Genomic DNA, 111323 nt, shown 5'->3' on the forward strand with positions numbered 1-111323 from the left:
GCCTTACATTTAGCAGTGGTTAGGTTTTAAAATCAGAAATTGTATAAATGGGTGGGGTTTAGCCATAATTATTATTTTTGTGGCAGTGTTAACTAATGATGACCTTTCCAAACGTGTGGTTGTCACTATAGCCACAAACTCAATTGTGACTAAACTCTGCATAATTCTAAAATGTTTAATTAAAATCTGACTTTAATACTTAACCACTTTAACCTTATGCCTTACCTTGAATTAAGACAAAAGCACATTACATCTTTTTACCATTTAGCCCATTTTGCTGTAATTAGTGACAACCTTTGAGTATTTTGAACTTGCCTGGCAGCCCCAGTTCGCGCCATGCATTCAATATGACGTCTAAGACAGTTGCTTGCAAATGGGATCCACCCAAAGTGATTTCAAGTGGAAGATACAGGTACTTTTTTACAGTTAATCCTTAAATCTGGATTTTGAGTTTTGGGAACCATTTAGGTATAGTATTAAAAAAAATGATTATGGAAAATAGGTTTTTGACCTTAGTGCTATTAGCCCAGCGTCTCCCACACCTTGTCCTGGGAAACCCAAGGATGCATTTTAATTATTTTATTTTTTACCCTAGCACTACACTAAAATAATCAAAGCTTGGGTTAATTACTTGAATTGGTGCTAGGGCAAAAACAAAAATATGTATCTATTTCGGTCGCCAGGACTGAGTTAGGGAAACCCTGTATTAGCCGATAGAACCGTTTTGAGTAACAGATTCATACAAAGAAAAATTAATGATGGCAGATAGGCGGTGCCAACTTCACACAAGTTCGTGAGTCTTGTGGGGGTCAAAGAGCGAGACGGTATGCCAAACCTTTTGGATGCAACAAGTGAGGAATGATTTTTGGGATGTCTCATAGTCTGACAAACATCGCTGTAGCTCAGCCACCTTCCACCGCAGATGCGGAAGGCTGCCATTGACAGATGCAGTGGATTGAGACACAGCCCATGCAAAAGGGTGCAGCCCACACCCTTTCAAGAAGCTTGAACCAAAGTCTGTGTAAGTGGCCGTTCAAGGGAGCATGCTTTTCCGCAAGAGACCAATGGCGCTGATCTATTGTTTCCCTCCCCGCTCTCTCCACCTGCCCCGAACAGACAAAATTAGCCAGTAAGGTGTCTCGCTTCTGGGGCAGCCCTCTGCGGGGCGGGGGTCAATAAGTAGACCAGCGTGACTGTAAAAAATTAGGGAGGTCAACTCATCCCAAACTATCTCAATTGGGTTGAGGTCAGGTGATTGTGGAGGCCAGGTCATCTGATGCAGCACTCCATCACTCTCCTTCTTGGTGAAATATCCCTAACACAGCCTGAAGGTGTGTTGGGTCATTGTTCTGTTGAAAAACAAATGATAGTCCCACTAAGCGCAAACCAGATGGGATGGTGTATTGCTGCAGAATGCTGTGGTAGCCATGCTGGTTAAGTATGCCTTGAATTCTAAATAAATCACAGATGGTGTCACCAGCAGAGCACCATCACACCTCTTCCTCCATGCTTCACAGTGGGAACCATACATGCGGAGATCATCTGTTCACCTACTCTGCGTCTCACAAAGACACGGCGGTTGGAACCAAAAATCTCAAATTTGGACTCATCAAAAAAAAGACAAATTTCCACTGGTTTAATGTCCATTGCTTGTGTTTATTGGCCCAAGTAAGTCTCTTCTTCTTGGTGTCCTTTAGTAGTGGTTTCTTTGCAACAATTAGACTATGAAGGCCTGATTCACGCAGTCTCCTCTGAACAGTTGATGTTGAGATGTGTCTGTTACTTGAACTCTGTGAGGTGCAATCTGAGGTGCAATTAATTGACGATTTCTGAGGCTGGTAACTCTAATGAACTTATCCTCTGCAGCAAAGGTAACTATGGATGTTCCTTTCCTGTGGCGGTCCTCATGAGAGCCAGTTTCATCATGGCACTTGATGGTTTTTGCGACTGCACTTTAAGAAACTTTAAAAGTTCTTGACATTTTCCGGATTGACTGACCTTCATGTCTTAAAGTAATGATGAAATGTCATTTCTCTTTGCTTATTTGAACTGTTCTTGCCATAATATGGACTTGGTCTTTTACCAAATAGGGCCATCTTCTGTATACCACCCCTTCCTTGTCACAACACAACTGATTGGCTAAAACGCATGAAGAAGGAAAGAAATTCCACAAATTCACTTAGAACAAGGCACACCTGTTAATTGAACTGCATTCCACCTCATGAAGCTGGTTGAGATAATGCCAAGAGTGTGCAAAGCTGTCATCAAGGCAAAGGGTGGCTACTTTGAAGAATCTAAAATATGTTTAGATTTGTTTAACACTTTTTTGGTTACTACAGTGCCTTGCGAAAGTATTCGGCCCCCTTGAACTTTGCGACCTTTTGCCACATTTCAGGCTTCAAACATAAAGATATAAAACTGTATTTTTTTGTGAAGAATCAACAACAAGTGGGACACAATCATGAAGTGGAACGACATTTATTGGATATTTCAAACTTTTTTAACAAATCAAAAACTGAAAAATTGGGCGTGCAAAATTATTCAGCCCCTTTACTTTCAGTGCAGCAAACTCTCTCCAGAAGTTCAGTGAGGAGCTCTGAATGATCCAATGTTGACCTAAATGACTAATAATGATAAATACAATCCACCTGTGTGTAATCAAGTCTCCGTATAAATGCACCTGCACTGTGATAGTCTCAGAGGTCCGTCAAAAGCGCAGAGAGCATCATGAAGAACAAGGAACACACCAGGCAGGTCCGAGATACTGTTGTGAAGAAGTTTAAAGCCGGATTTGGATACAAAAAGATTTCCCAAGCTTTAAACATCCCAAGGAGCACTGTGCAAGCGATAATATTGAAATGGAAGGAGTATCAGACCACTGCAAATCTACCAAGACCTAGCCGTCCCTCTAAACTTTTAGCTCATACAAGGAGAAGACTGATCAGAGATGCAGCCAAGAGGCCCATGATCACTCTGGATGAACTGCAGAGATCTACAGCTGAGGTGGGAGACTCTGTCCATAGGACAACAATCAGTCGTATATTGCACAAATCTGGCCTTTATGGAAGAGTGGCAAGAAGAAAGCCATTTCTTAAAGATATCCATAAAAAGTGTTGTTTAAAGTTTGCCACAAGCCACCTGGGAGACACACCAAACATGTGGAAGAAGGTGCTCTGGTCAGATGAAACCAAAATTGAACTTTTTGGCAACAATGCAAAACGTTATGTTTGGCGTAAAAGCAACACTGCTCATCACCCTGAACACACCATCCCCACTGTCAAACATGGTGGTGGCAGCATCATGGTTTGGGCCTGCTTTTCTTCAGCAGGGACAGGGAAGATGGTTAAAATTGATGGGAAGATGGATGGAGCCAAATACAGGATCATTCTGGAAGAAACCTGATGGAGTCTGCAAAAGACCTGAGACTGGGACAGAGATTTGTCTTCCAACAAGACAATGATCCAAAATATAAAGCAAAATCTACAATGGAATGGTTCAAAAATAAACATATCCAGGTGTTAGAATGTCCAAGTCAAAGTCCAGACCTGAATCCTATCGAGAATCTGTGGAAAGAACTGAAAACTGCTGTTCACAAATGCTCTCCATCCAACCTCACTGAGCTCGAGCTGTTTTGCAAGGAGGAATGGGAAAAAATGTCAGTCTCTCGATGTGCAAAACTGATAGAGACATACCCCAAGCGACTTACAGCTGTAATCGCAGCAAAAGGTGGCGCTACAAAGTATTAACTTAAGGGGGCTGAATAATTTTGCACGCCCAATTTTTCAGTTTTTGATTTGTTAAAAAAGTTTGAAATATCCAATAAATGTTGTTCAACTTCATGATTGTGTCCCACTTGTTGTTGATTCTTCACAAAAAAATACAGTTTTATATCTTTATGTTTGAAGCCTGAAATGTGGCAAAAGGTCGCAAAGTTCAAGGGGGCCGAATACTTTCGCAAGGCACTGTACATGATTCCATTTGTGTTATTTCATAGTTTTTATGTCTTCACTATTACCCTACAATGTATAAAATAGTAAAAATAAAGAAAAACCCTTGAATGAGTCGGTGTTTCCAAACTTTTGACAGGTACTGCATTTCATAGATGACATTCTCATACATTGTGTACAGAGACATAGATCTACCAGCAGGACTGGAAACGTAATTAAATGTCTAAAGATGTTATAAATCTACGGTCCATTGACACTGGTCTCTTAATTGGGTTGTTGTTTTGAACACGGTGCATGTCTGTGTTGAATCACACCTCAGTCTCAAATTTAGTCAAACTCAAACTACTAAATGGGGAAGCAATCTATGAATTCTATCTGCTCCCTCTCCTAAACCAGCACAGGCTTCCAAACTACAGCACTACCCGTTTACCTCAAATTATAAGTTACATTCTGATATTGTTCAATGAATCTCACACAATTTAATTCCATGATTAGATCTTTGATGGTCCATGATCGTGTTCTTTATTACAGCCTACTGCATTCAAGTGCAATATTCAGCGAAAAATGAGAACATTTTGCAAAAGATGACAAGTTAAATGAATGTCATTTCCACATCTCTGGTCAGAGTTAAGAACACTGCAGACAAAGGGTGACTGCCTGTCTATAATGAAATGTGCCCAACTAGAATCGTAAAGGGTGAAATGTTGCACAGAATGTGCCAGTCGGTTTTGATGAAATAAGGTGAAAGCAGATAGCGGGATGGATGATCTTCGACCCGTACACTGTACTGTACAAATTGTGTTGCCTTGACCCTACATTTATCCTTTACCAAATTGCAATAAATTGTTCATATTTCTCCTTGGTGAACAATACAGAGATGCCAATACCTAAACAGATACCTACCAGAGAATAAATGTTTTGCTTACTTATGATTTTTTTTAAAGTAGTGTTTTCATATCAATAACAAAACATCAGTACGTTTCAAAAACGTGGAAGGAATTCTTCTAATTTCTCAATTTGAGCCCAATGCTTATTGTTCCTCTTCTGGAGTTCTCTGATAAGTTCCTCTCTATCCATTGCTCCCCCTCCTTCTTCAGGACAATGGCTATTTCATTCAGAAAGAAGAATGGTAACAGCACCCTCAATGTCTACATGAGACAACTAGATTATGTATATGGCCATTGTTAAGAAACATGGCATGGCCTATACAAGTGGGAAAGTGTCCTTTAAAATGTAATTTTCCTGTCAGGTTACTATCCAACCCTGTTAATGAAAGCTAACTCTGGTTTGTGTGGTGGGACATGTTGTCCAAATCGGCCAGGGCATGGCAGCCACCTGTATTGAGGAAGAGGGCAATTGGATTAATACTGCAGACTCATAATTTTAACAGAAAAATGGAAGGAAATTATATAACTCCACCCTGACTACTTTAGGTCAAGTGTAAGGTAAATAAGGACTAGGGTTGCAAAGGAGGGTATGTTACTGAAAACCTTTGAAGTTTACCAGTAAACTACCATGTGTATTTTTCAAGGATTTTATGTAATCTATCACAAGACATCTAGTGGCCCTTTTGGTACTTCAGATTATCACAGATGACTAACAATCTCTGGCCTTCTGTGTGGCTTTATCATATGTAATATACAGGATATGAAATCATTGAATAATATGATTTTAAAATATAAAAAATAGAATGACAAAGCTGTCTTATCCTAAATTCCTAAATCATTCCTAAATTTTAACATTAACATTCATTAATTAGGATATTTTCTCTTGAACCATATGGTCTATCTACTAGAAACTCATGGACAATATAAACACAGATATAATAAATGAATACTATATATGAATTCATTTTTTCAAGTATAAATGACCAAAGTTACTGTAGAATGCCATGGATTTTCTGTTAATGACCAAAATTACTGAAGATTACAGTAAATTACAGATGAATTTGCAACCCTATTCAGGACATAGGCCTACTGTATTAGATATTTCTCAGGCATGTTTTTCTTAAAACATTCTTGAGTTTTCAAAGACGTTAATCTTATCTTGTTTTAAGGTATTATGACATATGTAATAGGAATTGTGAGTGATATTGATAATAATATTATATTGTAATTATTATTAGTCATAGCTTCACCCAGCTGCAGATACCCTGGAACCCATACATGTCGGGTAACACAAGGACGTGTTAAGGCTTTTCTCCTCTAAGAAAAACACCTGCCATTCAAGGATTCATTATTTAACAAAACACAGAAAATTGAAATAGGCTAGAAATGTCATTTGTACTTTATTTTATATCACCAGAGGACTATCACATGCTGTTTCTAATATTAAGTAGCTGATCACGGACAGTTCCTAATCAGTAGGGATAGCCCCTGAATGTTTACTTCAAACATCCCACCTAGAAGTCCTTGCCTATCCTCTTGTTTTGGGATGCCTCTAGCATGAATGTCCTTGTGTCTGTTGAAGTGTTGGTCTCTTCGCTGCAGTGCAGCAACTGATGGCCCTTTCCCAAATACCATGCTTGCCTCAAAGAGGGTCTTCTGCACTTAAAATACTTTAATTCCCCAAAGCTTGCAGCAGGGGGCGATGCAATACCACATTTGGATTCTAATTATTTTCCATTGCCATCACCCCCCAAGGTTACATCTAGAATTGATTACACCTGAAGGTCTCATGGAGGATATGACTTTACAAACAGATAATCTTCTCTTAGTGGTGGGAATGTGGGTCTATTGACACACATTTCTCCGATATGGGTCGTTCCACCAATCCGATATGGGTCGTTCCACCAATTGGGTGGGTGCCTTTTGAGTAGTGTAACTTGGTAGGAAGAAAAACTTGTTTTCACCTCATTTTAACATTCTGTCACAAAGATCACGTTTAACTGAATAAAAAACATATTTTCCTATCTCAAGAGGTGTTAAATCAAATAAAAAATGACTATAGTAAGTGCCTAGTAAGTGCCAAGTAAAGTAACAGGGTTGACGATTTCATCTTAAATCAGCCATAAATCCCCCAGGGGGAATAGAAGCTTGTTGTGTGCAACAGGGAGGGGCAATTGAATGCAAGCTTTTCTAGCCTATCTATGGGTAACAGGGTTCACGTGTTATGCTCGACCTACTCAGTTACCCACCACAAAACACCAGAAAATTGCCTAAAAGAGTTTAACCTGCTTTCACACTAGGGTTTGACTATAAGATTTTAAATGTTTCTTCTGAATGTTAAAATTAAAGTTCAGTTCATATAACAGGGTTGACCTTAAAATGAGGGACAGGTTTTTTTTTTTTTCTTAAAATGAATCACCAATTGTATTAAAGAAATAATAATCGTGATTTAAAATGAGTGAGTTAAAAGTCAGTTAAAATCTTCATAGTAGTTACAGAGTGTGTACATTTCTGGCAGTTCTTTAAAATAAATCTTAGCAGTTCTTTAAAATAAATCTTTAAATGAAAATCTACAAGGAATAATGGGAGAAAATTCCCAGATCCAGATGTGCAAAGCTGATACAGACATACCCAAATGTGTTACTACAAAGGATTTTCTCAGGGGTGTTAATACTTACAGTATCAGTCAAATGTTTGGACACACTTACTCATTCAAGGGTTTTTCTTTCTTTTGACCATTTTCTACATTGTAGAATAATAGTGAAGACATCAAAACTATGAAAAAACACATCTGGAATCATGTAGTAACCAAAAAAGTGTTAAACAAATCCAAATATATTTGATATTTGAGATTCTTCAAAGTAGCCACCCTTTGCCTTGATGACAGCTTTGCACACTCTTGGCATTCTCTCAACCAGCTTCATGAGGTAGTCACCTGGAATGCAGTTCAATTAACAGGTGTGCCTTGTTAAAAGTGAATTTGTGGAATTTTCTTTCCTTCTTAATGCGTTTGTGCCAATAATTTGTGTTGTGACAAGGTAGGGGTTGTATACAGAAGATTGGTGTATTTGGTAAAATACCAAGTCCATATTATGGAAAGAACAGCTCAAATAAGCAAAGAGAAATGACAGTCCATCATTACTTTAAGACATGAAGGTCAGTCAATCTGGAACATTTCAAGAACTTTGAGTTTCTTCAAGTGCAGTTGCAAAAACCATCAAGCGCTATGATGAAACTGGCTCTCATGAGGACCGCCACAGGAAAATATTAATTAGAGTTACCAGCCAAATAAATGCTTCACAGAGTTCAACATAAACTGTTCAGAGGAGACTGTGTGAATCAGGCCTTCATGGTCGCATTGCTGTAAAGAAACCACTACTAAAGGACACCAATAAGAAGAGATTTGCTTGGGCCAAGAAACACAAGCAATGGACATAGACCGGTGTAAATCTGTCCTTTGGTCTGATGAGTCCAAATTTGAGATTTTTGGTTCCGTGTCTTTCTGAGACGCAGAGTAGGTGAACGGATGATCTCGGCATGCGTAGTTCCCACTGAGGAGGATGTATGATGGTGTGGGGGTGCTTTGTTGGTGACACCGTCTGTGATTTATTTAGAATTCAAGGCACACTTAACCAGCATGGCTACCACAGCATTCTGCGGCGATACACCATCCCATCTGGTTTGTGCTTAGTGGGACTATCGTTTGATTTTCAACAGGACAATGACCCAACACACCTCTAGGCTGTGTAAAGGCTATTTGACCAAGAAGGAGAGTGATGGAATCAGATGCATCAGATGACCTGGCCTCCACAATCATCTGACCTCAACCCAATGAGATGGTGTGGGATGAGTTGGACCGCAGAGTGAAGGAAAAACATTCAACAAGTACTCAGCATATGTGGGAACTTCAAGACTGTTGGAAAGGTATTCCAGGTTAAGCTGGTTGAGAGAATGCCAAGAGTGTACAAAGCTGTCATCAAGGCAAAGGGTGGCTACTTTCAAGAATCTAAAATATATTTTGATTTGTTTAACACTTTTTTGGTTACTACATGATTCCATATGTGTTATTTCATAGTTTTGAAGTCTTCATTGGTATTCTACAATGTAGAAAATAGTAAAAATAAAGAAAAACCCTTGAATGAGTAGGTGTGTCAACAATTTTGTCTGTAACTGTATGCAAATGAAATATTTAATTTACATTTTCAATACATTTGCTAAAATTTCTAAACGTGTTTTCACTTTGTCATTATAGGGTATTATGTGTAAAACACAGCAAAATTAATACTTTCTGAATGCACTGTACATTAATAAGAATGGTTGTCTATTGAGCTATGTCAGTGTCATGGGAACAACAGGCAATTTGTTGAACACATCACAGTGTGGACATTATTTGGTTTAAAGGCATGAAATCGATGGGCTTCTCTGTATTGAATCATTTTATGAAGTGGGTTATGAACAAAAGGGGTTAATAGTTGGATTGGGTAAGTCTAAAGATGAAGGTGGTTTGATAATTCCCATAACCTACCAACCCAGGGAGATCCAAGAAATCTAGGGCATAGTCTTCACTAATCACTCCCGATCCTTTGTCTGGGTCTGAATACCGCTCATTTGCAGGGTCAAATGTCACATCTAATGTTGGCTTGAATTAGTTTCACTAGCAACCAAAAAGGCTCATAAAGTTAGTTTGAACCATTGATACCCGTGGTAAAAACATATTATTCCTATGGGATTAGAACTAAAGGCTCAGTGTGCAGGGACAGAGGAGGAAAGAGAGCTCTATATCTTGGCTATGCCTAGGGCTGACTATTAAAGACTCTATATCGGACTAGACAGCTGTACATTTACAACTTTAGAGACCTCATGAAATGTTGAGGTCACGTGTGGTTACCTGTGGATGGGATGGGTGTGTGATGTCATATTTCACATCAGGCCATTCAACCCTGGCCAATCGGTTTAAGGCAGGATGATTTGGGGGAGTCGGTCAGGGAGTGGAACAGCAGCAGGAGAGATAACGGGTATCCTACGAATCAGGTTTGAGAAGTTAACTCAAACTTTGGTCAGTTCGGAGTTCAACACAGGATAACTGGTCATACGAATGTGGCTCACATTTTAGTCAGGTACATTTCTATGGCAACAAATCCTTCAGAACTACCCTAACTCCGTTTGTCTTGAATGAAGTGTCTTGGACCTGAGTTGATGACCAATGAAATGGGATTCTCTCCCTCTCACAAGAATTGTGACATCGTCCCCTTCGTTTGAGGAACTGATTAAATATTTTATGAATCACAAATGTTTTTTTGTGTAAAAAAATAACAAGATGTTAAAGATGGCATTAACGATAAGAAAAAGGAGCACTTTAAAAGGCCTATTTCAAATAAAATCAAATCAAATGTATTTATATAGCCCTTCTTACATCAGCTGATATCTCAAAGTGCTGTAGAGAAACCCAGCCTAAAACCCCAAACAGCAAGTAATGCAGGTGTAGAAGCACGGTGGCTAGGAAAAACTCCCTAGAAAGGCCAAAACCTAGGAAGAAACCTAGAGAGGAACCAGGCTATGAGGGGTGGCCAGTCCTCTTCTGGCTGTGCCGGGTGGAGATTGTAACAGAACATGGCCAAGATGTTCAAATGTTCATAAATGACCAGCATGGTCAAATAATAATAATCACAGTAGTTGTCGAGGGTGCAGCAAGTCAGCACCTCAGGAGTAAATGTCAGTTGGCATTCATAGCCGATCATTCAGAGTATCTCTACCGCTCCTGCTGTCTCTAGAGAGTTGAAAACAGCAGGTCTGGGACAGGTAGCACGTCCGGTGAACAGGTCAGGGTTCCATACCCGCAGGCATAACAGTTGAAACTGGAGCAGCAATACGGCCAGGTGGACTGGGGACAGCAAAGAGTCATCATGCCAGGTAGTCCTGAGGCATGGTCCTAGGGCTCAGGTCCTCTGAGAGAGAGAAAGAAAGAGAGAAAGAGAGAATTAGAGAGAGCTTACTTAAATTCACACAGGACACCGGGTAAGACAGGAGAAGTACTCCAGATATAACAGACTGACCCTAGCCCCCGACACATAAACTACTGCAGCATAAATACTGGAGGCTGAGACAGGAGGGGTCAGGAGACACTGTGGCCCCATCCGATGATACCCACGGACAGGGCCAAACAGGCAGGAATAACCCCACCCACTTTGCCAAAGCACAGCCCCCACACCACTAGAGGGATATCTTCAACCACCAACTTACCATCCTGAGACAAGGCTGAGTATAGCCCACAAAGATCTCCTCCACGGCACAACCCAGACAGGAAGATCACGTTAGTGACTCAACCCACTCAAGTGACGAACCCCTCCTAGGGACGGCATGGAAGAGCACCTGTAAGCCAGTGACTCTGCCTTAGAGGCAGAGAATCCCGGTGGAGAGAGGGGAACCGGCCAGGCAGAGACAGCAAGGGCTGTCTCACAACATAGCCTGTTGAATTTGCAAGATAACTTTTCCTTCATTTTGATTTCGGCACAATTTTAAATGTGACACTGACTTGCCCATTATGTTTCAGTATTGTCTCAATTAAGAGTTTGGTGTTTGACTAGCCATGTGTGACTTACACACGCAGGCGGTCAAGCAATATCCGCAGTCGTAGTGCGGATGAAACCTAAGCTGGAATGTGAAATTAACTGAAGCTGGTTAGCTTTAGAAAACCCTGAGTAGATCTAGCTTTCTTTGTATGATGCCCCTATAATATAGCCGTAAAAAGCAAAATATTTACCTGGAGGAGCCCACCTCTAGTCGTGACAGCTGTGTTTCTCTGGAGGTAAGCCAGATCAGACAAGAAGTGGAATTAGGGTTTAGGTCTTCATTTCAGTGTCAGACACAGGACATTGTCTGGCTACTATTCTTACTGCCATGACTAGCTCCTTTGTGTCCCTGGCATGAAAAGAGTTAACGTCATGTTCAGCAGTTGCTCTTCATCTATTACCATTTACAATAACTTTTATTAATTGTGATTTGTAGATCAGTTCGATTCTGTGTCTCCTCTAGGTACGTACGTATATGTAGTGCTTATCTTAGCACTCTTCCAGCTCTCCTTTCATTTTGAGGTTATATGTGCATACCTCAGACCAGATGAAGTGCTGGTGTCTGGCTTGTGTCATCACAGTGTGGCAGGAGGAGATGCATTTCTCAGCTGTAGCCAGTTTGTCATGCAGCACTGCAGGGCCTACTGAACAACGTCCAAATGAAAACACATTACAGTAAAATATGATTTAAAGCAAATGTTATCCTGCTGCGTGTAATCTCTTATATAGGAACCTGGCTTTGACCCTTTATGACTGATAGTGCACCATAGTTCTGTCCAGTCATAGGGTTGCCTTTTTCCGTTTGGGATGGGAATGTCTCCATTGAAGTTTCCTGAACTGAAAACTTTCACGTTTGTTAATTGAATGAATGGATTTGCAAGTAAAAGGAGGTCTATGAAAACCCCAGATGGTCTTTTTTTGTTTTAGTTACGTGAAGAATCCCTCAAATGGTTGCATTTATTAGTACTGGTGACATCCATGTGTGCATCCAAAATGGCACCCTATTCCTTATAAACTGGGTGTACAAAATATTAGGAACATCTGCTCTTTCAATGACAGACTGACCAGGTGAATCAAGGTCAAAGTTATGATCCCTTATTGATTGCCACTTGTTCAATGCACTTCAATCAGTTTAGATGAAGGGGAGGAGACAGGTTAAAGAAGGATTTGTAAGCCTTGAGACAACTAAGACATACACAATGTGTGCCATTCAGAGGTTGAATGGGCAAGACAAAATATGTAAGTGCCTTTGAACAGGGTATGGTAGGTGCCAGGCACACCGGTTTGAGTGTGTCAAGAACTGCAATGCTCCTGGGTTTTTCACAATCAACAGTTTCCCGTGTGTATCAAGAATGGTCCAACACCCAAAGGACATCCAGCCAACTTGACACAACTGTGGGAAGCACTGAAATCAACATGGGCCAGAATCCCTGTGGAACGCTTTCGACACCTTGTAGAGTCCATGCCCTGATGAATTGAGTCTGTTCTGAGGGAAAAAGGGGGTGGTGTAACTTAAAATTACGAAGGTGATCCTAATGTTTGGTATACTCAGTGTATCGCACTTATAACGATGTACACTGAGGGTCGGGAAGCAAGTTCAGGGAGTGAATACATTTAATAAATAAACAAACAAAACAAGAAACATGACCAGCTCACCAACATGATACAGAAACTGAAACAATAAAGACTGGGGAAGAAACCAAATGGAGTGACATACAGTTGAAGTCGGAAGTTTACATACACCTTAGCCAAATACATTTAAACTCAGTTTTTCACAATTCCTGACATTTAGTAAAAATTCCCTGTCTTAGGTCAGTTAGGATCCCCACTTTATTTTAAAAATGTGAAATGTGAGAATAATAGTTGAGAGAATGATTTATTTCAGCTTGAATTTCTTTCATCACATTCCCAGTGGGTCAGAAGTTTACATACACTCAATTTGAATTTGGTAGCATTGCCTTTAATTAAATTGTTTAACTTGGGTCAAACGTTTCAGGTAGCCTTCCGTAAGCTTCCCATAATAAGTTGGGTGAATTTTGGCCCATTCCTCCTGACAGAGCTGGTGTAACTGAGTCAGGTTTGTAGGCCTCCTTGCTCGCACACACTTTTCCAGTTCTGCCCACAAATTTTCTAAAGGGTTGAGGTCAGGGTTTTGTGATGGCCACTCCAATACCTTGACTTTGTTGTCCTTAAGCCATTTTGTCACAACTTTGGAAGTATGTTTGGGGTCATTGTCCATTTGGAAGACCCCTTCATTTTATTATTATTATACCTCTATTTAACTAGGCAAGTCAGTTAAGAACAAATTCTTATTTTCAATGACAGCCTAGGAACAGTGGGTTAACTGCCCTATTCACGGGCAGAACAACAGGTTTTTACCTTGTCAGCTTGGGCATTCGCTCTTGCAACCTTCCGGTTACTAGTCCAACACTCTAACCATTAGGCTACCTGCCGACCAAGCTTTAACTTCCTGACTGATGTCTTGAGATGATGCCATCTATTTTGTGAAGTGCACCAGACCCTCCTGCAGCAAAGTACCCCACAACATGATGCTGCCACCTCCGTGCTTCACGGTTGGGATGGTGTTCGTCGGCTTGCAAGCCCCCCCCTTTTTCCTCCAAACATAACAATGGTCTTTAGGGCTAAACAGTTCTATTTTTGTTTCATCAGACCAGAGGACATTTCTCCAAAAAGTATGATCTTTGTCCCCATGTGCAGTTGCAAACCATAGTCTGTCTTTTTTTATGGCGGTTTTGGAACAGTGGCTTCTTCCTTGCTGAGCGGCCTTTCAGGTTATGTCGATATAGGAATCGTTTTATGGATATAGATACTTTGTACCAGTTTCCTCCAGCATCTTCACAAGGTCCTTTGCTGTTGTTCTGGGATTGATTTGTACTTTCGCATCAAAGTACGTTCTTCTCTAGGAGACAGAATGCATCTCCTTCCTGAGCGGTATGACGGCTGTGGTGTTTATTCTTGCATACTACTGTTTGTACAGATGAACGTAGTAGCTTCAGGCGTTTGGAAATTGCTCCCAAGGATGAACCAGACTTGTCAAGGTCTACAATTTTTTTTCTGAGGTCTTGGCTGATTTCTTTTGATTTTCCCATGATGTCAAGCAAAGAGGCACTGAGTTTGAAGGTAGGCCTTGAAATACATCCGCAGGTACACCTCCAATTGACTCAAATTATGTCAATTAGCCTATCAGAAGCTTCTAAAGACATGACATCATTTTCTGGAATTTTCATAGCTGTTTAAAGGCACAGTTAACTTAGTGTATGTAAACTTCTGACCCACTGGAATTGTGATACAGTGAATTATAAGTGAAATAATCTGTCTGTAAACAATTGTTGGAAAAATGACTTGTGTCATGCACAAAGTAGATGCCCTAACCGACTTGCCAAAACTATAGTTTGTTAACAAGAAATTTGTGCAGTGGTTGAAAAATGAGTTTTAATGACTCCAACCTAAGTGTATGTCAACTTCCAACTTCAACTGTATAAAGGGCAGGTAATCAAGGAGGTGATGGAGTCCAGGTGAGTGTCATTATGCTAGACGAGCATACCGCTGGTGACAGGTGTGCGCCATAATGAGCAGCCTGGTGACCTAGAGGCCGGAGAGGGAGCACACGTGACAGCACTGCTTTTAACTTATGGGTTTTTACTTCCCTTTATATAAGTCTGATGACAGTCTTTCAATCAGAATATATTGACTTTTGTTCCATATTGCTCCACAAAATATAACACATTGTCTATTATAAAACATTCTCCAAATAGATCTAATTTGTGTGGGAGGTATGCTTATAGGCTAATCAGTCTGTCACTGTCTCCAAGGGGAGTTTCCAGCTAACATTATCTCATACAACTAGCCTAAATAAAGATAATGGTAACTTCTCACCCCAATTCGTGTTAGGGTGACTGTACCAACCACAATTGACTTTATGACCTTTATCATTGCCTCTATGAAACAGTAACACCATTATTGTGAAACCACTTCCCTAATACACATTCGTCTTCACTAATTATATTTAAATAATACATACTCATTTGGTGGGTGCTTATATTTGTCCTATTTCACACATGTACAAGTGTGTGTTAATACGCATGTGTGAATTGTAAAGGTATTTTTTTGCACATATTTTTTGCATATATTTTAAAGGATTCCCTAACAGTATAACAACAAGTCTGAATTTGCCTTGGACTGTGTGTTCCTATCTTCCAATGGTAAGTCCTGGCATGAGCAGCTATCTAGTCACATTCCACAGTGAGGAGACCACAGGTAAGCAGCGAGAGAGAGAGAGAGAGAGAAAGAAAGAAAGAAAGAAAGCACAGAAGACATCATGAATACACCCCAATACTGCCTTCTGATGTTGCTTATCTACTCGGGCGGACCCAATGCAGGTATAATGGCTTTTATTTCCTGTGTGACACTTGACACCGTTGTTAGGTTATTTTTGAGGTGTGACAAGTCACACGGTGCAGGGGGGTTCGGTGGCCTACCCTTAGCTTGGAACTATCAGACAAGACAGGGGATCTGCCTGAACTTGTCCTCTGTGTAATGCAATGGCCAACAAACACATAGGACTACATTGCTACAAAGGCCTCCTGTCTTGTTGATGCTGTGTTTTGTTTGATTAGATATATGAGATATTCTCTATGGAAGCTTTGTGTGAGTGTTATATGGACAGTGTGTGTAAGCCCCTGACTATCTGTTTGGCATGTTCTTTGACAAATGAGAAAAGAATGTAGCACGATAATGGGGAAGTTGTTGTTATGATGAAATATGTCACTTTTATCTGCTGTCCTACTAGAAAGAGGGAAATGCCTGATATTTATAACACAATCTAAATCAATCTGAATGGCAAAGTTGAAATGGATGAGAACATTAAAAAATGCCTGCCTCTACACAAAGTAAGCCTCAGTTCCATGCATCACTTCCCTGCAGTAGGTCATTTATCTATAGATATTGTTTGTTTTGTCCCTCTCAAACGTTGTTATATTATCAAATCAATCACATTTTTATTTGTCACATGCGCCAAATACAACAGGTGTGAAATTCTTACTTACGAGATCTTAACCAACGATGCAGAGTTTTTAAAAAGTATGGAAAATGTGCTAAAAAAACTAAAGGGAAAAACAGTAACACAATAAAATAACAATAACGAGGCTATATACAAGGGGTAGCGGAGGGGTACGGGTTAGTCAAGGTAATTGAGGCAACATGTACATGTAGGTAGGGGTAAAGTGGCTATGCATAGATAATAAACAGAGAGTAACATCAGTGTATGTGAAGAGTGTGAAGGAATGTGAATGTATGTGTGTGTGTAGTGTCAATATGCATGTGTGTGCGTGTGTGTTTTGAGTGTGAGGTTAGTCCAGTGATTGTACATCGAGCCTGTGCAAGCGAGTCAGTGCTAAACATAGTAATAGATAAGAATAAAATAAGGGGTTCAATGTAAATAGTCTGGGTATCCATTTGATGAGCTGTTCAGCTGACCCATTCGTCATAACGAGGAGACCAAGACGCAGCGTGATTGGAATACATTCTTCTTTTATTTAATGAAGAACACTGAAACAACTAACGTGCCGCTATAACCAACTCGTGCTGACATGCAACTACACATAGACAATAACCCACAAAACCCAAATGGAAAATGGCAACCTAAATAGGATCCCCAATCAGAGACAATGATAAACAGCTGTCTCTGATTGGGAACCAATTCAGGCCACCATAGACCTACATATACCTAGACATACTAAAACCCCATAGATATACAAAAAACCCTAGACAGGACAAAAACACCTAGACAGGACAAAAACTAAACCAACCACCCTTGTCACACCCTGACCTAACCAAAATAATAAAGAAAACATAGATAACTAAGGTCAGGGCGTGACATCAGCAGTCTTATGGCTTGGGGGTAGAAGCTGTTAAGAAGTCTTTTAAGCATTGTTTGTGCAGTTATCTGGAAAATATTTTTGATTTACAAAGCAGGTTAACAAAGCAGGTTAACACAGTTCTCACACCAGACAAGATAAAGCCACTGTATATTAACTTTCCAGTGTCATTTCTGTCAACTTCTCTAGGAGCTCTGAATGGTATTAGCCCGTTCATAAGGCATTACGAAGGCTTGTCTTATGATCGTGAGGCCTTACACAGGAGACACCGGCGTGCCAAACGAGAGACCCAGCCTCAGGACCAGACACTGCAGCTGGACTTCAGAGCTTTTCTCAGGTACTGGACACAAGCCCAGGAGCTTCTGTTTCATTGCCTTTCCGATTGAGCATATACAGTGCCTTGCGAAAGTATTCGGCCCCCTTGAACTTTGCGACCTTTTGCCACATTTCAAGCTTCAAACATAAAGATATAAAACTGTATTTTTTTGTGAAGAATCAACAACAAGTGGGACACAATCATGAAGTGGAACGACATTTATTGGATATTTCAAACTTTTTTAACAAATCAAAAACTGAAAAATTGGGCGTGCAAAATTATTCAGCCCCTTTACTTTCAGTGCAGCAAACTCTCTCCAGAAGTTCAGTGAGGATCTCTGAATGATCCAATGTTGACCTAAATTACTAATGATGATAAATACAATCCACCTGTGTGTAATCAAGTCTCCGTATAAATGCACCTGCACTGTGATAGTCTCAGAGGTCCGTTAAAAGCGCAGAGAGCCTCATGAAGAACAAGGAACACACCAGGCAGGGCCGAGATACTGTTGTGAAGAAGTTTAAAGCCGGATTTGGATACAAAAATATTTCCCAAGCTTTAAACATCCCAAGGAGCACTGTACAAGCGATAATATTGAAATGGAAGGAGTATCAGACCACTGCAAATCTACCAAGACCTGGCCGTCCCTCTAAACTTTCAGCTCATACAAGGAGAAGACTGATCAGAGATGCAGCCAAGAGGCCCATGATCACTCTGGATGAACTGCAGAGATCTACAGCTGAGGTGGGAGACTCTGTCCATAGGACAACAATCAGTCATATATTGCACAAATCTGGCCTTTATGGAAGAGTGGCAAGAAGAAAGCCATTTCTTAAAGATATACATAAAAAGTGTCGTTTAAAGTTTGCCACAAGCCACCTGGGAGACACACCAAACATGTGGAAGAAGGTGCTCTGGTCAGATGAAACCAAAATTGAACTTTTTGGCAACAATGCAAAACGTTATGTTTGGCGTAAAAGCAACACAGCTCATCACCCTGAACACACCATCCCCACTGTCAAACATGGTGGTGGCAGCATCATGGTTTGGGCCTGCTTTTCTTCAGCAGGGACAGGGAAGATGGTTAAAATTGATGGGAAGATGGATGGAGCCAAATACAGGACCATTCTGGAAGAAAACCTGATGGAGTCTGCAAAAGACCTGAGACTGGGACGAAGATTTGTCTTCCAACAAGACAATGATCCAAAACATAAAGCAAAATCTACAATGGAATGGTTCAAAAATAAACATATCCAGGTGTGAGAATGGCCAAGTCAAAGTCCAGACCTGAATCCAATCGAGAATCTGTGGAAAGAACTGAAAACTGCTGTTCACAAATGCTCTCCATCCAACCTCACTGAGCTCGAGCTGTTTTGCAAGGAGGAATGGGAAAAAATTTCAGTCTCAGGATGTGCAAAACTGATAGAGACATACCCCAAGCGACTTACAGCTGTAATCGCAGCAAAAGGTGGCGCTACAAAGTATTAACTTAAGGGGGCTGAATAATTTTGCACGCCCAATTTTTCAGTTTTTGATTTGTTAAAAAAGTTTGAAATATCCAATAAATGTCGTTCCACTTCATGATTGTGTCCCACTTGTTGTTGATTCTTCACAAAAAAATACAGTTTTATATCTTTATGTTTGAAGCCTGAAATGTGGCAAAGGTCGCAAAGTTCAAGGGGGCCGAATACTTTCGCAAGGCACTGTAATTGTCAAAACATCTTTCAATGTTTGCTTCACTCTTGGTGCTTTGTGTCACACGATTGTTTACTTTAGGACCTTCCGGTTGCGTTTGAGGCGAGACACGACGGGATTTACAGAGCCTTTTGAAGTCTTCTCTGAAAAGATATCAAGTACAGCAGACCTCTCCCATCTATATTCTGGAGAACTTGAAGGTGTATGACACTTCAGGGATTCGTGGCTTTATAATCCAACATATTGTAGCCTGCCTCCCCTCAATCTGCCTATCAGTCTCTCTCCCCCCTCCATCTCTCGCTAACTCCCACCTGTCTGTCTCTCACCAGATGAGAAGGGATCTTCCTGTCACGGCTCGGTCATCCAGGGCCAGTTTGAGGGTTCTGTCCTCACAGCCAATGGGACGTATTACATAGAGCCTGTCCACAGATACACCAGCCAGCCCACACAACACCACTCCATCATCTACCATGAGGACGACATGGGTAAGAGAGGACTGTTGAACATCTAATGAATGTTCTTCTCAAGTGTATGTTAAAACAGTCCAATGCAGCTGTTTTTATCTCAATTTTTACACAGAGATGATTTGATATTAAGTACCTTACTGTGATTGTTTTCAACTAAAGCTGTCAAAAATGGTCTAATGGGAGAGATATGTAACGCGAAAACTAGCTGTTATTGGCAGTGAAGTTTGAAACTCTCTTTGTTATTGGTCTATTAACTCATAGCGCCTGGTGATGTCGCCAGGCAGGCCAAAACTCCACCCATGCAAAACAAGCTGAAATTTCAGGTGATCTTTCCAAACAGCTCTTACACTAAAATGGCATTATCACCATTTTCACAACTTTCACAGTATTATTGCAACCTCATATTGACATATATAAAACACAGGAAAATCAATTTGACTGCACTGGGCCTTTAATGGCTATAATGCTTCCCCAAAATGATAATGGTCTATTTCAAACGATTCTCAAAATATCTCTCCTATTCCGTCACGTGTGTGTATCCACCCTTCCTCATTTTTGGAATAAAGAAATGAATATTAACCTATAATCAGACAATGAACTCATTTACCAAAGGTTAGGATGACATACAGTGCATTCTGAAAGTTTTCAGACCACTTCACCTTTTCCACTTTTTGTTACGTTTCAGCCTTATTCTAATATTGATGAAATGTTTTTTCCCCTCATCAATCTACACACAATACCCAATAATGACAGAGCAAAAACAGTTTTTTAGAAATTGGAAGGTGAACCCATCCCTGAGGACCTGTGGGCTCTGGAGCAGGTTTTCATCAAGGATCTCTCTGTACTTTGCTCTGTTCATCTTTCCCTCGATCCCGACTAGTCTCCCAGTCCCTGCCGCTGATGCTGCCACCACCTCGCTTCACCATAGGGATGGTGCCAGGTTTCCTCCACACGTGACACTTGGCATTCAGGACAAAGAGTTCAATCTTGGTTTCATCAGACAAGAGAATCTTGTTTCTCATGTTTTAGGTGCCCTTTTGGAAAACTCCAAGCGGGCTGTCATGTGCCTTTTACTGAGGAGTGGCTTCCGTCTGTCCACTCTACCATGAAGGCCTGATTGGCCGAGTGCTGCAGAGATGGTTGTACTTCTGGAAGGTTCTCCCAACAGAGGAACTCTGGAGCTCGGTCAGCGACCGTCCGTCCGGTTGTTGGTCACCTCCCTGACCAAGGCCCTTCTCCCCAGATTGCTCAGTTTGGCTGGGTGGCCAGCTCTGGGAAGAGTATTGGTGGTTCCAAACTTCTTCCATTTAAGAATGATGGAGGCCACTGTGTTCTTTGGGACCTTCAATGCTGCAGACATTGGTACCCTTCCCCAGATCTGTGCCTCAACACAATCCTGTCTCAGAGCTTTACGGACAATTCCTTCGACCTCATGGCTTGTTTTTTTTTCTTTGACATGCACTATCAACTGTGGGACCTTATATAGACAGGTTTGTGCCTTTCCAAATCATGTCCAATCAATTGAATTTACCCCAGGTGGACTCCAATCAAGTTGTAGAAACATCTCAAGTTTGACCAATGGAAACAGGATGCACCTGAGCTCAATTTTGAGTCTCATAGAAAAGTGTCTGAATAATTTATTTGCAATACATTTGCAAACATGACTAAAAACCTGTTTTCCATTTCTCATTGTAGGATATTGTGTGTAGATTGATGAGGGAAAAATTATTTAGTCCATTATAGAATAAGGCTGTAATGTAACAAAATGTGGAAAAAGTGAGGGGGTTTGAATACTTTTCGAATGCACTGTATTTTATGACATCATGTTCAGATGAAATGGACTAATGGTCAATGCCATGGCCTGATGCCTCTCTACTCCTTATCACACAAAACCAGGCCAGATCAGTAGATAGGATCCTGCTCCAGGGCCAGACTAATGACTGTCAATGGTTCCCTATCTTTCCTTTTAGCCTAACCCAGTCTAAAGCCTTAAACCAGTAGGCTGTGAGCCGGGGTTACATGGGTCAGTGATACAGTTTATCCCTGTGCTCTTTAGAGCAGAAAGGGTTGACGGGTTAACAGCAGAGTCCTCTTATGGAGCTCTGGGGGGTGGGAGGAGGTGGAGACTCACTCAGAGCTCCAGCCAAAGAGAAGAAAAACCTGAGCTGGTGTGAGGAAGGAGGAGGAGGAGTGTCAGGTGACCTGGCATCCTCCCAGGGCTGTGAACCCTTGGAGCTGGTTCCCATAGCGATATTATATTAGGACCCCATCTGAGAGGTTTGGCCAGGTGGCACTCATTGGAAAGCTGTCATCCTGTGTGTGTGTGTGTGTGTGTGTGTGTGTGCGCGCGCGTGTGCGTGTCAGTTAGATTAATTCCAGGAAAGAGGTGGAACAATATTACGCACACAAAGCCAAGACCCCCTGCTTGTGATGGAGTCTTCTCAAGGTTTTTGTCTCCCCCTCCCCTAAAATTGCCCAAAGACAAACTGTAGATTTTAGAGGTTTGCTGATGCTGGTTGTAGACAATGTTCTGTACTTTTATACACTTGTATACAGTATAAGCAGGAAGTTATATGGTATGTGATATTTCATTGAAACACAGTGTAACTGATTGAGACAGATGGAGTGTTATATCAGTAGGGGAGAGTGGGGTAAGTTGAGCCAAAGGGTAACTTGAGCCATCTTTGTTTCTAGTAAACCATAGACACAATTAATCATTTGACCAAATATTTAGGAAGAGGTCTTCATTTCATTGAGTCTGAGAAGGAAGAAACCACATGGAGAAAGTGTTAGCAAGTTAGGTAAAATAATCTGATTTTCATCAAGCCAAATTATTTTGTTGTGTAGAGGTTTCATGATGCTTGTATGTAAAACCAAAGTAGATCATTTTAGTTCTATACATAAGTTGTGGTCTCTATAAGCTTCGATATGAGGTCCAATATGAGGTCCTAAACTAGCATGAAAGTGCACCCATGTACCTTTGTGGACTAATATAGTCAAAATGTTTGCCTTGGGGTAAGTTGAGCCATGGCCATGGGATAAATTGAGCCAATGGCAAGTTGAGTAAATTGAAGTGTTTTCTTCGCAGGCCTAATGCAAGGCATTATCGCTGGGATATGAGGTAACAACAGGGCCTGGCCTATGTTAAAATTGTTCTAAAAAAAGTACAAAGTGTACGTTAGGTGTTTTTGATAAAATATGCTTAAAATTATTAAAAGACAAAAATGTATTGTGATTGTGTTGCATTGTGTTTGGGAACTAAAGGTAGACATGGTTTTAAAAGGTAGTGGTAGTTTTTCATTAAGTACAGAAATTTGTAGGCAGCTTAACTTACCCTATCCCGCGGCTCAACTTACCCCACACTTGGGTTAGGTTTAGCCCTTACCCTTTTTTTATGTTTCAAATATTTTTTATTGAACACACGCACAAATGGTATACAGGTATACAATTCTTATCTAAACATAAAAGAGCATACAGGAACAACAAGACCCAGAGTTCTGGGTACGAAACAAATAATACAAAACACGACATACCAAACGAGGACACGTAGAAAGAAAGAGGGAAGATGTCCCCCCTATCCCCCCCCCCCCCCCCCCCCAACTGCTCGGGTGGCAGGGCCAGCACATGCTGCCCAATGGTAGATTAAAATATTACAATTGAGAGTGCGTTAATAAGTACAACTTCACAGCGCCGACTCGTCCAAGTAGGAGAGGAAAGGCTGCCAGATTTGATCAAATGTTGATAATTTATTGTTCAGAATATATCTAATTATTTCTAAGTGTACAGTGTTTGCCAATTCACTGAGCCATAATTTGGTAGAGGGCGCTTCCCTCCTTTTCCAAAGCAACAAGATTCGTTTTTTTGCCGAGATGAGACCGTACGAGATTAGTTGTTTTTGGGGGTTGGTTAATCCGTTTAGGGACTCAGATACTCCCAGGATTATCAGAAGCGGGTCTGGATCTATTGAAGTCTCCAAAACTTCAGAGAGGATCCCAAAAATTCCACACCAATAACCATGCAAGCTAGAGCATAGGGCAAAGCAGTGGAGTAGTGTACCCTGCGCAGCCTGACATTTATCACATGTAGGGGATGTGTCAGGAAATATCCTATGCAGTTTAGTGTTGGAATAGTGTAATCTGTGTAATACCTTGAATTGTATGAGACGATGTCTGGAATTAATGGAGCATGTGTGGATATACTCCAAGCTCTCTTCCCAGTCTGCCACCGAGATGTCAGTCCTTAGTTCTTCCTCCCATTTTGCCTTGATGGCATCTGTAGAAGGTGTGCTAACAGTTAGAAAAGCATCATATAGACGCGATATCAGTTTATCTGAGGTGGGGCATATTTTTATGCATCTGCCCTTACCCTTTTTTTGAAAAGCGCTGTTTTCAAAACTGTAATGTTTACATGATATTTGATTATTTCCAGGGATACACAACATCCTGAAATATACTGTATGTCGATATCTTTGTTAGAAAGAATACTATATTTCGCTTCACGGAGTGATGCTGAATGTAAAAAATGAGGTAATGTAATGAGGTAATGTGGCCATTTTGTACAACAGTAACTGCCTGTGGTTGACATCTGAACTTGAGGTTGGATAAGGTTGAAGGTCTCCTGGTCCCCAGACATGGGACAGCCCAGGTTTGTTTGTAAATAGGCCTTTAGAAACACATCCCTCCTGACAGACAGACAAACAGACAAACTGAAGGCCAAGCTCATCACAAGCTAATAAAGAAGACACTATGGAGGAAGTTTTACCACCCATCCATGGAGTCATAAAGCATTGAGATTATCTCCAGTGGCTTGGATTAGAGTAGCCTTTTGAAGTGTGTGTGTGTGTGTGTGTATGTGTGTGTCAGAGCGTGCCTGTGTGTATGAGTGCAGTGAGGAGATAGAGAGGTGGGGGCAGGCTAGTACTGACAAGTCCCCATGCTGTATGGAGTGCTGAAAGAGGAGAAGCAGACAACCCAAAGTAAAAAAATACCAGAGAAAGGAGTGTCCGAGTGTGCCTGTTTGTGAGCGCTCTGTGGCTACCCCATGTCATGTGACCTCTCTTTTGAAGTCACACCACCGTGGTGTGAGAGAGGGGTAACTATCGAGCATTTCCCATGCTCTCTGGGGCTCTGTCATTCACCATGCTGGCGCTCCTTCCGCTCTGTGTGTGATTAGTTAAGAGGTTCACTCAGCCCACACCCTGCAAGCAAGCAGATGACAAAGTCTCTAGTTCTGATTGTAAGTGAATAATCACAGAAAAACAACAGTGAAGAAGAATATGTACTCCAGATGTGTCAAGGCATTTTGGTTTTAAGATCTATTCGAAACATGGGCAGTCCTCACACAGTGCTTTGAACGTTGTTCACCTTGTGTGTTGTAAAGGGACAGTCCTCTAGTTGAATTGCATCCGGACTCAGACTGAATTCAGTCCCTTCAAGGAATTTCGCATGAAGAATCCGTGTTGGGAAATACCCAGAGACCACATTTCAGGTCTTGAACCCCCCCCCCCCAGTGTTATCTCCTGGCCATGCTTAATGACATAATTTGTAGCCCACCATGGAAGAATGTCTCAGGCAGACTACTTTTAGCAAATTACTCTGTGACAATGATAGAACATTTCCATCAGCACATTCAGGGGATGTGGCCAAGTTCTCCTATAAAAGTAGTTCCCAAACTTTTTATAGGTCCGTACCCCTTCAAACATTCAACCTCCTCTAGCACCAGGGTCAGCGCACTCTCAAATGTTGTTTTTTGGCATCATTGTAAGCCTGCCACACACACTATACGATACATTTATTAAACATAAGAATGAGTGTGAGTTTTTGTCACAACCCGGCTTGTGGGATCACTTCCCACAAGCCGGGTTGTGACAAAGAGCTCTTATAGGACCAAGGCACAAATAATAATATAATAATAATCAATAATTTTGCTCTTTATTTAGCCATCTTTGTTCATCGAAAATAGTGAATAACTCACCACAGGTTAATGAGAAGGGTGTGCTTGAAAGGATGCACATAACTCTGCAATGTTGGGTTGTATTGGAGAGAGTCTCAGTCTTAAATCATTTTCCACACACAGTCTGTGCCCGTATTTAGTTTTCATGCTAGTGAGGGCCGAGAATCCACTCTCACATAGGTACGTGGTTGCAAAGGACATCAGTGTCTTAACAGCACGATTTGCCAAGGCAAGAAACTCTGAGCGCAGCCCTGTTCTGTTCGATGAGGCTCTCTTGTTCAGATATCGGTAAGTGGACTGGAGGCAGGGCATGAAAGGGATAACAAATCCAGTTGTTTGTGTTTCCGTTTCAGGAAAGTACCTGTGTAATTGCACACCCAGCTCATTCAGGTGCTTCGCTATATGACATTTGACATTGTCCGTAAACTTGAGTTAATTTGCACACAAAAAATCATACATTGATGGAAAGACCTGTGTGTTGTCCTTGTTAATGCAGATAGGAAAGAGCCCAATCACCCAGATAGGCCAGTCATGTGAGAAACTTGTCATCATGCAAGCGGTCAGACATGAAAATTATGGTCAGTAAAGTAAACTTTAAGCTCGTCTCTCAATTTTTAAAAGCGTGTCAATACTTTGCCCCTTGATAACCAGCACATGCTGTAAAAGCATTACATGGTCGCTGCCCATGTCATTGCATAGTGCAAAAAATACACAAGATTTCAGGGGCCTCGCTTTAACAAAGTTAACCATTTTCACTGTAGTGTCCAAAACATCTTTCATGCTGTCAGGCATTCCCTTGGCAGTAAGAGCCTCTCGGTGGATGCTGCAGTGTACCCAAGTGGCGTCGGGAGCATCTGCTTGCACGAGCATTACCACTTCACTATGTCTCCCTGTCATGGCTTTTGCGCCATCAGTTTAGATACCAACACATCTTGACCACCAAAGTCCATTTGATGTCACAAAGCTGTCCAGTACTTTAAAAATATCCTCTCATGTTGTCCTGGTTTCCAGTGGTTTGCAGAAGAGGATGATCTCCTTAATTACCCCCCCCCCCCCCCCCCCCCCCCTCGTAAACGTAACAGACATGTACCAGGAGCTGTGCCAGGCCCGCCATGTCTGTTGACTCATCCAGCTGTAACGCATATAATTCACTGGCTTGTATGCGAAGCAGTAATTGTTTCAAAACATCTCCTGCCATGTTACTGATGCGTTGTGAAACAGTGTTGTTTGATGAAGACATTGTCTGTATAGTTTTTTGGGCCTTTTCCCCCAGCATTGTCCCAGCCATATCTGCGGCAGCAGGAAGAATTAAGTCCTACACAATAGTACGGGGCTTGCCTGTCCTAGCCACTCGGTAGCTCACCATATAAGACGCTTCTAGCCCCTTCTTATTAAAGGTACTGTATCTGTTGCTTTTATACATGTCTGCATACTCGAAAGTCGTCTTTATTCTCGCTCAAAAACCTCCCATGGCTTATTTTTTCAATTGTCATGTTTAATTTCTAAATGTCTGAGCAAGTGTGAAGGTTTCCCACGAGAGAGTAACGGTTAATGTGATTGGATGTTAATTATTTGACTAGGCTACCTGTATTTGACAAATAATCATTTTAAATCACATTTTTATTTGGCGTACCCCTGACGGTATTGTGCATACCCCAGTTTGGGAATACCTGTCCTATAGGATCAAAAAAATATGTCTGGTGACTGAGGGTTCTGGTCTACTCTGTAGCTGTAACGATTGTCCTCCTCCTCTTCGTCAGAAGAGGAGTAGTAGGAAGGATCGGAGGACCAATGCACAGCGTGGTATGTGTTCATATTGCTTACTTTTAATAGAACACTGAAAACAAAATAACAACGTGAATAAATGAAACAAACGAAACAGTCCCGTGTGGAACAAACACTGACATGGAAAATAATCACCCACCACTCAAAAGTGAAACCAGGCTACCTAAGTATGGTTCTCAATCAGGGACAGCGAATGACAGCTGCCTCTGATTGAGAACCATACCAGGCCAAACACAGAAATCCCAAATCATAGAAAAAGGAACATAGACAACCCACCCAACTCACGCCCTGACCATACTAAAACAAAGACATAACAAAAGAACCAAGGTCAGAACGTGACAGTAGCTGAGCATAGCACAGTGTTTCAGTTTTATGAAATCATTCTTTAGCCAGGAATTGGTTTGATCTTCAGGTAAACCCACTCAGAGTTTTTTTCTAGATTTAAATAAAATAAAATCCTCTGCAACTGTAACGGTCTTCTTGTGGTGAAGTAGAGGCGGACCAAAAAGCAGCGTGATTATATTGATTCATGTTTAATAACAAAAAGGATAAACACGAACGCTACAAAACAACAAACGTGGAAAACCAAAAACAGCCCTGTCTGGTGCAAAACACAGAGACAGGAACAATCACCCACAAACACACAGTGAAACCAGGGCTACCTAAGTATGATTCTCAATCAGAGACAACTAATGACACCTGCCTCTGATTGAGAACCATACTAGGCCGAAACATAGAAATACCCCAAAACATAGAAAAACAAACAGACTGCCCACCCAACTCACGCCCTGAACATACTAAATAAATACAAAACAAAGGAAATAAAGGTCAGAACGTGACAGCAATCTACACACAAAACCACATAATGATAAACCGAAAAACTATTTTTTGAATTTTTGCAAATGTATTTTACACAAAAAACAGAAATACCTTTTTTACATAAGCATTCAGATCCTTTAATATGAGAATTGAAATTGAGCTCAGGTGCATCCTGTTTCCACTGACCACTCTTCAGATGTTTCTACAACTTGATTGGAGTCCACCTATGGTAAATTTAATTGATTTGACATGATTTGGAAAGGCACATCTGCTGAAATGAGGTCCCACGGTTGACAGTGCATGTCAGAGCAAAAACCAAGTCATGAGGTAGAGGGAATTGTCCGTAGAACTCCGAGACATGATTGTGTTGAGGCACAGATCTGGGTAAGGGTACAAAAACATTTCTGCAGCATTGAGGTCCCCAAGAACACAGTGGCCTCCATCATTCTTAAATGGAAGAAGTTTATGGTAGAGTGGCCAGACGGAAGCCGCTCCTCACTAAAAGGCAAATAACAGTCCACTTGGAGTTTGCCAAAAGGCACCCAAAGACTCAAAAGGCACCCAAAGACTCAAGAAAAACAAGATTGAACTCTTTCTGTGAGTGCCAAGTGTCACGTCTGGAGGAAACCTGGCACCATCCCTACAGTGAAGCATGGTAATGGCAGCATCATGCTGTGTGAGATGTTTTCAGCTGCATGCACTGGGAGACTAAACAGGATCGAGTACAGAGAGATCCTTAAAGAAAACCTGTTCCAGAGCACTCAGATCCTCAGACTGGGGTGAAGGTTCACCTTCCAACAGGACAACAACCCTAAGCACGCAGCCAAGACAACACAGGAGTGGCTTCAGGACAAGTCTCTGAATGTCTTTGAGCGGCCCAGCCAGAGCCCGGACTTGAACCTGATTGAACATCTCTGGAGAGACCTGAAAATAGCTGTGCAGCAACGCTCCCCATCCAACCTGACAGAGCTTGAGAGGATCTGCAGAGAAGAATGGCAGAAACTCCCTAAATACAGGTGTGCCAAGCTTGTAGTGTCATACCCAAGAAGACTCGAGGCTGTAATCACTGCCAAAGCTACTTAAACAAAGTACTGAGTAAAGGGTCTGATACTTATGTAAATGTGATATTAACTTGTTTTATTTGTATAAATGTGCAAAAACTTCTACAAACCTGTTTTTGCTTTGACATTATGGGGTATTGTGTGTAGATTAGTGAGAGAGGGGGGGGGGAAACTATTTAATCAATTTTAGAATAAGGCTGTAACGAAACAAAATGTATAACATTTTGAGGGATCTGAATACTTTCCGAATGCACTGTGCAGTGCCTTCAGAAAGTATTCATACCCCTTGACTTATTCCAAATGTAGTTGTGTTACAGCCTGACTCAAAATGGACTACGTAGATTTATTTTCTTAGCCATCTACACACAGTACCCCAGAATGACAAAGTGAAAGCATGTTTTTAGAAATGTTAGCTAAAAATTTAAAATGTAATACAGAAATATCAAATTGACAGTAGTATTAACACCCCCGAGTCAATACTTTGTAGAAATATGTATTTTGCTCCATTCCATTTTTTTTATCCTGAAAAACTCCCCAGTCCTTAATGATTACAAGCATACCCATAACATGATGTAGCCAGAACTATGCTTTAAAATATGGAGAGTGGTACTCAGTAATGTGTTACATTGGATTTTCCCCAAACATAACACTTTGTATTCAGGCCCAAAATGAATTGTTTTGCCACATTTTCTGCAGTATTACTTTAGTGTCTTGTTGCATGTTTTGGAATATTTTTTATTCTGTACAGGCTTCCTTCTTTTCACTCTGTCAATTAGGTTAGTATTGTGGAGTAACTACAATGTTCTTGATCCATCCTCAGTTTTCTCCTATCACAGCCATTAAACTCTGTATCTGTTTTAAAGTCACGATTGGCAGCCTCCCATCTACCAACAGGGGCCCTTCTTAGCAAAGCATTGGAAATCCTCCCGTGTCTTTGTGGTTGAATCTGTGTTTGAAATTCACTGCTCGACTGAGGGACCTTACAGATAATTGTATGTTTAGAGGCACAGAGATGAGGTAGTCATTCAAAAATCATGTTAAACACTATTATTGCAATTTATGACTTATTAAGCACATTTGTCCTGCTGAACGTATTTAGGCTTGCCATAACAAAGGGGTGGATTACTTATTGACCCAATACATTTCACCTTCTCATTTTTAATTAATTAGTAAAAAAGAATCCCCTTTGACATTATGGAGTATTGTGTGTAGAACAGTGGCAAGAAAAGCTGCATTTAATCCATTTTAAATTCAGGCTGTAACAACACATTTCTGAAGCTAGTGTATTGCTGGAAAAGCAATGATTTTCATAAAATGTTATGTATTTTGTGTGTTTTGTTCAGGATTTTGTCCTCAGTCCTCCAAGTTCAAATACCTCATATGATAATCAGTTTTCAAAGTTTTCCTTACCAAAACATCCAATTTTATAGAGTATGAGATTATTACACCACTGAGGTGCAAAAATACTACAGCAGATTTACCTAACTCAGTGGAGATTGAAGGGATCTACAGAGCTAGCCATCACTGAGACCGGGTAAGGTAGCTCGTACGTCTGTAGGTTCACAGTGAAGTAAGGTCCGGTGGAAGTTTGTGTACGAGGGCTTTAGAAACAAAAATTGTGCAATGCATCAATCGACGAGACCTCATGGAGGGCCAGCCTACTTTCTGATACAGAATACAGTGATGTGAACTGAACCTGACGCCTCTATTAAAGCATAGTGTGCTATGATAATCTGCGTCCAATGGCTTTAATACATTGTCAGCTGCATTCATATACACTACCGTTCAAAAGTTTGGGGTCACTTAGAAATGTCCTTGTTTTGATAGAAAAGCAAAAAAAATGTGTTCATTAAATTAACATCAAATTGATCAGAAAACAGTGTAGACATTGTTAATGTTGTAAATGACTGTTGACTAAAACTGTTGTGATGATTAATTAAAGAAGCAATAAAACTGGCCTTCTTTGGACTAGTTGAATATCTGGAGCATCAGCACTTGTGGTTTCAATAACAGAATCAAAATGGCCAGAAACAAATAACTTTCTTTTGAAACTCGTCAGTCTATTCTTGTTTCGAGAAATGAAGGAATTTCCTTGCGAGAAATTTGCGCAGAAACTGAAGATCTCATACAACGCTGTGTACTACTCCCTTCACAGAACATTGCAAACTGGCCCTAACCAGAATAGAAAGAGGAGTGGGAGGCCCCGGTGCACAACTGAGCAAGAGGACAAGTACAACACAAAAAAATAAAAAAATAGCATGGTTGGTTAAGAGCCGATAAGACGGCAGCCCTCCACCCGGCACCATCTTGTTACTGTGTATTTGTGCATGTGTTTGTGTGTTTAGACAGTAGTTAGTATATGTTAACGTACAGTGCCTTTAGAAAGTTTTCATACCCCTTGACTTTTTTCACATTTTGTTGTGTTACAGCCTGAATTCAAAATGGATAACATATTTTTTCTCTCTCACCCATCTAAACACAATACCCCATAATGACAATGTAGACCTATTTTTAGAAATGTACATTTTTTGAAAAGGAAATACAGAAATATATAGAATCACCTTTTTGCAGACCTGGATTGTACAATATTTGTCGATGATTCTTTTCAAAATTCTTCAAGCTCTGTCAAATTGGTTGTTGATCGTTGCTAGACAACCATTTTCAAGTCTTGCCATAGATTTTCAAGCAGATTTAATTCAAAATTGTAACTTGTCCACTCAGGAACATTTACTGTCTTCTTGGTATGCAACTAAAGTGTAGATTTGGCCTTGTGGTTTTGGTTATTGTCCTGCTGAAAGGTGCATTCATCTCCCAGTGTCTGGTGGAGAGCAGACTGAACCAGGTTTTCCTCTAGGATTTTGCATGTGCCGAGCACCATTCTGTTTATTTTTTATCCTGAAAAACTTCCCAGTCCTTAATGATTTCAAGCATACCCATAACATGATGCAGCCACCACTATGCTTGAAAATACAGTCCCTTCAGAAAGTATTCACACCTCTTGACTTTTTCCACATTTAGTGTTACATCCTGAAATTAAAATAGATTCAATTGAGTATTTTGACCACTTGCCTATACACAATACCCCATAATGTCAAAGTGGAATTAGGTTTTTAGAGTTGAATACTTATTGACTCAAGACATTTTAGCTTCTATTTTTTGATATATATAAAAAAAGAATGATAACATACCCCTTTGACATTATGGGATATTGTGTGTAGGCCAGTGACACAAAAATCAAAATTGACTCCCTTTGACATTTTGGGCTGTAACAACAAAATTGGAAAAATTCAAGGGGTTTGAATACTTTCTGAGGACACTATGTGTGTGCTTTTCCAGTGTGTGTTTACATATATGTGTGTGTTTATCCACATACAGATGCTACTCCCATGGGAAGCAGACATGACGGGTTCTGTGGTGCAGAACGTCTGCAGCGCCTTGCCCAAAGCCTCAGACCCAATCAGGTAGTTCAGACCAGACATCTCATACATACACACACACACTAAGTACACCTGAAAAGAGACACCTCCCTGTCCTAATTTCTGTTTTTGTCCTCAATCTTGCTTACCATTTTCTCATCTGTGAAACCATAATTGTAATTGGCTTCCGAACCCTTTGATAACCAGATCTAACCAACAAAATGTTTGACAGAACTCATGAGAAAAAGGTGTGTAATATAAAATATGAGAGAACATATTTGATTCGTAGTATTGATGTGTTTGTTTTTCCTCTGTAGACGATCTACAGATACAATATCTATTGAAGATCATACAGTGAACAAAAATATAAAATGCAACATGTGAAGTCTTGGTTCCATGTATCATAAGCTGAAATAAAAAATCCCAGAAATGTTCCATTCACACAAAAAGCTTATTTCCCTCAAATGTTGTGCACAAATGTGTTTATATCCCTGTTAGTGAGCATTTCTCCTTTGCCAAGATATTCAATCCACCTGACAGGTGCTGATTAAACATCTTGATCATTACACAGGTGCACCATAAATGGCCACTCTATGTTACGCACTTAGGCGTAGTGGGTGCGGAGTCAGGCGCAGAAGGTACAGAACAATGCTCTAATCTCAGGCACAGAGAAAATAGTACAAGCCAATACAGGGCGCACGTAAACGACCGGCCCAAAACCAGTACCAAAACAGTCTGGAGAAAAACCAAACTGAGATGCACTACCACACACAAACACAGAGGGAAAAATAAGCCCGCACAAAGAGCAGGCGGGCCTTACCGGCTTAAAAAGCCCAACTAAAAACCTAAACAAGAAACAGGTGAAACCAATAAGACAAACCAACAGAAAAGGGAAAAGGGATCGGTGGCAGCTAGTAGACAGGTCGGTGACTACAACCGCTGAGCGCCGCCCGAACAGGAAGAGGAGACACCTTCGGTGGGAGTCGTGACACTAAAATGTTCAGTTATGTCATACAACACAATGCCACAAATGTCTCAAGTTGAGGGAGTGTGCAATTGGGATGCTGACTGCAGGAATGTTCATCAGAGCTGTTGCCAGAGATTTTAATGTTAATTTCTCTACCATAAGCAACCGAAAACGTTGTTTTAGAGAATTTGGCAGTAGGTCCGACCAGCCTCACTATCGCAGACACAGCGTCCATGTACAGCATCCTGTGGGCATGCGGTTTGCTGATGTCAACATTGTGAACAGAGTGCCACAGGGTGACAGTGGGGTTATGGTATGGGCAGGCATGAACTATGACCAACGAACACAATTGCATTTTATCGATGGCAATTTGAATGCACAGAACTACCGTGTCGAGATCCTGAGGTCCGTTGTGAGGCCCATTTCTTTTAAGGTACTGTATGTGTGACCAACATATGCAAATCTTTATTCCCAGTCATGTGAAATCCATAGATTAGGATTCATTTATTTCAATTGACTGATTTCCTCATATGAACTGTAACTCAGTAATATCTTAGAATTTGTTGCATGTTGCGTTTATATTTTTGTTGAGTATGTATATTGTTCTTTAGCACCATAATAAGCTACCCTGTAAACTGATTCAATAAACAGCCTGCATGGCTTTGCGTGCCAGCTCCACGTATTTCCTCAATCTATTGTTGGCAGGCAGGCCATTGTCTCTGAGGCGTGAGGCTAATTGGTTTGTGGTCCCTACATCTTGATCAACAATGGATACAGGGACAATTGAACATGTACAGAACATCATGTATAGTTATTTATTTATAGCCACTTGTTTGGAAACATACAGAATTTCCTTTATTTTGAGATTAGCTATAAAATGTATTGAGCAGATGTTTTTGCCTGAGGAACTTTCCATCCTGCCGACCCTGTTCACCCTCCCTCAGACACTTTCCCACAGGTGACTGGCCCTGAGGTCATACTCTGTCTATGTGGTCATGCTAGAAAGGATGAAAATTGGATTTTAACCACAAACCTTAGCTTTACCCAACAGGGTGTGCATTATTGGTGAATAACCACACATTTGTGGTGGTGTGAAAATCAAAAGGCCGTAAAACGAAATAACTCATGTTCTTCCTAAATGATTTTGACTAGCTTCCTATTTTGTCATTTTGATCATGTCTATCTCTAATGACTACTGTCTCATGTGACATTCACAGGACGTTCCAGTGTTCAGGTCGAAGAGAACATTGGACCAGTCTAAAACCAGCTGTCTACTCCACCTCCATGCTGACCACTTCTACTACAGGAAGTTCAAGAGTGTTGAGGCTGTTGTGGCTCAGGTGACTGGTCGTAAGAAAAAAGCCAAATAGATGGTCTGTATGATATTGGATGCCTTTTAAAATAAATGATCCATGTCTATGGGTATGTAAGGCGCCTTATTTTGCCTGTCCTTTCAGCCCAGTGGCCAAATACTACTTTCTGAAGTTTGTACCCCAAATTTCCATTTATGGAATGGAGAGTTTAATTGCATTTTTGGATTGATACAGTAACCAACCTCCGCCCTTTTCCGCGTGCCATTTGTGAGTTCTTTCGATGGGAAGGGCCGGGGCCCGGGTGTCTGCCAAAAATGACCTGTTCAATGTTTCAGGACCCAGAGAACGTGCAGTACTTTTGAAACCCTAGCATGCTACGTCAGAGATATGGTATGTCAGAGATAATGCATCAGGATATCCCTCAGTTACCTCAGTAATCCTGTCCGCTCTATTTACTAACTTTGTTCTCGGAAATCCCATTCAGAACTGGAGGTACTACTCAATATTGGACACATCTGGACAAAAGTTCACTGACTTGCTTTGGGTAATTTTCTCTTGCCATTTAGTAATTTGGTTGAACCATTGTCCAGCATATTTAAATTGTCTATCAGAACTTCTTATCAGCATGTTACGGTTTGTTGTTGTCGCACTTATTGCTCACAATTGTTCTAACTTGATAACTCTAGATCTTTTGAAACTGAACTGTCGGTCAAACATGTTATTTAAAGCCATGCACCACAACCTAATAGGGGATGTCGACCCCCCCCCCCACTACCACCCACTGAAAGTTGCCTAGCAACAACCACTGGAACCTAAAAGACACCAACCATGAGCAGTATCAGTGCTTGGGGAAAATCACTTGGGAAGCCGGACCACTAAACAACTACTGATTTAGAACCACACAGAGTGACCGCAAGTCACAAAGAAACAGGGTCTGCCTCCACTAATTCAGCACCAATTCAACTTTAACAGAATCAAATCATCTCTGCTTAGTCTAATACACTGACAACTAAAAGACTCCATAAACAATTTACTCCAATCAATGTAAGCTAAATATGATGTGGCTGCCCATGGTTCTGATTTGTGTGTGGGTGTGTGCGTGTATGCACGCACAAGTTGAAAACATGTTGACTCGCCGTACTTGTAGAGAAATGCCAATGCCATCCTCCTCTCTTTCATGTTGACGAAACTGTCCATCACTCTGTCATACAGTAAACGCTTTTATTTTTTGTTCTAGCCTACCTGGCTAAAATGCTTGCACGCTAGCCTAAATTCCTTTCATGGGCAACGTTAGCTAGTTAACATTATGCTTTTACATCTAGCTACATATTGAACTTCCATTCTCTCAGGCCAGGGGCGCAACAATGTATGAATTAATGGTTGGAGCAGAATTCGCCGTTATACTGTAATCATTGGCCAGAACAAAGAATTAAGTAAAACCACAAGTCCAAATCCATATCTCCATCCATGGCTAATTTAGGAAAGGGACAATTTTATCTAGCTAGCTAGCCAGACACCAGAGGACAACACAACGAGATGCAATAATTCAAGTTGTTCCTGTCAATGACATATCAAAATCAAATCAAACTTTATTTGTCACCTGTGCCAAATACAAAGTGTAGACCTTACCATGAAATGCTTACTTACAAGCCCTTAACCAACAGTGCAGTTCAAGAAGAGCTAAGAAAATATTTACCAAATAAACTAAAGTAAAAAAAAAAAATATATATATATATATATATAAAGCAACAATAGCATAACAATAATGAGGTTATTTACAGGGGTTACTGGTACCGAGTCAGTGTGTGGGGGTATAGGTTAGTTGAGGTAGTTTGTACATGTAGGTAAGGGGGATGTGACTATGCATAGATAATATACAGCGAGTAGCAGCAGTGTACAAAACAAATGGGGGGGTTGGGGGGGGTCAATGTAATAGTCAAGTGGCCATTTTCTTAATTGTTCAGCAGTCTTATGGCTTGCGGGTAGAAGCTGTTAAAAAGCCTTTTGGTCCTAGACTCGGCGCTCTGGTACCGCTTGCCGTGCTGTAGCTGAGAAAACAGTCTATGACTTGGGTGACTGCAGTCTGACAATTTTATGGGCTTTCCTCGGACACGGCCTATTATATAGATACTGGATGGCAGGAAGCTTGACCCCAGTGATGTACTGGGCTGTACACACTACCCTCTGTAGCACCTTACAGTCAGATGCCGAGCAGTTGCCGTACCAGGTGGTGATGCAACAGGTCAGGATGCTCTTGATGGTGGAGCTTCCTTAGCTCAGTGATGAGCCCTGAGCTGTAGTCAATTAACAGCATTCTCACATAGGTGTTCCTTTTGTCCATGTGGGAAAGGGCAGTGTGGAGTGCGATTGAGATTGCGTCATCTGTGGATCTGTTGGGGCGGTATGCGAATTGGAGTAGGTCTAGGGTATCCAGGAGGATGCTGTTGATGTGAGCCATGACCAGCCTTTCAAAGCACTTCATGGCTACCGATCTGCGTGATATGAGGCGGTAATCATTTAGACAGGTTACCTTCGTTTCCTTGGGCACAAGGACTATGGTGGTATGCTTGAAATGTAAGTATTACAGACTCAGTCAGGGAGAGGTTGAAAATGTCAGTGAAGACACTTGCCAGTTGGTCCGCGCATGCCTTGAGTACACGTCCTGGTAATCCATCTGGCCCTGTGGCTTTGTGAATGTTGACCTGTTTAAAGGTCTTGCTACCGAGAGCGTTATCACACAGTCATCCAGAACAGCTGGTGCTCTCGTATGCTCTCAATGCGATTTGATAGGAGAGATGCCAAATCCAAGCTGGCGTCCGTTGACACTTTTTTTGGTGTCCAGGACCATTCACAGTTGAGAAACACTTTTTATGCCAGCTGATTCATGATTTCGACTAGCTGAGAAATGCTGCCTGCCTGCCTGTCTGTCTACTCCCCACTTCTGATCCCTGTACATTCATTGCTACAGGACAGCTGGAGATTGCATTTGAATATTGAAACAATGTTGCAAATGTCAGAGAGACAGACAGCAAGGTTTATATAAATCACTGTTGTTGAAAACTAAATGTTAGTCTGAAATGTGAGGTAATGTCTAGATGCTTTTATAGTGGAGATCAAGCCTGGCTCAGCTGATGAGACAGTGGATTGCGCAGTCAGATGGAACAGAGTAAATAGGCATTTTAACTTCATAGATTTAGCCGGTAGTAATTTGCGGAATAGACACTGGAATGCACTCAGCATTCAGGATTAGACCCACCCATTGTATAATGAAGTGTTAGGATCTAGGTGCGAGAGGAATAGCCTCGGATTGGAGAGGAGGCAGAGCGTGTTAAGCTTTCCTTAATAAATGGGCCTGCCAGGAGCACATGTGGCCAGATATGGGAGAATGATCTGCAACAGACGGTGCATCTCAGTAAAAATATACAGTGCCTTGCGAAAGTATTCGGCCCCCTTGAACTTTGCGACCTTTTGCCACATTTCAGGCTTCAAACATAAAGATATAAAACTGTATTTTTTTGTGAAGAATCAACAACAAGTGGGACACAATCATGAAGTGGAACGACATTTATTGGATATTTCAAACTTTTTTAACAAATCAAAAACTGAAAAAATGGGCGTGCATACAGACTGTTGTTCCCATACTGCTGTAGCCTAGGTGAGAGCCCTCCCGGACATCAGCGTGATGAGGTACGCTATCTAGCTGTCTGAGGGGAAGGAGGAGGGCTGCAGCTTGATGATGAGAGAACACTGAGCGAGAAATGCCGACAGGTGCCCGACTCACCCAACAAGTGTCCGACTCTCTTGACGAACAAAACAAACTGGCATCAGACAAACAGAGAACACAGGTATAAAGACACTGGGGATCATGGGGAAGATGGGCAACACCAGATCAGCGTGTGACTGTTAGAGAAGCTTCCATTGAAGAACACTCTCTGCCTTCTATTGGATAATAACTAACCAACCATGTGATGGCATTTGATGTAAAGCCATAGCAAGTGAGTTTCTTCAATAACAATTTATGATCAATAACATCAAAAAGTTAGAATAGGGGGGTGGAGCTAGCATGTTGGAGTGAACGGCTGTGTGTGAGAGGCTCCTGCAACCTTTTCCAAATTAATCTAATTTAACCTACTTTATGGCACTTTTTACAACAAACGTTTCTTTCTAATACAAGATTGTAACTTTTTATGTGAAAATGCCGAGTAATAAGCGACCAAAGGACAATAAATCCACAGCGGAGGCCTACTCCCCACTAAACAACGAGACAGACATGACGGAAGGCACAGGCAACAACGTGACACTTACAGAACTTACCCGGGCTTTGGGGGAGCTACATGTTGCTATAGCTGAGGATCTTAAGGCCACTATTGCTGAACTGGACACCAAAATCGAGAGCATCATTCGAACGGTCGCTTCACATGGCCAGAGTATTGTGGACCTTGAGAAAGTTTCTGAATTCAGCACTGGTCGGCTCGACAAGTTAGAGAAGCTATGCACGTCATGTGCAGAGGCTTTCTGTGAAAGTGGTCGACCTGGAGGGCCGATCCAGACGTAATAACCTTTGCGTTGTTGGTCTGGCAGAGGGGGTGGAGGCGGGCTCTCGCCCCATTGACTTCTTCGCCAAGCTATTGAAAGATGCAATGGGATTGGATGTTTTGGCTTCGGATCCCCAGCTGGACCGTGCACATCGCTCCCTTGTCCCAGTGCCTGGACCGGGCCAATGTCCTCGCCCAGTAATCATCTGTTGCCACAGTTTCAAGACCAAGGATCTTATCCTGCGTGAAGCTCGAACCTGTCACATAGGTTGTATATGAGGATTATGTGCCCGATGTGGCAAAGCATCGCGCCGACTACAGAGATGTCATGACCAAACTCTACAAACTCCATCTTCGCCCAGCCCTGCAAGACTAAGAATTACCGCGCCTTCTCTCCTTGGTTTTGGACGCAGAGAAGTTTATCCGGGAATATACGCCAATCCCCCGTACAGGTTAGATAGAGTGCCTTGTCATTGTGTGTTAGGGTCTGCTCAGGGACTCGAATCCATACTATACCATAACGGGTGAAACCGTATTAAACGGGTTCAGCAAGGGCTACCGAACATGTACGCTGAGCCGACCAATGGATGGCGGTCAGAACTCTCATTTAACGTTAAATTCACTTTCATCCCGTCTGTGCTCAGGGCGATGCATATTTGGGAGGCCTTCCAGGTTTGATCATTGACACTCTCGGATGGATATACTTATATTCCCCCATTTTTGTTTTGTTTCATTATTGTGTTCTCATTATTATTCATTATTACATTATTCTTTTTTTAAATTTTTAATTTTTTTTTTTTTTTACCTTTATTTAACTAGGCAAGTCAGTTAAGAACAAATTCTTATTTTCAATGACGGCCTAGGAACAGTGGGTTAACTGCCTGTTCAGGGGCAGAACGACAGATTTGTACCTTGTCAGCTCGGGGGTTTGAACTTGCAACCTTCCGGTTACTAGTCCAACGCTCTAACCACTAGGCTACATGCCACCCCTTACATTATTCTTATTACCATACCATTTACTTATTGCTTGCAGGGGACTGGGGGTGATGGTTGGGAAGGGGCAGACGCAGACACCTGGTTAGCAAGTTGATGTTTTGTGCCGTTCTGCCTTTGTCTAGCCGTGGGCCGCTCTCCCGACTAGATTCCCACCAGCCCTCTGTAGTACTTGTGTCTGTGTAGGTGTGCGTACATATAATTATTATGTGTACTTTATTATTATTTTCTCTTAGCATTTTAGTATTATGTAGGTGTATATTTTAAATCAGTGTAGATTGTTATTCTGGGGTATGAATGTGTGTATGTGTATATGTGCATATGGATGAATATACATATTTTTTAAATATATATTTGTATATAAGCATTTTTTTGTGTGTGTATGTGTGTGTGTGTGTGTGTGTATGTATATATATATATATATATATATACATAAAATATTTTATTTTATTTTATTGGGGGGTACGTTTAATTGAGCAAAATCCTTGTTCCGATCTCCTGACCCACAGTATGTAGAGGTACTGCTGTCTATGTCGGTTGCTGATGGTTTATGTTTAGACCGGCATTGCTTAGCATTATAATCTTGTGAGTCTATATCTTGCTTATCTCTGGGATTGACCCAGGATGACGCTTAAGTGCGCAATATGTTTGAGGTGGAACTTATTAAGTTTAGGTTTATTAGATGCTAATTGAACACTTTATTCGCGGGAGCCTCCTCAGTTCATATGTTAGTAGACTTTCTAGGATAGTGAGAGGTGAACGTATAGTTGGGATTTTATTTTTGTTTTACCTCTTGTTCGAGGTCGCGCCGTGCTTTTTTGGCATCGGCCAGACAATGTGTTTATTATTATTATTTGTTGTATTTTTTTTCTCTCCTATTTGTGCATGCCTGTTAAATGTGGGTTGATGGGGGGGTAAGTGTTGGGGAAATTAGGGGAACAGGGTGGGAAGTATAGGTGCTTGCAGGGGGAGGGGTGGGTTGGATACTGCTTGGGTGTAGGTGCTACATATGCTGATCGTGATGGTTTGGTGCGCTTTCTTAACTTTTTATCGAGTTACATGTTATGCAGGAACTACAAACGAGAGGAGGGCGTGGCTTACATTCACTTCCTGGAATGTCAAGGGTTTAAACGAACCAATTAAGAGAGGCAAGGTCCTAGCCTACTTGAAAGCACTCTCGTCTGATATTATATTTTTGCAAGAAACCCATCTGAAAAATAACTCTCATAGCAGACTTAATTGTAGGTGCCTGCCAAAACGAGAGGCACAGCGATTCTGGTACGGACAGGAATTCCCTTTCTACATAAAACCACTATTGCGGATAAAGAGGGTCGTTATGTGATCGTAATAGGAGAAATCCACTCTACTTCAGTAACTCTACTAAATATCTATGGGCCAAACATTGATAACCCCTCTTTTTTCAAAAGAGTCCTTGCCCTTATTCCAGATATCTCCCATACTAACCTGGTCATTCGAGGGGACCTTAATTGTGTGCTAGACCAATATTTGGATAGATCCTCTACCCGGCAAACCCCTACCTCCTATTCAAGCGAATTCTTGAATATCTACATAAAAAATTCTAACTTATTTGATATATGGAGGATCGCTAACCCTACGGGTAGGGAATACTCCTTTTACTCTCATGTTCACAATGTTTACACTCGAATTGACTACTTTTTGGTGGATGCTAGACTACTCCCCTATACCTGTAATGTGAGGTATCATGATATTATAATCTCGGACCACAGTCCACTCACCTTCTCCCTGAGATTGGGTGACATTGTACCAAACAAGAGGGTTTGGAGGTTGAATCCTCAGCTCCTCACAGAACCAACATTCTGTGAACATCTTATTGACCAAATTAAATTTTTCTTCGATACCAACGACAACACAGAGACTTCCCCAGCATTAGTGTGTGAAACACTGAAGTCTTATCTGAGAGGCTGTATCATCTCCTTTCAGGCTGCCAGGAGTAGGCAAAACAGAGGAAAACTGGAAGAACTGGAGGGACAAATTCACTTACTGGATAGGGAGAATGCTAGCCATCCATCTATTGTGCAACCATAAAAAAAATTACCTCTTTAAAATTAGAATATAATCAGATTCTCTCAGCTAAAATTGCTAAATCTTTTCTCTATGCCAAGCAAAAATATTTTGAGTTTGGTGACAAACCACACAAATTACTCGCCAGACAACTTCGAAAAAAATGTGAGTGACCGAATGATTCACAAAGTTAAATCTGCATCTGGGGAATTACTCTCTTCCCCCAAAGACATCAATGACAGATTCCGTCAGTTTTATGAGACTCTATATACATCTAAAGCGGATCCTAACCCCTTAATTATGCAAAGATTTTTGGAGGACTGTAATCTTCCTGCCCTGAACCAGGAAGATTCTAACTTCCTGAATAAGGAAATATCTCTTGATGAAATTCGAGTAACAATTAAATCTCTAAAGACTGGCAAGACCCCGGGCCCAGATGGATACCCTGGTGAATTCTATGAAACATTCAGCAACATGCTCTCTCTCTCCCTACCTGCACAAAATGTTGGTTCAGGCCAATGAGGATGGAGCTCTCCCATCTACTTTGGATGAAGCGTTGTTAACGTAATTTAATTATTTCCAATATGTTTTCATTAATTGAATTCACTTAGTCTATTTTATGAGAATTTGTAAGATTCTTATTTGCATAAAATAGACGGAGACCAGTCTTATCAAAAATGGATAATAGTATTTATTCTCGGAGCACGCTGCCATGTAACCACGAACAACAGTTTATATACAAAATATGACGTCATTGGTGAATTAATCTCCTCTTCTCGACTGAGACAAAGCAATTTTAAAAGTCCATTCAAAGTTAATTCTGACCCACTAGCACACACACAGGACACACAACATAACTGAATTAACTCTTGACCCCTCACCATTATCGATCACCACTTAGCTGACAGTTCTAGTTAACAGAAACCTAGGAATGCACTCACTGCCTTATCTAAAACACCCCAGAGCTAAGTTTCGTCGGTTCAACCATAGGTTAACGACCCTATCTGCTTACTTAACCCACAACCCATTCCTCCCCAGACTAGTAGGAATGGTATTCATTATGTTTAATTACTCCTTGTCCATGCCACATAATCCCTTCTTATGAACTCATATAGTTAATCGGATATAATAAAACAGAGTATAAGTTTACTTAGTTACAGTTCTATTTAAAATGAGGATATTGTTTAGTCATTTATTCATGAAATTCCTAACAAGCGTTCATTACAGTTATACATAACAAGGTTAAAGATCCGGAAGAGGTAGGGTCATACAGACCAATATCTCTCCTTAATACAGACCAACAGATTTGAGCAAAAACTCTGGCTAACAGGCTTAGCACTTTAATTGGCAAATTGGTCCATCCGGACCAGACCGGCTTTATCCCTAACAGAAACGCATTCTTCTATCTCAGGCGCCTCTTCAACATTATGTATTCTCAGAGGTTACCCAACGTGGACCTTGCCTTTCTCTTGACGCCGCAAAAGCCTTTGACCAAGTTGAGTGGCCCTATCTATTCAAGGTCCTACAGAAATGTAATATTGGGGATGGGTTCATAAATTGGATCCAGCTTTTATATAGGAAACTCTGTGCGAGAATACTCACTAACCAATCAGTGTCGCCCCGATTTAACCTTTACTGAGGGACAAGGCAGGGTTGTGCGCTCATGATCTCATGCAGCAATACACGGCTATACTACTAAAGATACTCTAAATAAGATTACCCTATACGCAGATGACATCCTCCTCTATGTAACAGAACCCCAGGCTAGTATCCCAGCTATTCTTGATGTGATCAATTTGTTTGGTACCTTCTCGGGATACAGAATAAATTGGAACAAGAGTGAATTAATGCCCATAAGGTTGCAAAACACCTCCTGGCTAGAACATCTCCCAGTTAAGGTATTTTCAGAAAAATGTACCTACCTAGGAATTGTAGTTACCAAACAATACTCCTTACTATTTAAAGAGAATTTCCCCTCTCTGATGCAAAAACTCAAGGCAAACATACCATTTTGGAGAACTCTCCCAATTTCTCTGCTCGGAAGAATTAATGCCATTAAAATGGTCTTCCTCCCACAACTGCTCTACCTATACCAGAGCATCCCAGTATTTATACCTAAATCCTTTCATAAACAACTGGACTCAATTATCAATCCTTTCATCTGGGATTATAAAACACACAGGATAGGTAAAAAACACCTCTGTAAATCCAAGATGGAAGGAGGATTGTCTCTCCCAAATGTTATATTTTATTACTGGGCCGCTAACCTCCGCGTTGTTACGTTTCTGCTGGATGACGCACTTCTGTCATCCAGCTGGCTTTGTATGGAGCGTGAGGAGTGTCACCCCTTCTCTATTGGGGCTGTGATTTTGTTGCCTGTCATTCTGGAGATGTCACTTTATTGTAACAATCCTATTATACATAGCACAGTCCAAATATGGAAGCAAATTAAAGTCCACTTTGAGCTTAGACCAATTCTAAGCTTTGCCCCTTCTAACCTTGATAACACCTTTGAGCGATGGGGAGAGTTGGGGATAAGTACCATAGGGGATGTATTCATAGAAGGGACGTTTGCTTCCTTTGAGTTGCTGAGGGAAACTTACAATCTTCCCAGAAGTAATTTTTCAGATACCTACAAATTAGAGACTACGTTAGAAAACACCTCCCAACATTTGGGAACGCTAAACCTTCCAAGTTTGACAGATGCATAAAAATATGCCCCACCTCAGACAAACTGATATCACGTCTATATGATGCTTTTCAATCTGTTAGCACACCTTCTACAGATGCCATTAAGGCAAAATGGGACAAAGAACTAGGGACTGACAATTCGGTGGCAGACTGGGAAGAGAGCTTGGAGTATATCCACACATGCTCCATTAATTCCAGACATCATCTCATACAATTCAAGGTATTACACAGATTACACTATTCCAAAACTAAACTGCATAGGATATTTCCTGATACATCCCCTGTGTGATAAATGTCAGGCTGCGCAGGGTACACTACTCCACTGCTTTGCCCTATGCTCTAGCTTGCATGGTTATTGGTGTGGAATTTTTGGGATCCTCTCTGAAGTTTTGGAGACTTCAATAGACCCGGACCCGCTTCTGATAATCCTGGGAGTATCTGAGTCCCTAAACGGACTAACCAACCCCCAGAAACAACTAATCTCTTACAGTCTCATTTCGGCAAAAAAAACTAATCTTATTGTTTTGGAAAAGGAGGGAAGCGCCCTCTACCAAATTATGGCTCAGTGAATTGGCAAACACTGTACACTTAGAAAGAATTAGATATATTCTGAACAATAAATGATCAACATTTGATCAAATCTGGCAGCCTTTCCTCTCCTACTTGGACAAGTCGGCGCTGTGAATTTGTACTTATTAACGCACTCTCAATTGTAATATCTAAATCTACCTTTGGGCAGCATGTGCTGGCCCTGTCACCTGAGCAGTTGGGGGGGGGGGGACATTTACCCTCTTTCTTTCTACATGTCCTTGTTCTGTATGTCGTGTTTTATATTATTAGTTTTTTACCTGTTTTTTGTTGTTGTTCCCGTATGCTCTTTTATGTTTAGATAATAATTGTATACCTGTCTTGTATACACCATTCTTGTGTGTGTTCAATAAAAACTATTTGAAACAGAAAAAGTTAGAATAGTCAAAGTTAACATCAAAAAGTTAGAATAGTCAAAGTTTGCGCACGGAAAAGCAAAGTGCAAAAGGGCTGTAGCAAAACACCTTGATATAGGGGTGGCGAATGCAAGCATATGAGGAAATTTGGCAAGGATGGAAGAAATGTTACAGTAAAACCTGCAAAAAGGCTAATGTAAACCAGAGCAAAAAACACACTCTCCTCTCCTGTGTCCAATAAAAAAAAACACACAGCCCTCTCCAAAGCAAAATTCAAACTTAGACAACCCTCCCCTATTTTGAACCACCCCACCATGATTGGAAAGTTAGTCTAGCCAATTATCTAAACTTTTAGTAATCATGTCCGAATACCGACCGAGCACTCAGGTGCCCTCACTCTCACTCAGATATCATTAACATGGCATAAGTCATGGCAAAATGTGTAGAATTGTAGGAAATGATCTTTAAAACTGCAAACATTTCTCTCCACCCTATGGCAAAATGTGTAGAATTGCAGGAAATTTACTTTCAAACATAAATTGTTCTCTCAAAATGAGTGGAATTGCCTGAAGAGTTATAAAATTGCAAAAATATAGTGTGTCTCTGTCATGCTTGCTATCCTGAGAACCATACCCGGCCAAAAACAAAGAAATACAAAAACATAGAACAAAGACCATAGAATGCCCACCCTAGTCACACCCTGGCCTAACCAAAATAGAGTCCGGGTCCGGGTGGGCCTTCTTTACGGCGGCGGCTCGGGTGCGAGATGTGGACCCTGCTCCACCTCAGTCTTGGCCCACTTAGGTGGCGCCTCTGGATTGGGGACCCTCGCAGCGGGCCCCGGACTGAAGACCCACGTAGAGGGCGCCACTGGACTGCGGGGCGCCTCTGGACTGAGGGGCTGCAATTCTGGTGCCTCTGGACTGAGGAGCTGCGATTCTGGCAGCTCCGGAGTGAAGGGCGACTCTGGCGGCTCCGGAGAGAAGGGCGGTTCTGGCGGCTCCGGACTGACGGGCGGCTCTGGCGGCTCCGGACTGACGGGCGGCCCTGGCGGCTCCGGACTGACGGGCGGCTCTGGCGCCTCCGGACTGATGGGCGGCTCTTGCGTCTCCGGACTGACGGGTGGCTCTGGCAGCTCCGGACAGGAGGGCGGCTCTGGCAGCTCCAGACAGGAGGGCGGCTCTGGCAGCTCCAGACAGGAGGGCGGCTCTGGCAGCTCCGGACAGGAGGGAGACTTGGTTCAGGGAGCAGGCACAGGACTCATCAGGCTGGGGAGACATACAGGCGGCCTCTTCCTTGGCCGAGGCACCGGATACACAGGGCCGTGGATAGCTCCCCCCCCCCCCCCTACCATTCTGGCTGGATGCCAGCTTCCACCCAGCAAATGCGGGATGCTGGAACTGAGACACAGTGGCCGAGACTCGGCCGAGTCACAGTGCGCATCACCCCATAGCACGAGGCCTGACCTGTCACCTGCTCTCCCCAGTAAGCATGGGGAGTGGGCTCAGGTCTCCAACCTGACTCCGCTACACTCCCTGTGTTCCCCCCCCCAAAACATTTTTTGGGGCTGCCTCTCCTGCTTCAGTGACCTGGTCTTGTCCTCTACCATTCTCTCCTCCCCGGTCCAACTCCTCTTCCAGGTTGACGTACGCTGCTTGGTCTTCTTGTGGTGGGTAATTCTGTCACGCTCACTATCCTCAAACTCCCTGTCATAAATCGATCAAGGCGCAATGTGCATGTAGTTCCACATCTTTTAATGAAAGTGAAACCGAAACATAAAAAAAAACAAATAGGTAAACAGAAAAGAACATGACACAACCGAGGTGCACACAAACACACGCGGAAAAATATTTACCCACAAAACACAGGTGGGAAAAAGCTACCTAAGTATGGTTTTCAATCAGAGACAACGACAGACAGCTGTCACTATTTGAGAACCATACCTGGCCAAAAACAAAGAAATACAAAAACATAGAACAAAGAACATAGAATGCCCACCCTAGTCACACCCTGGCCTAACCAAAATAGAGAATAAAAAGCCTCTCTATGGCCAGGGCGTGACAATCTCCACCCCATGGCAAAATGTGTAGAACTGAAAAAACATGCTTTAAAACTGTGAATAAGTATCTCTTCTCCATGGCAAAATGAGTAGAACTGCAGAGAATGTGCTTTGAACGGGAACATTTCTTAAATGTAGGTGTTCCAAAAGGTTCACATTAGTGGTTTGTAGGCTATGCCTGGAAGCCTGGAGATGATAAATGTGTTAATGTTCATTAACATTCAATTACCGTGAGACCAGCAGTTATTTGCATGACAGTTACTGGCTGACAAAATGTCATGACCATCAGGATGAATTAGATTTAATAAAATGTAAATGTCAACAATTGTTCAATGCTGCTATTCAGTCAGATGACTGGATTAAACAGATTATTATGAGACAATTTGGAATTCCATTTGGTATGAACAATATGAGTTAATTAATTTGCTTTTTATGTTAAACTTTCGTAGAAGGCCAGAGTCATCGTATTTGGTGGTGGTTATGCAGTCAGTGCCTGCAGAAAACCACCTGCTCTATGCCAACTTTCAAGCCCTCTCCTCTCTTGACCACACAGCTGCTGTGGCATTACACTGGGAAGGATTAGGAGAGAGCTGTCAGGGTGACATAGGTGCCAAGAAGGTGTGCCAGTTGTAAGCTCTAACTACCCCACATGGCTAAATTAACCCAATGTTGATGGCATATCAACACAGTTTAAGTGCCATTTGGATGCCTTCTATCTCTTCTGTGCCAGCTACACCCATCGGTATGTAGTAACACCATGGCCATGCCCACCACTGTTACTATGGCAGCAGGGGCTGCCAAGATGGCTGCAGCCAAGTCTTTGACACCAGTAGTGAGTCGTGTGACTTTGGGCCTCCATGCCCATGACACAGGCCCAGTCCCATAGACCTGTAGTGAACTCTGGCATAACTGGTGGACCGATTGGGTCAAAGGCTCATCGTGACCTCCTGCCAACCAGCCTGCCTGTCCACCTGCTGCTTGCCTAACTTGCTGGGATGCTGTACACTATACTGTATGAAAAACTACTAGGCCTATGCGTAGTTTATCTTTGGAGTAAACTAGGTTTGCGAAAGTCTGACCACCTCTGCTATGAAGTCACACAGTACCATTCCAGTCCAGAGAAAATAGGACGTCCACTCAGCAGACCTGGGTTCAAATACTATTTCAGGCACTTCAATCATTATTCAATACATTTAAGAACAAGTATTCAGATAACCTTTATATGAAAACAAGTAGTTGAATATTGGAATGTATTTGGGAATGCACTTGGAAAGTATTGGAAAATGCAAAAATACACTGACTCAAATACACTCCCATGCATTTAAGCCAGGTATTTGAAAATTGTATTTGAAATAAGTATTGGAAAATACTTGCAAATACAATTTAGTTGACCAAATAACCATTTAAATACTCAAATAAAAGTACTTGTTTTGGCTGTTTTTTTAGAATAATCAATTACACAGAACATTGTATTTAAATAACAAATACTCAAATACTTTGAACCCACTCAGTAAGTGAATGTGATCTCCCTGCCAGCTTTAATGGCACATGACCTAGCCAGATTCTTTCCACTCGTGACAATTTATGTTTTCCATGGCGCTTACGGCTCTTGTCACTTGTGATCCCATTCTCACAGGACAGAGACAAGGCTGCTGTTTCCTCACTCCGAAGCATAAATATTTATGGAAAGTTCACCCTGTGTGTCATTGTTGTTTGCAGAAGAAAAGGGATTCTATACTATGTTCTGTAGGAACTGGTTAGCATGTGACTGGTTTGCATGTGTAAGGTATGTCAATGTCACCAGTCTCCCACCCATGCTGAAAATACAGTGGATTAAATAGCTTTGTGGAGTAGATTATGAATTGTATTAATGCCATATCCACTGTTCTGCAATGACTCTCCATAAGCAGCAAAGTAGAATGTCCTCTATAGAGAAGCAGTGTATATAACACCGTGAGCTGTTTAATGAGAATCTTCTCCATCTTTTGTCTCTGTGTCCTCCTGTCCTAGGTTGCCTCCTACGTGAGAGCGGTGAATGATATTTATGACAAGGCAGACTTTGACGGTCTCAAGCTAATCAACTTCAAAGTGAAATCACTCAGTGTAAGAACTCCACTCATTCACAATGGCTGCAAGGTTCTGTGTTTCAAGGCTTATCCACTTTAGATGTGCTGATACTACAGTATGATTACTCCTAAATGAATGAAGCTAAGCTAGCAACTTGATATGTGCAATTCACAAACTAGTTATGTTTTCCCTTTCTTTCTCTCCTTCTTGGACTCAAAGGCTCCTTTATGGGTGATTTTGGGAAGAGATATTATAGAAATAATGCAGCATCCTCAGGTGCTGCCAATGTGTCTCCTATAGGTCATGAGAGAGGAGGATGAGACCAACCCCCTGAATCGGCCCTTCCTCGGCCCAGAGAAGCTGCTCAGTCTGTTCTCTGAGAGTAACTGGGGAAACTACTGTCTGTCCTACCTGCTGACCAACAGGGACTACAGTGGAGTGCTGGGGCTGGCATGGGAGGGCAAGACAGGTGAGAGGCAGGGTCTGGAAAGCAATGGAGACACACACACGGACACAAGCATAAAAACAGCCCCGCTGCCCTCCTAAACACTACCGCATTACACACACATACAAACCCACACATTCCTGAATTTTGACTGCTCCTCAATCACAGCCGCATCTCCAATTAAAGTTGCATGTCCAATGTCTTCTCTAGAAGCCAAAATCTCATCTGACCTTTCCACATCTGATATGTGTCTTATTTGACCTAACTTAACCTGTTTAAATACCCCAGGTTTTGTGGGTAAAGTGTTTTACGGAAACAAATAATCTTTGCAGAACACCTCAGGAATGTCATCAATGAAACACACAGTGCTGCCATTCTAAGGACAATGTGACAAAGCCTTCTCTGTTTTATTATTGTTGTATGTGACTAAGGGGGGACCTGTTCCCACAGGGGGTGGAGCACCTTGGGTGTTTCCATCACATTGTTAGCTGGGCCGCCTTTGATTGGCTGATCAGAGGGGCGTGAGAGAGAGACTTTCATGCATCCTATGCGACCTCCTCTCTCTCTCACACACACACACACACACACACACACACACACACACACACACACACACACACACACACACACACACACACACACACACACACACACACACACACACACACACACACACACACTGCCTTGCACCAGACTGAAATCAGACTCACATGACTGTAGAAGGACTGTGTCCACAAGACACAGTACTCTGTGGCCTTTTGCAAACTGTAATTGTAGTTGCCTTCTCAAAACATAAATACATTAATCAAAACTATATTATACGGTAAAAAATGTGCTTGCAAAAAGATTAACACAACCATACTTATCTCCAAGCAGACAAAACAGAAAGTGAGTCTGTCTTTTAAAAATCCCAGTAGATACATTTTGATCATCATGATTTAGTGACTGCAAGTAATTTTCTTTGCAGTCACTAAATCATCACATCAAATCAAATTGTATTAGTCACATGTGCTGTACATCAACTGATATCTCAAAGTGCTTTACAGAAACCCAGCCTAAAACCACAAACAGCAAGCAATACAGGTGTAGAAGCACGGTGGCTAGGAAAAACTCCCTAGAAAGGCCAAAACCTAGGAAGAAACCTAGAGAGGAGCCAGGCTATGTGGGGCTATGTGGGGTGACCAGTCCTCTTCTGGCTGTGCCGGGTGGAGATTATAACAGAACATGGCCAAGATGTTCAAATGTTCATAAATGACCAGCATGGTCCAATAATAATAAGGCAGAACAGTTGAAACTGGAGCAGCAGCACGGCCAGGTGGACTGGGGACAGCAAGGAGTCATCATGTCAGGTAGTCCTGAGGCATGGTCCTAGGGCTCAGGTCCTCCGAGAGAGAGAAAGAAAGAGAGAATTAGAGAGAGTATACTTAAATTCACACAGGACACCGGATAGGACAGGAGAAGTACTCCAGATATAACAAACTGACCCTAGCCCCCCGACACAATCTACTGCAGCATAAATACTGGAGGCTGAGACAGGAGGGGTCAGGAGACACTGTGGCCCCATCCGAAGACACCCCCGGACAGGGCCAAACAGGAAGGATATAACCCCACCCACTTTGCCAAAGCACAGCGCCCACACCACTAGAGGGATATCTTCAACCACCAACTTACCATCCTGAGACAAGGCCGAGTATTGCCCACAAAGATCTCCGCCACGGCACAACCCAAGGGGGGGCGCCAACCCAGACAGGAAGATCACATCAGTGACTCAACCCACTCAAGTGACGCACCCCTCCTAGGGACGGTATGAAAGAGCCCTAGTAAGCCAGTGACTCAGCCCCTGTAATAGGGTTAGAGGCAGAGAATCCCAGTGGAAAGAGGGGAACCGGCCAGGCAGAGACAGCAAGGGCGGTTCGTTGCTCCAGAGCCTTTCTTATTGATGAGCTTTGAGGGCACTATGGTGTTGAACGCAGAGCTGTAGTCAATGAATAGCATTCTTACATGGGTGTTCCTTTTGTCCAGGTGGGAAAGGGAAGTGTGGAGTACAATAGAGATTGCATTATCTGTGGAACTGTTAAGGCGGTGTGCAAACTGGAGTGGGTCTAGGGTTTCTGGGATAATGGTGTTGATGTGAGCCATAACCAGCCTTTCAACGCACTTCATGGCTACAGGCGTGAGTGCTATGGGTTGATAATAATTTAGGCAGGTTGCTTTAGTGTTCTTGGGCACAGGGACTATGGTGGTCTGCTTGAAACATGTTGGTATTACAGACTCGGACAGGCAGAGATTGAAAATGTCAGTGAAGACACTTGCCAGTTGGTCAGCGCATGCTCGCAGTACACGTCCTGGTAATCTATCTGGCCCTGCGGCCTTGTGAATGTTGACCTGTTTAAAGGTCTTACTCACATCGGCTGCGGAGAGCGTGATCACACAGTCTTCCGGAACAGCTGGTGCTCTCATGCATGTTTCAGTGTTACTTGCCTCGAAGAGAGCATAGAAGTAGTTTAGCTTGTCTGGTAGCCTTGTGTCACTGGGTAGCTCTCGGCTGTACATCCCTTTGTAGTCTGTAATGGTTTGCAAGCCCTGCAACACCCGACGAGCATCAGAGCCGGTGTAGTACGATTCGATCTTAGTCCTGTATTGACGCTTTGCCTGTTTGGTGGTTCGTCGGAGGGCATAGCGGTATTTCTTATAAGCTTCCGGGTTAGAGTCCTGCTCCTTGAAAGCGGCAGCTCTAGCCTTCAGCTCAGTGTGGATGTTGCTTGTAATCCATGGCTTCTGGTTGGGGTATGTTCGTACGGTTACTGTGGGGACGGCGTCATCGATGCACTTATTGATGAAGTCAGTGACTGATGTGGTGTACTCCTCAATGTCATTGGAGGAATCACAGAACATATTCCAGTCTGTGCTAGCAAAACAGTCCTGTAGCTTAGCATCTGCTTCATCTGACCACTTTTTTATTGATCGAGTCACTGGTGCTTCCTTCTTTAATTTTTGCTTGTAAGCAGGAATCAGGAGGATAGAATTATGGTCAGATGTTCCAAATGGAGGGCGAGGGAGAGCTTTGCATGCGTCTCTGTGTGTGGAGTAAAGATGGTCCAGAGTTTTTTTCCCCTCTGGTTGCACATTTAACATGCTGATAAAAATTTGGTAAGACCGATTTAAGTTTCCCTGCATTAAAGTCCCCGGCCACTAGGAGCGTTGCCTTTATGTGAGTGTTTTCCTGTTTGCTTATGGCGGAATACATTGAGTGTTGTCTGAGTGCCAGCATCAGTCTGTGGTGGTATGTAGACAGCTACAAAAAATACAGATGAAAACTCTTTTGGTAGATAGATGGGTCTACAGCTTATCATGACTTCCTTCGATATCGTGCACCAGCTATTATTTACAAATATACATTGTCGACCGCCCCTTGTCTTACCAGACACCGCTGTTCTATTCTGCCGATACAGCGTATAACCAGCCAGCTGTATGTTGATAATGTCGTCGTTCAGCCACGACTCGGTGAAGCATAAGATATTGCAGTCTTGAATGTACCGTTGGTAGTTAAATCTTCCCCGTAGGTCATCAATTTTATTTTCCAAAAATTGCATGTTTGCTAGCAGAATGGAAGGCAGTAGGAGTTTATTCGATCTCCTACGAATTCTCAGAAGGCAGCCCGCCCTCCGGACCCTTTTTCTCCGCCTTCTCTTCACGCAAATTATATGATGATCAAAATTGGAAGTACAACTATCCAAAGGTGCAGAATTATGGGCAATTACTATCCTTTTGTGCACCAAACAATTTCATACAATTTCAGAGTGATGGCTGGAACTGGGACCTTTCTGTTGCATTTCAAAGATGGTGGTAGAAAAAAACTGGTTGTTTTTTTCTTTGTATTTTCTTCTACCAGATCTATTGTGTTATATTCTCCTACATTCAATTCACATTTACACGAACTTCAAAGTGTTTCCTTTCAAATGGTACCAAGAATATGCATATCCTTGCTTCAGGGCTTGAGCTACAGGCAGTTCGATTTGGGTATGTCATTTTAGGCGAAAATTGAAAAGGGGGGCTATCCCTAAGAATTAAAAACCCTTCTTTAATCTGTCTCCTCCCCTTCACCCACACTTATTGAAGTGGATTTAGGTGACATCAATAAGGGATCATAGTTTTCACCTGGATTCACCTGGTCAGTCTATGTCATGGAAAGAGCAGGTGTTCCTAATGTTTTATACACTCAGTGTATATGACTATAATGGTAATGTAGTAGTAGTGTAGTAGTAGTAGTAGTAGTAGTAGTAGTAGTAGTAGTAGTAGTAGTAGTAGTAGTGGGAGTTGTATTACTAGAGGTGGTTATATTGCCTGGGGAACAATAGAATTGGACATAAGTGTTGTCCTTCGCTCAATATAACCACCTCTAGCAAATATCCTTTGCTTGTGGCAATAGTGGCTGTGCCCCTTTGCAAATATATCTAGTGCCTATTGTGAAGCCAAGCCTAGTTAAATACTGTGAAGCCAAGCCTAGGTAAATACTGTGAAGCCAAGCCTAGTTAAATACTGTGAAGCCAAGCCTAGTTAAATAAAGGTTACATTGAAAAAATAAAATAAACAAAAAATATATATATTTTTAAAGCCAAGATAAACTCCCAACTCCTATAGCCCATGTCAGTTTCATGACCAAAGCTTTTCTACGATCCACATACTGTAACAAAACGTGCCTCTCTGAAATGAGTGGTGGGCTTGCTGAAAGATGATGTCACAATACTGCATTCTGTGAGGAAAAGGCCAGCTGTTTGTAATTGGTGGCCGGTGGGATTGCATGCAGTGCAGGAGCATTATATGAGCCAACAAGTTAAGGCAAGTCACCGATACACAGACCCATCTGGCCGTGAGGCTTTTATCTGCCCCAGTGAGAACTTAGCCTGCCTTCTGGCCTGTCAAATCAAATCAAATGAATGTTTATTTGTCACGTGCGCTGAATACAACAGGTGTAGGCAGACCGTACAGTGAAATACTTACTTACAGGCTCTAACCAATAGTGCAAAAATGTATTAAGTGAACAATAGGTCAGTAAAGAAATAAAAACAACAATAAAAAGACAGTGAGAAACAGTAGCGAGGCTATAAAAGTAGCGAGGCTATAAAAGTAGCGAGGCTGCATACAGACACTGGTTAGTCAGGCTGATTGAGGTGGTACGTACATGTAGATATGGTTAAAGTGACTATGCATATATGATGAACAGAGAGTAGCAGTAGCGTAAAGAGGGGTTGGCGGGTGGCGGGTGGCGGGTGGTGGGTGGCGGGACTCAATGCAGATAGCCCGGTTAGCCAATGTGCGAGAGCACTGGTTGGTCAGGCCAATTGAGGTAGTATGCACATATGTACATGAATGTATAGTTAAAGTGACTGTGCATATATGATAAACGTCCATACTGTCCATACTTTCATTGATATTTAGGGGGCTGGGGACAACCTCAATAAAACATAAATACGGGCCTGTAGTGTTAAAGAGAAAGGTATGCAACCTATACTGTAAGCAATATAGTGAAGGGTGGACAGCCATAACACAGCTATTACAGTAGAAATGGCACATTAGTAACAACTAACACGTTCATGACTTTAAGCAACCCAGTGCAGCTGAGGTTTCTCACGCTTTATTTCTACTGCGCTGAACATGTTGTCTACTGTACACATTCTGCCAAGGAAATTGCCCTTTCACCTAAATGATAGTATCAAGTCTAGACCCTATTCATACCTTATCTTTACTCTCCTTACTTTTCCCTTATATTTCAGGGAACTGGGGAGGGATTTGTTCGCGACACACTCTCATGCGGGATGGTAGCAACGCCAGTCTGAACACGGGCCTGATCACGCTGCAGAACTACGGCCAGTACCTGCCCCCCCAACACGTTCAGCTCACCCTGGCCCATGAACTGGGCCACAGCCTTGGCGCCCCTGTGAGTTCTGGACAGTATCACCCTTGGCTATCCTTAATGTTTTACCCCCATTGGAGTCCTAGCACTTTCCTTTACTTGTTATTTTACTGATATTTGGTGTTATTTTACTGATACATGTCATTTCATCACATTGCCTTTTTTGTTGTACCGGTCGTGTTGCAGCTCTCTGCATTAATTCGTTGCAGGATTTGAACCCCTGTGCTCAAAGGTATTCTTATGTTTTGGAGTTCAGACAGTATGTGAAATAGCTGTTTTCACATGTTGAGCTTAAGTTTTCACATGTGAGGAGAATAATATGGTTTCATGTTTTTGCAGTTTTACATGTTAAGACTTTCATATCTGAGAATCAGATATGCCGTTTCACATGGTAAAAAAAATCTCAATTTCACATTTGGAATTGTAGGTTCACATATGAAAATCAATCACATGTGAAAATATAATTTGCAGGTTCACATGTAAGAAACCTCCACATGTGAAAATCTCACTTTCACATGTGGAATTGCTTTGTCACGAGTGAAAGTTTTTCATGTATGAAACTGCAGATTAGATTTTTACATGTGAAATTCAAATCTGCAGTTTCACATGAAAGAAAACTCCACATTCACGCCAATGTTTGTAAACAAAGTAAATGTATACAAACATTGTATAGCCTTAAACCATGGTTAAAACTCTAATTGTTATATAATTGATGGCATCGTCTTGCATCCATAGTGTAGTCTATTGATTTGAGATTGGTTGCATTTCTCCAGCCTCATCCCTCATCTCAGTGCTAGAGGCGTCACTAAAGACGCCCTGGTTCGAATCCAGGTTGTATCATAACTAGCTGTAATTTTACAATGCAAGCACAAATTAATTGTAAATGGATACCCAAAAATAGTTTTCAGTGCTTTTTAAAAATGTTTATGATAGCATAATTAAATAAAACGCCTCCTTCTTTCCTGCAATTTTCCCTATCTTTGGTTATGTTACCCTGGCCTTTTTTTTCATTTGCAAGTTTTAGTGTATTCATTCCAGCAACATAGCACCCTATATCCTACTGCTGGTTTTCTTCTGAAGCTTAGCAGGGTAGGTCCTGGTCAGTCCCTGGATGGGAGAGCAGACATTTGTGAAAATAAACGTGAAGGAAAAACACGTCAAAAGTTAACGTGAAATTTCACACTTGTCCAAAAACCACGTGTTTTTTTGTGTATTTTTTGTTGTTGTAAGGAAGGCCTTTGGTAAAACAGGATTTGTTGTGAGTGTGTATATGTAGTATGACCAATCTCAATGATCTGTCAGTTCCGCATTTCCCACGTATTGAGCACACTTAACGCTACGTGGCTGTTTACATTATTCCTGAAGAAATCAGGAAATTATCCACTTCACTGCTGCCGATGTTATAAAAGTTGGTCTTTATTGACTAATGTATAGTGTTGAGCGATTAACCAAAATATGGGCATTTGTTTTGTTTTTAAACAACTAATTTACCTATATAATTGACCTTATTATTATTTATTTTAATTATTTTTTATTTAATTTCGTTAGTTTTATTTTAATGTGAGCTCTATGCGCACATTGTGCAGTTTCTGTAGAGATAAATTAGCTCAAGCCCATACTGTGAAATGTAAAAGGGAGTTGTAATTGTCACGAACGTCGTAGTGAGCGGACCAAGGCGCAGCGTGAGTATAGTTCAACATATTTTTAATCTCCGTAAAACAATAAAGAAACAACGAACCGTGAAATCATGACGTGTGCACACATAAACAATATCCCACCCAACACAGGTGGGGGGAAATGGCTACCTAAATATGATCCCTAATCAGAGGCAACGATAAACAGCTGCCTCTAATTGGGAACCATATTAGCACCAACATAGAAATATACATACTAGAACACCCCCTAGTCACGCCCTGACCTACTACACCATAGAGAACCAAGGGCTCTCTATGGTCAGGGCGTGACAGTAATTTCCAACAGGCCAATATTCTACATAGTTTAGAGCAGAAACCGTGGTAATTAATTACAATGACCATAATCCATTGCAAACCTACTTGTCCAGTCTGAGTGTTTCTTTTAGCCTGCTACATAAAAGATACAGAAGGATGAGAGATGTAGAGGGATAGATGGACATTGAGCAGTTGCTTCCCAAGGTACTGTATCTCTACCTAAAAATAAATGACCTAAGTGATTGATAGTTGGTATTCAGCAGTCAAAAAACTATGCCTTATTTGCTACTAAAATTGTGATTTTGTCAGACAGAATAAGCCACAGACAGAATATATACAACAACTTAATAAAAAAATGAAAGTAAAGTCATGGGAATAAATTATGGTTAACAAGTGATAAGCAGTAATGTTCAGTCACTACCATCATGGGACTTTTATTCATTGTTTTATTCTGTATTGTTACAGCATTCAACCCACAGTATGCCTAGTGCATTCAATGTATAAAAAAAACAAGAATCTAAACCGAAATCCGTGATTGATTTTTATTATTCGAACCAATCTCTAAAAGCACTAATCGCTCAGCATTACTAATGATTAGTGCATTTGGAAAGTATTTGTGTTACGTTATAGCCTAATTCTAAAATAGATTTAATAACAATTAATCTACACACAATACCCCATAATGACGAAGCGAAAGCAGGTTTTTACACATTTTTGCATGTCAGAACAAAAACCAAGCTATGAGGTCGAAGGAAATGTCGTAGAGCTCCGAGACAGGATTGTGTCAAGGCACAGATCTGGGGAACACAGTGGCTCCATCCTTCTAAAATGGAAGAAGTTTGGAACCAACAAGACTCTTCACAGCCAATCTGAGCTATTGGGGGAGAAGGACCTTGGTCAGGGAGGTGACCAAAAACCAGATGGTCACTGACAGAGCTCCAGAGTTCCTCTGTGGAGATGGGAGAACCTTCCAGAAGGACAACCATCTCTGCAGCACTCCACCAATCAGGCCTTTATTTAGTGCCCAGACGGAAGCCACTCCTCAGCAAAAAGCACATGAAAGCCCGCTTGGAGTTTGCCAAAAGGCACCTAAAGGACTTGCCGACCATGAGAAACAAGATTCTCTGGTTGGATGAAACCAAGATTGAACTCTTTAGCCTGAATGTCAAACGTCACGTCTGGAGGAAACCTGGCACCATCCCTACGGAGAGGATGGTGGTGACAGCATCATGCTGTGGGGAGCTTTTTCAGCGGCAGGGACTGGGAGACTAGTCAGGATGGAGGGAAAAATGAAAGGAGCAATGTACAGAGAGATCCTTGATGAAAACCTGCTCCAGAGTGCTCAGGACCTCAGACTGGGGCGAAGGTTCACCTTCCAACAGGACACCAACCCTAAGCACACATTAATCAAGGCTGTAATCGCTGCCAAAGGTGCTTCAACAAAATACTGAGTAAAGTGCCTGAAAACGTATGTAAATGTGTAAATTATTTTATTTTTCAAACATTTGTAAAAATGTTTAAAAAATCTGGTTTAGCTTTGTCATTGTGGAGTATTGTGTGTAGAGTGATGAGGAAAACAATCGATTGAATATATATTAGAATAAGGCTGTATCGTAACAAAATGTCAAGGGGTCTGAATACTTTCCGAAGTCTTGGCACATGCTCACTCACTAGCTTACACATTATATTTTTACATTTTCTCCCTCACCAAAAGTGTTGTTTGCAGAACATTACATTTTTACATTTTAGTAATTTTGCAGATGTCCTTATCCAGAGCGACTTACAGGAGCAAGTAGAGTTAAGTGCATTTCTCAAGGGCACATGTTTCACCTAATCGGCTCGGTGATTTTGGTTACTGGCTCAATGCTCTTATCTTAACTGATAGGCTACCTGCCACCCATTATTGGTACCCCTTACATAAACCCCCCCCACACACCCACTTTCCCTCCATAACCACCAGCAACACCATCTACGACCTTTCTCCCACTGCCTCAAATGCCAACATTCCATCCCCCTCCCTATACCCTGGTCCCACAGAGATGTTATTCACACTTCCATAGGCAGCAATGGATTCTTCCCAGGCGTTCCTGCACAGATTAGTTCTGCTACAGCATGTCGGTCTGTGGCCCTTTTATAAATCCAGCAGGTTCTTGGCTGAACGGTGCAGTACCCCGGGTCCACTGACAGGCATGCCTCATTGCTTCCAGATGGAGGATGGGATAGGGCACAGAGAGATCAGAGGGCCTGCTTCACCTGAGATGTATGATGAGGGGGAAGGGGGAGGTAAGGGGTCTGAGGGGAGAGAGGGGGCCAGGCCTTTGGCCTACTTTGGTAATGATATTCTCTCCCATAGTGTCTGGAAACCCTCTTGCTATCCTTAATGTGACAGCATGGCCCTCCGAGAGATAGAGGGAAGAGAGAGGGAAGAGTGAGAGAAGAACCTAACAAAGGGCCCTCAGTCATTTGTCTACATATAGTTTATTTGCCCCTTAAACTGTTCTAAGTGATTACAATCCCAGTCCATATTAACATCTCAACAGCAGATTTAAACACATGAACGATCGGACCTCGTCATTTGTTCAGGTAGATAATCAGAGAAAGTTGGTCTTGGAGAGGTTCAGAGAAGGCCTCAGGGCTGTATCTATATGTGCTGTCCTGGGTGTGTCGTTTGTTATGAGAATATATTGTATTCCTCTTCCAGAACCATGGCCAACAGTGACACAGCACTTTTGTCTCTCTCTTAAAATGACCTTCATTTAAGTTAACAAGCATTTGTATCCAGCATTAAAGAGAGTCATTTTTAGTCTTAAGACTGTGATCGAATCCCCGAGCTGACAAGGTAAAAATCTGTCTTTCTGCCCCTAAACAAGGCAGTTAACCCACTGTTCCTAGGCCGTCATTGTAAATAATAATTTGTTCTTAACTGACTTGCTAGGTTAAATAAAGGATACATCTTGGGGGCTCCCGAGTGGCGCAGCTGTCAAAGGCACTGCATCTCAGTGCTAGAGGCATCACTACAGACCCTGGTTCGATTTCAGGCTGTATCACAACCGGCCGTGGTTGGGAGTCCCATAGTGTGGTGCACAATTGGCCCAGCGTCATCCGGGTTAGGGTTTGGCCAGGGTAGGCCAAACCCTCATTGTAAATAATAATTTGTTCTTACTATTTTACAATTGTAACGATATTCGTCTTCCTCTGACGAGGAGTATTAAAACAAAGACATAATAAAAGAACTAAGGTCAGAACGTGACAACAATGAGTTCAGTAGTTGTTTTCTCAGAATCACCCCATACAAATCCCTCCAATAGTTTTACTTTTAATGAAAAATAATGTTCCGTAATAACTTCCTTTTCATCTAGTGAAAATTATTGAATTTGACATAAATATGTTTGAATATGAAGGCCCCAATGTCCATAATCTTGTACTAGAAGGAGACAAAACTTCTTGAGCTCATTCTACTGTGAAGTAGAACCTTTATGTTCTGTGTTGTATTTGCTTCTCAGCATGATGAAGGTTTGGATTGTGGGAACCTGGGTTCTTCTGGAGGGAAAGGCAGGTTCTTGATGTTCCCTCACGCTACCAATGAGGTCCGGGAGAACAACGATAAGTTCTCTCCCTGCAGCATCAAGCATATCAGCCGAGTCCTGAAAGTCAAGAAGGATGACTGCTTTGTGGGTGAGGCTCTACATGTAGGTCTAAACAAACCAGACCTCCTCTGTGGAAAAGAGGACATCAATAGCATGTAGTGTTCTGTTTCTCTACAGTGCCTTCAGAAAGTATTCTTACCCATTTACTTTTTCCACATTTTGTTGTGTGAAAGCCTGAATTTAATTTTGTCACTTCCCTACACACAATACCTGATAATGTGGAAGTGGAATGTGGAAGTGGAATTATGTTTTTCAAAATGTTTACAAATTAATTAAAAATGAAAAGCTTAAGTCAAAAGTATTCAACCACTTTGTTATGGCATGCCTAAATAAGTTCAGGAGTAAAAATCACATAATCACATAGTAAATTGCATGTACTCACTACGTCCGCAATAATAGTGTTAAACGTGATTTTTGAATAACTACCTCATCTCTTTACCTCACACATACAAATGATCTTTAAGGTCCCTCAGTCGAGCAATGGATTTTTCAACACAGATTCAACCACAAAGACCAGGGAGGTTTTCCAATGCCTAACAAAGAAGGGCCCCTATTGGTAGATGGGTAAACATAAAAAGCAGACATTTATTATCCCTTTGAGCATGGTTATTATAATTACACGTTGGATGGTGTATCAATACATCCAGTCACTGCAAAGATACAGGCGTTGTTCCTAACTCAGTTGCCGGAGAGGAAGGAAACGGCTCAGGGATTTCACCATGAGGCCAATGGTAACTTTAAAACAGTTACAGAGTTTAATGGCTGTGATAGGACAAAACTGAGGATGGATCAACAACATTGTAGTTACTCCACAATACTAACCTAACTAATAGAGTGAAAAGAAGGAAGCCTGTACAGAATAAAAGTATTCCAAAACATGCATCCTGTTTGCAACAAGGCAACAAGTATCTGCTTTTCACCAGACAATGGAAGATGAATTCCCCTTTCAGCAGGACAATAACCTTAAACACAAGGCCAAATCTACACTGAAGTTGCTTACCAAGAAGACAAAGAATGACCGAGTTACAGTTTTGACTTAAATCTACTTGAAAATCTATGGCAAGACCTGAAAATGGTTGTCTAGCAATGATCAACAACCAATTTGACAGAGCTTGAAGAATTTTGAAAATAATTATGGGTGAATGTTGCACAATCCAGGTGTGGAAAGCTCCTAGAGACACAGAAAGACTCACAGCTGTAATCGCTGCCAAAGGTGCTACTACAAAGTATTGACTCAAAGAAATATCTAATTACATAAGTATTCACACCTTTATTTCATTTTCAATAAATTTGCAAAAATGTATAAAAATGTGTTTTACATTGTCATTATGGGGTATCGTGTGTAGATTGGTGGGATAAAAAAATATGTTTTAATCAATTTCGATTTTTCAGGCTGTAACAACAAAATATGGAATAAGTCAAATGGTATGAATGCTTTCTGAAGGCACTGTATCTCTCTGTGTCTCTCTCTCTGGGTATCTATCTCTCTCTCTCTCTCTGGATCTGATTTATTCCAATCATTTATGAAGATACCATAGGACATCTACATGAGTCAGCAGTGTTGAGATGAGCTAATGTGTGTGGCTATATGTGTTCTGTCCTGTCAGTCAGTGATCAGCCCATCTGTGGGAATCAGATCGTGGAGGAGGGGGAGGAGTGTGACGTGGGCCACAACGAGACAGACCTCTGCTGCCACAGCGCCAAGGAATCTGTGGGCATCCAGTGTCGCCTGAAACCTGGCAAGAAGTGCAGGTAACTTCGGTTCCAAAGTTTCGCAATTAAAATCAGTAGTAGGATTAAAATTGTCCCTTTGCAATTTGCTGATTCTAGATCTGTTTCTATGGGTAATTTCTATATAAAGTTACATAACATCACCCATGGAACATTTTTGTCAAATCAAATCAAATCAAATGTATTTATATAGCCCTTCGTACATCAGCTGATATCTCAAAGTGCTGTACAGAAACCCAGCCTAAAACCCCAAACAGCAAGCAATGCAGGTGTTGAACCACGTTGGCTAGGAAAAACTCCCTAGAAAGGCCAAAACCTAGGAAGAAACCTAGAGAGGAACCAGGCTATGAGGAGTGGCCAGTCCTCTTCTGGCTGTGCCGGGTGGAGATTATAACAGAACATGGCCAAGATGTTCAAATGTTCATAAATGACCAGCATGGTCAAATAATAGGTCTGGGACAGGTAGCACGTCCGGTCAGGATTCCATAGCCGCAGGCAGAACAGTTGAAACTGGAGCAGCAGCACGGCCAGGTGGACTGGGGACAGCAAGGAGTCATCATGCCAGGTAGTCCTGAGGCATGGTCCTAGTGCTCAGGTCCTCCGAGAGAGAGAAAGAAAGAAAGAGAGAAAGAGAGAATTAGAGAGCATACTTAAATTCACACAGGACACCGGATAAGACAGGAGAAGTACTCCAGATATAACAAACTGACCCTAGCCCCCGACACATAAACTACTGCAGCATAAATACTGGAGGCTGAGACAGGAGGGGTCAGGAGACACTGTGGCCCCATCCGATGATACCCCCGGACAGGGCCAAACAGGAAGAATATAACCCCACCCACTTTGCCAAAGCACAGACCCCACACCACTAGAGGGATATCTTCAACCACCAACTTACCATCCTGAGACAAGGCCGAGCATAGCCCACAAAGAGCTCCGCCACGGCACAACCCAAGGGGTTGGGGGTCAAAGCAGAGTTGTGGTTGTGGCTGTGAGGATAATTACCTCTATCTTACCATTCAAAAACAAAACAGTAAATCACAATACACCCAGTAATTGTCTCTCTTTGTATATCTGTCTGTCCGCCCATCTGCCTGTCTGTCTATCTGTCTGTTTGTCTTTCTGTCTGTCCCCTCAGTCCCAGTCAGGGTCTGTGCTGTGGGCCAGCGTGTGTCTTGAAACCGTCAGGGGTCAGCTGTGAGGAGGAGTCAGACTGTCAGCTGGAGAGTATTTGCTCTGGTCTCTCCCCCATCTGCCCAGAGCCTGTGGCCAAGGCCAACATGACCATATGCAGTCTGGGCACCCGGGTGTGTCTCAACGGGGTGAGCACCGTAGGAGGGCTAGACGATGACTCAACATTTTCACCCATTGCACCCATTGTCTCATTGCGACGACATTCCAAAGTCAACAGTATCCACTTTCACAGGATCTGTTGTCCTTAGTTGCCAACTTGAGTACATTTTCTCAATGTTTTCACCCATTCAGATGATAAATTGGGTTCTGAGTTTGGAAAGTTGTTCTGAATGTGAAGATTGATCAACTTTTTCAATGTAAATTACATACGTATGGCTCTCTATGGGGGCATAAATCCTGAAATATAAGATTTGGACCAGAACACATTTCTGAGGCTGCCTGGAGCAAGGAACAAGTTAACTGAATACAGATGTTTAGGATTTGTGGAAATGAGCAGGCCTGTCCTGCATTTTTGTCTATGAGACTTCACTGGTGGCCATAATGTACTAGAGCTCATCCAGGCTAGAGCTCATCCATTCTCTTTATGTCTTCTCCCCTCTCTCCTCTATTTCACCATCCCTCTTTCCCTCTCTCTCTCTCTATCCTTCCCCACCTCTTCCCCATATCCTTTTCCCTTTCTCCATCTCTCTATCTCTCTCTCTCTCCCTCCTTCACTCTCCCCTATCTTTTTCTCTCCATTTCTCCCTCTATTTCTCAGAACTGTGCTAAATCACTGTGTGTGAGGTACGGCCTGGAGCAGTGTGACTGTCTGGGAGAGTCCAAAAACGAAAAGTGCCACATGTGCTGTCAACAGCCGGGTAAGCACTGTCATGACGTTGGCCTGGGGGTAGATTTATGACAGTCAAAAATACCTCTTCCCCCCTTTTTCCTCTCTCTACCCTACTGATGTGAAATTTGAAAACCCCTTGGTTAACATACAGATTCTGGGAACATCAGAAGGTGGGGGGAAATTAACTATATTCTGGTAATCTGACCAATTGAACATATGCGGTGGTACTTAATGAATATGATGTCAGTTCGGTTGTCATCTGGGACAATTCTCATCAATGATAGGATGACATAAACTCTACAGTGGAAAGTCTACACATCAGAGTTATCGGATTCACATGGAATTGTTGTTCAATTTAAATGTTTGAATATACAATTATTGGTGAAGAGATGAAATGTAATTTTAGCTTCCAAATGAGAGATTTGGGTTTTCATAAGGTTAGGGCTCTGCTCAATCAGTGGCCCGCCCCTGTGAAGAGTCATGGGTTATAAAACTTTTCAGACACACCCTTCTCCCTCCACTATATAAAGCCTTGACAAAAATATAACCTCCTGTTCCGAGGACGTGAGAACGACGGTCTGATGTCAGAATGGTTCAGATAATAACTGCAGAACGAAGCCAACATCAGCGTGAGCTTTGGTTGCGAATGGTATGCACTTTGAACTCTTATTCACTACAGAAGTGATACCTCCTAGCCGTTGAGTTAGCAACAGCAGCTGCAAATGAGGGTTAGGAAGGAACAGACAGAGTATCCCGTCTATCACGTTACTACAATGTATTCAATTGACCATCAGAGACATTCTTCAAAGGACAAAGGACTCGGTTTGGCAACACGGCCTTCCTTCTACCACCAACCTACCGAAGCGCAGCTCAGAGTAAATATTTATTGCATTTTCCTTTTCCAAATGGGCGGTAATTTAGAATGCATAAAATACTGTATTTACGATAGCACAGCTTCTTCCTTTGGTCCTCAGTCTTCCCGCTCTTTCACTCAAACCCAGCCCTTTCCTTTTGTGTAACCAGCTGTCATATCTGTTCCGCCCGCTAGGGACGTTTTCCTTTCTGACGTAATTTGTAATCAAGGTATGATTCATTCTGTGTATATGTAATTCTGTGTGATTATTTGGTATTTAATAAATAAATAATGAAACTCAATTTTGTATTGCTGATTCAACTTGTTAGCCAGGGTTCGTGAAGATAATTCTTGGTTTACAACTTTCAGATGAGACTGAATTAAGGTGACGATTAATATTGACTGCTATTGATGTAAAATATTACTAGGTCTTTAAGAGTTTATTCGGAAGATAACAGCTCTATAAATATTATTTCGTGGTGCCCCGACTCTCTAGTTAATTACATTTACATGATTATTTTATAGAATAGCATGTTATATCACTTAATCCGGCATAGCCAAAGACACGACAGCACAATCCCTCTTCTCCTCCCTCACCCTCGTTTCCTCTGATGTGCTTAGATCTAGAGAATGGGGCGGCAGGGTAGCCTAGTGGTTAGAGAGTTGGACTAGTTACCGAAAGGTTGCAAGTTCAAATCCCCGAGCTGACAAGGTACAAACAAATCTGTCGTTCTGCTGTGGGTTAACAGGCAGTTTAACCCACTGCTCCTAGGACGTCATTGAAAATAAGAATTTGTTCTTAACTGACTTGCCTAGTAAAATAAAAAATGTGTTTATGATTGGGGAAAAAACATTTGCTTTGAGGTTCCCATCATAATACATCCTTCTGTTTGAACATCTGACGTGCTGTGTAAAAGTTAAATTTAACAAGGATAAGGAGCTTAGTTACAAATGTGTGCATGTGATTTTCCACTCAGTAAACTCAATCATTTAATCTATAACAAAATGTTCACTGTATTTCTTCACCTCAGACAAGCCTGCAACCTGTGCCAGCACCACATCCTCTGTCTTGACCAGGCATTTCCAGGGAAAGCGTGTAGCCTTGGTTGCCGGGGCACCGTGTTCAGCCAAGCAGGGCTACTGCGACATGTTCCAGGTGTGTCGCATCCTGGACGCTGACGGGCCCATCGCCAGGCTGAAGAACTCCTTTCTCCACCTGGTAGACCTGGATGAGTTTGATGACCTGGCTGAGTGGATAAAGGTTTGTTATATGTTTGTTGTGCTTTAGGGGGTCGTCTATCTATCTAAAACATTTCCACTGCATTTCAACCCTACCACAAAAGGACCAGCTGACATAATGTCAGTGATTCTCTCGTTAACACAGGTGTGAGTGTTGACGAGGACAAGGCTGGAGATCACTCTGTCATGCTGATTGAGTTTGAATAACAGACTGGAAGCTTCAAAAGGAGGGTGGTGCTTAGAATCATTGTTCTTCCTCTGTCAATCATGGTTACCTGCAAGGAAACACGTGCTGTCATCATTGCTTGGCACAAAAAGGGCTTCACAGGCAAGGATATTGCTGCCAGTAAGATTGCACCTAAATCAACCATTTATCGGATCATCAAGAACTTCAAGGAGAGCGGTTCAATTGTTGTGAAGAAGGCTTCAGGGCGCCCAAGAAAGTCTAGCAAGCGCCAGGACCGTCTCCTAAAGTTGATTCAGCTGCAAGATCGGGGCACCACCAGTACAGAGCTTGCTCAGGAATGGCAGCAGGCAGGTGAGAGTGCATCTGCACGCACAGAGAGGCGAAGATGTTTGGAGGATAGCCTGGTGTCAAGAAGGGCAGCAAAGAAGTCCCTTCTCTCCAGGAAAAACATCATGGACAGACTGATATTCTGCAAAAGGTACAGGGATTGGACTGCTGAGGACTGCGGTAAAGTCATTTTCTCTGATGAATCCCCTTTCCGATTGTTTGGGGCATCCGGGATTAAGCTTGACCGGAGAAGACAAGGTGAGCGCTACCATTAGTCCTGTGTCATGCCAACAGTAAAGCATCCTGAGACCATTCATGTGTGGGGTTGCTTCTCAGCTAAGGGAGTGGGCTCACTGACATTTTTGCCTAAGAACACAGCCATGAATAAAGAATGGTACCAACACATCCTCCGAGAGCAACTTCTCCCAACCATCCAGGAACAGTTTGGTGACTAACAATTGCCATAATTGCCATAAGGCAAAAGTGATAACTAAGTGGCTCGGGGAAGAAAACATCGATATTTTGGGTCCATGGCCAGGAAAGTCCCCAGACCTTAATCCCATTGAGAACTTGTGGTCAATCCTCAAGAGGCGGGTGGAAAAACAGAAGCCCATAAATTCTGATAGACTTTAAGCATTTATTATGCAAGAATGGGCTGCCATCAGTCAGGATGTGGCCCAGAAGTTAATTGACAGCATGCCAGGGATTGCAGAGGTCTTGAAAAAGAAGGGTCAACACTGCAAATATTGACTCTGCATCAACTTGATGTAATTGTCAATAAAAGCCTTTGACACGTATGAAATGCTTGTAATTGTACTTCAGGATTCCATAGTAACATCTGACAACAACAAAAATACACTGAAGCAGCAAACTTGGTGGAATCTAATACTTGCATCATTCTCAAAACATTCTCAAAACTTGGCCATGACAATAGAAAGCTTCCTCTGTTGATGTTCTTCGTTCAGATGTTCCAGCCTCAGTTGGCTTTGAGCTTTGGTCTCGCTAGAAAGCGCAGCGAATCAGGAATGCCCACAGGGATTTAAAAGATCTGTTCAGGTGCGTCATGTTGAGTTAGTGAGATGGTGACACCTACTAGTGCTTAGATTTACCGCTCACACAATTGGTTTGGGAGCCATGCCAGTTAATGGTTATTAGGCTGTGAAATGGCAATAGTAGTGTTTCCATACCACAGATGAATCGGCTACTGCATACCCATTGGTTCCATCCAAATGAGTGTGACACATAACAAATTCTAGTTGACTGTAACAAATGGGTTCTTGAAGAACAGAACACGTCAAGTCAATGTGAATTAAAGTAAATTGCAGTGGTGTTTTGACTATTTAACAGCTGACAATAGCAGATTGGAACTAAAGTGGGTGAGTGTTTGACTTGTTGTGCTCTTGTCTTCTGCAGACTCACTGGTGGGCCATTCTCTTGGTCATCATGACTCTGTCTGCCGTGATGGTCAGCACCGTGTGCCTGTGTGGACGTACCCTGGACATGGGTGACCCAGAGTAACCACTGTAGCTCCAACAGTGGCAGTTGGTGCCATTCAAGATTAGGGAGAGCGACACATTTTTTTATGAGCATGGCCTTATTTCGATTACAGCATATTGGATGACTGCCATTCATATTCCCTTCACCCAGCTCAATGTAACATCGATAGGCTTAGGCTACTACATGATACTCGAATTGGCCCAATACCCATCATGAGGTTGCTACAACCTAGCCTAAAAATGAACGTTTATAACGTAGGTGCACAGGTCTAGAGACAAATTGGAGTAATCACATTCACATTCAATTCTGCCTTGCACACTCTTGCCTGTATCTATCTGATCTGGGGTGTAATCATTAGTCAAAGCAGTTAGAAAACGTTCAGTTTTGCAACTAAAACTATAGTTTCTATTGGACAAATTCAGGTCGGTCCTTTCCCATTTCGTTCTGTTTGCTTCCGTTTAAGAAACGTTTTGTAACAGAACCGACTGAATGAATACTCCCCTGATCACCTGCACACATAGTTCACTTTCATAGCAGCCACATACAGCATCATCACTTTGCTCGTTGTATAATTCATTCTCACATCTACGCGCTCTCCTTCTCTCACATTTTTCCTTCACTTGTGGACTTCAGTTTATAACTCAACAGCTGTCCGTGACTAGGCACAAAAACCTCTCCAAGCCAAACCTTCATACCAAAACCACTAACCGCTACACAGCCTACATCGTTGTCACCATATTAACGTTATAGTCATTAAACTATAACTAACGAGTTAGTAAACCCACAATCCAAGCCATGTGTACAATTACACAGTACAGTGTACAGCAAGCAGTTTAGCAGTTACCACAGCGGGCCCAGGTAGCAATACATTTATAAAACCGAAAGCTTACCTTGACTTTGAAGAGTTGCAGTGTTGGAAAGCCTTAGCCAGCTAGCTAACACAAATAGCATTCCTCTCTGTTTCAGTCAGGTTGTTGAGTAGGCTAAATTAGCTGCATTAGTTAAGTAAAGTGAAAGGGGTAAATTAAGAATTTTTAAAATACAACGAAATATATCTCTCTGCTGCTTCTTCTTAATTTTTTAAGAAATGTATTTCTTCAAAACAGTTAAACTATTGTCTTTCTCTTTAAGTCAACTTCTCACCACACTAGCTTGTGCTTTCAGTAATAGGTTAATTCTCTGATCATTTGATTGGATGGACAAGATGTTAGTTCATACTGCAAGAACTCTGATAGGTTGGAGGATGTCAAGGGTGGGATCAATATACTATCATTCAAGTCTCAATTCGAGTCCCAAGTCGAACTGGTTGAGTCTCGAGTCAAGTCCAAGTCATGCATTCTAAAGCAAGTCAATCGAGTAGAGTCACCCGTTTTTTCAAGTCAAGTCTCAAGTCAGTAAATAAATAATCTATACATTCAATGACTTGTTCAACTTTTTCTGTTTAATGAGGCTACCAGACTGCACTTTTCATTATTTTGTCTACAACATATTTTGATACATTTCAAGCAATTTTTACATACCAAAAGACAAGTAATTTCACATTTACATAAGTATTCAGACCCTTTATTCAGTACTTTGTTGAAGCACCTTTGGCAGCAATTACAGCATAGAGTATTCTTGGGTATGACGCTACAAGCTACTTGTATTTGGGGAGTTTCTCCCATTCTTCTCTGCAGATCCTCTCAAGCTTGGATGGTTGGATGGGGAGCATTGCTGCACAGCTATTTTCAGGTCTCTTCAGAGATGTTCGATCGGGTTCAAGTCTGGGCTTTGGCGGGCCACTCAAGGACATTGAGAGACTTGTTCCGAAGCCAGCCCTGCGCTGTCGTGGCTGTGTGCTTAGGGTCGTTGTCCTATTTGAAGGTGACCTCGAGTCTAAGGTCCTGAGCTCTCTGGAGCAGATTTTCATCAAGGATCTCTCTGTACTTTACTCCGTTCATCTTTCCCTCAATCCTGACTAGTCTCCCAGTCCCTGCCGCTGAAAACCATCCCAACAGCATGATGCTGCCACCACCATGCTTCACCGTAGGGATGGTGTCAGGTTTCCTCTGGATATGATGCTTGGCACTCATGCCAAAGAGTTAAATCTTGGTTACATCAGACCAGAGAATCTTGTTTCTCATGGTCGGAGAGTGTTTAGGTGCCTTTTGGCAAACTCCCAGCGGGCGGTGATGTGTATTTTACTGAGGAGTGGCTTCCGTCTGGCAACTATACCATAAAGGCCTGATTGGTGGAGTGCTGCAGAGATGGCTGTCATTTTGGAAGGTTCTCCCATCTCCTCAGAGGAACTCTGGAGCTCTGTCAGAGTGACCATCAGGTTCTTGGTCAACTCCCTGACCAAGGCACTTCTCCCTTGATTGCTCAGTTTGGCCTGGCGGCCAGCTCTAGGAAGAGTCTTGTTGGTTCCAAATTTCTTCCATTTAAGAATGATGGAGACCATTGGGTTCTTGGGGACCTTCAATGCTGCAGACATTTTTTGTTACCCTTCCCCAGATCTGTGCCTCTCCACAATCCTGTCTCGGAGCTCTACCGACAATTCCTTCGACCTCATGGCTTGGTTTTTGCTCTGACATGCACTGTCAACTGTGGGAGTAGTACAGAGCGTTGTACGAGATCTTCAGTTTCTTGGCAATTTCTCGCATGGAATGGCCTTCATTTCTCAGAACAAGAATAGAGTGATGAGTTTCAGAAGAAAGTTATTTGTTTCTGGCCATTTTGAGCCTGTATTCGAACCCAAAAATGCTGATGCTTCAGATACTCAACTAGTCTAAAGAAGGCCAGTTTTATTGTTTCTATAATCAGCTCCACAATTTTCAGCTGTGCTAACATAATTGCAAAAGGGTTTTCTAATGATCAATTAGGCTTTTAAAATGATAAACTTGGATTAGATAACACAACGCACCATTGGAACACAGGAGTGAGGTTGCTGATATTGGGCCTCTGTACGCCTATGTAGATATTTCATAAAAAATCTGTTGTTTCCAGCAACAATAGTCATTTACAACATTAACAAGTATTTCTGATCAATTTGATGTTATTTTAATGGGGAAAAATAGCTTTTCTTTCAAAAACAAGGACATTTCTAAGTTGAACGGTTGTGTATATACAGTTGAAGTCTGACGTTTACATGCACTTAGGTTGGGGTCATTAAAACATGTTTTTCAACCACTCCACAGATTTCTTGTTAACAAACTATAGTTTTGGGATGTCGGTTAGAACATGTACTTACTATGACTTACAACCACTTCTGGACCTGACTCCAAAAGCAAACCACAGAAGGACAGTACCAAAATAGATGATCTATTGATTGGCAGAGTCTGCACAAGGCTGACTGTTCAATGCCCCATATTATTTTTGTGCCAAGAATGTTATATAATAGTTTAAATTGAGAAGCATGGATTGATGCGTCAGTTGTTGTTTTGTATAGCAGTTCATAAACCCAATGCTATGGTACTGGGACATAAAACATATTTTATTTTATGCGGCATAGTTGTCAAACCTCTCAACCTTAAGTTAAACATATACATTTTACGAGTTAGAGTTTAGTGACATTATTTGCTGTAATATTTGTTCTGCCTCTTCTGGAGGATGAAATTGGAATTTTAACCAACTCTGTATGGCTTCATTTAAAAAGGAGGATCATTTAAATAGGGTTCCATAGTCAATCCACCGGAAAAGGTTGGTTTTAATCTGTATATCGTCAAAAGCCCCCTTTTGAACATTGGAAAGGCTGTGTTTCTATTGTTGAAGATTCCAGTAAAAAGATGTGATTATCCCTTTTTACTTTTTAGCAGACGTTCTTAACCAGAATGACTTACAAGAGCAATTAGGGTTAAGTGCCTTGGTCAAGGGCACATTAGCAGATTTTTCACCTAGTTGGCTTGGGGGATTTTGAGACCTTCGGTTACTGGCCCAATGCTCTTAACTACTAGGCTACCTGCCACCCCTTACTTGGATAAGATTAAGGAGCGGGAAGTCACTGGAAGCTTTGTTAGATGTTCTGAAATTGAATGTAGATTGTGTATTATTGAATGATATTGTCTGTTTATCTCTGCTTGGATGTGTGAATGGGTTTCTACTTTATAGCATTTCTAAGGAGGATCCTGGAAAAATGTTCATGTTTACAACTATCTTTCCATTAAAGCACTCATTCCACTTCAAAATAGCAGTTCCAATTTATTCAAATATGTATATAGTCACATACAGTATTTACAGGTATAAACAGAGTGCAGATATACTTTCAGAGGTAAAAGAGGGTAAAAAAAAATATATATATAGTAATATTCTGTACCATAGAAGTATATGCCAACATGGTTTTTACACATGGTGCACTTAGCAAGTAACCACCTTAGTAACCTCCTCCCTGTTTTCAGTGCAAAAGTGTTTCATCTCCCCCTTTATACAGGCTCAATAGAACACGCAGAAATTAAATGAGTCACAATGATTTACAATACCGATCTCAAAATATATCATATTTGTTATAATTAGCCTACTCAGTGCTGTTGAATAGTCTGACATTTAGAAATGATCACAATAACATTGTTTCTAATATCCTCATTACCTGCCAATTATTACCTGTAACTTAAACTATGATGCAAAGTAAACTGTGCAGTCTTCTGAGGAAGGCTGTCATGTTTCTATTGTTGATGTCGACTCACTTTACAAGAACCACTCATTGACTTATTTCAGAGAAGCTACCTGTTCAGTTATAAAATGGCATCCACAGCTAAATGAACATTATTTGGGTTATAGTTCAGCAGCAACCATGGACATGTCAGTTAAATACATCACATAGGCACTTGCAATGAAACAGAGGTAAGGGTTCTGTATAAATTGATGTAATTATTATTTTTGTTTTAAAAGGTATAATATTGTATAACATTGTAATAACGGTTATCCCACTGATATGTAGTGTAAAGGCTTGTATAAAAACAGCAGTCAATGCATTATTGCTCAAGAGCTTGACTATAATCAAAGTTATCGGGAATAATTTGCATTTCGGACCTCACAATATTACTGTCTCAAAGACCATGTAAAAGATACAACTAACTATGAAAAAAACATACAGTATCAACAAATACATGCAGTAGGATAAGACAAGTTTATTGACAATAAGTTATTTTAAGGCACACTGAGTCCGATCCTACAATCACATAGTATTGAGGACGACAAAGGTGAATGCTCTGTCAGTTTAAGCATAACATAGGCAACACATGAGGTTTTAACTGCAGGTACCTCGAGGCCTCTTCTCATTCTGTCTATGGGTCGCTGTCAGTCAGAGGCACCAACGACTTTGTATAAGAACCATCTCTTTGGGGTTGCCAGAAAATCATCAAAGACGATGGCATTCACTATCCTTTAGCACCACATCGTAGTTGATGTGGCACAAAAGCAGTGCTTAAAAAATAAATAAATACAAATATTCACACATTTGTAATAACACTTTTCTGTACACTATATACAAGGTGGAAATGTTTGAATGACAAAATCCTTTACAGCTGCATAAATTATTTTTCTAAGTGCTTTGGCAGTGGAAGGAGGGCAATTGCCTGTTGCTCCATACATTCAATATTAGCGATTCCTGAGGTTAACTCTGTAAAACAAACAGGATTTGTGTCAATGGATCTGGCAATAATGCAGGAAAAAAGTATTGAAGGAAGAAAAAAAATAGCTGTAAAAAAAAAAAAAAAAATGTATCACCTTTTTTATGTTTGTTTTTTTCTATTAATTTTACATTTTACAAATGTCACTTCCTGTTGTAAGCTGAGGGCATGAGGACCTTTAATGCAGAACAACATCCTGGAAAAGGGTCAAACAAGAATAGAATATTAAAGGTCAAGTCAACTACTTTAACATTTTTTAGGAAAATTCCACACAAAAACTATTAGCCCATCGTTGGTATAGTGCCAAAATGTTTTAAATGTCAGCAATCAAATTCAAGATATATAATACTTTCAAATTACAGAAATACGGCCGGTATAATGCATTTTGCATCATATGCATCACACAGAATACATCATACAGTCCATTTCTGCAGATTTTTCAAAACGTTCATATTTCTGATGATTTTATGGATGCCAATTGTCTTAATTTCATGATTTTAAAAGAAATTAGGCCTCTCAAAACTCACTTTTTCTGTGTCTCCCCGACTCTGATGCGTATTTTGTGAACCTCCACTTCAAAAACCGCAGAGTCACCTGACCACCAAGATGACACCATTTTGAGCATGGACGAGGCTGACCAGTTAGTAGACTCCTGCCACTTGAACTTTACCATCAGGAGGTCACCTATGTCTTTCTCCGCTACCAACAGGAAGGAATGGGTCTTATTGGTCGTTATCTTCTCCTTTCTGCCAATGAGAAAGTGCATAGATGCTCAACAGGTTAATGTCACCTCACTTCACAAGAACAACTAATTTACCTCTAATCATAGAATAGGGTAGCACGAAAACTTGAGCTACAGACCATAAAGACTTATGTCATTATAAATGTGATAAATGGTGTCTTATGTTGATATAGCATGTGCTTTGTTGTATGGTTTAGGATTTAACTACCTGTTGGAGCAGGTACTCACAGTGTCAGCTTGAGGTCTTCAACTTCTCCTTTGGTTCCAATCAGAGAGACTGTCAGTGAAGGCTCCATCTCAGACCTGTCCACCTTGCTGGAGAAGTGGATCTTCAGCTGGTAATGATAGACTCTGAACGGCATGGAGTCTTTGGTCTTGGCGTACATCTTGATGCTGCGTGTCATGCGTATCTTTCTGATGTTGTAGCCCACGGTGTTACAGTGGTTCTTGCGGCAGCTGAGGCACATTCCGCGGTCGAACATATCGTTGCTCCCGCAGCGATATGCCATGCTGGCCTCCTGCTCGTTGACCAGGGAGTCGATGAACAGGTGAATGGAACGCTCATGGGAACATCTGGGAATGTCAGTGATGGCTGTGAACATAAAGGGTATAGTTGCATTACTGGTCCACGTTCAAAAACCAGAGTTGAGATTCTCAATTAAAGCAGAAAGTTTCCTTCCCTAATATTACCATTATAGATAGTAATATCAACCTTGATCTGGGGCCCTACAATAAGAGTTATGTTGTTGGTGACCTTCTGAAGGGATTCTCTCTAGCTGTGATGTTTGGGGGCCTCTGTTTTAACAGTAATGAATGGGCCTTTGTCAGGCTGACAGCTACAATGTTAGTCGTGAAGACAGATAAGCGACTAGCTGCAAAGTTACTGCAACTTCTGTTATATTGTTGTACTGACTTCACCACCCTATTGTTCACAAGCCCTGCCATCTTCAAGTAAGTTACAAGTAGAGAATTACATGTCTTGCCTTAGCCAATGATACATCAGTACCCAAATTAACAACAGAGTCATTGTGTGGAAAGTGATTGTGAGTGTTGTTATATACACTGAGTATACAGAACATTAAGGACACCTGCTCTTTCCATGACATAGACTGATCAGGTGAATACAGGTGAACACTGTGACCCCTTATTGATGTCACTTGTTAAATCCACTTCAAATCAGTGTAGATGAAGGGGAGGTGACAGGTTAAAGAATGATTGTTAAGCCTTGAGACGTGGATTTTGTATATGTGCCATTCAGAGGGTGAATGGGCAAGATAAAATATGTAAGTGTCTTTGAACGGGGTATGGTAGTGGGTGCAAGGTTTGTGTCAAGAACTGCAATGCTGCTGGGTCTCATGCTCAACAGTTTCCCTTGTGTATCAACCCTAATTGAGGCTGTTCTGAGGGCAAAGGGGGGGCTACAACACAATATTGGGAAGGTATCCTTAATATTTTGTGCACTAAGTGTATGTCTAATATGTCACCAATTTTATAGTGACACAGAAAAATATCTAGATGTGATTCTCACCAAAGAGACCATATTTTGAAATAGTCTCCAGGGTGTTTTGCAGATTGCAGCCTGGCTGGAAACTGCCTCCATTGGGGTATATGTCCACATGACCCACAGGCTGCTGGATGCCGATGCTGAAGCCCAGAGAGCCCCGTGTGAAGGTGTGAAGAACGTCCACAAAGTGAGCATCATCTGGGGACAGGCGGTGGTGAGCATGCTCTCCCTCAAAGTCTGGCCCGGCTGGGTCAAGACCTGTAAAGAGAAGGGGGCCAATCAGTGAGTAGTGGAACAAGCCAAAGCCCTATGAAGGAAAGTTCTTGCAGGCCAAAGAAGCAACTAATGATTAGCAACAGTGCTATTATCTGGTCTTTGTTTCTCTATAAGACATTATATTTACCAGTTATTCTGCCCACTTTATTAGAGGCGTGACTCCCAGCGAATCCTGCCACATGAGCACCCAGACTGTAGCCAATGAGGTGGAGGTTATCAAGAGGGATATTGGTTGCCTCCTATAAAACACATTGGAGTAAAGTGTCAAGTTCATTGCCATAGAAACTAGGAGTGTGAACATTTAAAAGTTAAAACAAAGTTGGGATCCTTAACGTTAAGAAAAATCCCTAACTCACAATTTAAATCACAGTGCAGTTATCACAAAACATTATCTTCCGTGTTGTAGCCTAACTAGACTATACAGCTGTAAAAGGCCTGGGGGAAAGTTGCCGAATTGAAATAAACCAGACAGGAAGAGGCGAACTTTAGGCTACTTAGGTGAATTTGCGAGGCATGCAAGACAATTAAGACATTGCGAGATTCAGATTAGTAAAACATATGGCCACGGTTCTGCCTGCCTGCTCTTTCTCTTTGCTAATGACAAGAGTGTGTGTTCAGTCTTCGGTCTGTTGTATGTATAATATCTAGGCTTAGGCTATTCATGGGACCGATGTCGCCAGGATACAGAGCTATCTTCGGGCCAGTCTTGTGAGCATGGGGTAAGCTCCTCTTCGTTGCTGGGCGGGTGGGGGTGTTTTTGTCTCATAATAGGACATTACAATAGGCTACTGGTATAGCCTGTATCGATTACACTTTTCAGATATAATGGTGTGTGGCCCCTTGAAAGCGCTTCGGCTATGGCATGTTCGTTTATGTTAGGGTAGGCCAAACCACAGCTTTTTAAACCTTCTCTGGAAGGCATTTTACTTGTCTGTAAGTGGCGTGTAATGTTCCCTCAAAAATAAATTAAAGCACTGAGCAAATTTCAGGTCTGCTGAGCGCAAACTTGAACATTCTGAAAATTCTGTGCAACTTCCAGTGGGCATTTACTGTGAAAATTGAGGCTATATCCTCTTTAAATTACAGTTTTAACAGTGGCCATGTAGGCTACTGTGGCTATTTGCTCATAATGTAGGCCTACCAGAGTGGCCTACCATCAACAACAATTGAGAAAATGCATCCCATAACATTTTAACATGGAAATAGCTGTTATATCATTTAGCCTACAGTAACAGCCAATGTGTGGTGTTCAATATATGCCTACATTCCATGAGACAAAAAAAAAGAGGGCTTGACATTAATCTGTTTATCCACTTGGCCTTCAGACCAGGAGGTGACATGTTGAAATCTTACAATATCAACTTTGCTGTAGCTTTCTTTTATGTCTGCTATGTCACTGCAGACACAGTCATTTGAGCCATCCGATTGGCCAGAGGTAGACCTATAGTGCACTTGATTTGCTCTGTAGGCCCACTGAGAAGGCAGAGTTTGTACCTTCAGACACATTAAATGTTTCAAAATGGCAACAGTTTGCCTACCCAGCGATTTTCAATGCGGAAACCCATACCGATTATTGGAGGACCAAAAAAAGCAGATATCGATTAATCGGACGATTTTTATTTATTTATTTGTAATAATGACAATTACAACAATACTGAATGAACACTTATTTTAACATAATATAATACATCAATAAAATCAATTTAGCCTCAAGTAAATAATGAAACATGTTCAATTTGGTTTAAATAATGCAAAAACAAAGTTTTGGAGAAGAAAGTAAAAGTGCAATATGTGCTATGTAAGAAAGCTAACGTTTCAGTTCCTTGCTCAGAACATGAGAACATATGAAAGCTGGTGGTTCCTTTTAACATGAGTCTTCTATATTCCCAGGTAAGACGTTTTAGGTTGTAGTTATTATAGGAATTATAGGACTATTTCCCTCTATACCATTTGTATTTCATTAACCTTTGACTATTGGATGTTCTTATAGGCACTTTAGTATTGCCAGTGTAAGAGTATAGCTTCCGTCCCTCTCCTCGCTGGGCTCGAACCAGCAACATAATGCTGGTTAGTTAGCGCACGCTAACTAGCTAGCCATTTCACTTCGGTTACACGAGCCTCATCTCGGGAGTTGATAGGCTTGAAGTCATAAACAGCGCAATGCTTGACGCACAACGAAGAGCTGCTGTCAAAACGCACGAAAGTGCTGTTTGAATGAATGTTTACTCGCCTGCTTCTGTCTACCACCGCTCAGTCAGATACTTGTATGCGTGTATGCTCAGTCAGATTATATGCAACACAGGACACGCTAGATAATATCTAGTAATATCATCAACCATGTGTAGTTAACTAGTGATTATGATTGATTGTTTTTTATAAGATAAGTTTAATACTAGCTAGCAATTTACTGCATTCGCGTAACAGGCAGTCTTCTTGTGGAGTGCAACGAGAGAGAGGCAGGTCGTTATTGCGTTGGACTAGTTAACTGTACGGTTGCAAGATTGGATCCCCCGAGCTGACAAGGTGAACTCTGTCATTCTGCCCCTGAACAAGGCAGTTAACCCACCGTTACTAGGCCGTCATGGAAAATAAGAACGTGTTCTTAACTGACTTGCCTAGTTAAATAAAGGTGGGGGGAAACGGCAAATCGGCGCCCAAAAATACCGATTTCGATTGTTATGAAAACTTGAAATCGGCCCTAATTAATTGGCCATTCCGATTAATCTGTCGACCTCTAGACACAAGGTGATCGACTGGTTGGTGACTACTGCTCTAGAAAGTTGAGTGAAGTTCAATCTCGTGTTTCTCTGATTTTTCTGCATGGCAGTCCCGTTGCAGTCCCGGGGCTGCGCACGAACAGTTTAGAGGCAACATTGTTGGCATGTATTCATGGATGCCAAGGGAAGCCAGGCTTCCCCCTCCAAAAATGTTTTGACCAAGAAAAAAATAAAAACCAAATGATTTATTTTGTCTCTCTGTGTTTCATAAATGTATTTCAATTTGCAAGTATCTCACCAGAGAAAGCATCTGAGCAAACTAAACAGCGCCCTTCTATCTCAGTATGTGTAGCCTGATGCTGTCTGGTCAGAAAGAGTATGACAATGTTGCTGCCTATACCATTGAATGAAAGAGAAGCCAGCAAGTATTTGGCCTCCCTTCATAAAAAAATATATAAAATAATAGCCAATCAGCGTTGAGCTAAACTAAGTGAGCTCAGATGTGAATGGTCCTGGCGCACCAAACAAGTGTAAAGGGAAGCCAGTTTGGATTTGGCTTCAGACCAATCCCATCACAGGCCAAACGTCATTATTGACAGAAAAAAACTAGAATTTTTGCATCTCGTTGTGTTGTTGTCCTCCGGTGACTAGCTAAAATCGTCCCTTTCCTAAATTAGCAATGGATAAGATAGGGTTTTGGACTTGTGGTTTTACTTAATTCTCCATACTGGCCAATGATTATTACTGTGATTGTGATCCAACCATAAATTTATACATTGTGAAAGGGAGGAAGTTGTAGTATGCTGATGTTAACTAGCTGGCCTGGCGTATTGTTGCTCATGAAAGGAAGTTAGGCTAACGATCAAGTATTTTAGCCAGGTAACTGAGGACAACAAAAACTAAAAGCATGTACTGTAAGACAGAGTCATAGACCGTTTAGGCAACATGAAAGAGGATGGCATTGGCGTTTCTCTACAAGTAGGGTGAGTCAACATGTTTTTTTCCACTTGCACGCTCAAATACATCAGTACCATGGACAGCCTCATATTAAGCTGACGTTGATTGCACTAAATCGTTTTTGGTATCTTTTAGTTGTCACTGTATTAGACTAAGCAGAGGTGATTAGATGATATTGAAATGGTCCTGGAATAGCGGTAACGCTCCATGGTTCTAAATTAATAGCTGTTAATTAGTCCGAAAATGTCAGAAACATTACCTTGCTTGACCATACTGTAGGTCATGTAACTGTTTGTTACATTTACATGTATTTAAAAAAAAAAAATGTTTACCTTTATTTAACATGCAATATGTTTTGTGGACTTCACCGGACAGATGTTGCTCTCCGGTTCGGTATGAAACAGATGTGTGGTTGAATTTATTCTGCCACTATGTCTTATTGTCTCGGCCTTGGCCTATATATCACGATGTCAAGGCATATGAACTAACGGGTTATAGAGCATACAATGCAATTATCACAACACATAGGTTGTCATATGGGTTTTTGGAGGGGGGGGGGGGGCTTGGCTTCCCCAGTGATTTTACCCATACACCGCTACTGCTGTAAAGTATTGCCACTTCTGAAGTGGGACTAACTTCCATCACTACGCAACAAAAACTGTCAATCCTAGCCTGCCGCCTGATCACTCTTTCCTTAAAAAAAGTACTTTATAGTTAATTAAATATCGCAACTTACATTTAGTAGAAAGCACCACATCTAGCTACCCTAAAGGGTTGCCGTAGATAGAAATTCATTGCCCGGCCCTAGCGGTCATACAGTGCCTTACAAATGTATTCATCCCCTTTGGCGTTTTTCCTATTTTGTTGCATTGCAACCTGTAATTTAAATAGATTTTTAATTGGATTTCATGTAATGGACATCGAAATTGGTGACGGGAAATTAAAGTTGGTGACGTGAAGTAAAAAATAAATAAAAAACAACAACAACTGAAAAGTGGTGCGTGCATATGTATTCACCCCCTTTGCTATGAAGACCCTAAATCAGATCTGGTGCAACCAATTACCTTCAGAAGTCACATAATTCATTTAAAAAAAGTCCACCTGTGTGCAATCTAAGTGTCACATGATCTGTCACATGATCTCAGTATATATACACCTGCTCTGAAAGGAGTCTGCAACACCACCAAGCAAGCGGCACCATGAAGAACAAGGAGCTCTCCAAACAGGTCAGACACAAAGTTGTGGAGAAGTACAGATCGGGTTAGGTTCTAAAAAAATATCTGAAACGTTGAACATCCCACGGAGCACCATTAAATCCATTATTTAAAAAAAAATTGAAAGAATATGGACCCACAACAAACCTGCCAAGAGAGGGCCGCCCACCAAAACTCACGGACCAGGCAAGGAGGGCATTAATCAGAGAGGCAACAAAGAGACCAAAGATAAGATTGGAGTATCTGTCCATAGGACCACTTTAAGCCGTACACTCCACAGAGCTGGGCTTTATGGAAGAGTGGCCAGAAAAAAGCCATTGCTTAAAGAAAAAAATAAGTAAACACGTTTGCTGTTCGCCAAAACATATGGAAGAAGGTACTCTGGTCAGATGAGACTAAAATTGAGCTTTTTGGCCATCAAGGAAAATGCTATGTCTAGCGCAAACCCAACACCTCTCATCACCCTGAGAACGCCATCCCCACAGTGAAGCATGGTGGTGGCAGCATCATGCTGTAGGGATGTTTTTCCATCGGCAGGGACTGGGAAACTGGTCAGAATTGAAAGAATGATGGATGGCGCTAAATACAGGGAAATTATTGAGGGAAACCTGTTTCAGTCTTCCAGAGATTTGAGACTGGAACGGAGGTTCACCTTCCAGCAGGACAATGACCCTAAGCATAATGCTAAAGCAACACTCAAGTGGTTTAAGGGGAACATTTAAGGGGTGAAAAGTTATGTTATGCTCAAGTTTTCTGTTTTTTTTGTATTATTTCTTGTTTGTTTCACAATAAAAAAATATTTTGCATCTTCAAAGTGGTAGGCATGTTATGTAAATCAAAGGATACAAACCCCCCCAAAATATATTTTAATTACAGGTTGTAAGGCAACAAAATAGGAAAAATGCCAAGGGGGTTGAATACTTTCGCAAGCCACTGTACATACTTAATAGGACCATTATTCTGCATTGTGAATTAACATGGAATTTAATGTTTTTTTAAATCGTTTTAAATGGAAAACTGATACAAACAAAATGCAGTATAAGCGTAAGAAAATGTTTCCATTTGTCACATCCCTAATAGAAACAATTTACAGTAAATCTTTGTACTTTGTTACCTATGTAACAAAGCAGTGACTTGGAAGTTGAGTCATCGTACAAACCTCCAGCCAGTCAATGAAGTGAGCGATCTCTTGTCCCACCATCTTGGTGTCCTGGGCGGCTACAGGATAGTGGTTCTGGGCTGTGTGCAGCCAGTCCACCACGATCACATTTGCATCCTGCTCTCTCTCATATAGCGCTGACACCAGTTTGGCCACCCAGCTCTCAAACAAGCCGCTCACCTGTTGCAGCGGAGAGAAAGCACAAATGTTTTTTGTTAATGACGGGGAATCCAAGCCCTTGAGCAATAGTTGTGAAGGACTTCATGTCACAGACATGCTGCTACAGGTTGGAGGGGCTTACTGTCCAGCCATGGATCACAAGGAAAGTTTTAGAGGTGCTGTTGAAAGTGCATTCTTTGAGAGACTCTGGGTTTCTGGGGATGATGTAACAGATGTCATCTTCTGGCATCAAAGGCTTCCGGAGGGAGAATTTGGTGTAGGCATGAGGAGTGGCATCGTTCTTTTGAAACAAGTCCTTGAAGTTGTCCATTAAATTATCTAAGAGAGGAATGTGAACACAACACATTGGCTTTAGAAATATTTGTATATTAATTGGACCATAAACCAGACAGGCAGAATGCAAGACAATGGAAAGTAGCTGTAGGCCTATGGATTATAAAATGTTTTGATCCATGCTGCTATTTCTAATCTTAAATCACACTGGTGGTGGTTGGGATGCCTGACTGCACAGGCCCCTCAGTACCAGGGGGGCTACTAGGGTTCAGTTGGTCAGACAGACCCCATAGAAACCACAGCTTTTCCCAGCTTTGTTCCTCTAGCTCTGACAAATCACACAGGGTATAAAAGTAGCTGCATTCACAGTGGGTCAGCGGACTCCTTGGCCAAGGCTATAGGTAAACACTAAGCTACTGCACTGCAATGAATGGAGGTTGCATTCCATGACGGTTAAAGCAGACACAAATATGTTATATTTTGAATAATAAATAGACCATAGCCTTTGTATTCATATGCAATCTGACTACATCTATGTCTTACTTCAAAATTGCAGAAGACCTACATCAAGTTTTGTATAAAACTTTTGAGTTTCTGCAGCCTATCTATACTGAACAAAAACATAAATACAACATGCAACAATTGCAACGATTTCAGTGAGTTACAGTTCATTTAAGGAAATCAGTCAATTGAAATACATTCATTAGGCCCTAATCTGTGGATTTCACATGACTGGCAGGGGCACAGCCATGGGTGGGCATAGGCCCACCCACTGGGGAGCCAGACCCAGCCAATCAGAATGAGTTTTTTCCCACAAAAGGGCTTTATTAGACAGAAACACTCATCAACTGTCAGAGTGGCTGGTCTCAGACGATCCCGCAGGTGAAGAAGCCGGATGTGGAGGTCCTGGGCTGGTGTGGTTAGACGTGGTGTTCGGTTGTGAGGCCAGTTGGACTTACTGACAAATTCTCTGAAACAACGTTGGAGGCGGCTTATGGTAGAAAAATTAACATTTAACTCAACAGCTCTGGTGGACATTCCTGCAGTCAGCATGCCAATTGCACTTTCCCTCAAAACTTGAGACATCTGTGGCATTGTGTTGTGTGACAAAACTGCATATTTTAAAGTGGCCTTTTGTCCCCAGCACAAGGTTCACCTGTGTAACGATCATGCTGTTTAATCAGTTTATTGATATGCCACACCTGTCAAGTGGATGAATTATATTGGCAAAGGAGAAAATGGTCACTAACAGGGATTTAAATACATTTTTGCACAAAATGAGAGAAATAATATTCTTGCATATAGAACATTTCTGGGATATTTTATTTCAGCTCATGAAACATGGGACCAACACATGTTGCATTTTTATTTTTGTTCATTATCTTTTGTCTACTTTTATGTCCAATATACATCAACATTAGGAATTTTTTGAATCTCTAATTATAGTAACCTTACTCAAATTGCGCATGAATGAATGGGCGTTCAGTCGAATACTTGAGGTCATATCCTATACTAACAATTTAGTCTACGTCATCACAAAATCCCAGAAATTTGATGCAGCCTCATTATTTAAGTGACAGTATCTAAAGGCTGTCAATTACATTTATAATAATCTGAAAAGTTCGATTCTTCAGACAATGTCATTTTAGCGGCACAAATGCAATGTTTTCTAATCAGATCACAAAACGGAGAATAGTAATTCTCAACAGTAGTTTCATGGATTAGCTACTCACCAAGGGTATGAACGGAGTGGTCCTCTTCCAAAGACGAGACAGACAATACTGAATTTAACACAAGAAAGTAAAGACATTGCACTTGCAACCCTTTCATTTCTTTTCAACCTAATAATTCTTATTTGGGGAAATGTCAAGTTTGCAATCACAGACCCTAAAAAAATTAATCGAATGTAAACCGTGACAATTTTCCACCGGTTAGAAGAGATCCCGTGCGTTATGTAGCGCGTAGTATTGCTATCTGAACTACCTTGAAGTGCCCGGTTCCTAAATAGGACCTCTCCCTCTGTCGCAAACCTATTGGTTGCTTTTACCCCGCGCGGGGAATTAGGGTATAATGTAAGACATTGATAACTGGCAATGAAGTTAATAATTTTATTCAAGCGATTGTTATTTGCTATGTGAAATAGCACAGGCAAATGTTAAATCAGATCTGAGTAGACTGAATTTGCTGTTGCCCATAGCTACAAATGGCCTTGCTCTTGACTTCATGAGGGAAGTTTCATGCCTGAAAATAAATTGTTCATTTAACGCTTCATCATACAACTTTCTGGGAATGGTGCAGGATAGTTGCTTGGTTTAGGGAACACTCACATTTAAGGAACTTGACCAAACAAAATAATATTCGTATTTCATTGCTTTGACAGAACCTTTCCTAAAAGTTCAAACAGTTAGATTTGTGTAATGTTCTCTAAAATCAAATCAAATCAAATGTATTGATATCTCAAAGTGCTGAACAGAAACGCAGCATAAAACCCCAAACAGCAAGCAATGCAGGTGTAGAAGCACAGTGGCTAGGAATAACTCCCTAGAAAGGCCAAAACCTAGGAAGAAACCTAGAGAGGAACCAGGCTATGAGGGATGGCCAGTCCTCTTCTGGCTGTGCCGGGTGGAGATTATAACAGAACATGGCCAAGATGTTCAAATGTTCATAAATGACCAGAATGGTCAAATAATAATAATCACAGTAGTTGTCGAGGGTGCATCAAGTCAGCACCTCAGGAGTAAATGTCAGTTGGCTTTTCATAGCCGATCATTAAGAGTATCTCTACCACTCCTGCTGTCTCTAGAGAGTTGAAAACATCAGGTCTGGGGCAGGTAGTTCTCTAATTGATTTGACATTGGGAATGTTCTCAAATAGTTCAGAGAACATTACGAAACGTTCTGTGGGAATTTCAGTACTTCAGCATAAAATTTCCTCATGGTTCTTGAAGAAAAGGACTAGGCTTTTGGTGGACTAACTTCTGCTGCCACCATGGCGCATCGGTCAAAATGCAAATAAGGAGATTGCGGGTGGGGGTGGGGTTGGATGGTTTTATAAAGCCGGTGGGAAGGATGTGTTAGAAGTTGTGGCTTGTAAGGCCTTGGAGATGTGGTGGTCTGGAAGGGAAATACAAAAGGGAAACATTAGAAACACAACAAAATGGTGCAGGCATGACAAAGTAGTGCCAGGTGACTATGGGGAAAAAGGCTTGACATAACATCTATAAACTAAGGAGACTGCCAGGAATAACATAAAGGAGCAATAGCATGGATATAAAGGACATGCTATGAGTTTAGGCCTCATAATACAGTTCACTTACATTTCTCCTACAATAAAATAACATAGGGGAACTTACTTCATCATATCATGCACACTGGACAGGTGAAGGATAGGGCAACACCAAGCATAATCTGAACTGGTAGGTAGGAAGGAGCATGCAGTTTATATCGGGAAACAGTGAAAAGGGTAGAGTAGAGGTGATTAAGGGAGCGGAAACAGATGTGGAGGGAAGGGATGTGGTCTAGGGTAATTGTAAACAAATTGAAGCCCGTAGAAGCGGCATGACCCTTTACAACATTTCTATTTAAAAAGTCCTGTTCTCAAATTGTTCCGAGAGCGTTAAGAAAACTTTCCATTAAAAACCATAACAACACCTTTAGTAACGCTCAGAGAATGTTCTAAGAATGTTATTTAAAATTATAAACTGGGCTGAAAGCCGTGGTATATCAGACCGTATACCACGGGTATGACAAAACATTTATTTTTACTTCTCCAATTACGTAAGTAACTCGTTTGTGGTATATTGCCAATATACCACGGCTAAGGGCTGTATCCAGGCTCTCCTCGTTGCGTAGTGCTAAGAATAGCCCTTAGCTAAATGTCAAGGAACCAGAGTTAAACGTTTTCAGAATCTCCCTATATCTTAAAAACCAATGTTCTTAGAACAGGTGAAATTTTCACTTCTGTTCTCAGAATGCTTTTTCTTTTTTAGTTTTATCATTCAGGAAACATATGGCTTCGTTCCTACAGCCAATGGAAACCAAAAACATACGTTCCCACAACTTCCAAGGAACCAAATGTACTAGCTGGGTTTTAGTTATTTTGTCAATTGATTTATGATAACATGACGCCATAACTATTGGACATATGATCATGTTTTTTTCCCTTTACAACATATCACAGTGCAGAGGGTTTTATGGTGTTTTTCCATGCAAGGGGAACCTCAGCCCACATTAGGTCTGCTTGAGGGGACTGTTTCCTATAGCAGGTATGTGTTAAGTGAGCTATGTGGGGTTTAGGTGCACAACTAAAGTGGAACATCATGTTATGAGAAGCATAACTAATGAGAACTAATGAGAATGTTATGAGAAGCATAACTAAATCATAGTCCAATCCTAACCAACCACAACTCTACCCCCTTTCCCCCAGCCTCTTACCCTAGCCACCATTCACCATGTTATACATCCATAGCCCCTTGACTTACGTAAAAATGGTGGTCTAGTAATGATGCAAGATCGCTTCAACAACATTTCTCCCCTGCTTTCTAACAAAACAGCATTTGAGCTTATCCAAACTTGCTTTCTGTTGCAAAGCCAATTTCAATTGGATGTTTAGCTTGACCATTTGCTTAGGTACATTCAGAGATGTAGCCTAACTATCATGTGATCTCTGTGGGAGATTAATAACAAATGAACAAATGCATGCTTTTAGTTAGTTGGTGTTTGACTCTTTATGCTGGGATACCCACTGGTTGTACTATGGGAGGAATAGGTCTACAACCAATCAGCATGACATAGGCCTAGTTTGATTTTAACCCGCTTCCTCACTTAAGACCGTTGATCTTCTCAACATTTGACATACTGTATCAGTCAGTAGGGATCTGGAGTCTGTGTGAATTGTGGTTGGTCAGCCTCAGAGGTCTGTTGGACCAGTCCCGTGTTTCCATTATCTAAGCAGTGCACAAGTGTGAACGTAGGACTAAGAATAATGTCACCTGCTAGGGTCACATGCTTTCCTTCAAGAATGTGCACATGGCAAGTGTGTCTAGCCTCTATGGGGGACCATTGTTGTCAAGCGCCAAGGAAAAGTCCAGAGGGGACGCCCTGACAAACCTATCAGAGGCCCCTGGTCGCTCAGAATGAGAAACAAAGTTTGGCTCTGATGCGGGTATTTGTCGCTGTTGTTATGGAACAAGTGGGACAAAGGGGGGAAAATCCCCACAGCAGTTGTCTTATTGTACTGTTGCCAGATTCAACACACATATCCCCTGCTGCTCCCCCCAGAAAAAGCAGCTCTTGTAGCGTTCCAGTTGTCATCCAATCTAATGTTGCTTTTCTAGGAACTTGACCGAGTTTCCCTGTAAAGCAGGAACAGCAGTATTAGAAAAACAGATGCAATCACTCCCCATTGCTACGGTGCTGCAATTCTGGAGGGAAGCTGATTCGATTTTGGAGGGAAGCATCTCATTCAGTGTTATGGTGACGTAGTTCGTTTTGATGAGATAATGTTGGAAAGCTGTACTGTAGAGATTTGCAAGAGCCAATAATTTGTGTGGTTTGGAAGCCAACTGCTGTCCAAAGTTTTGGAAGTGATAAATTGTTCTGGACTGCTTTTTCCAGGGTTCTTTTTAAGAATGACATGTGTGGTTCTAATGGCTTCAGGAAGTTCTTACCATGTGTAAAGATATCCTAGTTTATTTATCATGGTTGTGATGTATAGTGTGTTGTGTAGCTAAATGAGCCAGAAGTGGATATTTTCCCATTAGGAACATCTGTAAAATTCTTCAGAACTATTACATCTTCACTGCAAACATTTGTCTCACGTTGTTTGCTTTTTTTGGGAGCTTTTCATAAGAACTCCAATGGAAAAATGACAATAACAATTCAGAGAGGCATTCTGGGGACAATAAATTCAGTGAAAAGTAAGGTTTGAACCACATCTTTGTAGGGGTTACAGTCGTACACAAACACAAAAACACAATAAGGAAATATTTCAATGACCTCAAGGGAGGGAAGAGGTTTCCTAACCCTATCTCTGTCCAGTACCTACTTAGACCCATCACCCCCGAGGGAACACAGGCAGACCGGATTGCTTAAACACATCAGTGTCATTCCTCAATCCGACTGTAATCTACCGGATGACAGATGGTTTCCATGTTTTTGCCACATACTTTCAAGATATATGTTCTTATTCCATATTTGTATTAATGAATGATTTAAAGCAAAATGTTAACAATGTGTCATCTATCTCATGTTGTTTTGTACAGTACTCACAGTAGTGAGTCATGGGAAAATATCTATCCTATCATGTTTCCTTATTTTTTGGATGGTCCAAATTCCAATAATTACCCAATAACCTGTTTTCATGGAATTCTACCATGTATTTCCAACTCAGGGAATTTGGGGTCCAAAACTATTTCTCTGTGTATTGCCACTATGTGTTGCGTAACTTGTTTTGGTATTTTAGGGTACTGATGATAGGCTCTAATGTGGATGTTGTGCTACTAGCACACGTCAGACGTAAGGTTTAATGAGCCGCAGGTGTCAGATTAGGCACAATGAGACCACTGTGTGTTAAGCACAGGAGTAACAACACTACTATTACAACAGTAGCCATCCACATCAAATTATATTGTTATTATATTGTGTTATTTCTCTTATGCCTGTTTGGAAATATTGATAATACCTGTGAATGACAACTGCCTCTATGTTGATGGCACTAGGATCAGCATGTGATTATATCAAGAGATTAAGAACGCTTTTTTGGTCAATTGTACTCAAGGTCCAACCGAAATTTGAGTTCCGCTTTTAACACAACCCCTCCTAAAGAGACACATACTGTACTTAGATAGTTTTGGAGCGGTGCGTGGGGCTGCCACACTGGGCCCAGGGGGGCTGTTGTTGTTTGGGTTAAGTGCCTTGCTCAAGGGAACAATGGCAGGCAATGGCATCTAGGGTTTGATACCAGATTCCAGTTGCCAGCTCACTTCCCGCCAGATTTTTCCCATCAGACCCGGGATTCGAACTGGCAACCCTCCGGCTGCTGGTTCGCCTCGAACCACTAGACTGCCTGCCGAATATATGCTTATATAGTCAGTCTTGTAAATTATGTATTGCCAACAATTATACACTATTGAGTGATGTTGACAGAGATTTTAATAATGTCCTAAGAATAGCTACATGTTGTATCTAGTTACATGTTCTAGGGTTAGAACAAGATTTAAGGAATTCAAGAACACAATATGTAGATCAGGGGAGTAGTAAATCCAATAATACCCAGATGTATAATGTACTCACTTTATTAAAGTATCATGATTTTCCTTCATACAGTGCACTGCATTTCAGTTCATAAAAGTAAATGTACTCATCAGCTGGCATGGAGACCAATTTGATCAGTCTGTCCAAAGCCACACGTGTAAAATCACAAAGATTCATCTATAAAAACAAAGACAGCAATGGAAACTTGCCCAAATATATTACAGCTTAATATACAAATATATACAGGTACATTCAATAAATAGAATATGAAACATTATTGGGATGCATTATGGCTATTATGTAGGGCTGTCCACCAATGTTTGCAAAGGCTCACAGATATGTTCTGTATTTAGTGTAGCATTTTGTTTGACCTTTCAAAAGGGCATGATTGACCAATAGGGTTAAGGTAATTGTTTCCACATCATTTTTGTCCTATAAAGGAAGTTATAAAAGTTTTCAGGAAATGCTAACTTCTGCTTGTGACCTCTATCTTCTCAAGTCAAGTGGCCAATTAAATATTAATCTAAACACAACAATCCAGTTTGACTAGTTGTTGAATGATCAAATTGACAGATGTGGTTTAACGCCCTTAAAGTGACCCCTGCCAAACACAATAACCAAATGCACACAAAGAACAAGCAGGGAATTAATCTACAACAACTCATATACTGTATAACACTGATTGAAAAGCCATGTACATGGATCACTGTAATATTCAACTCAGTAGACAGTGTCACCATCTTTGGTCTCTGTGGTGGTGGCAGTTAGTTGTTTAGGCACGATGGCATTAGTGACATGACTATTGTAGTGTGCATACCGAATGTGTCAAAAAGCTTTCTTAAAAGCAGAAGCTATGTTAATCTCTTTGAATCAAAAGTTTGAATCGGAACTACCCAGTATAGGGTTAAAAATACATTGATGTGATTTGTATACATGGACACAGATGAAGGATTACAAAGATAATGTAGCAACGTTAGACAAAGTAAAAACCATGAAAAAGCTGATTTTAGAATGACATTTGTAACACTCTCCATGATGACGGTTAATAGAAGAAAAAGCTCATAAACTGACTCCCAGCACAGTGGATAAAGTGATATAGATTGTGCTTGGGGATGGAGATGACATGACAGAATGGAAGGCAGAAAACCGTACATGTCAGAGACTAACATCTCTTATCTTCTCTCCAGCACGTTCTCCCTGGCTTCATCCAGCTTTGGCTGTGGGCTGCAGTGCAGACTGTATTCAAGTGCTGCTTCATGCAGTGTTCTTCTTGAAGAGGCTTCCCTGCATCTTGAGCCTGTGCATCCTAAAGATAAGAGAGAAGAGAAAAAAAAGTTCAAAAGAAAATGAGGAAGGAAGTTCTGAATCCTATCTTTGGATATGATAGATTTTTATGCATTCAAAGTTTCACAAAGTTTCCAAAATGTTCTAGATTTCTTACGTTTTCTCTTTCCGGCTCATGTTGTCCTCTTTTGATTTGACAAAGACTGCGTCGTCTTTTCCTCTGACGAGGTAGGCAAACTCTCCATCTTTAGCACTGAAGATCACCCTGGAGTCAGACAGTAAAGACTATCAGTAAAGCCTTCTGAAACATGTATCATACAACTTCAAAGACTGGCAATGTGAAAGATGATGTGCAGTGTCAAAGATATTCATATGTGGTCCACAGTACTGCTGGGTTTTGATTGATCCATCTCATCAATTGGAATATTCAGTTCATCATTATCATCATAACTTACTTGGACTGAGTCTCCCCGGCCTTGACACGCATTTTGCGGATGTGGAAGTTGCTGTTACCCCACCAGTCAGACCAGCTGAAGTAAGCGTCTTTCTCCCAACGCAGCTTGACCATAAGCAGCTCCCCGATGTCCACGTCGGTGGTCAGCAGGAAGGACACGGTGCTGTTAGTGTTCAGGAACGGCCTGAGAGGTCACACACAGGTCAAAGGTTAGGGGGTCAGTTCACCTTCTGTACTGTATACAGTACCCAGCTGAGGAGAGGCGACGAGGTGATATTTCTGGGGTTAATTATGTCAGTGTATAATATTTGTACGTTTGGATATGTTTAGAAATTATATCAAGCATTTCTAGACAAAAAAATAAATAATAATGATTTTATTATTTTCTTTAATATCAGACTATACGTACATGATGTAGGGAATGTCTGTCTTCTCATCATGGGTTCCGTACAGAGAGATTTTCATGGGCTGCTCAGTGTAGTCCAGTTTCTCGCTGCTGAAGAAATGCACCTTCACTTGGTAATGGAAAACTGTGGAAAGAATGACGGAGACCTTAATTTAGAACCACGCCACACAGACGTCTGAAACCCTGAGTATGTTTGCCTATGCAAATACCTGCAGTGTGCCCAGTTGAGACACATTCTCCAACTGTTTGAAGTGTTTGTGGCATGTGGACATTATCCCATCACTGATGCCCACAGTTAAAGCTAAAGATCCTTATTCTGCTCCCACAGAACTGTAGTACCTCCATGATTATGACCTGTCTTTACATACCCATATTATAGCTCTGCTTACTGCCATGACTAAGGGTGACTAAGGGAAGGAAAATGCTTAACTTCAGATTACGCATTAACGAATAGAATTGGCATGTAAAGTATCCTCTAACTTTACACTGTAAGCAATCACGTGCAGTGGTGTCAAGTTACCAAACTACAGCCACTACTGAAATACTAATAGACTCACTCTAATGTGACTTTCATGGCTTGTACCATAAACCTTGTTTTATCCCCCCTGCTTGTTTTGGTTTGACCTTGATGCCACCAACGTATCAGATGTGTTAGACTGTGCCAATCCTACAATAGTGGGGTGAGGGGGGTTAAAAATTGACGCAGGCTGGGCATATGTTATGGAATCTTTTATGGATAGGGAGTCAGGAGGAACTGATAAAGAAGGGACTTGTGTAGACTTCAGAAGTTACACTGTTTGAACAGGGTTATCTAGTACTGGTACAGTATGTGCACTGGGGCCCCGTTGTACTAATGTAACATACATGGCCTGGTAAAGAGACTTGGTGTTCAGTTAAAGCTTTCAAGGCCAGCTTGAGCTAAGCTCCATGCCACCACTACAGTAACTACATTCAGCCTTCTGGACCAATGCATTGAGGATTTGGTAACAAATGTACATCAAGTCTTAACTTATGAAAATCTATTTTAGTGCCAGGGAATGAACCTTCTGTTGTGAGAAAGATTAATCCAATTGTTCCTTTGTGCATGAGTGCTCTCTCATCCTAAAGCAATTCCCCTACATCTCTCTCGCTCTTACGTTTGAAGGGCATCGTCTCACGGGTCTTGAGGTACATCTTGGTGCTCCGGGGCAGGCGGACCTTGTTGACGCCGTAGCCCACCTTGTTGCAACGGTTCTTGCGGCAGTTGAGACACATTCCCTTCATGAAGGCCTCCTTGGAGCTGCAGCGGTAGGCCATGGTCTGATGCTCTGCTGCATTCACCAGCGAGTCGATGAACAGGTGAATGGAGCGCTCGTGGGAACACTTCACAATCTGGTCCATATCTACACAGGACCCACATAAAACAAGACCATTAGGACCATGATGACTAAATCACTGGCTGATTCTCATATATTCACCGGACTAACTGTGCAACCATGTCTGGGACATTTGCTTATTCAGACTTAAAGTTAAAGAAAAGTTAAGACATTGAAAATTACACTTTTATTGGAGTCAAAGTACCTGATGCAGATATTCAAACTTAAAGAAACACGCCTCATGAAGATTTACTACACTGTAATAACAGAGTGTGATTTTATTACATTGCAGTGTTAAGTTATAGTACGTACTATGGATGCCTGTGGTGGCAATCATCATCATGGTGTTCTGCAGGTCACAGCCTGGCTGGAAGGTTCCTCCGTTGGGGTAGATGTCCACATGGCCCACCGGTCTCTGGATGCCGATGCTGCGGTCTGGGGAGCCCCGGGTGTTGGTGTGCAGGACGTCCACGAAGAGAGCATCATCAGGGGACAGGGTGGTCTGGTTGTCAGCGTGCTCAAAGGTCGGGCCGGCTGGGTCCAAACCTGGGAGACGGATGGAAGGAGAGAGAAGGGGGAAGTAGAGAGAGAGAGAGAGAGAGAGAGAGAACAGTCACAATCCATCTGTAATACTGTACATGAGAACATGCATGCAAAAGCCTCAGTGTGCTTCCAGGACTGAAGTAAAGCCACAATGTACTCAATGGATGTGATTATGGTGTTTAATGGTATGCTGCCTCCAGGGCCTGATCTGGTTTAGGGATAAATATTTTAATATTCTAAGCAGGTCAAAGAGATTTCATAGTTGAGTCAACTTTATGGAGACAAACTCAGGGACTATTGAGACTAAATTCATTGGGGTAGAACTTGCATATGTAGGCCTGTGCATGTATGTTTGCATCCATGGTACATGTAGTGACAGACTGATAGACAAACAATAAAACCTCTTCAGCAGAGAAGGACTGTCTGCTCACCTGTGATCCTGCTGACTTTGTGGTTGGTGAGGAAACCGGCGATGCCGGCTACATGAGCCCCCAGACTGTATCCCAGCAGATGTATCCTCTCCCAGGGGTAGTCCAGTGTTTTCTGACAAGGGGGAAAGCAAAAATGGTTTATTCCTAATTCCTAGGCTGTCAAGTGTGACTGTGTAAAGACTTAGCTGTGAAACTTCTTATGCCATGGTTATGCGATGCTAACACCCTTTCAAGTATATTCTGTTACGTCAGTTATACTGTCTGCTTTCACATGTAACCATTTCAGGCGGGTTATCATACCAATGTGTCTTCCCTTGCCCTAAAGTATTTTTCTAGCAGACAATATGCTTCACATGTGCCGCTTCTATCAATAATGTGCTGTGTAATGATGCGGATCAACAACATGGCAGTAAAAAGTCTTTATGAGGCATACTAAATCAGAACCAGGAGGAAAACACAACCCCAACTCTGACTTCTAAAACATTGTATTACCAATAATATACAGTATACTGAACAAAAACATAAACGCAACACGCATTCATTTCACAGATTTTACTGAGTTACAGTTCATATAAGGAAATCAGTCATTTGAAATACAATTACAAATTACAAATACATCAGTAAACCACTCGCCCAGATGACGCCATACATGTGGTCTGCGGTTGTGAGGCCAGTTGGGCGTACTGCCAAATTCTCTACAACAATGATGGAGGTGGCTTACGGTAGAGAAATAAACATTACATTTTCTGGCAACAGCACTGGTGGACATTCCTTTAGTCAGCATGCCAATTCCGCGTGACAAAACGGCACATTTTAGAGTGGAATTGTATTGTCCCCAGCACAAGGTGCACCTGTGTAAGGATCATGCTGTTTCTTGATATGCCAAACCTGTCAGGGGGATGGATTAACTTGGCAAAGGAGAAATGCTCACTAACATGGATGTAAACAAATTTGTGCACAACATTTTGGAGAAATCCGCTTTTTGTGACTATGGAACATTTCTGGGATATTTTATTTCAGCTCATGAAACATGGGATAAACACTTTACATGTTGCGTTTATATTTTTGTTCAGTGTATTTTTAATAACTAGATCGATTCCAAACTTCAGATACAACTTTTGTTCAACTCACCCATTTACACTACTGCCTGAAAGTCTGATCTCAAGTTAGAAATCAGGCCATTCTGTGAAGCTTATATTTAAGCAATAAGGGCCGAGGGGGTGTTGTATATAGCCAATATACAATGGCTAAGGGCAGTCCTTAGCACGAGTGCCTGGATACAGCCCTTAGCCGTGGTATATTACCAATGCCTCATTACCAATGCCAGGTGCGTTATTGCTGTTTTAAACTGGTTACCAATGTAATTAGAGCTTTAAAAAATGTTTTTGTCATAACCGTGGTATACGGTCTGATATACCACGGCTTTCGGCCAATCAGCATTCATGCTCGAACCACCCAGTTAATATTATATTCTTTCCTGTGTACACAGTGACCTTGAGATCACTTACCTGCAGCCAGTTGACAAACTTGGCTACGTCTCTGCCCACCAGCTTGGTGTAAGCGGCGGAGGTAGGGTAGTGCTGCTGGGCCCGGGTCAGCCAGTCCACCACGATAACGTTGGCCTTGGGCTCCCTCTCATACAGCGCTGTCACCAGCTTAGGGACCCAGCTCTCAAATAGCCCTGTGACCTGGAAGAGACACAGTTCTGGGGTCAGTGGCTGGCATGACCCACTGTGGCCCTGTCCCCCATTGTCTGCTCACTGCACTGATTGAAGACCAGCCAAGTGTCAGCACTTTAACACATGAATGAGCACTGGAGCGTTATAACTAGGGACAGCGGGAGGCTTCTCATCATGCATCTAGTTATCATTGCTGAATCTACAATTATTGTTGAGTTATTTCGCTCATAATATAAACAATACAGCTTACTCAAATGATGGTAAACAATTTATGCTTTAGTGATAATCAATCATAATAGAATGTCAAAGCTTTTTACCGTCCATCCATGAATAACCACGAACGTCTGTGTCTCAGGGTTGAATTCACACTCTGGGATGGTTAAGGGCTGGCCAGGAACAATGTAGCACAGGTCATCATCTGGTACCTCAGCGGTTCTCAGGGAGAACTTGGATACAATGTCAGTGAAGTCCTCAAGCCATTCAGTAGAGTTGTTGTTACCTGCATAGAGTGATGATTTTTAGTTTTTTTTTTGTAATTTAGCAGGCACTCTTATCTAGAGCAATTTACAGGACAAATTAGTGTTAAGTGCCTTGCTCAACGGCACATCGACAGATTTGTCAACTAGTCGGCTCAGGAATTCAAACCAGTGACCTTTTGGTTACTTGCCTAATGCTCTTAACCGCTACACTACCTGCCGCCCTCTTTACTACTAATGCATAATCTTGCATGTCAGCACTTTAAACAGAAATCCTGTTCTAATAGCATACAGGTTACTATTATGCACAATGCAGGGGAGTCAAGAGTCTATAGGTATCTGCCTCATTCATTATACTATTGTTTACATTTTCAACCAGATACATGTTGAAACTCATTCTAGATGTCATATTAGTGAAGAGTTTTTCATAATCATGATTGCACAAGGCAGTCACTAGAAAGTCAAACCCTTTACCACCACCAAAAATGTACTTCTGATTTGCATGACAAATCAAATCCAGCATCTACAATTTCTTTACAAGGAAACAAATTCCAGTATTTTTTATTGGATCTTTCAAGTGGTGGCAATTCAGCTTTTTATATTCACACACTGACTATCTTGGAAGAAAATAATGACAAAAACACAATCTGCAGAATGGATCAGTTTATCAATTGGTATAATCTAGTCCAATTAACAGCATGATAAAATAAATCACGAAACTTTTTAACAGTCAAGTGTCGCCCCCTTTTGCCACTACCAACCAAACATTCATTCATGATTCCACATTATTCCACATAATGCTATTTCACACAAAACAAATCACAAATAAGCCTATTGACCACATTAAATATCGAATATAATGTTAATAATAATTATAATATATATATATATATATATATGTGTGTGTGTGTTATTATGCAAAAATGTGTAAAACAAATGAAAAATTGTTATTTTGCATTAAAAAATGCTAACATATTTTAGTACTCAAAGTATTGTTGTAATTGCATAAACTATTTTCTGGGTTACTATGGGTCAGTGGGAGATGGCTGCACCAATTATGCTCCTTCCAGGTGGCTTGAGTGTTTATTTTATGGAAGAAATTCAACTAGGAGCGGACTGGGACCAGAAATCAGCCCTGGCATTTCTAACACACCAGACCATTATTTTTCTTGAGGCCCCCACACTGGACCAATTTTCCCTTGAGGAACCTATTATTATCAAAATAATTATACTTTTGTGAAAATAAATAAATAAATTGACAGGCCCAGTGGACAAAAAAACTTGACCAACCCATCTGGCATTTGCCCATAATGCCAGATGGCTAGTCAGCCCCCAGGAAAATAATGTATTCATTTAACCTCTCTCTAACAAAGCCAAAGTCAGCTCTACAAACAGGAGACATATCCCAGACTTACCAAAAAGTGTTTGTTCTGGTGTACTTGAAAAAGATGCACAGATATTTGCAAGAATTATCCAAACGGTGACCAAATAGGTATTTTCTTTTCCCATATTATTGTTGATCTAGAGGTTTCTCTGTCAAGTCCCGAATGAAAAGTTCCTTGAAAATTGGTTTAGGAGTAGTAGATCCAATTGTATAAGTCAGTAGGATCACAGCTCCGGTTAAAAACTGTGGTCTGACTGTGATCAGAGAGTTAATAACTTTCTTACGAAGTCTGCCACAATTGCCGCCCCAAGTTGTCTTTATAAGAGGCTCATTTGAATAAACAAACTCCATTGGTCTGAAATGAGTGGGCTGGTTCCAAATGCAAAATTGCAACAAAAATCATTCGCAACTCTGTGCCTTCACCAATGCGCATTAAATGTGGAAATGTTACATTTCTGTTCTATAGCTTTCACTTGTAATCCTTCATTTCAGAATAATATCTTGTCATGATTAAAATAGGTTCACCAAATTGATTTACTTGCTATTTCTTTAGAGATTCAATGCTTTAGCCTAATTCGTTTTAAAACATTTTTTCAATATACATTTTCGTAAAATAAAAAATATATAACTTTTATTCATCAGGAATGGGCTTCTATAGGTGTGTGAGCTATGCAGTCTCTACAATCTCATGCTCCAGTTTTGTGCTCTTCTGTGAATCAGGCCTACCAGACACAATGCAACAAACTGGAGAAGAACCAGTGACATTGTAACAATGCGTTTTTCCCCGCAATATTTATGAATCGTAATATATGTATGTCCAACTATATCTCGATCGATCTCTATATAGTGAAAAGTTATACGTTTTGTGTGTAGGATTCTGCTAAATGCAGAGACACTATTGGTGCTGAATAAAATGTGTCAATATCATTTGAAATGTACTTGCATAATGTCATATTTGTTATGAAATATATCGTACAAAACCCCCCCACAACTAAACCGTTAGGCTTAATAAGCTATACTTTAAACGCGAAAATATGTTGCATTGATCCTACAGGGATTACATAATTGATGTGTGGCATAAAAGTATACCTCAGCCATCCCCAGGGACAACAATACACTCTTGTCACTTGCCTTTACTGAGAACGTCGTGGTGGACACCAGATTCCCATGTGAAGGAGAAGGGCAATGGGTGTGTTGTGCAAGCAAGCCCCTTCTCTCATTGGTTGATCAGCTGAATTTGGAAACAATGACAAATCTCGATTGACTCACAAATGATACAAGACTGTCTCAGTGTCAGATACCAGATCTATGTGGAAATTCTGAAGGACATATTTCAATGCGTTATGTTAATTTATGCAGTACTAAACTCCACAAAGCAGTCTCTTCCCACTGGGCACACTGGTTGAATCAACCTTGTTTTCATGTAATTTCAATTAAATAACTTGAACCAACATGGAATAGACATTGAATTGATGTTTGTACCCACTGGGTTGGCATACTCCAACAAATAACTCATTTAATTGGACTATGAAAACCAGATGTTTAAAACACAATTCATATAGTATGTTGGCAGCTGAACAGTTTTAAGGTTCTATTAACTTCAACTTTTTTTTGCATGTAAAATAAATTGTGAGATTGAAATTACACTGTGGGAGAGGCAGTGGTGTTGGTGGGAAATGTGTGTGACTAGTATGACTGGTGTTATGAACAGAGAGTATATAACTCATGTCTGGACAGAGAGTGATGCATGCCAATTGTCTTCTCCTCCACATTTGTCGGATACATCAGGCAAAACATATTAACCTGAGGGTCAACTTGACAGAACTTGATGAGAGAACAATAACATGTACTGTTTGATTGTATATAATGTCATATTATTGATTTATAGCCTGTCCACTGAATAGAGAACATGTCAAACCTGGATCTCACTCTGGAGGAATATTGTTTCACTAAATCTTAGAATCTGTAGGAAAAAAATGTCATAAAATAGATTAAACCCACAGTCAGAGTAGTATGTATGAACATGTACAGTACTATTTATCAGGGAGGCTTTGTGCTTTGCCCTTGCTACAAAAGTACCCACATATGAATCTAAGTTGACCTTTAAGGAGGATCTGTGTATCTAATGTGTGCAGTAACTTATACAGACAGGGCTGGCCCAAGGCATAAGTGAGATAAGTGACCACTTGGGGCCCCATAGAGCAAGGGAGCCCCAGACCCAAAAATAAATGCATTTTCAACTTACTGTTGAGCTATAAAAGCAGAATACACAAGGTGCAATTTGGTTGTGCATAAGCACACATCTGTTGTTCTCTTGTTATGGCAGTTACTGACAGTCACTCAATTGCCCCATGTCAGCAAAACATTTCTAGATTGGTAAATTAGTTTAGCCAGCTATCTAAACTTGTAGTAATCAATTAATACCAGGCACACAAGGCACTTACCCAGGGGCAAGGTAAAAAATGTGCCGATGTGCACTTGAGCAAGGCATTTAATCCTTATTGCTCCAGGGTTGCTGTTGATAATGGCACACCCTGGCCGTGACCCCACTGTTCGAGGAATAAAGGACATGGCATAATTCATGGAAAAATGTGTAGAATTGAAGGAAATTATCTTTAAAACTACAAAAATGTCTCTCCACCCTATGACAAAATGTGTAGAATTGCAGCAAACCTGTTTTAAAACTTTTCTTCTCTCTGCTTTTAAAAGTGGGGCCATTAAAATGTTTTGCCCATGAGGTGCTTAGGGCCCAAAAAAGGCTAGGACTGGCCCTGTATACAGATCACCTTATGTAACCAGTAAAACTGAGATGTGTGGAGAAATATAAACTCTGTACTTAGGAATGCATATTGTATTTAGATGTGACATTTTCCGAGTGCAAATACACCATTGCTGGCCAAATATAAACCACGGATAAACTACAATTTTTCTGGTAATCATTCAATAAGCTTTCTCATTACAAATATAGCACACTGTTTCTTTGAATTTTCTCTGGTTATGTGCATGACTAACTAAGGTAATTGATGCTTAGGGCTACCAATGTGCCCAACCCAGTGTTTTAGATGGGAGTGATGCCTAGCCTTGATCTGTGATGTCTAACCCACTGAAGACACATTGTAATTAAGGAGAAGGATGCCTATTGGCTGTGCTCCCCCTATATGTCCCTAATCTCAGACAGACTATCCACTGTGGTTGTCATCTTTGCCCAAGGGGAAGCATATTGATAGAAGATAAGGCAGAAATATAAGCATGACTGTGCAATACACAATACACACCTCTGGGGTTTCCTGACTGAGGATAAGTCTACTTGTGTCTTCATTGGTATGATTAACATGGAGACCCACATTTCCCAACAACCACTTCAGAGAGGATAAATAATGGCAGTCGCACCATGTGAAGACAGCTGGAAAGAGGAAGAGATATTTATTTATTTTCTCTTTTGTACTTTAACTACTTGCACATCGCTACAACATTGTATGTAGACAGACATAATATGCCATTTGAAATGTCTTTATTCTTTTGGACCTTGTGTGAGTGTAATATTTACTGTTCGCGTTTTATTGTTTATTTCACTTTTGTTTATCCATTTCAGTTGCTTTGGCAATGTAAACTTATGTTTTCCATGCCAATAAAGCCCCTTAAATTGAATTGAATTGACAGAGACACGGAGAGAGCGTGAGAGAGAGAACAGACAGACAGGAAGGCAGACAGTAACATACAGGCAAGCAAACAGACAGACAGAGAGAACCAAGCAGCCAGCCAGCCAGATATAGAGCTAAGCAGTCAGGCAAACATAGTGCCAGAGAGCTGGGGGCGTATTGGAGTCTGTACAGGTCTAATATCACAGTTTGGTGTCATGCAGTCCTTTGTCTCTTATTAGCTTGGCTTTGACCGTGAGTTCTGCTGAGGAAATTAAAAGCTCATTGTGAGTTCACAGCATCTGGACAAAACAGATCAATTTCCTGTCCGTTTGTGTCCAAAAAGCCGGACATCCAGAATAGAGCAAATAGTTCTCTTTGCATGCATGAAAACAGCATGCGTGACCTACAACAACAAACCATTCTGTGACATTATTCTGTATAGTTTGACTGCAGCCATGGCCATGCTAGAAACTCCAGTCTAAAAAGCCTGCAGCTCTGTCAAGGAGGTCAACGAGCTATGTCAGCATTAATTACTAACATTTACATTAGTAATAAATACTTAATTATAAACATTTATAGGTAGTGAATGCTGCTCCATCTGGTCTCCTCTCTCTCTCTGCACCACACAAATGCACATAGGTCCTCCAGCTGAGTTTGCAGTCAGTCCATTGTTTAAAAGAACTGTTCAACCCTCTTCAAAAAAGCCAAATGCATCAAACACCCCACTGCCAAGGTGTCCAGCATCCTCATGCTAAACCCCCATCTGATTACTCACAGATTGGATACGCTGTGGGAAAACTGTAAACAAGTAAAAATGTGTCTTAATTACTTAGCACGACGTAACACAAATACGTTTCAGGAGGAAGCCAGCAGGAAGGTGTGTACAGCGCTGTATGGCTGCAGGACTTTGCTTTCCACGTGAAGGGACTGTACTCTATCTCTTCTTTGCTTTAGCTGTGGGCCAAGCTGTATGTCCATGCTCTTTGGTCTTCTGATGTGTAATAAGTCAACTGTCTGTGATGTACTGCAGTGGATTCAGCATTTTTCCACACTACACTCTTAGGAAAAAGAGTTCCTAAAGAGTTCTTCGGCTGTCCCCATAGGAGAACCCTTTTTGGATCCAGGTGGAAAGATGTTGGGTTCCATGTAGAACCCTCTACGTTAAACAGCCTACATTAAACCTGCCACCTCACCCCAGCCCCCCGACCCGTATATCTATCTGCCAGGGACCCCTGCCTGCCTGTCCTAGTATGGCACAACACCAACACATGTTGTCCCTCTGCCCTGGACCTTGACCTTGAACGAGGGAGGGAGGGTAGAGGAGAGGGACTCTTACAGTAGAAATCCCTGCACAAAACAGTGAGGTTTGATTGCTGAGTGAAAATGGTCACATAGCATAATTGTTTTGCAGATGTGTCCTGCATGCTGATTTCTTTATCTGAAAGTAGGTTTGTAGTATTTCCAGCCGCTCTCCGTATCACCATGACCAAGACACAATAGGAAAAGATTGAGGTGCTGCTAAGGCCTTGAGTTGGAATGCTGAGTTGGAATGTAAAAAACACGAGTCACCATTTAAACCAGGGGTGTCGAACTCATTCCATGTAGGGCCCAGTGTCTGCACGTTTTTTTTCCTTCTTTCAATTAAGACCTAGACAACCAAGTGAGGGGAGTTCCTTACTAATTGGTGGCCTTATTTCACGTTTTGTTCTATGAGATAATATCAGTCAGTTAACATGACCTTTATGAATTGTGAAGCCTTTATATGGAGAAACATTGGAGCGAGAAAGAAAGAAAATTACTCTCCTATTTCCTCCCTCCGTCCTGAAATGACATGAAGGAAATGATCATGTTCTGTCCTCAGGCTGTGTACTCTATGGAGACTGTATGGAGTGACACCGTGTGTGTCTGTGTCTAAATGTGTGTATGTGTGTGTGTATGTATGTGTATATATATATATATGTGTATATATATATACACATATATATATACACGTGTGTGTGTATATGTCTCTAAATGTATGGTTTCCCCTTTATAGTGTAGGAAGAGTAGGTAAAGTGCAGGGACATTGAGCCTTGCAGGGGGGAACCAGTTCGGCCTCTAATAAGAACCAGACTGTTCTGTAAGTCCGCTCCGCCTCATCCTCATTCCACTTACACAATGTAAACCAGTGATGTAAACCAGTGATGTGTTCAGTCCACAGTGAGCTGAATGAACAGTCCTTAGGAGTTAGTTATGACTGGTGAGACAACTACAGTACAGCTGCAGTTATATAGGTGAAACCTTATTCTACAATCTACATGCCGATGTCCGCTACCTCCCCCACTCAGTTTCCGTCTTGGTATATAACCCCCCCCCCCGACATGCACACACACACACACACACACACACACAAGCATGCACGCACCCACACACATGCATACAAATGCACACACATTCTTAGAAAGGGGAAACGTATGTGCTGAATGCCACATCTGTTTTGCCACATGTGCTCCCTCTGTGTAGGAGACATGCCTTCGTAACTGGTATAAAACAAAGAGGGACTTCATGAGGGCAAAGGTATTCCATGTCCTTTTACTAAACCTCATCTCAATTTTACAGATCCCAGGGCAGTGTTTCCCACATTCCCACACGTCTCAGTGCTCAGGTCCTATACAACTCCACTTGTATAGGACCACTCCACTGTCTGTTGTAAACTGTCACTGGAAGTCATAAGCGTTACTGTAAAACTAGCACCTATGCTGCTCAAGTCAGTTTAGGCATGAAAGTGCTAATGTATTAATTTGCCCTTAATTTGTGTGTGTGTGTGCGTGTGTGCGTGTGTGCGTGTGTGTGTGCGTGTGTGCGTGTGTGCGTGTGTGCGCGCGCGTGCGTGTGTAAGAGGAATTGCTGTCAGTCAGTTATGTGGGGAATGGAGAGTGACCCACCAGGATAATGTTGTGTACACCCAGGAAGCTGACTGGCCATGGAATCCATCTCAGGCAGCTCCAGCCAGCAGACTCCATGCACAGCAGCCAGTCAGCCAGCCTCCACTGTGAAACAGCCTTTCACAACTCATCACATCTACCCATCCACCCAGGCCCAGGGGACAGAGGCATGCCAACCCTGCACTCAGCTAACCCATTTCACAATGGGGCAATTCCATGCCAGGATGGCCCAACGTTATTTAATATCATATACATGATGTTGTGGATTTTCCTGAAATGAATTCAGGAAATGAATTCCCCTTTGGGGGAAGGATGGTTGGCATACCTTTTGAAATCTGTATCCAAAATAATTATTGAGAAATAACTAGTTCAAGTTGTAACATTTCGTTTTTGCCTAAACACTGACTACAACGATGAGTCTGTAGATGCTACAAAGCCAAGTGGTGATGTGATCTGAACCCTTACCGTGGGTTCTGAAATATGACTGTTTAGATTTAAGAATACAAGTTATTTATATTAATTTTGGGATAGTAAAAAGTATAAACATAAATATCTCAAAAGTACTCTTTTAGATGTTATTCTTTTTGAGACATTTTGTTTTAAACAATGTACTATATAAGTATATCAAATTTCCAGAGCGGGCTGTTTGCTACTTTTGAAGTTATGAGCACCACCAACACATGGATTCAAAGGGAACTCCATCTGCTGGTGATTTGCTGAATGTGCAATTCACATTCACAAGAACAGTGATTGATTAATGGTCTATAATGTAAACTTCTATGTATAAAATGGGTCGTATCTTAAAAAGTACCAGAAAGATCATTCTGGAAATTTGAGGTGTTTTAAGAGTATATTGTTCCAAACAATATGTCTGAAAATAAACTAAATAAAAAAAACCTTTGAGATATTTAAGTTAATATGACAGGATTTTATTTTATACCCCTTTTTCGTGATATCCGATTGGTAGTTACAGTCTTGTCCCATCGCTATAACTCCCGTGCGGACTCGGGAGAGACGAAGGTCGAGAGCCATACATCCTCTGAAACACGACCCCGCCAAGTCACACTGCTTCTTGACATACTGCTGGCTTAACCCAGAAGCCAGCCACACTGACGTGTCGGAGGAAACACCGTACAGCTGGCAACCAAAGCCAGCGTGCATGCGCCCAGCCGCCACAAGGATTCGCTAGAATGCGATGGGACAAGGACATCCGGCCGGCCAAACCCTCCCCTAAACTGGACGATCGATGGTCTTAATCTAAACACTACTCATATTTCAAATCAAATCAAATGTATTTGTCACATGCACCAAATACAACAGGTGTATACTATACTGTTAAAATCGTACTTACATGCCCTTTCACAATAATGCAGGGGTAAAAAGTACAAAAAAAGAGCAAAAAAGGAAATAGTATCACAATAAAATGACAATAACGAGAAAATACACATTGGAGTACCGGTACCGAGTGAATGTGCAGAGGTACGAGGTAGTTTAAGTAATGCAGGCAAGGGTAAAAGTCACTAGGCGATAAGGATTGATAATAAACAGAGTAGCAGCAGCATAGGTGAAGTGTGAAAGTGTGTCTATGTGTGAGTGTGTGTGTGTGTGTGTAGCGTCAATATGTGTGTGTGTGTGTGTGTTTGTGTGTGTGTGTGTGTGTATGTGTGTGTGTGTATGTGTGAGTATGTGGGTAGAGTCCAGTAAGTTGATGATGCAAGACAGTCAGTGCAAACAAAAAGGGGGTCAATGCAAATAGTCAGGGTAGCCATATGATTATCTGTTCAGCAGTCTCAGGAGTTGGGGGTAGAAGCTGTTCAGGAGCCTTTAGGTCCCAGACTTGAACAGTCTATGACTTGGGTGGCTGGAGACCCTCTGTAGCGCCTTACGTTTGGATGCCAAGCAGTTGCCATACCAAGCAGTGATGCAGCCAGTCAAGATGCTCTTAATGGTGCAGCTGTTGAGGATCTGAGGGCCCATGACAAATCTTTTCAGCCTCCTGAAGTGGACGAGACGTTGTCGTGCCCTCTTCATGACTGTGTTGGTGTGTTTAGACCATGATAGGTTGTAGTGATGTGGACACGAGGAACTTGAAGCTCTCGACCCACTCCACTACAGCCGCGTCGATGAATAGGGGCGTGCTTGGCCCTCCGTTTTCTGTAGTCCACGATTATCTCCTTTGTCTTGCTGACATTGAGGGATAGGTTGTTGTCCTGGCACCACACTGCCAGGTCTCTGACCTCCCTATAGGATGTCACATTGTTGTTGGTGATCAGGCCTACCAAAGTCGTCTCGTTGGCAAACTTTATGATGGTGTTGGAGTTGTGAGCGGCCATGCAATCATGGGTGAACAGGGAGTACAGGATGGGACTAAGCATGCACCCCAGAGGGGCCCCCGTGTTGAGGGTCAGCGGATGTGTTGTTGCCTACCCTGACCACCTGGGGCGGCCCGTCAGGAAGTGCAGGAACCAGTTGCAGAGGATGGTGTTCAGTCCCAAGGTCCTTAGCTTAGTGATGGATGTGGAGGGCACTATGGTGTTGAACGATGAGCTGTACCAATGAACAGCATTCTCACCTTTTCTCCAGGTGGGAAAGGGCAGTGTGGAGTGCAATAGAGATTGCACCATCTGTGGATTTGTTGGTGCGGTATGCAAATTGGAGTGGGTCCAGGGTATCTAGGATGATGGTGTTGATGTGAGCCATGACCAGCCTTTCAAAGCATTTCATGGCTACAGATGTGAGTGCTACGGGGCGATAGTCTTTTAGACAGGTTACCATGGCATTAGGGACTATGGTGGTCTTCTTGAAACATTTAGGTATTACAGACTAGGTCAGGTAGAAGTTGAAAATCTCAGTGAAGACACTTACCAACTGGTCAGCACATGCTCTGAGTATGCGTCCTGGTAATCTGTCTGGCCCTGCAACCTTGTGAATGTTTACCTGTTTAAAGGTCTTACTGACGTCGGCTACGGAGAGTGTCCGGAACAGCTGGTGCTCTCATGCATGGTTCAGTGTTGCTAGCCTTGAAGGGAGCATAGCAGGCTTTCAGCTCATCTGGTAGGCTCACATCCTTGATAGTTTGTAAGCCCTGCCACATCTGACGAGTGTCAGAGCCGGTGTAGTAGGATTTGATCTTAGTCCTGTATTGACGCTTGCCTATTTGATGGTTCGTCGGAGAGCGTAGTGGGATTTCTTATATTTTATAAGCATCCGGATTAGCATCCCACTCCTTGAAAGTGGCAGCTCTAGCCTTTAACTAGCCTTTAGCTCCTGTAATCCATGGCTTCTGGTTGGGACATATACGTACAGTCACTGTGGGGACGACGTCGATGCACTATTAATGAAGCCAGTTACTGGTGTGGTAAACTCATTAATGCCTTCGGATTAATCGGATGGAACATAATCCAGTCTGTGCTAGCGAAACAGTGCTGTAGCCCCTTCATCGGATCACTTCCATATTGAGCGTGTCACTGGTATTTCATGTTTGAGTTTTTGCTTGTAAGCAGGAATCAGGAGGATAGCGTTATGGCCAGATATGTGTGTGGAGTAAAGGTGATCTATAGTTTTTTTGCCTCTAGTTGTACAGATGATATGCTGGTAGAAATGAGGTGAGATGGATTTCAGTTTTCCTGCATTAAAATCACCGGCCACTAGGAGCGCCACCTCTGGGTGAGCATTTTCTGGTTTTCTTATGGCCCTATACAGCTCATTGAGTGAGGTCTTACTGCCAGCATTAGTTTGTGGTGGTAAGTAGATAGCTACGAAAAATATAGATTAAAAACTCTCTTGGTAAATAGTATGGTCTACAGCTTAACATGAGGTATTCTAACTCAGGTGAGTTTGCCTGACTCTGCTGTTTTGTCCTTTGTCCTTTGTCCTCTTATAACAAAAACAGCTATATTTTCCATGTCCTTGTTCATCCACAATTTGGAGAAACATAGGATATTACAGTTCTTTAGATCACGTTGATTGTATAGTCTCGAACGGAGCTCATCAAGTTTATTCTCCAGTGATTGCACGTTCGCCAATAGAACTGAGGTTTGAGGCGGTTTATCCACTCGCTGCAGAACACATGGTATGGTTTTAGAAGACACCAAAACTGGCTTTATAGCATCTACAGACACATCATTGTAGTGAACTGGGTAAGGCCAAAATGTAACAAATTTCACAACTTTAATTAGTTATTTCTCATTTGGAGTCAGATGTCAAATGCATGCCAAACATCCATTCCCCAAATGACCTTTTTATGGATTTCATTTCAGGAAGATCCAAAACATGATAAAAATATTTTGGCCATCCTGGCATAGAATTGCCCAATGCTACCCCATTTCACATACTTAAATATTCCAGTGCGCGTGCGTGTGTGGTTACATATATATATATATATACACAGTATGTGCGCATGTGGGTGTCTTTGCAATTGTGCGTTGGAGCGAACCTGTGTGCAGGCATGTTATGTGTTTACTGCCCACTGGGCACAGACGTCAGTTCAATGTCTAGTTTGATTTACATTGTGTCCCCAAAAAATGTCACTTAGTCATTGGATTTAGGTTAAAAGTTAGGTGAAAAAAAATACGAATTGCCTTTGTGTTGATTATTTTTTGATTCAACCGCTTTTTGCCCAGTGGGTACATGT

At 41.6% G+C, this 111323-nt stretch overlaps 3 protein-coding genes across 5 annotated transcripts; 1 reads left to right on the forward strand and 2 right to left on the reverse strand.

The window, feature by feature from the left end:
• Positions 1-15656: 15656 nt before the first annotated feature.
• Positions 15657-74398, forward strand: LOC139377194 (disintegrin and metalloproteinase domain-containing protein 10). 3 transcript variants are annotated; one of them, XM_071120231.1, is made up of 15 exons: positions 15657-15803; positions 17490-17637; positions 19393-19511; positions 19641-19796; positions 32771-32856; positions 34996-35118; positions 50367-50459; positions 50724-50892; positions 56643-56806; positions 62235-62406; positions 63986-64130; positions 65248-65431; positions 66061-66160; positions 68017-68246; positions 70152-74398. In XM_071120231.1, exons 1-15 carry the CDS (start codon positions 15743-15745, stop codon positions 70254-70256), a joined length of 2055 nt encoding a protein of 684 aa, XP_070976332.1. In that variant the 5' UTR covers positions 15657-15742; the 3' UTR covers positions 70257-74398. The 3 variants fall into 3 exon arrangements, with proteins under 3 accessions (XP_070976332.1, XP_070976404.1, XP_070976476.1); XM_071120303.1 differs by lacking the exon at positions 70152-74398 and adding an exon at positions 68370-70145 and having other exon boundaries at positions 15676-15803; XM_071120375.1 differs by lacking the exons at positions 15657-15803; positions 17490-17637; positions 19393-19511 and adding exons at positions 35427-35481; positions 35576-35635 and having other exon boundaries at positions 19673-19796; positions 70152-70427.
• On the reverse strand, positions 74386-86862 carry LOC139377416 (lipoprotein lipase-like). Its single transcript, XM_071120474.1, has 9 exons — positions 86594-86862; positions 84709-84905; positions 84408-84587; positions 78488-78599; positions 78109-78342; positions 76809-77172; positions 76366-76584; positions 75936-76034; positions 74386-75828 (listed from the first exon to the last, which is right to left on the reverse strand). Exons 1-8 carry the CDS (start codon positions 86688-86690, stop codon positions 75941-75943), a joined length of 1497 nt encoding a protein of 498 aa, XP_070976575.1. The 5' UTR covers positions 86691-86862; the 3' UTR covers positions 74386-75828; positions 75936-75940.
• A 5276-nt stretch (positions 86863-92138) lies between these two features.
• Positions 92139-100433, reverse strand: LOC139377511 (lipoprotein lipase a). The gene is made up of 10 exons (XM_071120535.1): positions 100157-100433; positions 98583-98764; positions 98095-98274; positions 96587-96698; positions 95925-96158; positions 95394-95639; positions 94261-94381; positions 93853-94035; positions 93555-93662; positions 92139-93419 (listed from the first exon to the last, which is right to left on the reverse strand). The coding sequence occupies exons 1-10, from the start codon at positions 100248-100250 to the stop codon at positions 93368-93370; spliced, it is 1512 nt and encodes a 503-aa protein (XP_070976636.1). The 5' UTR covers positions 100251-100433; the 3' UTR covers positions 92139-93367.
• Positions 100434-111323: the final 10890 nt, after the last annotated feature.

The sequence above is a fragment of the Oncorhynchus clarkii genome, chromosome 1, assembly GCF_045791955.1.
Source record: "Oncorhynchus clarkii lewisi isolate Uvic-CL-2024 chromosome 1, UVic_Ocla_1.0, whole genome shotgun sequence".
Lineage (NCBI taxonomy): Eukaryota > Metazoa > Chordata > Actinopteri > Salmoniformes > Salmonidae > Oncorhynchus > Oncorhynchus clarkii.

Excerpts from the sequence above, each read along its gene's own strand:
- LOC139377194 (XM_071120231.1), top strand. The coding sequence starts at position 15,743 with ATGAATACACCCCAATACTGCCTTCTGATGTTGCTTATCTACTCGGGC. Across the intron at positions 19,512-19,640 it reads ATATTCTGGAGAACTTGAAG|ATGAGAAGGGATCTTCCTGT; the intron begins GTGTATGACACT and ends GTCTCTCACCAG. Across the intron at positions 50,893-56,642 it reads GGCATGGGAGGGCAAGACAG|GGAACTGGGGAGGGATTTGT; the intron begins GTGAGAGGCAGG and ends CTTATATTTCAG.
- LOC139377416 (XM_071120474.1), bottom strand. The coding sequence starts at position 86,690 with ATGAAAGGGTTGCAAGTGCAATGTCTTTACTTTCTTGTGTTAAATTCA. Across the intron at positions 84,906-86,593 it reads CCACTCCGTTCATACCCTTG|ATAATTTAATGGACAACTTC; the intron begins GTGAGTAGCTAA and ends TTCCTCTCTTAG. Across the intron at positions 76,035-76,365 it reads GTCGGGGAGACACAGAAAAA|GATGTTGTTCTGCATTAAAG; the intron begins GTGAGTTTTGAG and ends ACCCTTTTCCAG.
- LOC139377511 (XM_071120535.1), bottom strand. The coding sequence starts at position 100,250 with ATGGGAAAAGAAAATACCTATTTGGTCACCGTTTGGATAATTCTTGCA. Across the intron at positions 96,159-96,586 it reads CAAAGTCAGCAGGATCACAG|GTTTGGACCCAGCCGGCCCG; the intron begins GTGAGCAGACAG and ends TCCGTCTCCCAG. Across the intron at positions 93,420-93,554 it reads ATGAGCCGGAAAGAGAAAAC|GATGCACAGGCTCAAGATGC; the intron begins GTAAGAAATCTA and ends TCTTATCTTTAG.